The 123,547-nt window shown below is 40.4% G+C and overlaps 2 protein-coding genes across 2 annotated transcripts; both read right to left on the bottom strand.

The window, feature by feature from the left end:
• Positions 1-2,702: 2,702 nt before the first annotated feature.
• Positions 2,703-65,153, bottom strand: FAM149A (family with sequence similarity 149 member A; the record flags this gene model as incomplete). The annotated part of the gene is made up of 14 exons (XM_080796725.1): positions 2,703-3,003; positions 5,161-5,239; positions 5,331-5,459; positions 7,034-7,151; positions 19,278-19,487; positions 19,960-20,048; positions 23,174-23,325; positions 24,132-24,322; positions 25,123-25,293; positions 25,963-26,088; positions 27,906-28,048; positions 30,424-30,562; positions 30,826-30,936; positions 64,495-65,153. 14 exons carry the CDS (start codon positions 65,151-65,153, stop codon positions 2,930-2,932), a joined length of 2,391 nt encoding a protein of 796 aa, XP_080652851.1. The 3' UTR covers positions 2,703-2,929.
• Positions 65,154-79,444: 14,291 nt separating this feature from the next.
• On the bottom strand, positions 79,445-93,537 carry TLR3 (toll like receptor 3). The gene is made up of 7 exons (XM_080797183.1): positions 93,436-93,537; positions 92,617-92,822; positions 87,833-88,287; positions 85,748-85,939; positions 81,342-82,897; positions 80,797-81,108; positions 79,445-80,564 (listed from the first exon to the last, which is right to left on the bottom strand). Exons 3-7 carry the CDS (start codon positions 88,274-88,276, stop codon positions 80,336-80,338), a joined length of 2,733 nt encoding a protein of 910 aa, XP_080653309.1. The 5' UTR covers positions 88,277-88,287; positions 92,617-92,822; positions 93,436-93,537; the 3' UTR covers positions 79,445-80,335.
• Between the last annotated feature and the right edge of the window lie 30,010 nt (positions 93,538-123,547).

Below are 123,547 nucleotides of genomic sequence, written 5' to 3'. Positions count from 1 at the left end.
TATTCATAAATGAGATAAACCCTCCCAAACACATATAGTTATGTATTTTTAATTCACTGGGAAAAGTATGCTATCTGGTTAGAAATAAGTGAGTGAATAACCCGTGTATTAGAAACTGGAGAGGTACACAAATTATATGAAAATTGGGAAAGGAAAGACGTCTTATTTTTTTTTAAAGAGGAATCATCTTTTTTTTTTAAAAGATTTTATTTATTTGATAGAGAGAGAGAAAGAGAACACAAGTAGGCAGAGAGGCAGGCGGAGACAGAGGGGGAAGCAGGCTCCCTACTGAGCAGAAAGCCCGATGCGGGGCTCGATCCCAGGACCCTGAGATCATGACCTGAGCTGAAGGCAGAGGCTTAACCCACTGAGCCACCCAGGCGCCCCGGAAAGACGTCTTATGAGTGTAATGAAGTCTTGAAAAATTTTCCAATACTTTTATTAAAAATTAAAGAGCTAAAATTCCTGAGAAATGATCTGTGGTTATAGTGAAGCAGGGACAATAAAAATATAAAATCAACATATTTTATGACATTATAAAAATGTACCTCTTAATTGGCATAGAAATTCCATTCTAGTTCAGAATAACATCAGTATGGATACTACTGTTGGTATTAAATTTATAAAATCTAGCAGTTTTCTATGGTATTTTACATCTTTTTATTATTATTTTACATCTTTTTATTATTTCATTATTTCATTTATTTCATTAAAAAAAAGATTTTTATCTGTCAGCGAGTGAAAGAGAACACAAGCAGGGGAAGCAACAGGCAGAGGGAGAGGGAGAGGGAGAAGCAGGCTCCCTATTGAGCAAGGAGCCTGATGTGGGGCTCAATCCCAGGACCCTGGATCATGATGTGAGCTGAAGGCAGCCACTTAACTAACTAAGCCATCCAGGTGTCCCTGTTTTCATATTATTTTAAAATTCCTTCATTCCTTCCTTGGTTTTGGATGAATTAACAGACATTTCCATTAATGTAGTTATTAACCTTCATTTAAAAATTGATCTCAGGAGTTATTCACTTTGCCTTTTTCAATTTTTAACAGAGAAATTCTAAGACTCATTTATCAAGGAAGATTATTATGAAAACCCTGCCCCAGTTTTTCCCAAATCAGTTCAGAAAGCACCATCCTTGAGATAAACATTATTTACTAACCTCTAAAATTCACTTAACCTATATATAAAATGTTATCTTTAATACAGGTGTAAAAATATATGCTGTACGCAAGTCTTTTTAAATTCAGTGGCAGAGCCAAATCTCTGCTATTTCTAAGATTGTACTTTATCCTACTGAAATGTTTAGAAGATATGAATCATGATCGCTGCACTGGGTTCTATTTCTGAAAGCATTTTTATCAATATGTGTATCAATAACAGAGTCTCATTTACAAAACTCAGAAGCCACATAAAGTAAAGCTACCATAAAATATATTCCATGTTTCTGCATGAAAAAAATAATTTATCTTGAATACTCTATCTTAATGTCAGTTTAGACTGCATACCAGTCATTTTCCTTCTAAGAAGTCTGTGCTGATTAGGGAAGGAGTTGCAAGGTTCGTGGAAACAGACAGAAATGAGCCTGAGCGGTTCTGTAAGAGCAGGGTGGATAGAAAGGGTACAGTTAGCCGTAATTAGTAATTAGTGACCAGTTTGTTCTGTCACTCCGTGATCAAGGACGACACTAATTCCAGTCCCAATGCACTTGTTAATTTCAGACATCTATAAATAGGCCAAGATTCTCCTTTCTTACAACCAGAAATATGTCTGAAAATAATTTATTACACATTTGTATGATGATAGATAAAGTTTCATTTTGGATTAATAAAAAAGGAGATTGATAAAATATAAGTATCTGATAGAAAAAAAGAAATTATGGTGATTTGAGATCTGAAAGTGAGCCTAAGGATACGAGTCACTATAGAGGAAAACCATGGGGAGGGGGAATGAAAGAAACTGGCTCCAGAGCCTGACCTCTGATCGATCATTTCTTCTCGACATTCCCTATTCCATTTTCTATATGACCATCAGATCGGGACACATGCCCTGAAGGAAAACAAAGCAGGGCAAGGGGACAGAGAGGGCAGAACCTGTACTTTAGACAGAGGGGTTGGAAAGGCTTTATGGCAGAGGTGACATCTGAGCAAAGGTTACATTGTAATCAAACAAGAAAGAAGCTGCGGAAACCTTCCCTCTAGTAGATGAACACTTTCACCTGCGAAACCACATGCAATATACTTCATGTTTATATTCAGCTTTAAAAATTAGTAAGTTTGGGCTACATTTGAATAGACTGTCTGAGGTTGAGCATGAAAACGGGTAAAACCCAATTGGCTCAAGAAAGAACCACTGACATTCTGCAAAGAGGCCGGTGACTAAAGTACTTTTTTAAAAAAGATGGAAGAAAGTCAGCACAACGACTAGAACCATCTGAACCTTAGTCAAACTGGCATATTGTACCAAAGACGGCTTTGTTCTTGTCTAGAGAAGGGAGTGATATCTATTAGTGACTAGGATTTTGATGAATCAATAACAGAATGAGACGCAAAACACATGTCAAGACACAATGTTACAAAATGGCATGTTCCTAGATAATATCCTTTCCCATTGTTAGGTAGTGTGTGAATACAAGCACTGATTATGTGTGTGTCTGTGTATAATTGGTAAAAGATGGATGATAAACACAGATCAGATTCTTCTGAGCAAAGCCTAAAGAACCTTTATTGGAATGCTTCCAGTAAAGAAGGTTGGTGAATTTGACTTGTATTCTCTTTGCAAAGCAAGTGTTCAAAATTAAGTTGTTTATTTGTTTGTACTTCTCTCAGACAGGCTCACATTTCACTGTCAGACAAACAGATACATAGTATAATACTTATTCTTCCATTTTTCAAGTGATAAATGGTATGCTGAGGCTTTGAAGTTCAAGTCCCATCAAGATGCCACTTGGAATCTCTTTCTTGTAGTCAGAGTTGTCCTCTGAAAAGATTTAGGTGGATATTGTGAACCTGAAACACCAACCAAAAAGTAACTCTTTTAAAAATGCTAATAAGTCCCAGCTCTCAAAAGGATTCCATGCAGATGATATTTTTAAAAAAGAAAAAAATGTGTTTTCATGTCACTTTTACATAAACCAGGAAATATGCAAAAACTGCCATTTTGGGTCCTGAAAGGAAAGAAGGGGGCTCCCCCTCCACCAAGCCTGGGTGCTGGCCCTGTGTCCTCCCGGAGCTGGTGGGTTTGCTAGAACCTTCTACCTAGAGGTGGATGCCTAAGGCCCAGGAATTTGAGTGGGCAGCTCTGGCAGCCCTACCACTTCATGGGGGCAGAAACAATGTCAGCTGTCTTAAGAGATCCTTCCCACTGTTGGGGATACCCTACAGCTTCTCCTTTTCTCTCTTTTTTTTCTGCCACAGAACAAATGTCGATAATAGCTCCTGCTATTAGCTTTCTGACCTGGAAACAAAGGTTAAGAAAGTGATTACATGCTTGCTTGTCAGAAGAAAACAAAATAAATGTTTAGAAATAGAGGAATATGCCTCTGATGTACCCTCAGTTATTCTTACAGAAATGAAAAAGGCTTCTGACCATCAATAACAATAGTCACAAAATTAACGATAAGAGAATGTACTGACAGTAATGGGGGAAAATGAAGCGTGCAGATTTAAAATGAGCACGCTGTGGTCAACATCTCCAGAACTGAATTCATCAAAGTTCCGTGAGCTCTCTCCCTCAGCAGCACAGTCTCCAGGCCATCCTTGGAGTCAATCTCTCTCTCTCTCTCTCTCTCTCTCTCTCACGTACCACGTGATGCTCATCCTGGGTGGCATGGCTCATGGCTCCTCTGGGAAGCCTCTCTGCCCGTTTACCCATCTGCATATCCAGCTGCATCCCCTCTCTCGTGGTCCTTTCCATTTCCCCACTACACTGAGTGGTCCTTGAGGCACAGGCCAAAACATCCCTGGTGTTTGAATGCCAACACTTGGCAGAGAACTTGGCACACAGTGAGCCCTTGGCACATTGTTTATTTATTAATAAACATGCTTTGATGCTACTTTCCTCCAACCATCTACAAGGCAGAGCAGTAACTGATAACAGAGCAGGGCTGCCCTTTAGAGAAGGAACTACCGTCCCTGACAGTGAGAGCCTACGCTGCTGGGAAACGTACAAAGAAAAGCAACAGGAAGGCACAGTGGCCTACGGCTATTTGCATAGGAGAAAAATTGTAAAAGGGCTTAAGAATCTTGGACAGCACTAGACTACAGAACTATGGAAGGGCTGGTGTAAACAGCGATAAAATTGCTGTGTTGTCCCAGTGCTTCTGTTTTACTAGATTTCTTTTAAAACTATAGCATTTGCCCTACAATAGCCGATTATCTTTCACATTTCAGATTATATATAAAACAAATTATTCATGATGTTTGAACAAACAGTAGATGCTTGGAATCTAGCTAGGTCCTTTGCATATGTTTTTCCAAAGATGGTTTTATCCACCCAGACTCTAATAAAAGGGGAAACTGAGGCCCAGAGAGGTTGAGACTCTCCTAAGATAGCTCAACGAAGAGGATGGAAAACAGGCACTTGATTCCAGAGTGGCTCAACTCATGACAGTGCTATGTTGCCTCCTTAAAAGTGCTGGCAAAAAATTTGGAAAACTAAAACATCGTTGGCCTAAATTCAGACTAGAAACTTTATCCTAAAAACAGCTACTAGGCTGAAAATAAGTTTGCAGCTGTACAGCAACCCATTATAAAATAGTTAGAATATTTGCATTAATTTTCTGAAGCATTTTTTCCTCATTAGATCTTCAAAGAGAAGTAAGATTAGGGTTTCATGGAAAACATGAAAACTATTGCAGAGAGAGAGAGACCCCGATTTCTCGTAAGACTCACGAGACAGAATTTTTCTTTTTTCTGAGAGGAGGCCCCGATTTAACGAAGAGTGTTTGGGCATTTTCCCCTTTGCACCAAACAGTAGGTAGGTGCTTAGTTTTGCATCTTTGCTCTTTGTAGAGACTTCTGTGTCTGCACGTAGAGGGCAAACGTTTGGTATTTCCTCCTACGTGTCAAAATAGTCCTGTTAAGGTAGATAATCCCTAATTTCTCTTTCCAACACTTAAAACCTCACATATGACATCATTTCATTTATATGTAGAGAAAACTGACCTGTGAAGAAACTCTGACCTGTCCACGTGTGACCAGCAAACTCCATCAGGGTCAGTGAACCTTTTCGAGGAGTATCTAACTGTTGGAAGAAAAACAAAAGGAGGGATGAGATGAGTTTTATTATTTCAGATATTTTTTAAAATCACATTTATGGTTAACAGGCAACCTACCCGAAAAGCGTGGGTCGTGCTGGGTCTCGAAAAGTGTTCTATCGTCAGAGATCTTTCTCGAAAAGGTAATCGCTCTAAACTGTCAGGTATCGCACTTAGCACACGGTTTTGTGGGTGCCTCCCTCTGTACTGAATAAAGGATAATATGTTCTGGTTTAAGGTAAATGCAATCCTTAAAAAAGACAAAAGAAGATCCCTGTGCTCATTGCCTCGCTAATTCAAAACTTTTTTTTTAAAGATTTTATTAATTTATTTGACAGACAGAGATCACAAGCAGGCAGAGAGGCAGGGGCGGGGTGGTGGGGGTGGGGGGAAGCAGGCTCCCTGCCCAGCAGAGGGCCTGATGCAGGGCTCGATCCCAGGACTCTGGGATCATAACCTGAGCCGAAGGCAGAGCTTTAACCCACTGAGCCACCCAGGCGCCCCGCTAATTTGCTAAATTCTTATTTAAAGACTGTGAAGTATAAGGTCCATCAAGCATGAATATCAATATATATTTTAATTATGTAATTTTGTTATGTAACCTGAGAAAATGGTAGTGTCCTCATAGATAAACATGGATTCAAAATCTTAGCCACCTAAAATCCTTACTGTTAGATTAAAATAGCCATATAATTTGGCATTTGTGAAGCAACAGACTTTTTTTTTAATGTAATGCTTGCATCCTTCTATTAAGACTTTACTCTAAGGGGCACCTGGGTGGCTCAGTGGGTTAAAGCCTCTGCCTTAGGCTCAGGTCATGATCTCAGGGTCCTGGGATGGAGCCCCGAGTCGGGCTTTCTGCTCGGCAGGGAGCCTGCTTCCCCCTCTCTCTCTGCCTGCCTCTCTGCCTACTCGTGATCTCTCTGTCAAATACATAAATAAAATCTTAAAAAAAAAAAAAAAGGACTTTACTCTAAGCCACAACATGCTAAGATTACACGTCAACCCTTTGCAACTCCCGCCTCTCTAGGAATCGGTTCGATTGCTGTACTCGAGGAGGCAAAGGAATGCAAGAGGAAATGTCTGTCACATCTTCTCTTTAGGCCTTTATGCTCCCACAACTGGAGTCCTTCTGTGTTTTGTGAAATAGAGACAAGTTATTTGTATGGGAATAAAGTGAGGACTCATCGTACACCTGGGGGGAAATGTGGTTGTTCATACTGGCAACCCCAGACCTGCCCAGACCTTTAGCTATGGCGTGGCGCGTTGAGCATCGGTGCAGGTGGGAGAATGAGGGCTGGTGTTTTCCTGAGGTCTTACTTTATGTAGGCAGAATTTACCATATAAATTCATTTCACCCTTACAACAATTCTTTGAGGAAGGAAACACGATGGCCCTTTTACAGGTGAGAAAATTAAGTCCCAGGGAGAATAATGTCTACAAGTCATACAGAGTTTGCCTGGCAGGGTTCAAACACAGATCTCCCTGTCTCCTGACCCGACTTTCATGCTCTTTTCTTCCCTCTACCATCCTGACTATCAGATGTTCTGTGACACCTGGACCTTCTGGCTTAGTTCAAATCATGTCTGTATTTCACTAAACTGAATTAACCCTCCCACCCCGTCCCTTGTCGCAAGCCAGTTACTTTCAGGAAGCAAATCATGGAGACATTTGATGGCACTGAGTTCATTGGGAAGGGCCAAAATAATATTTCGCTTGTTCGTCTGTTTTCCCATAGACAATCTAAATGGTGCACTTAGATAGAATGAGAGTTGTCTTACAGAAACAGGGCGAGATCCAGGAATCACCATATTCTGCTCTCCGGTCTCTGAGCCTACTGGGGGTAACCTGCTCCAGGAGGAAACTGGTGGGGAGGACACTCGCTCCATGCCAGTTTGCCTGTGAACACAACAACACATGACTGAGCAGCGGGCTCTGGACAGAGGGGGGCAAGACCCCACCCCGAACCTCCTCATCTGAACTACTAATCACAGCTGCCTTCCAAAAGAAATGCTCACGTAGAATGAGCAGAGTATCAGCCGGACCAGTGCGGAGAGGCGACTGACCACCAGCTCCAGGTACCCCCTCCTTGGTCAGCAGTGATGTCAACCTGTATTTCCCGAGTGCTCGGCTATGCCAGCCCCTTGCAGAACATAAGCTCCTCCCCCTAAAGAGCTTACAGGTTCCTGACAACACGATGAAAGCCCATGAAGTAATTAGAGAACAACTTAATCAGTTTATGTAATAAAAGGCCATAGTGAACGATTCTAAATGTAAGTACTATAGAAATTTAGCACATGTAAAACCAATACTATAAAACCTACATAAGGTCATTAAAAGGAGAGGCAAAATATGTTTTTTCTTTTAAAAGATTTTATTTATTTATTTGAGAGTGAGAGAGTTGAGAGAGAGCATGAGAGGGGAGAAGGTCAGAGGGAGAAGCAAACTTCCCATGGAGCTGGGAGCAGATGTGGGACTCGATCCCGGGACTCCGGGATCATGACCTGAGCCGAAGGCAGTCGCTCAACCAACTGAGCCACCCAGGCGCCCCATGTTTTTTCTTTTAAAATTGTATTCATTTATTTGAGAGAGAGAGAGAGCATGAGCTGGGGGAGGGTCAGAGGGAGAAGCAGGCTCCCCTTGGAGCAGGGAGCCCGATGCGGGACTCGATCTATCCCAGGACCCAAGGATCATGACCTGATCTGAAAGCAGACGCCTAACCGACTGAGCCACTCAGGTGCTCCAAGAATATGTCCTTTGATGGGAAAACTAATTATTGTGACAATGTCAGTTATCCCCACGTTTTTAATAGATTTAAGGCCTGAGGTTCAATGTGATACTTTTCATTTTTGAATTTGACAACCAGAACATAAAGTTTGTCAGGAAATGTGAGGAAATGTTAATAAAAGAAGAGTAATGATGATAGACTTTCCCCACCAGATATTGACATTGAAACATTGTTTGGTTCATGCACAAGAATAGAGATGGATATTCTAGGAAAAGATTCTAATTCATTTATTCATTAATTTAAAGTTATGAAAGGGGCTGGGCAAGATGGCAGAGAAGTAGGAGACCCTGTTTCAACTGGTCCCCTAACTTGAGCTAAATATCTATCAGAACACTCTGAACACCCATGAAACCAGCCTGAGATGTAGGATTATATACTTCTGGATCTCTATGGTGGCAGAAGACACTAGTGGAGAGGTAAAGCAGAGTGGGAATGCTTAGACTGATATCAGAGGATAAACAGAAGGGAGAGGGAGCCACCAGAACCGACCCACTGGAAAGTAATACCCCAATACGAAAGTGCCCTCTGCTTGGGGACCAGCATTTAACGTGGAGTCTGGTTAAAAGCACTCAAAAAGAACAAAGGGCTTTAAGAGGCAATTGGTGGAATTCGGTGGCCACAGGCACGGACCTAACCCCACGGCCCCAGAGCGGTCACAGACAGCACCCACCCATGTCTGAGAGAGCTGGGCAGGGCTCCCAGTTGGTGGTCCCTGAGCCTGTAGCTTTCGGCAGCTTGCACCACCGCTGGGGCTGGGCACATCTCCACCTGTGCCTGAGACAGCCCGGCACAGGCTCCTGCCAGAGGTCCCTGGACCTGCAGCAATCTGCAAACTGGGCCGCCGCAGGGTCCGAGTACACCTGGCATGGGCATGGACTCTAGACATCAATTCCAGCAATAGCAGCCATCGGTATTGGGCTCACCTGGACCAATATCACTTTCGGTTTTAGTGGCACTGGGGTGCCACTAAAGGGGCCTTGGGCGACCACTGAGACAGTGGCTGGGAGTGCACACTGCCTGTGGGAGGCTGTGGTGTTCAGTGGAGTTTGCAAAGGGGGAGTCTGTGTGTTCTGGACCACCCAGAGGGGAGCAGACCAGAGGCTTCTCTCTGAGGTGGAGCTGTGGGTACAGATAGTTTACTTTGCACTAACCCTCAGAAAAGCTGCAAAAAGCCACCAAAGAACAAAAGGCTCCAGAGAACAAAAGCCTGAAAAACCAGTTTCCACAGAGCCCAGCATCTTGATAGGGGGCAGGGCCACTCAGCCCAGGCAAGATTGACTGAAAAACAATGTGGCAGGCCCCTCCCCCAGAAGACAAGCCAAAAGAACAAGGGGATAATAACCACAGGGTCCCCATAAAACTGTAAAACCCCAACATCAGGGGAAAACAATATATTAAGCCCCTTGTATTGCCCCCAAACCTGTGTATTTCATAGATAAAATTTTTAAAAAATATTTGTTCTCATGATTCTTCTTCTTTTATTTTTTTAACCTACTTACCATTACAACTAGATGTTTAATACAACATCTAGATGTTTGTATGTTTATCATGAGGTTTATCATGTAATATGATAGATGTTTAATATATCTAGAAGTTTAATACAACATATTACATAGTAACTTTCTAACTTGAACTTTTTTTATACATCTACCTGTGTTTCTTTTTCTTTTCTTTTTTCTTTATATATATATAGATATAAGCTTCTAGGTAATCCTTTTTCCCTATGCAATACTACCCCTATATATAAACCAGTTTTAATTTCCCTGTATCTCTGGAAAGTCGAGTCCTTTAAGGAAGATAACAAGATACACCCAGGAAGAATTGAAATAACCTTCCTCGCCTGCCCACATCGAGGATTTTTAACCACCCTCCCATCTTATTCTTCTGTCAGTGTTTCTGTGTCTTTGTTTTTGTACTATATAAATCTTATTCTTGGGGTTCATTTTGGCTGGGTTTTTCTTTTTTCTTCTTTTCCTTTGCATTTGTCCGTCATTGTGTTCGTTCATTTTTGTTTATGTACCTTATAAATCTTACTTTTGGGGCTCATTTTGGCTGTTTTTTTTTCTTGTTTTTCTCCCTTTCTCTCTCTCTTTTTTTCCTTTTTTCTTTCTTTTTGGTGGTGACTTCTGATTGCTCTGAAACTGTTCAAGGTGCAACTTGACTTGATCGTGGTTGATATATCCAGATATACATCCCCTTAACCACCTCTCACCAAAATGACTAGGAGGAGGAACACCCAACAGAGGAAAAATTCAGAGACTGTGACCTCTGTCACAGAACTATTGGATATGGACATAAACAATATGTTGGAAATGGAATTCAGGGTAACAATTATCTAGGCGATGATTAGGTTGGAGAAGACCATTAGTGACAATATAGAATCTCCAAGGGCAGAAGTGAGAGCTGATCTGGCAGAACTTAAAAATGATATCAATGAGATCCAATCTAATCTAAATACTCTAACGGCTAGGGTAAATGAGGCAGAAGATAGAATTAGTGATCTAGAAGACAAACTGATAGAAAAGAAGGATCAGGAGGAGGCCTGGAACAAACAGCTTAGAAGCCATGAAAACAGAATTAGGGAAATAAATGACACCATGAACCATTCCAGTGTCAGAATGATTGGGATCCCTGAGGGAGTGGAGAAAGAGAGAAGACTAGAAGATATAGTGGAACAAATACTGGACAAAAATTTCCTTAATCTGGGGAATGGAACAAGTGTTCATGTCCTAGAGGCAGAGAGGACACCCCCCAAGGTCAACAAGTCTAGAAAAACCTTGAGACACTTAATTGTGAAATTCATGAATCATAAAATCAGAGATGATGTCTTAAGGGCAGCTAGGGAGAAGAGATTCCTTACATACAGAGGAAGGACAATCAGAATAATGTCAGACCTGTCCACAGAAACCTGGGAAGCCAGAAAGGGCTGGCAAGACATTCAGGGCACTAAATGAGAAGAACATGCAGCCAAGAATACTTTATCTGAAGGTAAGGATGACATTCAGAGTGGATGGAGAGATAAAGAGCTTCCAAGACTGGCAAGGTTTAAAAGATTATGTGACCACCAAGCCGCCACTACAAGAAATATTAAGGGAGGTTCTATAAAAGAAGAAAGAACCCAAGAGTGACATAGAACAGAAATTCACAGAGACAATCTATGGAAACAAGGACTTCACAGGCAACATGATGTCAATAAAAACTTATCTTTCAATAATCACTCTCAATGTGAATGGCCTAAATGCTCCCATAAAATGGCACAGGGTTGCAGACTGGATAAGACAACAGGACCCATCATATGCTGTCTATAAGAGACACATTTTGAACCCAAAGAGACATTAAGACTGAAAGTGAAGGGATGGAGAACCAGCTTTCATGTCAATGGGCCTCAAAAGAAAGCTGGGATAGCAATTCTCGTATCAGATAATTTAGATTTTAAGCTGAAGAATGTAGCCAGAGATACAGAAGGACACATTCTTAAGATTCAAAGATAAGAGATACAGAAGGACATCATTCTTAAAGGGTCTATCCACCAAGAAGATCTAATAATTATAAATATTTATGCCCCCAACATGGGAGCAGCCAACTAATAGCCAACTGTTAAACAAAATAAAGAGGCATACTAATATGAATACATTAACTGGAAGGGATCTTAACATGCCATGCTCAGAAACAGACAGCTCACCTAAGCAGAAAATCAGCAATGAAACAAGAGTTTTGAATGACACATTGGACCAGATGGACCTCATAGATATATACAGAACATTCCACCCTAAAACAACAGAATACTCATTCTTCTCAAATGCGTATGAAAACTTTCTCCAGAATAGACCACATACTCAGTCACAATTCAGGGCTCAACTTATACCAAAAGACAGATTATTCCCTGCATATTCTCAGACCACAGTGCTTTGAAACTGGAACTCAACCACAAGAAAAAGTTTGGAAGGAATTCAAACACTTGGAAGCTAAAGACCATCCTGCTCAAGAATGTTTGGATTAACCAGGAAATCAAAGAACTTAAACAATTCATGGAAACCAATGAGAATGAAGACACCTCAGTCCAAAACCTATTGAATATGGCAAAGGCAGTCCTAAGGGGGAAATACATAACTGTCCAAGCCTCAGTAAAAAAAAAAAAAAAAAAAAATGGAGAAATCCCAAATACACCAATACACCAAATACACCTTAAAGAACTGGAAAATCAACAACAAATTAAGCCAACCCCACTCACAGGAAGGGAAATAATTAAGATTAGAGCAGAGATCAATGAGTTAGAAACTAGAGATACAACAGAACTCATCACTGAAACTTGAAGTGGGTTCTCTGAAAGAATTAATAAGATTGATAAACCACGGGCCAAACTAATCCATAAGAAAAGGGAGAGAACCCAAATTAATAAAATTATGAATGAAAGGGGAGAGATCATGACTAACACCAAGGAAATAGAAACAATCATCAGAAATTATTATCAACAGTTATATGCCAGTAAGTTAAGCAACCTAGAAGAAATGGATGCATTCCTGGAAACCTATAAACTTCCAAGACTGAAAGAGGAAGAAATTGACAACCTGAAATAGACCAATAACCAGTAATGAGATTGAAGCAGCAATCAAAAACCTCCCAAGAAACAAGAGGCCGGAACCTGACCAATTCCCTGGGGAATTCTAGCAAACATTCAAAGAAGAAATAATACCTAGTCTCCTGAAGCTGTAAAAAATAGAAACAAAAGGAAAACTTCCAGACTCTTTTTATGAAGCCAGGATTACATTGATCCCCAAACTAGGCAAAGACCCCATCAAAAAGAATTTCAGACCAATATCCCTGATGAATATGGATGTCAAGATTCTCAAGATCGTAGCTAATAGGATCCAACAGCACATTAAAAAGATTATCCACCATGACCAGGTGGGATTTATCCCTAGGATGCAAAGGTGGTTCAACATTTGCAAATCAATCAATGTGAATCAATAAGAAGAGAGAAGAACCACATGGTCCTCTCAATTGATGCAGAAAAAGCGTTTGACAAAATACAGCATCTGTTCCTGATTAAAATTCTTCAAAGGGGGCGCCTGGGTGGCTCAGTGGGTTAAGCCTCTGCCTTCGGCTCAGGTCATGGTTTCAGGGTCCTGGGATCGAGCCCCGCATCAGGGTCTCTGCTCAGCAGGGAGCCTGCTTCCTCCTCTCTCTCTGCCTGCCTCTCTGCCTGCTTGTAATCTCGCTCTGTCAAATAAATAAATAAAAAACATTAAAAAAAATAAAATTCTTCAAAGTATAGGGATAGAGGGAACATTCCTCAACTTTGTAAAATCTATCTTCGAAAAACCCACAGTGAATATCATTCTCAATGGGGAGAAACTGACAGTCTTCCCATTGAGATCAGGAACATGACAAGGATGCTCACCCTTGCCACTGTTGTTCAACATCATACTAAAAGTCCTAGTAATAGCAATCAGACAACAAAAAGTAATAAAATGTTTCAAATTGTCAAAGAAGAAATCAAACTCTCTCTTCATAGATGACATGATATGGAAAATCCAAAAGACTCCATACCCAAACTACTAGGACTCATACAGCAATTCAGTATTGTGGCAGGATACAAAATCAATGCACAGAAATCAGTTGCTTTCTTATACCCTAACAATGGAAATATAGAAAGGGAAATTAGAGAATCAATTCCATTTACTATAGCACCAAGAACCATAAGATACCTTGGAATAAACCTAACCAAAGAGGTAAAGGATCTGTACTCGAGGAACTACAGAACACTCAGGAAAGAAATTGAAGAAGACACAAAAAGATGAAGACCATCCCACGCTCATGGATCAGAAGAATAAACATTGTTAAAATGTCTCTACTGCCCAGAGCAATCTATACTTTCAGTGCCATCCCGATCAAAATTCCACCAGCATTTTTCAAAGTACTGGAACAAACAATCCTAAAATTTGTCTGGAACCAGAAAAGACCCTGAATTGCCAAGGAAATGTTGAAAAAGAAAAAACAAAGCTGGGTGCATCATGTTGCCTGATTTCAAGCTATATTACAAAACTGTGATCACTAAGACAGCATGGTACGGGCACAAAAACAGACACACAGATCAATGGAACAAAATAGAGAGCCCAGATATAGATCTCAACTCTATGGTCAACTAATCTTTGACGAAGCAGGAAAAAATGCCCAGTGGAAAAAAGACAGTCTCTTTAATAAATGGTGCTGCGAAAATTGGACAGCTATGTATAGAAGAATGAAACTCAACCATTCTCTTATACCATACACAAAGATAAACTCGAAATGGATGAAAGACCTCAACATGAGGCAGTAATCTATCAAAATCCTAAAGGAGAACATAGGCAGTAACTTCTTCAACATTGGCCACAGCAGCTTCTTTCAAGACATGTCTCCTGGGGCACCTGGGTGGCTCAGTGGGTTAAGGCCTCTGCCTTCAGCTCAGGTCGTGATCCCAGGGTTCTGGGATCGAGCCCCGCGTTGGGCTCTCTGCTCAGCGGGGAGCCTGCTTCTCCCTCTCTCTCTCTGCCTGCCTCTCTGCCTACTTGTGATCTCTGCCTGTCAAAATAAATAAATAAAATCTTTTTTTTTTTTTTAAATATTTTATTTATTTATTTGTCAGAGAGAGAGAGAGAGAGAGCGAGCACAGGCAGACACAGTGGCAGAGGGAGAAGCAGGCTCCCCGCGGAGCAAGGAGCCCGATGCGGGACTCGATCCCAGGATGCCGGGATCATGACCTGAGCCGAAGGCAGCCGCCTAACCAACTGAGCCACCCAGGCGTCCCTAAATAAATAAAATCTTAAAAAAAAAAAAAAAGACATGTCTCCAAAGGCAAAGGAAACAAAAGCAAAAATGAACTTTTGGGATTTCATCAAGATAAAAACCTTCTGCACAGCAAAGGAAACAGTCTACAAAACAAAGAGGCAGCCCACGGAATGGGAGAAGATATTTGCAAATGACACTACAGACAAAGGGCTGATATCCAAGATCTATAAAGAACTCAAACTCAACACCCAAAAAACAGATAATCATGTCAAAAAATGGGCAGAAGACATGAACAGACTCTTCTCCAGAGAAGACATACAAATGGCTAACAGACACATGAAAAAATGTTGATCATCATTAGCCATCAGGGAAATTCAAATCAAAATCACACTGAGATACCACCTTACACCAGTTAGAATGGCCAAAAATAAAGAGGACAGGAAACAACGTGTGTTGGAGAGGACGTGGAGGAAGGGGAACCCTCTTACACTGTTGGGGGGAATGCAAGTTGGTGCAGCCACTTTGGAAAACAGTGTAGAGATTCCTTAAGAAAATAAAAATAGAGGTCCCTGGGTGGCTCAGTGGGTTAAAGCCTCTGCCTTCGGCTCAGGGCATGATCCCAGGATCCTGGGATTGAGCCCCACATCAGGCTCTCTGCTCTGCAGGGAGCCTGTTTCCCACTCTCTCTCTGTCTGCCTCTCTGCCTACTTGTGATCTCTCTCTCTCTCTGTCAAATAAATGAATAAAATATTAAAAAAAAAAAAAGAGGGGCGCCTGGGTGGCTCAGTGGGTTAAAGCCTCTGCCTTCGGCTCAGGTCATGATCTCAGGGTCCTGGGATCGAGCCCCGAATCGGGCTCTCTGCTCAGCGGGGAGCCTGCTTCCCTTCCTCTCTCTTTCTGCCTGCCTCTCTGCCTGCTTGTGATCTCTGTCAAATAAATAAAAAAAAACTAAAAAAAAAAAAAAGAAAAGAAAAATAGAGCTACTCTATGACCCTGCAAGTGCACTACTGGCTATTTACTCCAAAGATACTGACGTAGTGAAAAGGAGGGCTGTATGCATCCCAATGTTCATAGTTCATAGTAGCAATGGCCACAATTGTCAAACTGTGGAAAGAGCCAAGATGCCCTTCAACAGACAAATGGATAAAGAAGATATGTATGTATGTGTGTGTGTGTGTATATATATATATATATATATATATATATATATATATAGGAATATTACGCAGGCATCAGAAAGGATGAATACCCAGTTTTTGTATTAACATGGATGGGGCTGGAGAGATTATGCTGAGTGAAATAAGTCAAGCAGAGAAAGTCAATTATCATATGGTTTCACTTATTTGTGGAGTGTAAGGAATAACATGGAGAATATTAGGAGAAGGAAAGGAAAAGTGAATTGGGGTAAATCAGAGGGGGAGACAAAGCATGAGAGATTTTCAGCTCTGAGAAACAAACTGAGGGTTTTGGAGGGGAGAAGGATGGGGGCATGGGTGAGCCTGGTGGTGGGTATTAAGGAGGGCACGTATTGCATGGAGCACTGGGTATAGTGCATAAACAATGAATTTTGGAACACTGAAAAAATAAAATAAAAAAATTGTAAACAACAACAAAAAAATAAATAAAGTTATAAGAATTAAAATATGACCCTTTTGACCTCTGATGTTTTAAAATACACATACTATCCATTGTTTAGAAGCTGCAAGGAAAGAGTCTTGTGTCCTGCCAGTGGGATTATAAATTGTGAGAACCATTCTGGGAAGAGCTTTGGAAAAATATTTCAAGAGTCTTAAAAATACTTGTAACCTTTGACCTGGTGGCTTTACTTCCGGGTCTATACCACCAGGACACAATTTAAAGTCTTCCTTCTTAAGATTTATATAAAATGATATTGTACACCTGAAACTAATATTACACTAACTGGAATTTAATAAAAAGTTAAGAAAGGATTTATATAAAATGATGTCCAGGGACACCTGGGTGACTCAATGCCTAAGTGTCTGCCTTTGGCTCAGGTTGTCATCCTGGGAGTCCTGGGATCGAATCCCACATTGGGCTCCTTGCTCAGCGGGGAGTCTGCTTCTTCTCTGTCTGCTGCTCCCCCTTTTTGTACACTCTCTCTGACAAATAAATAAAATCTTTTTAAAAAAGGATGTTTGCTGTACATTATGAAAGTGAAAATACAGAAGGAATGAAAAGTTTCCGTAATGGGAAATACATAATAGATTATCACATACCACCTGTTATTGTCTAGCCATTAAAATCATGCTTTGAGGGGCGCCTGGGTGGCTCAGTGGGTTAAAGCCTCTGCCTTCGGCTCAGGTCACGATCCCAGGGTCCTGGGATCGAGCCCCACATCGGGTTCTCTGCTCGGCAGATAGCCTGCTTCCCTCTCTCTCTCTGCCCGCCTCTCTGCCTACTTGTGATCTCTGTCTGTCAAATAAATAAATAAATAAATCTTAAAAAAAAAATCATGCTTTGAGAAATATTTAACAACATGGAAAATATGAATAAAATTAAATGAAAAAATCCTATGAAAAAGTGCCACAATAGTATGATAATGTGGTATTAGAAAAAAATAAGGGAAAGAAAAGAAAAGAAGAAACATGACCATAGACAAAATTGGTAGTAAACTTAGCAAGTTATCATTTTTATATTTCTATGTGTTGGCCATACAGGGGATCTTTGATACCTAGTCATATTTCTGGTATTGTTCTAATGTTCCACAGAGAACTTTTTGTACTTTGATAGTTAAAAAACTTATTTTAATAAAAGTGAAAGACAGAGCATGAACAAAATCCCGGAAGTCAGAACATGCATAGCTGGTCTGTTTGTGGCTCAGAGATGATAAGGCTGCCCCCAGTCAAGGTGGGCGAGGAGAAATAATGGGAAGATACAGTTATGCAGAGTCAAAGATGGTGACATTGCCCCCAAGGGGCAAACATGGGTTGTTGTTGGGACCAAAAATAACCCTTATTCTTTTTGTGCATAAAACACAGATATAAAGAAGAGTACATAGACTGTACAGTATGTTTGTGGCATTAAAATTCCACAAGTGGGGTAGAAATTAGGAAAACCAGTCTTAACGGGCTCCTTAGAACGGTGATAATTAAAGAAAGATTTTTTTAAAAAATTGGAAAACACAGGTCTACAGTTAGGGACGGGGCAGAACATGAAGGGAATAGACAGTTGGAGGCATCTGACTTATTTCAATAGAAAACAGAAAAGGTTGGGGATGAAAGCTTGACGATGGAGCCCAGCTGGGCTAGGGGGAGGAGAAGAGGGCCAGCGAGGTGCTAATGACGCCGTTTGCAGGGGTCAGGGTCCCAGGTGGCCACGATGAGAAGGTGAGAGCTCTCGGAAGAACTGCCAGAGCAAATAACCTTGGATAACCTGAATATCCCAAATAACACTGGAATTATCAGCTCCAGATGGTGAAAGGAACAGTGACCCATCAAAAACCGAACATGGCCTTGCATTGTGGAATGCATGCTGAAAAACCCAGTTGCTGGTTAACTCCTGTTTGGCTGCTCACGCCTTCCACCCCTGCAGGGGGGAGGCGGGTGGCCCTAGGGCCCCAGGGTGTGGTCTCCAAAGCTGGACAGCACTGTGGGGAGTCCTAGCTCTGCCTCTCCCTGGTGGGATCATCTTTGGCAAGTTATGCAACTTCTCTCAGCCTCTGTCTCCTTACCTTGGACCTGGGCTACTATGAGGACCAACTCAAACGATTTGTGGCAGGGAATAAATAAGATAATAAATGTGACTCCCTTAGCCGGTGCTGGTAACCGGATGCACCCAATAAACACTGGCCCTTATTAGTGAGAGAGCTGCCATGCTCTTTTGTAATTCTGCAAAAAACGAGGGGATAAATTCCTTTCTAACAGGGCAATGCTCTGAAGTTGATCCCTAAGGTCAAAAGCTTTTTTGAAACTCCCCATGTGGGGCAAAACACAGCCTTAGAGATAGATAAAAACTAACAGTTATGCTACTTCTGAAACCAATATCACACTACATGTTAACTAACTAGAATTTAAATAAAAATTTGAAACAAAAAACTAATAGTCACATACCTCCCTTTTATTAGTATAGCATTTTATGCACATTAATTGTTTTGAATCTCATAATGAGAAAGAATGAATTATGTAATTTGAAAACATTAGCTAACTATTCCTTTTACAAGCGAGGCCACTGAATACCAATTCAAGATGGCCTCACCATTACAGCTGCATTTTGCTGCCCGGCTGTGGGTACGGCTGTGGGTACAATACCTGACTTTATGTTCTAACGTACAGCCAACTCAACTACCGCAACGCAGCTCATGGGAAATATCCAAATTCACAAACTACTTAGGAAGTGGCCACATAAAAGCTGACAGAGGATGCTTCGTGCGTATGAGTCCATAAGCCCTAACTGGTGAGCCTCTCCATCCTCTGTGACATCTGGTTTACCAGGAGAGAGAAAGGACTTACAGTTTTGTTCCCCTAAGAACTTCATCGCTGTACACATTGGGGGTTTTCATCCTCTGTGAGTCTGCAGTAAGGGAAGGCAGCCTCGTGTAGTTGGGTGTTTTCCTTTCAGAAGTGTGGAGCACTCGAGCATCAGAGGTTCGGCCCAGGCGGTGCCGTGCCAAAGAAAGGGCACCGGGCCCTGCACCCAACGATCTGTCCTCTTGCTCATTCCTGCGGGGTGGAAGTCAAGCTAATTACTCAGATGTCCGCATTAGGAGAACTTGTGTCCAGGACCAGGCATCATCTAGAACAGCGCCTGGCTCAATAAACATCGGTTGAATGAATGGACAGACTATCATTTCCAATTCAGCTTCTGTTTCAATGAAGAATCTTCCACAGGGGAAAGAAGTCTAAGGTTCTCACTGTTTGTAATCCTATAGTATAGCCCACAAGATTAAGAACTCACAGCTAGCTCTCTTCCCCTTATCTATCTGCCCTAACCTAACGGTGATCATTTTGTGGTTGATATTAGAATGGTGTGTCTTCATGCTCACGTGTGGCTTTCTCCTTCCCTAATGGGCTCAGGCACACCTAGCGCATATGGGGTTAACCAGGATGCTCCATATCCCACAAGCTCTGTAGTCTTCAGGGCTCAGGGGCATCCAGCCTACAGAAGAGGCAGGTAATCATCTCTTATACGTACTGTGTTCTAGGTCTCTGCTGCAATGGCTTTGCTTGAATTGTCATCACACCACTCAAATCACTATAAAAATTGTTGGAGAAGCGATGAATCTGAGAAAAGTAAAAACAGTACAAATTAAAAAGCACCCAGTGCTATTGTGATTACAGGTGCCTGTCAGGAATTAGCAGGAAAAAAAATGGCACACTACAACTGGCTAATTTGAGGAAAAAATGTAACACGCATGATATTTTCTAAAGACGTGGGAAGAGAAATTAACAAGGACTGGCTTAATTCCCCCAGGCAATATAACTACACAACAGTAGAGACATATTACCACAAGCAGACCTAGAAGGCCAAAAGTGAGGGAGAAGTTTCTGGAATCTGGACGGGGTAACTGGTTGGGAAAATGCCACCAATTGCTGTGACCTGGCCAAGAGGCCAGGAATAAACAGCGTCCTGCCATTCTCCTCCCCTGCTCTGAGCTCTGAGAGCTGCAGGGCAAGGGAGCCCTCCCTACAGCTTGCATGCACCAGCCTCCAGAGACACCAGGGGAGGAAGGTAGAGGGAGAATCTGGAGAGGCAAAGAAAGGCTACCCCAGCTCCTAATTGGGCTGTTGCTTTGGACCTCTTCTCCTACCCCAGCCTTCATAGCTGGCACCATGTAGTTGCCTTGGGAGCTGCACAGAAGCCTGGAAAAAACCCAAACACCAGATCTTCAAGGCTTACATTTGAATTCCAGTTCTAACTGCTTCCTGTTAGGTGGTCTTGGAAAGATGACTTTGTTCCTGGAGTCCTAATTCCCTAATCTTTAAGTTGAGGATAAGGACACATACTTAGTATGAGAATTAAATTAGATAACACTGGTAGAAGCATGAAGTGAGGGTAAATAATCATGATTTCCCTATCTGGTCCCACGATTTGGCCAACTGGGGTGGGAAACAACATTTAGATTCAGGGAGACAGGACTTCTGAAACTAGAATCATATTCTAGTTGGAGAATAGATGTAGCAACCACAACCACATTTCCCCCACGATGAATGTTAGAAAAAATGTTAAAGGAATAAAGTAAGACCTGTTGTAATTACCACTAGGATGCTTTGACTATTCCAAAACAGGCTCTAATAAGATTTCATTTTTACTTCCACCTTTGTTGTCCATTCTTTTTCTCTTAACATTGATCCAAATGAAAACAACAAATTAGGTATAAAAAAATCTTCAAAACCCATCCAAAGCTACAAAAAAAATACTTGTAGAAAGCCCTTGAGATTTAAAAATTTCCATATTTCTCAAGTTTACTTATATTGCCTAATACTTAAGGTTCTTTCCCATGTTGTCATCAGCTGCCCATTTTTATACGATTCATACTGCATACTTGAACATGCAAAGTGGGAAACACTGTTGAACCTGCCTGAGCAGTTTAAAAAGTCCAAAAAATACAATAAATGGTAGCAGCTCTGAAAGTTTATTTGGAACAGCAGAAGCAAAGAAGGTTTACCGTGAAGCCCTTATGCTACAGAGAAAAACAATCCTAGGAGGCATTTCTTCTGCCCCCTGGACCTTACACACTATTCTGTGTTCTTCCAATCTTGCAAAGAGCATCTGTTTGCTCCTATGTTAGGTGCATATTTTTGTCTCTGCCTTGAATATTTTCTCTTCTCCTCTCAGGCTTACTAAGTGTTACCTATCATTTAGGATTTAGTTCGTGTATCACTCTACTTTATGGGGGTATGCTGCTTTTCCCCTGAGCCCCATGGCATATATGAGGTAAAGGACATCAAATTACAATATGCGATAGGATAGGATAGGACAGGACATACAATTCACATCTGGTTATGATGAAAGTGAATGCTTACTGAGTGCCTTCTCTACGCTACATGTTGTACCATATGTCTTATTCCCTTTCCTTCTCACAGCTTCCTGACTCACATATGCCATAGATAATGAAACGAAGGCTTTGGTTCAGGATCACAGAGCTAAGAAATTGTGACGTCACACCCTATACCTGTAGTCGTACAGCTCAAATTGTCATCCACTCTACGATCTACTGACTGCCTCATGTTGCCTGTGTGCGCACGTGTGTCATCGTGTTTGGCATGGCTTGCCTCCCTCCAGCTAAACTGCATGTACCTCAAGACCAGGAATCCTGTCTTATCTTTTTGCTCTGTTCCCCCACATAAGACGAGCTGTGTGATACATAAAGTCTAAGCTCCTGAGCTCTACCGAAGGCCTCCCATGAACAAGCTAAGCCTTTCCAGCCTCAGCCTCCAGCAAATCTTTGACTAAGGAAGCAAGTCGAGAAAAATGTATTGCGTGCTTAGCATGTTCTGTGTTAGGAGCTCTCACCCATTCATATGATTCTATTCTCGCCACAGTACCTTGGACATCATTCTCTAGATAAAGGAAACTCAACATTAGAAAAGCTAAACATGTCCAACATAATCCCCCCCTCGGTTCCTGACTCTCAGTGCCGTGGCCTTGGTACAATGCCCCTGCTGATCCCAGCACCCTCGCCTCGAACCCCACTCTGCCCAGTCACTGCTCTCCAAACACGCCCCCCTTCATTCTTCCATACCTGTGCCTGGCCTGAAATGACCCACGCAGACTTCCTACCCATGTAAGTCCTATTCGTTTCTTCACGTTTCTGCTCAATGTTCACCTCCAACCTAAAAGATCAAGACTCAAGCCCTAGTCAGGATGACTCATTCTCTCCGTGATTCTCCCGAGGCCTTCTTTGGCACACGACTCACACAATGTATTGCCTGCGACTTGCATTATACCTTTCCTTTGACTAGAACGGGGACCATGCTTTGTTCAGCTATATATCTCCTCAAAATAGCTAATACAGTGCACTTTAAATATAAACTCAGTAAATGTGGGATGAGCCCAACATATTCTCATTGACTTACTTTATTTTATTTTTTATCATTTTGGTGGGAAGACCAGAGAACTCTATAACCTTCAGATTGGCTAGAAATGTTGGGAAAAGCATTTTTTTCTATTAAAAAATATGGAAACAGCTCCACAGCTCCAAGCAGGTCACAAGTGTCAAATCTGAGTGTCTATCCTCTATTATGGAATATGGTGATGCTACTCACTCCATGAAAAGAGCATTTTTAAAATCTTGGCCTAATTGACAAATGGAACCAAATATCTGATAACAGAATAGCACTTGGACAAAACCGGCCAGAGATAAAGATACTGAAGGAAAGAGAGATACTGGTTGGCAAACCTCTACCTGAGGTGGATTGAGGTGAGAAGCCAGGGATACGCTTCGGGTTTCAGAGCTTCTGCCTGGGGGGACACTCGGTGCCTCAGTGTTAACACGGGACATGAGTATCAGTGGAGATTTCTTCTCAGCTACTTTCAATTTTTCTTTCTGTTTCTTTCCTTTTGCGTCACCAAAATAAAAAAAAAATCAGTATTATTAGGAAACATGTTATTGAATATATGTACTTAAAATTCACTGTTTAGAGAGAATCTCAGTTTTTGAGTTACCATGAGTCTGCTATGGCTGCTAAACCCTGCAGAGAGCAGAGACCCCAAAGAGCCATTTGCTGACATGAGGCTTTCCACACACACATCTGTCATTTCAGTGGTGGGTAGAAAACTAGGGATTATACACGGGGGCAAGAACAATTCTTGGTATTTTATCATATCTCAATCCTCTCAGTTGGAAAAAGAATATATTTAAATTAACATGAGGAGTACCCTATTGTACAAACGGATTCTGTGACATTAGCCATAACGTCTACCATGGACATTTCTAGGATTTGTTTCTTCTCAATTTCAAGTAGTTAAGAGAACATTTTATAAGGTTAAATGAAGTGATTATTAAATTACCTATGTTTCTGTTTTGCTTTACAGATGTCATAAACAATTAAAAACCAAACTCCCACTATTAGAGAAGTTTTCCTATAATTTAGAGATTTTTAAAAAGTAACTTTAAGCTGCTTTCTTGTGGATTTCTGTCATTGTTCCAAAGTGCATATATATTATTTTTATAATTCAAAAAATAACAATGTCCTTTTTGAAGGGATTCAAGATCATTTGTGAATAAGGGAAGAAAACCTGCTTCTCTTCGCACCCAATCGTATCCTAGGTATAAGCTGCGTGGCCACACAAAACTGAGCAAGAAGAGTCTTTTTTTCATCTTTCTTTTCTTTTTGTTAGGGCTAAATGCTGCAAATAATTACCTGGGAGTGAGACTTCCCAATTTTTTCGAATCAGCTCTTCCAATATCTCTACCACACTCTTCCAGACGTGATCAAACACTTCCGCGGCCACCGCATCTTTGGTACAGTCGTGAGGAGAAACGGGTGGAAGTCCGTGTTTCCACCACATCTGATGGCGTTGGGGGGATTTTTGTTCAAGACGTTCATCATCACTAAGAACAGAAGCCACCGTGATTACTAAAAGTATCAATGGTTAAAGTTAAAATAGTGCCATCTACTTCTTTATCTCACTAATACGGACGCCCATGTATATTATACTGTATAAGCATAACTTTCTTTTTAAAATGGCACATTGTTACTTTCTAATGTACCCATTTTCGATCACAGGCAACTTTTTATTATTTAGTTTTTGTAGCTTTTGTCAAAAACCAATTGAAGCCTCTCTATTTAGTGCAGAGACTGGGCCTTCCTAGACCTTTGACCTTCTGGGCAGCAGCCTGAGTCTCCTCAGGGAATGAAGGCAACCAGGAGCCTTGTCCACTTTCACCAACTTGCTGAACACAATTCTTGTTTTCTAGCTCTGCCATGTTGTCAAAAAAAAAAAAAAAAAAAAAAAAAAGGAAGCACTGATCTAGCATAGACATAACTTGCTAGGAATCTAAGAGCTTCTGGGGGTGTATTACTCTCAGAAGAATATAAAATCGGGGCGCTGGGTGGCTCAGTGGGTTAAAGCCTCTGCCTTCAGCTCAGGTCATGATCCCAGAGTCCTGGCATCGAGCCCTGCATCGGGCTCTCTACTCGGCGGGGAGCCTGCTTCCTCCTCTCTCTCTCTACCTGCTTCTCTCTCTGTCAAATAAATAAATAAAAATCTTAAAAAAAAAAAAAAAAGAAGAATAGAAAATCTTTGGGTCAATTAAAAAATCATTAAACACTAAATGAGCATATAATCAAAATAAATTCCAAATAAACTAATAGTATTGCACTAAGTCAATGTCAAATAAATTCTATTTACTCTTCTTTTCTGTCAAAAGCAAAATATTCTTCAATCTTTCCATCTACATCATAAACCTCTTCTTGCAGGGGTGAGTTTGCCTTCAGGTCAGCAACCCCTGGGCCATCGGGGCCTGGCAGGGCAAGGGCTGAGCACGCCGCAGGGAGTATTTGAGAACCAGAGACACACAACCTGTGGGGAAAAGCAGATCCTCCGTGAACATCGAAATATATTGCTTGCATGATTTGGGTGAGTCTTTAAATAAAGTACAGAATCCCAGGCCAAAATAAAAGTCATTGTTTATTACATTTGATAAAATCGTATCCTTCAAAGTGACATTTTAACACAGGCAACATTGAAAAATTTTAAGAGCCTCTTGAAAGCTTAAGTTACTCTATGAGTTTGCATCCCTTTCCTGTAATAAGATGATATCTTGGCACAGTCCCAGATATGTGTGTCTGGCATAGAGGGATTTATCAAAATCTGTTGGTGAGCAAAAGAAAATGGGATAGAACTTTATTTCTTCTGCTATTGTATTGGAGCCTACGATGGATCACAAGGGGTCAGGTTTTCATTTTGCATCTAGACCACCTTTCAGAGTCTTTGAAACAAAAGTTCAGAACTTAACTTCCTTGTTCTCTGTATTACACACACTCTCCATCATCATCATCGCCATCATCAGCAATGATCTAGAATCGGAAGCATCTTGGGGAACAAATGCTCTGTACCTGCCCTTCACTGAAATCTGAGCTTCTGAGTCAGTGGAACCAAGGCTCATGGCTAAGATGGACATGAAAAAAAAAAAAAGTATAACTAAAATGAAATTAAAAATACTTTCAAAAGTAACTTATAGGAACCTACTCTCTCCTGTTGCGGTTGTGTCCACAGGCATCTGAGAAGGGTTTGTGGACCATGACACCAGGCTCGCTGCCCTGGAAATGTTGGAACCCTTCATCACTTGGCACGATGAGCTGTCTTCCTAATACTCTGCAAGGCACAAAAAGAAAAAAAAAAAAAAAGGAACTTACTCATATTTTTGGTGGGAAAAAGGAAAAACTCTTTGCAACGTTGGAAGTCAGATGACACAAGATTTCGAAGGCACGTGTATAAAGTGATACGGAACAGACTGCTATGTGGGAAGCGCAATGGTGTCGAAGAGATGGCACGGGTTTGAGGGAGAGGGACAGGCTGTTCTTGCACCTGAGGAAGAGATCTGAGGCAAAGTTCTCAGGCTCTCTCAGCTACTGATTTCATGTGTTTGTTGTTTGTACGTGAGATAAAGCAAAGTTACCTGGAAGACTGATGAGTGGTTTGGAGATAACGTGTATCAGATTCAGACATCAAGGGTAACACGCTGGGTGCACAGAAGCTTCTCTATGTTAACTAGTATTTACATAATGAATAAAACTATACAAATATATATACCTGGCATATATTCCTTGGTCTTTTCTTTTTTTTTTTTTTAAATTTTACATTTTATTTATTTATTTGAGAGAGAGAGAGAGCGAGCATGAGCAGAGGGGAGCAGCAGAGGGAGAGGGAGAATCAGACTCCCCACTGAGCAGGGAGCCCGACGCAGGACTCGATCCCAGGACCCTGGATCATGACCTGAGCTGAAGGCAGACCTTAACTGACTGAGCCACCCAGGCGCCCCTCCTTGCAGTCTTTTCTTTTTCCTCCCTCCCCTCCTTAATTGTTATCTTAACTATATAAGACAAGAGGGACAGTAGCAGGTCTGAGCTCCTGGCTTTTGGGTAAGTGCCCCATGCCTAGGAAAGTAAGCATCCACAATCAATATGGGGCGGATATATTAGACTCTTCAAGACAGGGGGCTTATGAAGGACTGAAAAGAAAGATTTGGACTACTTAGTCAAGATTTTTTTTTAAGTTGCCTAGTTGAAGTAACCAGAATATCCACCTACATTTGTATGAGGGCTCTAACCTATGCTCCCCGGATGCCATACAGAGGAACTTCTGATAATGGAGATGGATTTTTCTCCTAAGTGGGTTTGGCCAAATCACTGAAAGAAGAAAAACTCTCCTTCAGACCCAGTCTATGTTCTCCATCTTGGATATGAAAAAAATAAGTGATCCTGGGGCGCCTGGATCAGTTACAGGTCCAACTCTTGATATCAGCTCAGGTCTTGGTCTCAAGGTCATGGGTTCAAGCCCTGCACTGGGCTCCTCACTGGACATGGAGCCTATTGAAAAAAGATAAATTAAAAAAAAATAATAACAACAAATAAATAATTACATACATACATACATACACATATACATAAAATCCCAGAGTGATTAAAAAAATAAGTGATCCTTCTTACGTAAGGAATCTTGAGTAGTTAGAAGATTCATCTATCCATTCATTTGGCAACTAGTTACTCTGTTTCTCCTCCAAATCCAGCCCCGATCGAGTACTGTCCTCAACTCTGAAGACTGATGAGTTGCTCACATACCAATGAATGTGAAGGTAAAGAAGGATCGCTTCCACCACTCTTGCATTTGTTACGTACGTAATGCCTTTTTTTTTTTTTTTTTTTTTTTTTTTTTTTTTTTTTACGTAATGCCTTTTTGAAAATGAGCTAGATTTGCTTCTCATGAGTTAAGACGCACTTAGGTACCTGGAGTGTCCCAGTATTTCCTCACACACCATTTCAAAGGCTGTGCTTTCTTAGTAAAGACATGTGATCTGGATACGTATTTTGACTGGGCAATTGCCTTCAGTCAAAATATACTGATTGTATTAAAGAGACCAAGAGTGGGTGGTTCCAGAACCCATTTCAGAGAGTTACTCTGAACTTCCCTACCTCAGATGGAGGGATCTTCTTGCCCACTCACTGCATTCAGCCACGAGATTCTGAGTCTGAGGGCTTACTTTCCCTTCAAATAACATTTCCTCCACCTCCCAGAATAACTGCTGCACTTTCTGCGCATTGGCTTTGTCAAACTCCTGAAATAGAAATGCACATTTTCTTACAAGACGGGAAGTTGTAGAAACACGGCCTTCATCATCATTAACACTTATGAATTTAAAGTGCCTGTTATATAAGAAGAAATACGACATGATAACAAGAACGTGGACTTTGCAGTCAGACATGGCAGTGGCCCAATTTTCACTCTTCCGGGAAATTACATCCCACTGTTGAGATTCAGCTTCTTTAACTGTTAAATAGAGATCATTTCTACCACATGCATTATGAGACTTATTTGAGATTTCATATAGATATAAATAGAGGTAAAGGTACACATATTGAAAGACATCTATATACTCACATGTACACATACCTACAATATCTACATGTATGCATGTACACAGACATAAGTCCCTCATATAGTTCAGTGTGACACAGTTAAGCACAGCTGCAAAATACCAGCTTTTCTTCTGATGATGATATCATTGAAAAGGAAAATGACTTTTATTTTTATTTTTTTTAAAAGATTTTTTACTTATTTATTTGAGAGAGAGAGAGAGCATGAGAAGTGGGAGGGTCAGAGGGAGAAGCAGACTCCCCGCCGAGCAGGGAGCCCGTTGCCAGACTTGATCCCAGGACTCCAGGATCATGACCTGAGCCGAAGGCAGTCGCCTAACCAACTGAACCACCCAGGTGTCCCAAGGAAAATGACTTTTATATGAAGGGTCATTTCCCTTCTTTTAATGAAGAGTCCTGGCTATATTTTCTTTTAGGGTTGTGTGAACCTAAAATCTAATCCACAACTCAGAGCAACAAAATGCACATTCATTTTTGATACACCTGATCCAAGATGGTCAAACCGGATTGGTTTTCATAGAATGATACTCAATATTTTTTTGTTTTACACCTTCCATCAGAATGATACTATACCAGATTCCCAGACAGCAGGGGAATTGAATGATCTCTTCTAAAGGGCAAATCGGGTAAAAAACTAATAATATTTGCCTCTGAGGAGGGGACAGGGTGGCTGAGGCGAGGAAAAGGGCGGACTTTCAATTTCCTCTCTTTCGGCTTTTGATACTTTTTGCAACTATTACCTATCAAAAAAGTAAGTTAAAAAGTTTAAAAATGAAAAGCAATTATAGGGCCTGAAGGTATTTCAGTTGTTCCATAAATGGAAGTCACAAGAATCTCTCTGGAGAGTTACATAAAAACATCTACTGCAAGAATTGCAGAATCGGGAAGGTATGAAGCCATGGTCTTCAGCCTTCTTCCTACCTGCAGACCCGGGAGTGAGGGTGGGGGGCTGTTTATCACAGGTGAGCCAGTCCCGCCTTGTTGGAAAAAGCCTGAGTGGTTTGGAGCTGACTCCTTCCAGGGTCCCTCCTGCTGCTGTGGGAAGCCCCGCTGTTACACACACACACCCTCCCCAGCCCGAGGAAGTGGGTCCCTTGGTGCCTTCCAAGTGGTGAACCATTTTCAAGAGGGCAAAGGAAACCAGAACACACACCAAAAAAGTGCAGGAGTCAGAGCATCCAAGGTAATATAGTGGAGGTTCTTACATAACCACGCGGGCTTCACAAAAGGTTGGGTCCCTATTCTCAGGGGTGCTTGAGGGGATAAAGAGGCAGGAGCCCGCAGTTGGCAGAGTGCCCAACAAAAGCCTGAGCTGGAGACTCAGGTCCACAGAGCTAAGAATCCCACTCCCACAGAGAATGAAAAATAGGGTTCAAGTTAACAGCTTCTTCCAGGGTGAGAGTGGAATGTAAGAGATCTGATTTAGAATATTGGGGGGAAATTCCCCTAATTATGGTGATTTGGTACAATTTTTACTTCTCCACATTTCTCTTGTATTTAAGTTGCTCATTGTCAAAGTCTGTCCTGAATTTCCAGTCACAGATATGACACATATTTATGTGATCATACACAACATACTAGGAGGAAGGGGCTGGGAAGTGGGGAAAAAAACAAAATTATCAACAGCTATGACTCTGGGCTATGTAATTATGAGTGATTTTTTTTTAAGATTTTATTTATTTATTTGACAGAGAGAGATCACAAGTAGACAGAGAGGCAGGCAGAGGCAGGGGGAAGTAGGCTTCCTGCTGAGCAGAGAGCCCGATGCGTGACTCGATCCCAGGACCCTGAGATCATGACCTGAGCCGAAGGCAGAGGCTTTAACCCACTGAGCCACCCAGGCGCCCAATTATGAGTGATTTTTATTTTTCCTTATCTTATATGTATTTTTAAGTTTTTCCATGTTGTGACATGTAAACACGTTCATAGGGATAAACGCGTATGTGTGTAATGGGTAATGCGTTCAAAATTGGCAAAAAGATTATTTAAAAGTAAGAAAGCAATTCCTCATTATCAACTGTAATCACAGAAGTATGTAAAACAGGCTGAGACATACATCATCTCTCCAAGAGTAAATGGAGCTCCTCTCAGTTGATAAGCCAGTGGTAGAACTCCGCGTCCCAGACCCTGACCAAGAGCTGTGGGCGCCTGCAGGTGTGGCACTGCCACTTGATGGGAATGACGACCCCGATTCACTGCAGAGACAAAGGTAAGCCACGTAAAGACCATTTCCTGGGAAGAGATTAAACTGGAAGTGGTTTTACTTCTTTGAGCCGATTTTAAAACTGATTTTAAAACACTTAATGCCGTGTAAGATTTTATTACACTAAACATGAAGCAGCTTTTTTTTTTTTTTTTTTTTACTCTTAGAAATGCAATCACTGATTTTTGCTCCCTATACTCATGATGAGCATGTTTTGCTTTTGCAATCAGAAGCAGGCAGCGCGCTCATTCTTACCAGGTATATGTATCAATGGCTTTCTGCACATTGTTTGTAAAATGTGTAGGTAAAGGATCTTTGTTTTTCACAGCCAAACTTTGCTTTCCGGAGCCTTCTGACAGTCCTCTTCTGAAAAATAAAATAAATATGAAAAGAATATCTAATTTAATACTTTTATTTGTGAAAACTTTTAAAATGTCCTTCTGCATAAAGTTGCTCCTCTCCTCTCGTCATGTCCTCCTAAACACACATGTGCGCATATGCACAATCCCACATCCACACCCACACCCCCCCACACCCCATAGCCTCAAGAAACTGAGGCCTGGGGCCTTACTACTCTTATTTTTCTTAGAACAAGGTTTCCATGAACCTACATGCTCCCTTATGTAAAACAGGACAAAAAAACCCCACAAAACACCCAACAACTTTTTTGTGACTTGACCAGATTCTTAAAAGTTGCCCAAAACTCTGGGCAGATCCAGCCTCATCCCAAGTCAAATGCAACATGAGCTGGATTTCAGGTCCCACTTGTCCTTTGACCAGTGCCCAGTGCCCTTGTGATTACAAAAGCAACCAGGCTTACAGGAAAAAAAAATCAATAATTTCATATTAATTCTAAGATATATTAAATTCTCTTTAATCACAAAACACATGAATGAATCGAAAATATGACTGAAACACACAAGCAATAACTCATTTTAATTTGATGCCATTGTTTGGTTTGTAGCCCGATGTGTAGAGAGTTTTAAAATATTAAAATTAATGGAAAACTAACATAGAAAAAATCTCAAAACTTTAAATAAAGTAGTAAGCCTGACTGGTATACGAAAGTTAGTGTTAATCATTAAAATGCCCTCTCAATGAACCTCTTAAAACATTTACTTCCCTCTTAGTCAAAGTGGCTTCCTAACATTTAACAGTAAATACCTTGTATTCTTTTATAGAAATAATATTTTCCCATACAAATAACTCATATTTTATATTAACTGAAGATATGGTAGTGATTTGGGGGGAAAAAGTTAACTTTCAATGTTTCTAAGAGGGATAGCACAGTAAGATTCATTAAAAAAAAGTTTGCTGTGTCATCCATTAAAATGGTGCCTAATTTACAACACTTGTATTTCAGAATGTAAATGGAGTTTTAAAAAAATATTAATACAGGGAATAGATTTTGCCCTTAGTTATGTACCTATAGTACTCCACAATAAAGGAATTTGAAACACAAGTTCATTACTACAAACAGAGGGTAGCAAGACCTCTGCCTTCCCTGCGTATGCCCTGTACGAGAGAAGAACAGAATTGTAGAATTTTTTTTCCCTCCTTATTGCTCATATGTCTTTTAAGTCCAATCAAGAGTTTCTGAGGATAAAGGTGCTAAGAGAAAAGAAAACAAGACAAGCTTTTATGCTAACAAACTGCTTTACCTTTGGCCTTGTTTAGTTGCTTCAAAACCATCAATTATTTATCATCTCCATGTGACTCAGTAACTCTCTAATTAAACAAAAAAAACCACTTATGATGACAAAAGAGACCTGAGCTAAAAACTACATCAACAAGTGCTCCTTCCTGAGAGATCATTTTAAACCCCAGGGCAGTGAATTAAAATAAAATATGTTCCTTCCTAATAATCTCTGTAAGTGGGGCACCTGGGTGGCTCAGTCAGTGAAGAGCCTGCCTTTGGCTCAGGTCATGATCCCGGGGTCCTGGGATGGAGCCCCACATCAGGCTCCCTGCTCCACGGGGAGTCTGTTTCTCCCTCTCCCTCTGTCTGCTGCTCCCCCTGCCTGCACCCTCTCTGTCTCTCTGTCAAATTAATAAATAAAATCTAAAAAAAAAAAAAATCATCTTTATAAGAATAACAAAGGTAGCTTAGAATCCTGCTTTGGCCCTGATAGGCTATTCCCTCCAAGCAAGTTGCTTCTCCTCTCCTGGAGCCACTACACACATCAGTAAAGCAGTGACAATACAGTCAACGTTGTCCTACAGTTGCTGTGAGACCTCACATAGATCAAGTGTGGAAAGTGTCTGCATGATCCATGCTGGGTCAGTCAGGCTTCTCCTGCTGTCTGCTATCCCTATCATGTGCTCCTCGATGAAAACACTGAGCTGTTTCTTTGAACCTCCTGCAGCATTTCATATCATATAGCTCTCTTTCCAGCCCTCAGCTTTGTATTGGGATGATTCTGATACTTGATTTTTTTTTTTTTTTTTATCAGCAGCACCTAAAAGAATGTCACCTAGAGATGCTCCAGGTTTGCTGAAAGAATCAACATGTAAAGATTCAATGAGTGAGCCAAACAAAGACCACGTTTTTACCCTGTGCATTCATGCTTAATATAAAAAGATTACGTTGTGACCAGACACAAACATACTCTTCCGGTTCAAGACATCTCTGGCGATTTGTTGGTCCTTTATAAAGGACCAGAGCTCACAGCTCTTGGGGTAACTGCTATCTGCCAAAATGACTTTTACAACTGAATGGTTGTGATGAGGGAGAAGCCTGGCTGAGGACAAAGCAAAAGCTGGCACCTTACACCCCTTCTCCCCCCCATCTTGGTGACATGTGTGACATCCCTCAGGCACTCCTGGCTGCCCTAAAAGGAAAACAAATAGTTAACTTGTAGAGATCACAATCCTGCAAGACAGGAGTGTCCCTTGGTTTACAAATGTCCTAGTGATTAACAACAAAGAAGCTATCTTATCAACAGCCTAACTTCCAGAGACAAGCACTCAGGTCCTAAAGCCCTGACACCGCCCTCCCCTCCATAAAACTGAAGGAGGCTGAGAGGAAAGGAAATAAAAATACAGTTAAATTTCTTCTAAACCTAAAGCTCACTGACAAGGACGCTTGATAGGAGGAATGTGACATTCCACCAGGAAACTCCCAACTGTCTTCCTGTTAGTGCCTCATTAGAGGTAAAGAACAGCCTTGGCTTGACACCAACCAGACCTCCAGTATCCTGACAGTCTTCTGAACACCCCCTTTGTCCTCACCTACCCAACTCCTGTGTATATAATCAGCCACTCCTTAGGCTAGCGGGGCAGCAGCTCCTTCTGCCCACGGGCCCTGTCCCCGTTCTTTAATAAACCACCATTTTGCACCAAAGATGTCTCCAGAGTTCTTTCTTGGTCATCGGCTCTGGAACTCACCCCACCAAACCTCACCTATGTTCTAGAACTTCATTAGTAGGATGAAATGGTTTCTTGCTTTCGGCGCCTCCTCTGCCTTTTGTGTGACTGGAAAACAAAATTCACTAAGCAGCCACGTGCCTGTTTGTTTTGTTTCCAATGAACAATAATCGCTTCCTCCAGAAAATTCACCTTTTTGGGGGGGGGTGCGGCAAGGGGAGGTGGGAGAGCAGGGAGTTTTTCCAACCTAAGAAAATGATTTACAAAATGAAAGAATGACTTCCTCTCTACATATGACACCATATCCTTTCGCAGATGGCATCACTACTCACTTCGAAGAAGAGCTAATGACAGATCTTTAAGATGCAGGGATGGAGTGGGAGGGTGCATGGGTAGGAACGACTGTAAAATGTACGCCCTCAACCACCATCTACTTCTCTATCATTTCTTCGACCTCTTTCTCCTCTGCTCTTCCTGTCTCATCTCCTTCAAAAGCCTATTTTTGTGGAGCTTCTTGAACTTCAGAGTTCGTCTGACCAGAGAGTTCAGAAAAATTCTAAAGAGGAACTTGAACCTGTTAATGCCGTGACTACCCAAGGTCACCAAGAAGATAGGGAAGGAGCTGCTCCCTGGACCCAGGCCATCTGAATGTCTCCCCAGGGACCCCAAATTGCTGATGTTGTTACCTAAAAACAGAATTGATACAATTTGCCTTTTATTTTTTCTTCTTGTATTTTGGTTGGAATCTTTGATTTCTCTCCCCTAACCATTGTACTGTTACTTCATGCATAATATTGAACATTTTTAATTCCCTGTGAACTATCAGTTCCTATGTAAATGATGCAGTCTAAAAAAGTGTACAGGGTGTACAGGATGTGTAAAAAAAACCTTCAAACTTGGAAGTGGTGGAAAGTCTATTAAGCTTTTATTACATTATACATGACATATAAGTTTTACACGAGTTCCTGTCTATACTGCTTAAATTTTAGAGATGTTGAAAAATTGCTAATAGGTACATTTAAGGCTGTTCGTTTGGAAACAGGACTTGGGTTTTAGGGCAGACTGAAGGGCACCCCCAGAACCATATGGCCCTTATTTTTTGGTGCATCAAAGTGAAGGCTGGGTACCAATCTCAGTGTCAAGATAATAAATCTAGTATATAGTTTTACTTTTTAAAATTTGCCTCTTGATAGCTCACGAACCCTCTGCCACTTTGCCTTGTAGACATTCAATATTAAACAGTGATCGAAGCCTTCAAAATTTTGGATTTCTGCTTAAAAGGACTGCCTGAAATGAACACTTGTATTCTGAACGGGTTGAAACGCAGGATGGTTTTCTGGGTGGACTGGCTCTCGCGAAGCCCCTCTTCCCACAAAACCCTCGGCGCTGCCCTGACTTAATACAAGCACATTCTAGAAACAACTGCAGCTCTCGGGACTGATGGAGAATCTGTCATCTCAGACACCGCGGATGCCTCTCAGTACAAGGGCGCAGCTTCGCTTGGGAAAGCGAGGTGACGTCCGCACGAGAGTTCATGAATGGATTCCGGGAAACAGACCAGATGGATTCCAGCTTTGCAGCCAGGAAAAAAAAAAAAAATCACACACATAGCACAAAAATATGACACGACAGAGTTCATCCCACCTCCCCTGCCAGATCGAGACTTACCCAATCACAATCAGCCCCAGGCCTGGGCTTGCGTCCCGGAGGCTGGGCCCCGCGCCCCGAGGCCTGGGCGCCTCCGGGCGCTGACACCCCGCGCGGGTCCCCTGCAGGCGGCGGGCGGCCGTGAGCCCCCGCGCCCCCGGGGCCTCGGCTCCCCGCCCGCCCAGCCCTGCGCCCCCAGCCCGCTAGTCCTGCACGGGCAGCCGAGTCGCATCCGGGAAGCTCGAGCCTTGAGCGGCGCGGCCAGAGGCGCTCCGAGCCGGGTCAGCGCGGCCCATAGGTGCGGCTGCTCGCGGGGCGCCCCGACCGCCTTCCTCTCCAGGTCCTACAGCCCCGCACCGGCCAGATTCCGGCGCGGCGGGGCGACGCCTCCCGTCCCTCTGCGCACGCCCTTCCCTCCTCCTCCCGCGCCACAGCGCCCTTCGCGGGGGTCGGCCGGGGACAGGCGGCAGGTCGGCCGGGGACAGGCGGCAGGTCGCCAGCGCTCCCCCTCCCACCCGCCGCCTCCCTGCCCCGCGTCCGCCTCCCGAGTTCCCAGGAACCTAACCTTGGAAAAGTCCTGCTGCCAGAGGCCTGATTTGACAAGCCAGTGCCCTGAGCTTTGGCCACCAGCCACTCGGCCTCTCGGCACCCGACCTGCCACCCTCCCTGCGCCTCCAGTGCGCATCGTCTGGCCTTCTCACCCTTCCCGGGGGCCTGTCTCGGCGGAAGGTCTGTCCCGACAGGTGTTTGCTATCCTTCATTCTTTTAAGCAGACCTTTAACTAACAAGACAAAAACCGAGAACTACAGAAAGATTTCCCCTATACACCTCCTATGAAAGGATTCCTAGTTGGGCAGGGGTGCCGTGGGGATGGTAGGCGGAAGAAAAGTAAAAAAAAAAAAAAAAAAAAAAAAATTTGAAGTCTCAGACCTGGTAAATGCAAGATGCTAATCTGGCTAACAGAATCTCTGGGTCAAAGATTTGTTTCCCTTCATGTTCTCTCGCTCTCCATCTTCAAATAGATGCTGACCTCACCCAAACCAGTACCTTCTCTACAAAGTAGCGAGCATAGCTGTGTTCACGTTTGTGTGCTTGTCTCCGTCTTGGAGTCACACAATTAATTAAGCCAGGACCAAAGTCACTGAACCCTACGTTGTGAGACAGCAAAATGACCAAGCCACTATATTCATAAACTGAAAAAATAGGAATGATTTAGCTTAAGGAAGACACATAAGCCAAGGGTCAAAGTGCGGGCACTTCCTATGGCATGCCTTTCCCCACTAAAAGATTTTTCATAATTGCAATGAATGACATGGATGCTGGTACTTTGCAGCCGTTCCTGTATATCCGTTCTCCTTTGATCTGAGGCCTTCTGAATCTGCAAAGCAGCCCACCCAGTCCTGCTCAGCTTCCCGCACTAACAAAGGTCTACCCTGCCGCTTCCATTTTGTTAGTGAAAAATCTGGCTGATTTATTTTTGATCTTTGAAGGAACAACCCTAAAAGGAGGATAAGAAACCACTACCAACAACGAAACAATCCATTTCTGGAAATACTGGAACCCTCACCACATTTACCACCAAAAATACTCGGTTTTGAGGTGGTAAATGGTTATAAGCCTCCCAATGAGTAAGATTTTATATCCTGATCCATACATATGTGTATATAAGTGGGAAGTGAGTGTGCATGTGTGTGTCTATCAGGAAAACTGCCGATGTCTGGAGTCAACACATATCCACAAATACTATGGATATGTAAAGCGAGATCTGACGGAGAAACAAAAGAAAGAAGAAGATTATGATCCAAATACATGCTGGCTGCTTTATATGTATGTTGTTTTGTTTAATTTTTTAACACCCATGCTAAGTAAATACTATCCTCCAATTTTACTGATGAAAATACTGAAGGCAGAGACCTTAAGTAAAATGGTCCAGGTCTCTCAACTAGGATGTGGCGCGCGTGCGTGTGTGTGTATTGTCCAGGTATCTACTATTGCGCCACAAACTACCCCAAATCTGGTGGACTGAAACAAGTCATTTTGTTCCACTAACAAAGCATAGCAGTCAGGAATTCTGGCGAGCCTTGGCCGTGTGGTTCGTCGGCTTCACACGGCACTGTGGCTCCGTGGCATGGCTCCGTGGCATCGCTCTGTGGTATTCAACTAGCCTCCGGGCCGGTCTGGAGATTTCAAGGAGTCTCACCCACATGGTGGGTAGCACTTTGGGTTACTTTGGGAGGGCCGGAAGGCTGGGCACAGCTGGGCCCTTCTCTCACGTAGTCTCGGGACCTCCCTGGGTCTTGTCTCCAGCAGGGCGGTTAGAATTCCCACATGGCCACTCAGGGCTCTTAGAAACCGAGGCAGGAGCTGTCCGCTCTATGAAAGGCTGGCTCTGACCGGGCTACAGTGTCACTTACACTGTACTCCACTATCAAAGCATTCACATGTTCAAAGCATTGGAACATAGAACCCATCTCTCAATGGGAAGAGGGTCAAAGCCCATTTTTACTCCACCATTTCCAGACATTATTCCCATGCCCAATATACTCGGGCCACTCAAAATGCCCTAAAATTTGACCACTTCAGTCATGTCCAAGTGAGGATCAAGAGAGTCGGCATCTCCTGTGGATCTGAAGACCCTCGAACTGAAGAGAGCAGCCAGCGGGCTTCCTCGTGCACAGCGAACAATGGCCAGGCAGAGACCCAAGAACCACAGCTAACACTGCTGGTCCCAAGCGAGGGACGGCGGCAGACACAGCGGTCACCGGTCCGTGGCTATTGGAATCCAAGCAGGCTCCTGTTTCCACTGTCTTCATTAGGACCCACTTCTGCTCCCAGCTTCCTCCTGGCTCTTCGCTCTGCCTTCTGGGCTTTCGCTTCCACCCTCTGAGTCATCCTCATGAGGGAGAAATGGCCCCGGTTTGCACCCGAGTAGGCCCCCGGCCTGCCTCCGTCCAGAGTCGCTTCTAGTCCGAGCCGACCACCCTGACGTTTCTCTCTGGGGCAGGTCATTGGAGCAGCTCGGAGGCTGCCACAGGACAAGGCCCTTAGACCCCTAAATCTTCCTGAGGCTTTTAGTTAGCCAGACCCTTGGTCTCACCTTTACTGCGGCCCCATATCTGATCTGCGCATACAGGTCATTTCTTAATTTTGCTCAGAGAGACTGTGAGGGGGAAACAGCTTCCTTTCCAAACCCAACATGTCCTGGCTCTTACGTTTCTTATGAAATCTGCTCAAAAATGAGTTCCTTCTCTAGCGCATTATCTCTCTTCTCTCAAATTTCAAAACCCAAAGCAACACTGATTTAGAGAAGAGAATCATAGGATCTTCCCACTGGATTGGTCTAGGGTGGTGTGCTCCAGGAAAGATATAATGGGAGCCGCACACATATTTTTAAATTTTTTTGTGTCTACATTAATCAAGTGAAAATAGTTGAAATTAATTTTACTATTTTATTTAATCCAATAGATCTAAAATGTTATCACTTCAACATGTAATCAATATAAAATAATTAGGATATTTTAAATACTTTTGGGGGGACACTCTCTTTGAAATCTGGTGTGTATTTCATACTTACAGCACATCTCAATTGGGACGAGCCACATTTCAAGCACTTATTCACTACCTGTGGCTAGTGACTTCTGTACTGGACAGTAGCCCAAGAGAATAAAATCCCTTGACTTTTATTTTTAATTTGGCTTAAACATTTTAAGATCCCATCAGTCTTAGCCAGGCCTGAAACTGTGAGATAGATAGATACATACATACATACATACACACATATATATGAGAATATGTATGTATTCTCTTCTAAACATACACATATTCCATGTAGTTATCATATAAATCATCAACACACAGTTAGAGGCTTAACTGCATATCAGAACTGAAAGCTACTGATTCTGTCAGTTTATCCTTAAAGATACATTGAAATATACATAGCAGAAAAATTTCATTTAAAAAAAGAACTAAAAACATTCTACATTTGAATATGATTTATAAAAGAAAAATATTTTTCTCAGTGTTATTTGTATTTAGTGCATACAATTTTCATCCTTCAGTGATTACTTAAACCACAATTGAAAACTGGAAGTAAATAGCGATTTCTGCATTCTAGTTTGATGTTTTACATTCTAAAGGGGGCAGGGGACTTGGGATCAATAATGACAGGAATTAAATAGGAGACCTCAATTCCTAAAATAAGGATATCAGGATCGGCCTTAGCCGATTTTGGAGACTTCATTAGGATGAAGTGAAATTGTACACGTGATCACCCTCTGAAAATCTATTCGTCATTTAAGGATATAGCAATAGTTACAAGCAACATTTAAATTGTCTAAAAATTGATCTGATTGGAAATTCTGGCTTTGCCTTGCTCAAGCCAGGGAATCCTGAGCTGGTAATAATTCTCTGAGCATACATTGTCAAAAACAAGTCTAATATTATTCTCTTCCTTATAGAGTTGTATGAATTAATGATGATTTTTCAGGAGTGCATGTGGATGCATAAAACATTATAACTTAGAGCATTCCCCCTTTCAGCATTCCAAACACTGAGTTACTTCCAGTGAGAATTTAAAAGGAAAAGTGAGTGGAGAGTTCACTTGTGTTCATTTTATTCTTATGCTGTTGCAATTACAAATGTTGTGTATAGAGTTTTGTATTTATCCAGTACAGGCAGCCTTGCCTTTGCACAGGTATCATGTAAACGGAAACTGTGGTCATCAGAACTGTGTCCTTGTTTTGCAAATATACACATATAGATACACATGTATTTTCTTTCTCCACCACAGAGCTATCCCTGGCAGCCATGAACACACCTAGCACCTAGATCTTGGTTTCTAGTACCATTCTCCAATAGGAGGAGCTAGGGTTCCTTGGAGAAAGATGATTCCGCGGCTGGGGCAGGGAAAATACAAAAATATACCTGGAGCATTCATAATGCCAGAAAATAAGGAAGTACTCAAAACCTACAAAAGAGTGGGGGCATGTCAGAGGGATTCAGGAACCAACCTGAAAGAGCCCCGATTGGCTAAAGCTGAAACAATTTGAGTAACAAAATAAATAATGTGGTATTGAATTATAGTCCAAGGAGTAAAATAAATATCCCTGAGTACATACTGATATAAATAAATGAGTGAACAAATAAATAAATGGAGGGAAAGAGGTGAATCTCCCACAGAAGAATTATAAATGAATTATGTAATTGCCCCTTCTTTTAGGAGATGGAGCTTAACACCTCCTGGCTTCAGCCTTGAGTGTGGGCTTGATTCCAAAGAGTAGAGTATGAAAAGGGGGCAAGACGACCTTGCAGGGGAAAAACCTGACAAGCACTCCCTCAGCCAGGGGATCCAGGTCAGAATCATTAGTGATGAGTCATGATGATAGCACGTCCTGAAGAAGATATGAAGATAATGTCACTTCATCTCTGTGGTCTTCCTCCCAGAAACCCATAATCGCAGCCTAATCATGATAAAAACGTAAGACAACTTCTAACTGAGAAACATTCTACAAAATACTGTACTCTTCAAATTCTCAAGGTGGTCAAAACAAGGAAGGTCTGAGAAACTGTCTCAAACCAGAGAATACTAAGGAGACATGATGATTAAATGTAATGTGGTATCCTGGATAGGATCTTGGAACAGAAGAAGGGCATTGGGGAAAAACTGGTTGTAATGGCTAACTTTAAATCAGCAGACTTTGAATAAAGTAGATAATCCTCCATAACATGGGTGGGCCTTGTCCAATCAGTTGAAGCTTTTAAGAGAACAAAGATGACCTTCTTAACCAAGAAGGAATTCTACAAACAGACTGCCTTTGGATTCAAACTGTAACTCTTCCCCGGGTCCCCAGCCTGCCAACCTACCCTGCAGAATTTAGACTTATCAAGCCTCCAACATCATGTGAGCCAATTCCTTAAGATAACTCACTCACTCTCTCTCTCTCTCAAAATATATCTTTTCATATAAATGTATAAACACAGGTGCAGATGTAGACATAAAGATGCATCCTATTCTGTTTCTCCGGAGAATCCTGGCCTAATACACTGGTGAAATTGGAATGAAATGTGAATTTTAGTTAAAAATAATGCATCAATTATGGTTCATTTGTGACAAATGAACTATTCTAGTATAAGATGTTAATAATAGGGAGCAACTTTTCTGTACATTTAAAACTGTTCTAGAATAAAGTCTATTTTAAAAATGCTTGCGATAAACTATTCTACACATTTATTATATTTTACAAGTTAATAACTACTTTCCAAGAAGATCAATAAAGCAATATTATGTTTTATTATTTTAATGTGAAGAGTATAATAATCTTACACTGTGTTAGGTAAACTGTGAAGCCCATAGCTTATAGAAAATTATAGAAAAAATGTAGAATTTATATATATATACACATATATGTGTATGTATATATATACATACATTATATATATATATATTTTTTTTTTTTTTTGAGAGAGAAAGAGAGAGGAGCAGGTGGAAAGGGGCAGATGGAGAGGGAGAGAGAGAATCTTATGCAGGCTCCATGCTCGGCTCCATGTTGGGCAATGTGGAGCTCATTCTCACAATCCTGAGATCATGACCTGAGTTGATATCAAGAGTTGGATACTTAACGAACTGAGTCACCCAGGCACCCCTAGAATTAATGTATTATTTAATGTAAAAATGAAAAAAAAATTACCTAGGTAATGCAATTTATAAGAACATTACTTTTAAAGAATTATAATAAATGATAGTAAGTTATATCAGATATTAAATAACAACAGAAATGTTTTATATAAATTTTTTCTAAGACCAAACTATGTAAAGCAAAATATAACTACATTATCTGACTCCTTTGGGATTGAAATGTTTGCTGTGATCCCACTAGAGTGCCACTAGATGTCAATCTTTCCCATTTTTAATACTAAAGAACAAGCCCAGGTCGATTTTAATACCATGTATGTCTTTTTGCAAGGTTTAGGATTTAGTGAAGTTTCTTTCCAGAGCAGATATGGAATCCTGTTTGGATCAAACGTCACCACTGCAGTGCACGATATCTAGTATGCACAGCTGACAGAAAATATCAAGACACTCACATTGTCTGTGGATGGAGTGCCAACACTCCTACAGGGACCTACATCGCTTACTTCTAAATCTTAACAACACCATGATGGGTGTTGTTTTAAGTATAGAGAAGAAAACTAAGGGTGAGCAATATAAGTGTATTATCGAGGACAAACAGTTTTATCCAGCTCTGTCTAGTCTGAGTTCAAAAGTTTGCCCTTTCTAAGATTCATCTCTGATCTAATTTGCAGCTTTCTGTTGAAGTTCCTTCTCTCATAAAGATGTTCTATGGACCTCTCTTTGGATATCCCAAATATGTTCTATACTAATATTCGATAACATTTCCTGAAGACTAACCACATCCCCCTCCCTGCTTTAAAGCACTCGATACGAGTTAGTGCATTTAAGTTTCACAATGAATTCTTTGAAGAGGAAATACTTTTAGAACCATTTTGCAGATTGGCAAACTGAGGCACAAAGAAGTCCACGACATGACAGAGCCAACATTCTGACTTAAGCTATTGAAGACAAAGCTTATTCAATGCCCCACTTCAGTCTTTTATGCATGGCCTACCCCTCACAAGCCCTCTACGAAAGATTTGGAGGAGCTCAAGCACACTACATTTAACAAAGCATATAGAAAGATTTTTAAATTTAGAGGAATGTTGCATCTGAAAAGAGTAACAGAGGGAAAAATTATTAGACTTTCAATATGAAGACTATAAAACACTTAGAAAGTCCTAAGTAATCTATGAGGTTGACAGGCTATATATACAGAAAGATACAGAATTTGTACTTTATTCAAAATGAAACACCTAAATCGGTTATTTAGAAATCCAGCAATTTCTAAATTAGTGCTGCAGTCTATTAAGGACAACAATTTTTGGGTAAGAGCATATGAAATTGTCAGTCCTGTACTGTTTGAATCAGAAAACCAGAAATTTTATCCGTCAACCTAATACACTGGATAAATGGATTCAATAACATTCTGTAATCAGTATTTTTGTCTTACTTTTAAACATTAACTTTACCATACTATTATAGTAGAAAGTGATAGAAGAAACAAACAATCTGAAAAATGTCTTATAAATATTTTTATAAAGAATTCATCAGGGGCACCTGGGTGGCTCAGTGGGTTAAGCCTCTGCTTTCGGCTCAGGTCATGATCTCAGGGTCCTGGGATCAAGCCCTGCATCATCATCATCATCATCATCATCATCATCATCATCATCACCACCATCTGGCTCTCTGCTCAGCAGGGAACCTGCTTCCCTCTCTGTCTCTGCCTGCTGCTCTGCCTACTTGTGATCTCTCTCTCTCTCTGTCAAATAAATAAATAAAATCTTCTAAAAAAAAGAGAGAATTCATCAGACTTTCAAGGTGAAAAAAACTACCTACATATATTCTATGAAGAGCTTATTTTCCCCCAATGCAGAATCAATGTAGTCAAAGTTTTCAAAAGAGTGTTTTTCATGCTTAATTTCACTCATTCTTTTAATTACTGGAGCAGAAAACGAAGACTTGGTAATAATTGTTAGATCACTATTGTAAGTTTCAGTTTCATTTGATGTCATTAAAATATTAAAATACAGTTGATCTTCATTATTAATGGATTTCGTATTTGTGAACTCATCTACTTGCTAAAATTTATTTGTAATTCCAAAATTAATACTCAGGGTGCTTTCAGGCTTATTCACAGACATGTGCAAAGCAGCAAAAAACCCGAGTTGCCTGAGTTGCATGTTCTCAGCTGAGGTGGAACACAGCAGCATTTCCCTTCTCAGTTTTGCTCTAACACTATGAAGTACCCTTTTTGTAGTCTGTTTAATGCCATGATTTTGTTGGTTTTTTTTTTTGTTGTTGTTGTTGTTTGCACTTTGTGTTTTTAGTTAGTGATTTTGCTGTTAAAATTGTGGGATACAGCAAAAACAGTGCTTAAAGGGAAATGATAGCATTGAATGAATATATTAAAAAAGAAAATCTAAAATCAATCTCTTACCTTAGGATATCAGGAGAAAAAGAGCAAATGAAATCCAAAGAAAGCAGAAGAAAAGAGATAATAAAAATTAGAGCAGAAATCAGAAAAATTGAAAACAGGAAATTTAATAGAGAAAAATCAATGAAACCAAAAAATTTGAAAAGCTGAATAAAAATCAAAAAGCCTCTAGCCAGAAAGAGAGAGAGAAGGAGACAAATTACTGAAGTCAGAAATGAAAGAGGGACTATCACTACAAATAACCATGGACATTAGAAGTTTAATGAAGGAATATTCTGAACAAGTCAGTGCTCACAAATTTGATAACCTGGATGGGACAGACCAATGCTGGGAAAACACAATCTACCAAAACTCACACAAGAAGAAAGAGATCATTTGAATAGGCCACTTAAATCTATTAAAGAAATTAAATCAATTAAAAACTTTCCAAAACAGAAAGCACCAGGCCCAAGTGGGCTCACTGGTAAATTCTACCAAACATGTAAGGAAGAAATTGTACATATTCTCTAAATCTCTTTCAGAGAATAAAAGCAAAGGAAATACTTCCTAACTCATTCTATGTGGACCACATAATGCCAAAACTAGACAGACATTATAAGAAAACTATAGACCAATATGTCCCATGAAGATAAATGCAAAAATCCTCCACAAATTATTAGTAAATTGAATCCACAATGTGCAAAAAGAATTATATACCACAACCAAGTAAGAGTTATCCTAGGTATGCAAGGCTTGTTTAACACACAAAAATCAATTAATGTAATCAATCATATCAACAGGCTAAAGAAAAATCACATGATTATATCCATAAATTCATAAAATGAATTTGATAAAATCTAACACCCATTCATGAAACTCTCAGTAAAGTGGATTGAGTGGAATTTTTTCAACTTGATAAAGAGGATCTACAAAAAGCCTACAGCTAACCTCTTACTCAGGTGTAAGAAACTAGAAGCTTTCCCATTAAAGTCAGGAATATGTCAGGATGTCCTCTGTCACCACTCACTTTCCAACATAGTGCTAGAAGTCTGACCAAGTTCAATAAGACACAAAAATGAAAGAAAAGATATATTGATTTGGAAGAAAGAAAACTACTTTTGTTCATGGATTATGTAATTGTTTTTGTAAAAAATCCAAAAGAACTGAAACAAAACAAAACAAAACAAAACAAAAACAAAAACCCTTCCTGGAACTAGTAAGTGATTAGAGCAAAGTTGCCGGATCCAAGATTAAAATAAAAAAGTAAATTGCTTTCCTATAGATCAGCAATGAACAAGTGAAAATTGAAATTATAAATACACTATTTACATTTGCGGACCCCCAAAATGAATTATTTAGATATACAACTAACAAAGCATGTACAAAATCTATATAAGGAAAACTACAGAAATCTGCTGAAAGAAATCAAGGGAGAACTAAATAAAGAGAGAAATAGTACATGTTTATGGATAGGAGGACTCAATATTGCCAAGGTATTAGTTCTATCAATCTCATATTTAATGGAATCATAATAAAAATCCCAGCAAGTTATTTTGTGGATATCAACAAACTGATATCTAGAACTGATTCTAAAGTTTATATGGAGGCACAGAAGACCCAGAATAACCAACACAAGATTGAAGGAGAAAAAGTTAAGAAACTGATGCTACCTGACTTCAAGACCTTCTATAAAGCTACCATAATCAAGGCTGGTTTTGGTAAAAGAGTACACAATAGATTAATGGAAGAGAGTAGAGAGCTCAGAGATATATGTATGCAAATATATTCAGCTAATCATGGACAAAAAAGTGAAGACAATACAATGGAGTAAAGACAATCTCTTCAACAAATGCTGCTAAAATAACAGGACATCCACATCCTACAAAGTCAACCTAGACACAGACCTTAAACCCTCTCCAAAAATTAACTTTAAATGTATCATAAACCTACATGTAAAACAAACAACCAAAAAAAAAAAAAAAAGAACAAAACCCTATAAAACTCCTAGAAGTTAACATAGAAGAAAATCTCAGTGACTTAGGATTTGGTGGGTTCTCGATGACTTTTTAGATACAACACCAAAGGCATACTCCATGAAAGAAAGAAGTGACAAGTGGGCCTTCATTAAAATAAAATAAAAAAAAAATTCTATTATGTGAAGGACATTGTCAAGAGAATGAAAAGACAAGCTTAAAGACTGGGAGAAAATATTTGCAAAAGACACATTTGATAAAGAACTGTTATCCAAATACAGAAAGAACTCTTAAAGACCAACAATAAGAAAAGAAACAACCTGGTTTAAATATGGGTCAAAGACCTTAAGAGACACCCTACCAAAGAAGATACACAGATGACAAACAAACAAACGAAAAGATACCCCACATCCCAGGTCATCAGGAAACTGCCAATTAAAACAACAATGAGATACTCCTATACACCAGTTGCAATTGCCAAATGCAGAACACTGACAACATCAAATGCTGCTAAGGAGTAGAGCAACAGGAACTCTTTTACAGCTGGCGGGAATGGAAAATGGTATATCCACTTTGGAAGACAGTTCAGCAGTTTCTTACAAAACTAAACCTACTCTTTAAAAAAAAAGATTTTATTTATTTAATTTATTTATTTGAGATAGAGAATGAGGAGCAGGAAGGGGCAGAAGGAGAGGGAGAAAGAATCTGAAGCAGACGTTGCACTGAGCACAGGTCCAGATGCAGGGGGCCGGATCCCACAAACAGGAGATCATGACCTAAGCCGAAACCAGGAATCCAATGCTCAACCCACTGAGCCACCCAGGTGCCCCCTAAACATACTCTCACAATACAACCCAGTAATCACACTTCTTGGTATTTACCCAAACTAGTGAGAACTTATGTCTGCACAAAATCTGCACACGGATGTTTACAGCAGCTTTATTCATAATTGCCAAAACTTGGAGGCAACCAAGCCACCTACCTTCAATAGGTCAGGGAATAAATAAACTGAGCTACTTCCAGACAATGAAATATTCAGCTCTAAAAAGAAATGAGCTATCAATCTGGGAAAGGGCAGAGAGGAAACTTAAATACATATTACTAAGTGAAAGAAGCAATGTGAAAATGCTACCTACGGTATGATTCCAAATATACGACATTCTGAAAATGGCAAAATATGAACAGAGTAAAAAGACCAGTGTTCGCTAAGGGCTACAGAGAGGGAGCGATGACAGAGCACAGAGAATCCTTAGGGCAGTGGAAATATTCTATGTGATACTACAATGGTAGATACATGTCATACGTTTGTCTAAACTCATACAATATACAACATCAAGACTGAACCCTAACGTAAACTACAGATGTGGGGTGATAGTGATGTGTTAATGTAGGTTTATCATTCATAACCAATATCCAGCTCTGGTGGGAGATGTTGATAATAGGGAAGGCACTGCATATGCCGGGCAGGGGGTATATGCAAAAATATCTTCACTGTCGCTCAGTTTTGTTGTGAACTTCAAATGGCTCAAAAACTGCCAACCTAAAAAGTCACTAAAGTAAAAAAATAAAAACCAGAATTCCTCACATTTGAATCTCTGAGGTTGGGTTGTGTATCACCAATAGCATCTTAGGGTGGCCAGCCAGGCAGCAAACAGAAAATCCTTGTCATAAACCATAAAAAAAGATTAGCCTCCCATGTCACACTCATTAGGATGATGGTTATCCAAAAGAAGAGAACACAACATGTGTTGGAGAGGACGCAGAGGAATTGGAACCCTTGTATTGTTTGTGGGAATGTAAATGGCGCAGCTACTATGGAAACCAGTCTGATGGTTCCTTACAAAATGAAACATAGAATTACTGTATGATGCAGCAATCCCACGTGTAGGTAAACACCCCAAAGATTGAAAGCAGGGATTCTGGTAGATACTTGGCACCATTATTCATGACAGCATTATTTGCACTAGCTAAAAGATGGAAATAACCCAAATAGTCATCAACATATGAGCAGATAAACAGAATGTGTTCTATGTTTACAATTAAATACTATTGAGCCTTAAAAAAGAGTGAAATTCTTACACACGCTACAACATGGATGGACCTTAATGATATGATCAGTGAAATCAACCCAACACAAAGGACCAATAGTATATGACTCTGCTTCCAGGAGATGTCTACAGTAATCAGTTTCATAGAGACAGAAAGTAGCATGGTGATAGCCAACGGCTGGGGGAACAGAGGAATGGGGAGCTCTTGTTTTATACCTACAGAATTTCTATTTGCAATGATGAGAAAGTTATGAAGATGAATGGTTGCATACTACTGTGAATGAACCTGATGTCATTGAATTACACACTTAAAAATGGTGAAAATGAGGGGTGCCTGGGTGGCTCAGTTGGTTAGGCGTCCAACTCTTGATTTTGGCTCAGCTCATGATTTCAGGGTTGTGGGATCGAGCCCTACATTAGGCTCCATGTTGGGCATGGAGCCTGCTTGGGATTCTCTTTCCTTCTCCCTCTGCCCACCCTGTTCCAGCTCCAGCTTGCTGTTTCTCTCTTTAAAAAAAAAAAGTGGTTAAAAAAGTACATTTTATGTTATATATATTTTACCACATTAAAAAAAAAAAGAGATCACCTTCCAATCTGCATAATGGGTATTAGTGACTTAGAAGGAAATCTTGAGATAATACAGAAGCACTTATGTAAACTTTAATAATCAATGCCTTAGGGAGAACTTGGAGCTGTCTTGAATCAGATGTCTTTGTTCATGTTCCATAAGCAGGGTCAAGTATAGGCTGGCTCTATGTTACTAACTGCAAAGCCAGAGTAGGAGCCCAGTCCCAGGGGCACCTGGGTGGCTCAGTCAGTTAAGCATCTGCCTTCCCCTCAGGTCATGATCTCAAGGTCCTGGGATCCAGCCCTGCATCAGCGGGAGCCTGCTTCTCCCTGTCCCTCCGCTGCTCCCCTCTCCCCTCACCATGCTGCTCTCTCTCTCTCTCTCTCTCTTTCACTCACTCTGCTGTCTCTCCCTCTCAAAGAAATAAGTAAAATCTTAAAAAAAAAAAAAAAAGAGCCCAACACCAAGAGCTTTTCATACTTTACTGGATTCATATTTAAAATACTGTCTCATCTATGTTTTAATGGCATAGAAAATATGGAAATACGAAAATATGGAAAAACCAAGGCCTTGACAATGCAGAGTGGAAAACAAACTCAGAAGAGTTAGTCTTTGAATGTTAAGAACTTTGAGGAACTTATTTAGGCTATATTTTCCTTTTTATATTGGCAGAAGAGCAATTTATGGTTTTAAAAAAGCAGTCTGGTTAAACCTAACAGATGTACTACAATAAGAATAAAATTAGAATTCGAATTGATGGGAAGCATTGTATTACAGTTTAATTGACAACATTTTTCTTTCCTGCGGCATGTGAAATAATAACGTGTCTTACAATCAAGAACATCATAAATTCCATGAAGTTCAGTAATTCTTGATTTTGAAATAAGGTTTTTATCAACATAGATGGCTTAATTTACTGAAATGGATAATAGCTCTGTAAAGATTTGCCCTTTGTTAAAAATGCAGCATGAACTGGAAAAGGATATTGTACCAATGTAATTTGTCAAATAATTAATATTACCAAGTCTCTGCTGCGGAAATATTAAGTTTATCTGTTTCTAGGTCTTCTTTTTTTTTTTTTTTAAGATTTATTTATTTATTTGAGAGCGGGGATGGGGGGAAGGGCAAAGGGAGAGGGAGAGAGAGAGAACCTTCAGCAGGCTCCCTGCTGAGGGTGAACCCCGACGCAGGGCTCGATCTCAGGACGCTGAGACCACAACCTGAGCCGAAAGGAAGAGTCTGGCACTTGACTGACTGAGCCACCCAGGCATCCCTGTGTTTCTAAGTCTGAATCTGAAACTCTTTAGATTTTTGTCTTCCAACGTTTTACAGAGATGATAAAGCAAAACAGAAGCTAAACTCAACTCATAAATTCCAAAGGGCCTCCTATCCAATCATGAATTGCAATTATAGGTCCCGCTGGTCTTACAAAGCTTTCTTGGGGTAAATAAAAGCTTTCCAGCTAGGGGTCTCTTTTGATTAACTGCACTTCTTAATTTTACTATCATGTAATATGCCAATCTTTTCTTTCCGGTTAGCATTTTTTTGTCCTATTTAATAGTTCTTTGCTTCCCCAAGACATAAAGATCATCTCCTATGCTTTCTTCTAGAAGTGTCATCGTGTTTCCTTTCATACTGAGATCTACAATTCACTTGAAATTGATTTTTTTGGTATAAAATATGGCACAGGTGATTAAGTTTCTTTTACTTCTTTAAGGATGTACAACTGATTTTGCACCATTTATCGAAAAGACCACCTTTCACCAATATTTGCAAAGCCCACTTTGCCACAATATATATTCATATACTTAGAAGACTGCATTTGACTTCTCTATTAGATTTCACTGGCCTATTTGTCTGTCTTTGCATCAATAATATACTTTATGTATTAATGTGGCTTTATAACAAGTTTTGTGTCCTTTAAAGTAATTATTGTATATTAATGTAAATAGTGTTGTATAATAATTACTGTTTTTCTGTATATTTTCTATCAATTGCTGTGAAAGGTATGTTAAAATCTTTCATTATGATTTTAGATTTGCTTATTTTGTTCTTTTTGTTAATTGTTGCTATAAATATACAGGTTCTTGTTCTCACAAACTCAAACTTTAGGCTCCTGTTTTTTGGTGTAGAATACACTCTTCATGATCTACAAGGTTATTTCTGAGTTGTAAAATTTATCTCCTCCCCATATTTGGTAATTCTTGTATTCCCCCATTTAATCTTTGCTGCCACAATCATAAAGCATGAGAACATTTTTTTCTTGCACTGTTAGGGAAAACTTAGCAGCAGATATTAAGTGTTCCAGGTCTGTCAAAAATAGACACACTTTATATATTTTTGAAATTGTTGGGGCCTCTAAATTTAGAATTTTCATATCTTCTAATAAAGTGGCCCTTTTATATTTATAAAATGGTCCTTGTTACCTCCATTAATGCTTCTTGTTTTAAAATTTACTTGGTCTGATATTATGAAAGCTACACCAGCTTTCTTTTCAATAGCATTTACATGTACGAACATGCCATATATACAGTTATATTCAGTATTTCTGTATTCTTATATGTAAACTGCTTCTTTGGTAAACAATATAAAGTTGTTGCTTATAGCTAAATTCAGAGATGTCTAGCAGACGGGGCTACGGGGCTCTAGCAATCCCAAATCAGGCTAATCCAATCAGTAATTAAGAAGATTTAAAACTGGGTTTCAGTCTCTTTGGTGCTGGTCCCTTTCCAGTTTACCCTAACTCTCAGAGTGTTTTTGTTTTTGTCATTGTTTATTGCCTAGTCTTCAGCTGTATTCAAGTGGTGGGTGGTCTGACACAGTCTAGTCTGCTATTGCTGGAAGTAGAATTAAGGGAATTTTTGTAGAAAAATATCGTACAATGAGTGATATAAATCACCACTCATCTCCCAGGAGAATCTTCAGCAAAATATACATTTTCCCCTAATGCTTTAATGAGGAAGAATTCACAGACGTTTTAGGGTAAAAACACGGTTGCATCCTGCTTCATGGTCAGTGTAAAGCAAAAACAGAGGTTTCCAACGGGGACAAGTATATGGATTAGAAGTGTATTTAGAGTACACACACTACACGCACGCACGCACGCACGCACGCGCGCGCGCGCACATGCGCACAAGATGCTAAATTTAAAGTGTCAGCATTAAACCAATGAGCAGCAGCTGAAGTGCATTAAATAATAAAAATAAACATTCTAATCCTAAACCGAATTTAATATTGACTTTGAATTCACAAAAATCGTGAGCTCTGAAACATAACAGACATATTTCCAGTAAGCAGAGCTCAACCCTTGGCTAAGTAAACTCAAAAACACATTTTCCTCATTGCAAGGAGGAAAATGTATTGCCCGCTAAGATGTTTCACAAAGAGTTCCTTTGTTTGCTTTTGTTTTGTTTTGTGTTTGATAACATTTAGCTGAGTCAGTCTTCAAGACAGAAAACTACTCAGAGTCCTCCCACAGGGAACAATTTCTTCTCATCCATGCATCACCTCAAATCATGGTCCTTAACTTCCATCGTCATTGTGAGCTATGAACCACATATTTGAGACTAATTTTTCAACAATGTGCATTACAAAATACAGTGCTTTCAAGACTATCATTTCATATTCTTTTTTATGCAGAGAGTAAGGGATTACATGAACAACTGTGCATGAAAACATGTCTCTCACATAAAAATGTCATCCTCTAATGTGGAGGAAACGGTTTCAAGGTTGAGAGCCCCTCCTTGACAGAGACCCCCTGTCTACTGTCCAGCTCTGTGACTTCTGAAGGGCAGAGCTCCCAACATCGCTTTTAAATGTTCATAAGAGACAACCATTTTCAGTATATTCATAAGCTGTTGCTAAAAACATCCTTTGTTCCAATCTACCTGTCACAGCAGGATGGCTTTGGAAGTAAACATACTTCTTATACTTATTAGCAGTGGTGTGCTGGTAAACCAGCTCTCTGATGTGAGGTGTTTGCAGATTTGCAGGGTGTGAATACTCCCTCCTTGGCCAGCGTCCAGCCACCACTGGGGGGCCACTCTGCGTGGAGAAGGACAGAGATTAACATAATTGGCTCCTGCCAGCCACTTCAATCAACTCCAGCACACTGCTGTCTCATGGGGAAGGAGGGATTCTTTTTTTTTTTTTTAAAGATTTTATTTATTTATTTGACAGATCAAAAGTAGGCAGAGAGGCAGGCAGAGAGAGAGAAGGGAGGAAGCAGGCTCCCTGCTGAGCAGAGAGCCCAATGCGGGGCTCGATCCCAGGACCCTGGGATCATGACCTGAGCTGAAGGCAGAGGCTTTAACCCACTGAGCCACCCAGGCGCCCCGGAAGGAGGGATTCTCAGAGAATCACACAAACTGGTATTTTTGCCTCTGAAACAACTGCGTCACCACATTTTTCGAAACTGACTCACAAGACAACTTCATCCCTGCAGAAGACCATTCCACTCTCCAGCAAGCCTCCTCGGTGGTTCTGAAGTGGAAAACCAGGTCAAAATCACGACTGAAGTGTGACCCATTGCTCATCTGCAAAGAGCAAGCTTAAGTCAGGTTTCTGGGAGTCTGGAGGGCTAAATCAAGAGTCCAAAGTTAAATTCCACCACCAAGCGAAGACAAAGGAGTCGAAGCAGAAGGGCAGTCAAGTCAGAAGGGAAAACAATGACAGAGAGAAGAGCTGGGGGGGGGGGCGACACCCGCAAGATTCAGTTTTATAGCCTCAAACTAGACAGTGTGTACGTGTGGCGAAGCATGTTAGGATAGGCTCAATGTATGAATGTATGTCTGGAATTCAGCGATTGTCATTAATATTTCTTTTATATCTGAAACAGGGTCCCACGGTTTTCTTCAATGTAATTTCGATGTGCTTCATAAAAAGAAATTTCATTGTAAGGAACTGAAGTTAATGATTAACTTAAAAATTGTCACTCGAGTGAATCTTTAAAATAAATACCTCATGATTTGATTTTTTAGGTACTCAAAATTATATCATTGTGTTGGAAATCAAAAAGCAAGATCCAACATGTTAAATTGTTATGTGAAAGAAAAAAATTCCTTAGATAAACACGAATATAAGTGCCTGGCAAGGATTATAGCGGTTAGTATTTAATTATAAGCCTTCTTCTAAACCTTAAGTGAAACATCTAATTAAGAAAATGCTAATGTGAAGGTATACCCTTTCCCCTAGCAAGGGCCATATCTAATTGCTTCTTTTCCATTTTTACTAGCAAGACAATGCTTGCCAATTATCTGGTTACTAGTATGAATAAAATATTTGATGTGCTATTAAATATATATGAAATAATTTATAAGAACAATATATATAATAAAAGAGAAGACAGTTGATAAAACTAATGTTTCATTTTAAAGAAGTCATGGCTTTGAGATAAAAGTCATTTTTTTATCTGCACTTCAAAATGGACAAAACTAAGCCTTAAATTTTGTCCCCTTACCAGTATTACTAGAAGTATTATTCTAAGATAGTTATTATTAGATATTCTTAGATATTCTAAGAAAGATAACATAATATTTATTTTTCAGATTTATTTTTGGAAAGGGTAAAATTTCTTAGAGTCCATTTGTTCTAGGGAAAATATTACCAAATACATAGAAATAGATTTTTATCCTCCTTACCGTCTTCAACAATTCATTAAAAAAACACTTGGTTATGACTGCCTAGATATGAATGTCACATTTTCCACACACTAGCCACGGGCAAGTAAATAATTTCTGTTCCTTTCTGAGCCTCAATTTCTTAATCCGTAAAGTGGAAATAAAATTCCTACCTTGCATGTTTGTTTTGGGGATTCATGATAACATCTATAAAACATGCATGCAGCACTTGGTACCTAGTAGACTTGGAAATACCAGCTGTTGTTTCCAATGCTAAAAATCTTGGCTTTGCAGAATAACACATATTTGAAGAATGCTCACATATATCAACAGGCTCATAAAAATGTTAAAACTAGTGAGTTAAGCAAAAGTCTGACTGAGGTAGACTTTTCCTAGAGAATATATCACCTGCTTCTTTAAAATATGTTTTATATATAAAATTAAAGTTCCCTAGGATTTATCTTTATGTATTAATTTAGCAATGTAATTACTGGATTTAAAGGGGAAGGGGCTCACTTTCTTCCATGTAGACGTTTAATTCAACTAGATTTTCATGAACCTTGGATGTACATAAATGGCTTCTAAGACTTCGCAGATGAATGGAAGAAATTTGAATTAAATGTTTCATTTGAAAAGAAGCCTCATTTTAACCTTCTAGTTATCTAGTGACACTCTCTGAAATTTAATTATTAGCATTAAAAACCTAATGTAATTTGTGATCTTCAAAGTTGGGGTTTGTTTTCATCTTTATTACTGGCATTACAATAAGTTTGAGATGACAATGTTCCTAAGAAGAATATACTTGTCTATGTGCATATGAAAAGAACATTTTGTTTAGTTCTTTATTTTACTTTATTTAGCCTTAATAATCTGTTTATTAAATAAAATTAGGGAAATGCTTGGCTTGACTGTTTTTCTTGTCATTGCCAAAGACCATTCACTTCTTTTCCAAGTTCACTAAGTGGATATTTACTCATTTCAAAACTTTATTTAATTTCTGTGCTTTATAGGGGCACCTGGGTGGGTCAGTGGGTTAAGCCTCTGCTTTCTGCTCAGTCATGATCTCAGTGTCCTGGGATCAAGCCCCGCATTGGGCTCTCTGCTCAGCAGTGAGCCTGCTTCCCTCTCTCCCTCTGCCTGCCTCTCTGCCTACTTGTGATCTCTGTCTGTCAAATAAATAAAATCTTAAAAAAAATAATTTCTGTGCTTTATGAAACATGGGGTCTTTGTTGACTATTTCTACCTCTCAAGAATAAAACATCATGGGGCGCCAGGGTGGCTCCGTTGGTTAAACGACTGCCTTCAGCTCAGGTCATGATCCTGGAGTCCCGGGATGGAGTCCCACATTGGGCTCCCAGCTCCACGGGGAGTCTGCTTCTCCCTCTGACCTTCTCGCCTCTCATGCTCTCTTTCAAATAAATAAATAAATAAATAATCTTTTTAAAAAATTAAAAAAAAAATCATTTAAAAAGGTTTTTTCAATACATACTTAATGAATAATATTCATTTATTTAGTGAATAGTACAAAGTATTTTGAGTCATGTCCTATTTAATACGTATATGTAAAATACCTAGTATTCCCAGGACCAAAGAACATTCAGATAGTTTTTTGTAATAAAGCAAAATGTTTGCCTACAGACTATAAAATTATATTCAAGAAGTGTGTGGTTCAGCTGTTGTTGAATTAAACAAATATCCATACTACTCTGGTGAAAGGAAAAGTCTTCTCATGTGAAGTATTTTTAAATATATTTCAACTGATTTTTTTCCCTAGTGTTTTCATGTCCCTTTGTCCCCTCTCACACTGCATAATCCAAAACTTTTTTGCTTATTGCTTCAGAAAACAAATGCAGCAGGGTTCCCCCTCTTTAATTTGTGTGTGTGTGTATGTGTGTTTATTAAAGCCTGAACTTACAAGATTGGTATGGACTTTTAACCTAATAAAAGATTTAGGGAAAAACACATATATCAGGGAGGTTCTTCCTAACACTCCGAAGAGAAACAGATTCCCTAGAATGGGAAGATTCTGTGGGTCAGATCTTCTGTCTCAGAGAAGGGAAGCTTAGGGAGATTAGGAAATGAGGAGGTGGACTTGAGTGGCCAATACATAGCAAAATAGGCTATCAGAGACACTGTACCCTAGAGAAGGCACAAAGCCAGGAGGTAGATTTGAAATCTACCTGATTTGCACCACAGTGCAGTAATGGGCTTGATTTCCACCACAGTGCAGTAATGGGCCCAGTGGAGGAAGGAATGTCTTTTCTCATTCCCATGAACTGGTGGGTCCTTGAATCAGGCATTCAGCACCAGGAGTTCCTAGAGGTGTTCTCGAGAATCTAGGTAGGGTAAGGGATCGGAGGGGACCTGTGCCCTGATCCTTCAGGAGAGCTGGTGTGAGGATCCTGGAGAAAAGAAAGGCTATGTGGTGTGGACTGTCATCTTCCTGGAAGTCCTTTAATGGAGAATGCTGGCATGAGAGCAACAGGCTGACCGCTGGGGCTCTCATGAGTACCACAGAAATAAGGGACAGAGCCCTAACTTGAAGAGGCTTGGTGGATATGTGCATGGGACCTGGGTTATACAGAAGGATAAAATGAGACTGTGGACATTTCAGTGGATTCAGCAAGAATAGAGGTTATCAACAAACAAGTGGGCTCCTTCCCTGCCACTGAAAATCCTGGTCCCATATTAGCACACCCCCAACCACCCCCCAGCTCAAGCCTAAGATAAAGATGAGGGAAATCCCAGACAACGGAGTTTTAGTTTCTACCACTTTGGCAGAACCTCAAATGGAAATTAAATGTGAGTCTCAAATGGAAATTAAATTTAAAATACGGGAAAATAGCCTCAGGGGGCATAAGATCAGTGTCCTCACTGTGACATGCTTCCTCTCTATGGGATTCAGAAGAGATTAATACATTATGATCATCTCTTTCATCCCAAGCAAAGGACTGTTACCAAAGAGGACAGATGGGCAACAAGAGAAGAAAGCATATTGTGTTTGCAAATTTCCTGTCAAAAGTTGCTTTTGTTTGGAAAGTATCTGTGTTTGCAAGTTATGCTTTATGAGACAAACTGCCATCAAGGGCTGTAAATGAGTTATGAGAGTCATGGTGGACATAGCCTTTGGATTAAAACTTCAAAAAAACAAAAAAAACAAGAGTATGAGAAAACCCTCTTACTGAGCAGTCCACTCTTGGCTACAGGTTGTACCCTGGGGCCCCAGCTCCCAAATGTATTGTGAACAGAGCATGTTTGAAGCAACAGAAAGAATCTCATCTTTAACCAGAGGGCGCTCTGAATGTTGCTTAGCCCTGTATTTTAGGGAGAGTAAAAAGACAGTATAATCACTTGGCTGGTCTCTTCTCTCTTGGTGTCCCGAAATATTTTGCCCCTTGTGGTCTAAAGGTATCTAAGTCAAGTCTGCCTCAGTGCTTCTCAAACTGTGGTGCAGTGTCAGACTATTTAAAAAATATTTTTCCAATTCTTTGTGGATAAATATTGCCAAAGCATATTAAAAATCAATTAGCTAGAAAATGAAATGGGAAAAAAAAGATGCACCAAATACAAATGTTTTGTTATCAGCCAATAGCCATAAAGTTACTCTGTCAATTGCTATAGAAGTTTCTAAATGGTTATTCTCACTCCCTGTACTTATCTTGTCATGGATTGGGAACAGGTGACTGGCGGGACACATATTGAGAAACGCTGGAACAGGTGACCGACGGGACACATATTGAGAAACGCTAGTGCAGCACAGAGAAGTGTTTCCTCTAATTTTAGAAGACCTTCAAACACCCAGCAGCAACAAAAGGAAACACTCTATCTTGCAGAGGCTGTAATGTGTGGTTACATTGTAATATGTAACCGCTGTACATATTCTCCATCAACTGTATCTGGAAAGCTGGCGTATTTATATTCCCAGTCCTTAATCTTTCTCCCAAGTTCCACTCACGAATGTCCGGCTCTCTGCCTGACACCTTCAGCTGTTTTCCTAAGATTTCAACTCAATATGTATCCCAAAGTGAATTCCTCATCTACCCAATGAGCTCACTTCTGCGTTCCCACTTTATTAATGGCATTCTCCTCGCAGCCATGTAAAATGATCTTCATCTCTCCTTCTTGCTTCCTTCAGCTGCACCAAGGCGTTGCCATTCTAGTGATATTGGTCATCCCAGTATCTTTGTTTTTATCATCTGCCTCCCAGCCCCTCATACCACTCAAGGGTTTTATTACCAGAGCCCTCTACTATTTCTGGGCTTACACTCTCCTGTGCATTAGCTTAATCCTTCTAGAGCTCAGTCCAGTTTATGCCACTTCTCCGTCTAAAAATATTTAGTGGCCTCTCCAGTGTTTACTAAACAGAGTCTAGTATCCAATCCTCTCCCCGGGTTTTCTCCTATGGCTTTTCACAAACACTGTGCTCCTAACAAATTGAACTCCTTATGTGACATATAGTTTTGTGCCTCCATGATTTGCTCACACAGTTTTAGTCTCCTGAAATGTCCTTCCAAATCCCAAGTCTCTATGTGCCCCAACTTGACCCATTCTTTAGGACTCAAATTCCCTTCCCATTATCTACGGGCACCTTCTCCCCTAACTACGGGCTCATGGGCTCCGAGTGTTCATCTTATTTTTCTTACTCTTTGAGGATAAGATTCATTTCTAGTTGTTGTTCTAATCATTCAGAAAGTTGAGCTCTGTATGGGTCTTAAATGGAAGAGATATTTTATACATACACGTTAACAGCTATGTTTTGAAAATCATATGTTAATCTTTACTGAAGATCATAGCAATTAACTGTATTTTATACAAAGAATGCTGATGGTGGGTGATAAATAAATAGATACTAAATGATAATTATGAGCCAAAGGTAATTAGCTGCTTATTGAGTGCTTATGTCCCTGACACCAATGGGAGATGTTTACATATATTATCACTTTTAATGCTTACAGTATCTATTTGACTCAGTATTATTATTAACGCCCATTTTAGGGATGAAAAGGCAAGGCTTAAAGACAAGGAAGGTGAATACTTAACTACTATTCTATTCTTGGTATTCTCAGAAAAATTATCAAGTGGGATTTGATCGAAGTCAATCAGACTTCAAACCCATGCTCTAAAAACTATCCTAATTTAAATTAACTAGTATGATTTCAGAACTATCAAGATTTTATATCCACATTATGGGATTGGTTTTATGTACCTGGCACCTATCAAGTGCTATACATATTAGCTATTACATTAGAAAAAAATATCAAAAGGTGTTCTTTAAATACATAGCAGAACATATAAATATTACTTGAAATATGATTTTTGAGATTTTTAAATATAACAAAGCAAAGAAGATAATTTAAAGCATAAAAAACGATTGCAGAAGACAGTAAAAATATAATTGTTTTCTTGGGTTGAAGCAAATGCTAGACAATTAAGCAAATACGTGCACAACTAACTCAAGCTATTAGTACTTTTAATAAAGGTAATGGTCATAAGAGTGTAATAGAAAGTAATAGTCATATGATAATAGTCTACCGAGCTCACCGTTCATCCCTGTGGAAATGCAAAGTCCCAGCAGAAAATGCTATTAACTTTGGGGAAACTCTAAGACAACGAAACAGAAAGACCCAAGACAGCAATTATTCTTAAGGAGGGACATTTAAATCGCCTCTAGGTTTTTAGGGAATTACCCATGAAAGTTAATAAAAAAAATTTTTTTTACATTTATTGTTTTATTTTTAAATTTTGTATTTATTGTTTTATTTATTGCATACGTTGTCTTCAGTGGCACAGGACAAAGAGTTTATAGTCCAAATAAGACTTAATATGTGAACATGAATCACAAGTCTGGCCGGTAGGAATGGCAAAGAGCCATACAGAGGGTGGGTCAGAAACAATTTATGATGTTACGATTATTCTGCAGGGTCTATAAAAATTAAAAATTAAAAGTCTGATCCCAAGGTGGCAAATACATTCCTTCTAGGTACTATACCACAATCAGTGGTCATACTAATGAAGGTAACCTTTATCTTCTGTCAGTTGTGATGAAAGATTCAAGTACTCTAATTTGTTCTCCTAAATAATGGAACTAAAAGATGCATTTATTAGAATGAGATGATAACTGTCAATGAATTCTTTTTTCCTGTCACTCTTTCCTTCACCTGGAATGCATCCTTTCAGGAAACATGCTCTCAACTTTCATTTCTGTGCCAGGAAGCAGATGGTAATCATGGCTAACATTTTTAAAGCATTTCTCCATGCATGAGTCACTTAAGATATTATTGCAATTAATTTGGGGAACATCCCTATGAGGCAAGTACTATTATCAGCTGTATATTACCAAGAAGGAGATCCTACAGTTTGGAGCACAGAGTAACTGGCCCAGAATCACACAGCTGGCAAACGGTTTGAGATTGGAATCCCAGTCTTCCGACTCCTGGGTGCGTGGGCGTCACTCCCACCCTGGGCTGCTTCAAGAATGGATGAACTGAGAGATAAGCCCCTGCATTTGTGTTATTGCCAGCCAAGTTAACGAGCCCTGCTGGCAATTACTGCAATACTTCCCACACTAACGTGACTCTGACAATGGGACTCAATCACTCAAAAAAAAAAAAAAAAAAAGCAATAATAATTACATGTCAGCAGCGATAACTTACAAAAGATAGAAATCCTTTCTGACTATGGGAAGTTCACAATCTACCAATATTCATATACAGCTGTTATCTATATAGCTACCTCCCTTACCTACTGTTAGCAATTCTTACATGTCCAGAACAGAGTAAGACCTTTCACAAGGCGGTTATTGTGTAGTTCAGAAGCAGAAAAAGGCGGTGTGGTGTGTGGGTCAGACTGAATGAGTGTGAATGAGATACAAGGTGTAAAGGAAAGGGAGAAGGGCCTGGGGAAGTGAGGATGAAGACGAAAAGTGTGGGATCGCGTATCTGGGAGTGCAAGAAGGTGAGGAGAGGAAGGAAACTAGGTATCCTCTACCTCTGCTTCAGATGTGGCAGCCAGTGTGCCCCATGGGATGCAAAGGGCAAGGCTTTCTTTTGGCATTCATTTACTGAATCCACGGTTCAGAGATCAAAATTCATGCTGCTAGACAGCAGTGTAGTCAAAAAAAAAAAAAAAAAAAAAAAAAAAAAAAAAAAAAAGAAAGAAAGAAAGAAAAGAAAAGGAAAGAAGAAAAAAGACCCAGAATCGAAAGTTTGCATACCTTCCCACTCCAATTAATTTCACTATTTTTAGTTTTAATAGAACAGTACAGAACCAGAATGTACAACACATGGGTTTTCTTCAAAGAAATAGAAACTGTGAATGAGGATTTTGCTTTGTGAGTGTCATGGTCTTGCCATTGGATTCATATTTCCCAAAGGTTTATTTCCAGTTGTTTCCAAGTCTCCATACTCTCTCTACCTACTGCTTTTTCCTTCCTACTCCTGGATTAACCACCTCCACGGACTCATGTCCCTGGGGTTTAGAAAACCAAATACTCTATATAGAATTAGAGATATTTAATATCTCTAATTCTCTGTTTTAATCAAGCAGGCTAGTAATTCCTGGCAGCTATCTATAAAATGGGAGGTGAAGTTGTATTAGTACAACGTAAATCCATCATTGAATGATGTCTGTTTATTCAATGTTATAGCCAACCCAGAAATCCAGGAGGGAAAATATATCCTTTAAGGAGCAAAAGGTCTGTATGTAGTAAAGGAAAAAGCAGCTTAATACTTTCCTTCTTTCTCCTTGTCCCTTGGTAAACTTTATAAATGAAAAAGGAATGAGGCATGAAAGGAGGGGGATATGAGGATTTGTTTATCTGCAAAAGAAAAATGGTGCACTCAGAGGGCTGTCTGATGTCCCAGGAGAGTGTGAACACACATAATCAGAAAGATTATGCACATATCTATGCATATTATTTCTCATAGCAGTTATCTAAAATTCAATGCCTGTACTTTCTGTAAAAGTGGATACATTTACTAATGCAGAAGTCATTTCTGTATATAACGCCAAATAGTGTCATTCAAAATGTGTCTATTAAAAATTTGTGGACAATAGAAACAGACTAAGATGCTTGAGAATTGAAACCAGCACCAGTTTTCTCCCGGGCCATGATGAATGTCTGTGTGCCTGTTTGTATAAAGCACTAAGCCTAGAGTTTAAAGTCAGGGTGTAGAACTGCTTGCTCATAAAACATTAACTGTGCAAGTGTTCAGGGCCAGTAGCCAATAACAAAGGCCTAATTTCTCAGGATAGGTATTCTAACCACTTATCCAAATGCAATTGATTTTCCTTCGAGAAAAATCAGTTGATTAATGTATTTCTTACTGTGCTGTTTTAAATAAAAAGAAACAACCTGATGTCATTTGTTTACCTTTGCCCTGAGGTGAACGTCTTGCAGTATTGTGAAAATGCATTTATTTAAATTGTGAAAGGGTTAGAATCCATTTTAATGCAAAAGTTCTCCAGTCCCTTTGGGGGATGGGGCTGGGAGAGGGGAGGAAGTGGTGGGGAAGAGCTTCGGGGCCAGCAGGACAGTCCTTCCTTATATTATACTGTAGAAATTTCCATTTGTCAATGGGCCCCTTTGGTCCGCCTTTGACCATTTCACTATTCTTTTGCAGGAATCAGAAGGCTGAACATTTCTGTACCCACCTAAGGTTAGCAGTATGTTCTGCTCGTTAAAAAACTAAAATCGGGGTGCCTGGGTGGCTCCGGGGGCTAAAGCCTCTGCTTTCGGCTCAGGTCATGATCCCAGGGTCGTGGGATCGAGCCCCGCATCGGGCTCTCGGCTCAGCAGGGAGCCTGCTTCCCACCCCCCCAACCCCCGCCTCTCTGCCTAATTGTGATCTCTGTCAAATAAATAAATAAAATCTTTTAAAAAATAAAATAAAATTCACCTTAATTCTAAACTGCATGTTTTTAGATGAATGTTTTCATCACTGCTGTCGATGGTGAGAGGGTCGTGTGTGTGTGTTGAGGACAGGTTTCCCCAGTCCCCAGTGAAATGTTCCCATGAAGTCAGTCAGCGTTTCTGTAGTACCTCAGCGCACTATGACAATAGCTCAGAAGCTCTAGGGTGTATGATCACAAGTGTCCTGAGCCTTACAAATCCCACGTGTGTCAGACGATGGTGTACATATGTAAGTCAATGAGATGTCACACAAAGAAAACCCATCCCATTTGGGATAAGGGTTGTGGCTGATCTTTGAAAAGTAGGGAAGCACCGTGTGTCTCACCGCGTCTCAAAATCGTAGCTGCCAACGAGTGTGTTCGGTGAGGCTGCACATCGAGCATATTCTGCACGAGAGAAAGGGACCGGAGGCCTCCTCTCCAAGTCCCTAAGGAAAGCAGGGTATCAAACGGCCGAAACGAACGCTTCAGTTAGAAGAGAAACTAAATTCTGTCCCTTCCTTCAAGCCCTGCTCGGCCTCCTCTCTGCTGAGAAGCAGGAGAGGATTATCTTTGACAAAGTTGAGCAAAAGCACGTCGCCCCGTGTTTCCAAAAGGCGCAGGGAGCCGAGCGATAAGGACTCGGGGGAAGTGCAAGGGGGGTGCCCAGTAACGTAGTGGAAGTTACTGCAAATAGCGCGGTTCTCTCCCCGGCGCGGGGCGAGGTGGCTGTGCGCGGGGAGCGGAGGCGTCCCAACCCAGCCCGACGGGGACCCCGCTGCTACTCACGCTTCTCCGCCGCCCTCCGAGTCGCTGTCCGAGGCCCACTCCTCGCCGATGTCCGGCAGGGTGAAGAACAGAGTCTTGGGGCCGGGCCCGGGCGGCATGCAGGCGCCGGGCTCTCGCTCGCCGGGGCCAGGCTGGCGCGCGTTCCGTGGGCTCGCGGCGGCAGTGCGGTTGCCCGCGGCGCCCGCGATCGACGGCAGCGCCGAGCAGACCCCGCCTGCGCCCGCCGACGGCCGCGCCGAGGCCACCGGGTGGGCGGGGGGACCCGCCACGCCGCAGCCGCTGCTGCCGGGGGCCGAAGGCAGGGGCTGCGCTCTGGGGGCGCCCGGGCTGCTGGGCAGCGAGAGGGGCGTCCCTGCCGCTTCCGCCGCGCGGCTCGAGCCCGAGACCCTGGGGTGAGAGGCGGTGGGCGCGGGCTGGAGCGAGGCGGGCGGCCCCCTGGAGGCGGAGGGGGAGTCGGGCGCCCGCGCGGGAAGGGGGAAGGGGGCCGGGGTCGCGGCCATGCTAGGCGAGGCGCCCGCGCTGGAGCCCGCCCGCCGTGCGCTGGCCGCGGCTCCCGAGGGGCTGGAGGCGGCGGCCGGCGAGGGGACCGCCGGGGGCGCCGTCGGAGTCTTGAAGATTTTGGCAAACAGAGACCCCAGGTCCAACACAGCGACCTTCATGTCCCAGCCTTGGAGATGCTGTCCCCGCTGCTGCCTGGACCTCCAGACCACAGGAAGCCGGGCTGCCGGGCTCCATCCACCGCCGCCCTCAGGGATCGGGCCCGGGCTGTCCGGGGCTGGGGCGCGCGTCCTGCGGTCCCCGTCCCACGCCGAGCCTAGGGGGCCTCTGGCGCTCTCTCCCGGCCGAGGAGCCTCTCCCGGCGCTCGGCCCCGCTCGGCTTTCCACTGACCTTCCCCGACAGCCTGGTCGAGTGCTGAGACTGCAGGCGGCGGCCACCCTCTGTGGGGAGCAGCCCCTTCTCTGCCTAGTGCGTCGAGACCCCCCGAGGGCCAAAGGTCTGGGAGCCCACGGAGGCGACGTGCCGCAGCCGCCCAGCGCCACCGCGGCCTGGAGGGTGATCTGGGCCTCCGCCCGCCAGAGATACCCCAACGGGCCCCCGGGACCGCGCAGGCGGTTGCTAAGCTAAACAAAAACCCTGCTTAGCTCATTGCTAATTGGGCCCCAGACTGCAGCCTCGGGCTGCGTCCACAAGGCTCACACTCGCTCCCTTCCTTGATTCGTGCCTTAAAGGAACACAGCAATTTCTCCATCACCCTGAGGAAGATAAACCTGGCTCCAAAAGATCTTGTGGAAAGATTCGGCAAGACCAAATGCGCCAGGGTCAGGAGGATGGCCAGATCTCTGAGAGGAGGGAAGGTCCGTACAAACGTGTTTTCAGATGAGTGGACTTGAAACAGCAGTGCCCACTCCCGCCACCTCAGGGCCAAGTTCAAAGTGTGTCACTGAAGATGGCCTAGGGGAATAACGGCGAGGTGCTCACCCAAGAACTCGGAAAGAAGATCGGGGCTCTGATAGTAAAACCCATTTACAATGCACGTGTTCAAAACACCTATTGGAGTGAACCAAGAGATTTTATAACTAAAATGTTTGAGAACTCAAACTATAATCAGACTGACTGGATACAAACTCAAAGGCAGATGTGAAAGTTAAGAGTTCTTTATTAAGTGGACTAAATTGCATTTTGCTAAATCTGAAGAAATGTGTGCAAGGTGAAGTTATGAGTATAAATATATCTGCAAGGGGGGTGGGGTCAATTTTGAGCAAGATTTAAAAATAAGATATTGTCAGGGTTTGTCCATTAATTAATGTTTAGTAGAGAGTTTCTGTTTTGATCTCAGGAGGTTTATTTTCTGATTTGAAGTGAGGAAAGGAGATGAATAAGGCTGGTAGTGAATAAATTAACTGATGGTCACTACTATATACATTAGTCTTTTGCAAGTTATCAAACTGGATTCTGAGCCATGGGACATTTCTATAATAATGCCAAGCTTTTCATTGGCTTGAAGACAGCCAGCCTATCATGAGCCCTTTTCTGCATCCAACTACCATGATCAAACAGGCACGGGGCACTTTTCTACTTCACGATTGTGTTAAGCATGAAGATGTAAGAAAGGAGATGTTCTCTTCCACAATGTGGAGTAATCAGCTTAATATCACAAGCTAAGTGTCAGGTGAGTGCCCCAGAAAACAAGACAGGCACCGCTGTCAGCATTAGCTTGAGGCAGGAAGAGCACATGTGTGCTTAAGAGAAGTAAGAGACAAGGCAGAGAAGGGTCAGATTATGAAAGGCCTTGGAGGGGTGCCTGGTGGCTCAGTGGGTTAAGCCTCTCTGCCTTTGGCTCAGGTCATGATCTCAGGGTCCTGAGATCGAGCCCCGTATCGGTCTCTCTCAGCGGGGAGCCTGCTTCCCCCCTCTCTCTGCCTGCCTCTCTGCCTACTTGTGATCTCTGTCTGTCAAATAAATAAATAAAATCTTTAAAAAAAACAAAAAGGCCTTGGATGTTGGGAAAGGGCAGAGCATGCAACTGCAGCATATAAAGCACCAGCATGCCGTGAAGAATCAAAATGAGGGAATGATGGGGGGGGGAAGTAACTAGAAACTAGAGGCCAAGGTCTCAGGGTCAAATCAGTCAAGTGGCACCAACTCTGTCATCATGCAAGGAAACAGAAAGCAGCATGGTTTGGGACCATCAACCTTCTCCTGTTCTCGTTGTTTCTCTTTTGTAGCAACTCGCCAGGTGGCCTCAGCGGTGTATCAGGAGCATTAGAACATTGAACTGTTTGTGTTTTCATACAGTACTCATTCAAGATTGTAAACTGTTTCCTAAAGGTTTTCTATTTGTTTATTTTATAAGGATCTTGATTCTGGTTCATAGAACAATTAAATCCTCGAGGTAAGTAGAGGTCATTTCTAGAGTATGCACTTTCAGTGTCTAAGCTGCTAATCATCTGATTGAGTGTGAACATATACACTGTAACTTGAAGGCAGACAGCAAAGGAGAACCACTACTGAGTGAAGCCTGGTTCAAGTCACCCAGTTCCTGGGGAGCAGTACGTGTTTGCTGCCGCATCTCAGAGTTCCTGATTTTTCAGACTCGAAAATCTGATCAGCCCAAGACCTTCAGAGCTGACCAGCCTCTTAGGATGGAGCTCCACTAACCTGACTCGAAAAATACTGGTATATAAGCCCAAGTTCAAATGTGTTAGCCAATAATTACACAACCGCAGAGCTGTCTTCTGCTCTTTTCCTGAGAAGAATTCCTGTTAAGACCAAATTCAGTTGGAGATTGTTAAGTGAGCAGAGAATCAAATCAAGGGGAGTAAGTCATATACATATGAATGACATATATATGTCATATATATGTTTTATAACAAAGGGACAGTAACCATATAGCCAACACCCTCTTCCCTCTTAGAAGAGCTACCTTATTTTAGATATTTCCGAGCTTATGTTACTAGCCACTTCCTTTCTATGCACATGTTTTCTTGAAGTATATAGATACTGTTAATAAGACTACAGAAAAGGAGCGCCTGGGTGGCTCCGTGGGTTAAAGCCTCTGCCTTCTGCTCAGGTCATGATCCCAGGGTCCTGGGATCAAGCCCCGGGTAGGGGATTCTCTGCTCAGCAGGAAGCCTTCTTCCCTTCCTCTCCCTTTGACTGCCTCTTTGCCTATGTGTGATCTCTGTTTGTCAAATAAATAAATAAAATCTTTAAGAAAAAAAAAAAAAAACTACAGAAAAGCTCCTATTCTTCCCGAACCTGGCTTGAAAGTATTCTACCCCTAAGTTGTGTCTACAGGTGTTCTATCTGTCTTGCCTGAATCATGTCCCCCAAAAAGATATGCTGAAGTCCTCTCAGTCTGAAACTCCCTGTGTGAAAGTGGCCTTATTTGGAAATGGGGTCTTTACAGATGTAATCAAATTAAGACAGGGTCATTAGGATGGGTCCCAATTCAATATGGCTGCCATGCGCTTAGGAAGAGAGAAACCTGAAGACAAACACAGAGGGTGAACACCAGGTATTGATAGAGGCAGAGTCTGGAGTGAGGCATCTGCAAGCCAAGGACTGTCAGGGATTGACAGCCATCACCGGAAGCTAGAAAGAGGCAAGGAAGTTTCTTCCCTGTAGGTCTCAGAAAGGGCATGGCTCTACCAGCACCTAATACCGACTTACAGTTTCCAGAACAATGACAGAATCGATTTCTGCTGTTTCAAGCCGCCCAGTCTGTGGCACTTCATTATGGCAGCCCTAGGAAACGAATGCGCTATTTGGGTATTAATTCCTTATTGGGGTACTTCGTGATCATAGTGTCTGGCTGGTATGTTTACTAAGATCTTCAGCGGGGTATTTGCTCTATAAAGCTGGTTACAAATTAAAATCTTCATTGTTTCAAATCTACACGGAGAACGGCAGGAATCACAGAAAAGATGGGGGGGGGGTGGAGTGGGAGAGCAGTATCACTGTCCGTGAAAGCAGTGGATAAAACATTCCGGCCACCCCGCCTCATGAGGAAGGCAGAGCAAATGAAGGATTGATCCTTTTGTCTGAAGGTCCTTTCAAAATGGCCTGTAATTGCAAACATGGTAAGCAATTCTTAGCAAGATGCTAGGTCTTTTACCCCCATTGTTCATCCGTCAACAGTCTTTCAGACAGATATTAGATGCTACCAGGCTTCTCTGTTAATTACCATTCTCAAAACATGAGCCCCAGGTGCTGTACCACAAAGATCTGGCTCAGGTGTAGTCGTGAAAGTGAATGCAGTAAACCATCGCTTCTAACTGTGGCAGTGTTGCTTTTTATTTTTTTTTTTAAAGATTTTATTTATTTATTTGACAGAGAGAGATCACAAGTAGGCAGAGAGGCAGGCAGAGAGAGAGGAGGAAGCAGGCTTCCTGCTGAGCAGAGAGCCCAATATGGGCTCGATCCCAGGACCCTGGGATCATGACCTGAGCCAAAGGCAGAGGCTTTAACCCACTGAGCCACCCAGGCGTCCCGGGCAGTGTTTTTTTAAAAAGACTTTACGTCCAAGCAGTATTTTACGTGCTAAAATTCTTCTGGTTAGATTGGCTGATTAACAATTAGAGGCACTGGTTTTCCGACATGTATAATGATGCTTGGCTGCATCACTGAAAAAATATTAGGAAGTTATGACCATGTTGCTATGAAGAAATGTTATGTTTTGGAAACCTGAAAGTTAAAACAAATAACTCGAGTAATTAATCTGTTTAAGAATTTAAACTGCCTGACTTAGCATGACACCAAGGCCAGAACCTACAAGGAAAAAGACTATCAGATTTGATTATAAAAAATTTAAAGCTTCTTGGGGCACTTGGGTGGGTCAGTCAGTTGAGCTTTGGGCTTTGGTGTTGGCTTAGGTCATAATCTCAGGGTGGTGAGACTGAACCCCTCTTCCAACTCAGGCTCCAAGCACTCAGTGGGGAGTGCTGCTCTCCCTCCTCCCTCCCTTTACTCCTCGTCCCCCCTCACATAAATAAATAAGTCTTTAAAAAAAATTTAAAGCTTCGGGGCACCTGGATGGCTCAGTGGGTTAAACCTTTGCCTTCGGCTCAGGTCATGATCCCAGGGTCCTGGGATCGAGCCCCGCATCGGGCTCTCTGCTCCACGGGGAGCCTGCTTCCCCCGGCCCCCCTCTGCCTGCCTCTCTGCCTACTTGAGATCTCTGTCTGTCAAATAAATACATAAAATCTTAAAAAAAATTTAAAGCTTCTTAATAGTAAAAGATATTTGTTGATTCAACAAATACAAACAACCACAATAGAATATGCTAGACTCTGGAGTGAGCCTCCCTAGGTTCTTATCGTCTCTGCCATGGGTCAACACCCATGCCTCTTACTGTCCCTTAGTTTCCTCAACTATAATCCAGGGATGAAAATTGTTCTTATGTGAAATAATGGTACTTTGTGAGTTATATTAATTAAGACATGCTTGGCAACTGAAACAGAGCCTACACAGGGTAAGCTCTCAGATACCATTTTATTATATGATATTAGTTTTTATCATATTTCTCAGGGTACAGTGAATAACCTGAGGGAAGATCTGGAAGGAAATTGTAGTAGCTCCATCCACTTCCAAGGTTATAAACTTTTGTACTATTTGAATATTTTCGGTAAGTTCCTGTTTTTTTTAAAGATTTTATTTATTTATTTGACAGACAGAGATCACAAGTAGGCAGACAGGCAAGCAGAGAGAGAGGAGGAAGCATGCTCCCTGCTGAGCAGAGAGCCCGATGTGGAGCTCTAGCCCAGGACCCTGAGATCATGACCTGAGCCAAAGGCAGAGGCTTTAACCCATTGAGCCACCCAGGCACCCCTCGGTAAGTTCCTTCCTATTACTTGTTTTCAATGACAAATGCAATAAAAGAAAAGGAAAGAGATCAAAACCTTAAAAGCTTCAGGAAAAATTGGCTTTGTGTTTGATTGAGGGTTCTGGATTCTACTAAAGGAAAAATATTAAAGAACAACTTTAAATTGATCCAATAGAAGCTTTAGATCACAGAGATGATGACAAGCTCGTGACCACCTCTCCTGGGCACAGGAGCAGACACAGCACAGACAGAGCAGAGAGCAGACGGATGGACGAGGCTGTGAAGGTGCTTTCACGAGTGCTTTCAAGCACTCACAGTACAAGAAGCCCACAACAAACTTGTTCTGAGAATGGTGCCCTAAACTGCCAACAGCTTTGGAGACGCCAATTTCTTTTTTCTTTTTCTCTTCTTTCTTGTTCATACATTGTCAGAGTGTTATGGCTTGTTTCCTGGTGGTCCCAAGATGGCACCCTCAGCACCAACCAACTTTCCCTCCAATAACTACATTCAGAGCAAAAAGAAGGTACAGCCCACTCTTTCATTCTCCCTCTCATTAAGAAACAAGATACTTTCCAGAAGATTCTCAAGCTGACCAACTGAGTCTCATTGCCTAGAACTAGATTAAAGGTCCATCCCTGGGGCACCTGGGTGGCTCAGTGGGTTAAGCCTCTGCCTTCCGCTCAGGTCATGATCCCAGGGTCCTGGGTTCGAGCCCCACATCGGGCTCTCTGCTCAGCAGGGAGCCTGCTTCTCCCTTTCTATCTGCCTGCCTCTCTGCCTACTTGTGATTTCTCTCTCTGTCAGATAAAAAATAAATAATCTTTGAAGGTCCATCCCTCAACTAATCATCAGCAAAGGGGAAATAAGGGTTATCCTGCCTTATAATCATAACATTTCCTATAGTACTCAAAAAGGGGTCAAACCCAAGAAGGGGGTCATTTGAACCTCTGATCTGTGGTTGTCCTGTCAGCAGTGCTGGGGACACCCTGGACTTGTGACTAGTGTCTAACGTAGAGGAGCGGGGAAAACAGTCTTGCAGGACTGAGCCCTTAAACTGTGGGATCTGGCCCTCCAGTAGACAGTGTTGGAACTGAGTTAAATTGTAGGACACCCAGCTGGTGTTGGACAATTGCCTGGTAGTGGAGAAACACTACCACCACCACCACACATCAATATTGGTTCTAGAAACTTCGGGGGAACTCCTGTAACTCAACAGCAAAAACAAACAAACAAACAAACAACAAGCCCCCACACCCTACGCACACGTGCAAAATAACTCCATTTAAGAATGGGCTAAGGAAAAAAAATGGGCTAAGGACTTGAAAAAATATATATATATTAATATATATTGCCGATTATATATGAATCGGCAAAGTATATGAGAGATATTTCACTCAGCCACATCTTGGAGAAGTAGGGGATTCCCTTGTGTTTTGGTGTTCTTTGATAGCATCCACAAGTGTAATTTTCTCCAAGTGCAGCCAAGTGGAGAAGTGATACCCGGGCTCGGAAAACAGCCTTTGGCCCACGAAGGCCCAGTGACCCCTTCCGCTACCTTTCTGCCCAGAAGAATGCATTCTGGTGTAACAGAAACTCCAGCTTCCAACTGCTAGACCATCCCCTAAGTACCTCCTTCCCCTTGACAGACTCTGCTCTTGTGTTCAGAAATTGCCAGCTGTTTCCTAATGAGTGTGTGTGTGTGTGTGTGTGTGTGTGTGTGTGTTGGGGTGGGGCGTTCTGCCTGCTCCCCTCTCCTCTGGGCCAGGTTTCGTGTTGGGAGCACACGCCCTTTAAGGCCAGAAAATGCCAGATGAGCCACCAGAGAGAGGTTACATCAGAAGCTGCAGAATCAGTAAGCGGCCGAGCTGGGAAGTCGGAACTGTTCACAGGGAAGTCTAGAGGGACCCTCTGTTTCTTACCACTGCTTAGGTAACAGGGTTTCTCTGAGGAAGGACGATCTCACTTGACCCAGTGTTTATCCCAATCAAGATCGCTTTACACCAAAACAACCTGAGCAGAAGAACAGCTTTCCAAATCCCCTTGCACTGAGGGGTTATCTTCAGTAAACAAGCAGAGGAGAGCAAAGGCTCTGACCCAAGAGCCCCCTCCAGGGCCACATGGCTGACTCCAAGCCCCTTCTCGCCAGGACTGGCACAGATTCTTGCACCGGCAACGGTGGGTCTTCAGGTTACATCCGCTGCAGACCCTTTGCAGGCACGCACGCTGTTTAAGAACTGGAGCTCTTCCTATCCAAGAGTGCCTGGCACAGGATGAAAGCCAACTAGCTCACCCCAAGGAGGAGGTGTGCTGAGAAAGGCTCTGAGTTTCAAGGTAGGTCAGGTTAGGCCAAGGGTTAGGTCTCCTGATTGGAGAAGCTGATGCCTGACCTAATCCTTGAAATGGCACGTTTTTGCCAAGAAAAGGATGTAGGAACAGCTGCGAAAGCAGAACCACGTTTACAGACTGATGGAAACGTGAAAGAGCCAGGTGGGCGGGGGAAATCGCCAAGCAGTTCCGGGTCGCTCGAGTTCCAGTTTGTGACTATTTACTCTATTGGAAGTGAAGCAAGAGAAGAAAAGGCAAGATCTCTCTCTCTCTGTCTCTGTCTCTCTCTCTCACACATGCGCACACACACACACACACACACACACACTACAGAACTTCAAATGTGGACTAAGGCTTTCCGGGGGGACTAGAACTCCTTGGACCATTGTTAATGGAATCCCAGCATATTCTTGGAATAGTTACTGCACAGCTGGGGGGGGTTAGAGGAAGTTCTGGAGCATCCCGATTCCCTGATTCCCTATTGTTTGTGGTCTCCCCCAGAAACATAATAAAATCTCTGGATGGTAGGGGCACCTGGGTGGCTCAGTGCATTGAGCCTCTGCCTTCGGCTCAGGTCATGGTCTCAGGGTCCTGGGATCGAGTCCCGAGTCGGGCTCTCTGCTGAGCGGGGAGCCTGCTTCCCCCCACTCTGCCTGCCTCTCTACCTACTTGTGATCTCTATCTCTCTCTGTCAAATAAATAATTAAAAAACCTTTAAAAAAATCTCTGGATGGTAAACATATGTTTTCACAAAATCAAATGTGTCTGTTTCCTTTCTATGTCCATGGCTGCAAACTTTAGTCTAACATTTACGGTTAGATTTGCAAAAGCGTGTTATGACGAACATGCGTCAGCGGGATGTTAACAAGTCAGATGATAAGAAGGTTTCTATGATGAAATTGGTCTTAGGGAATGGCTCAATCATGAGAAGTTAAATGCCTGTCTTTAAAGCAGGACATCTTAGAGCTTTGTGATACCCTGATGATCACGGTGTCTTTCTGAGAGGAGGACATGGCATATACTGCTTCCCACACTTACTTGGCAGGAGCCTTTTATGGGATGTTATCTTGGAAGACCAGTGAGGAACATCAGTCAGGACCTTAGATATAGACAGCAATAGTGGAGACAATTTTGAAAGACTGGGTGAAGACAGGGTGATGGAAAGTTTTGAATTCATCTTATTAGATGCCGGTCCATCACCCAAAGATTCAGTGCTGGGAGTGACTGAGCACAGCCGTGCCTTGCCTGTGAGTTGGGCTCCAAGGGAAGATCCTGCATCTGTGAAGAAGTGACAAGAGCATCCCATGAAAGAAAGAGCCAGCCACCCAGCATGATGCTGCCAAGGCCCAGAGGCCAGATCATATCCATACTGGGCAAGTGTAGCCGTCTCTCCTCGATGTCCCTTCATTCCTCTGTGTTCTGAACTCCCGAGATTCTAGGGATGCTCAGCTAGCCAGTGGGAGAGCAGGTAGAGTGAGGAGAGAGACAAGAAACCAACACCATCAACCCCTTCAATGGGGTCTTCCAGCAGAAGGAAGCAGACCCCAGCTGGAGAAGTAGAGGAGCCTAACTGGGCAAGAGTTTATTACTACTGGACCAGAGGTTGATGATGATGAGCTTGGACAACCCTCTGTACTATCTAAGAATGTCTGAAGAGCTCTAGGACAAGCCCGAGGTTTCATCCAGATAGTAGAATTTTCTTAAAAAGAGCTTGAGAGGAAGAAAGACTAATCCAGTTTCCTGTTTGTGCTTTACTGAGTACAGTGTTTTCACTAGGCCAGTTCTACAGGTCTCAGATGGTGGACATGAACCACAAGGCCTCTCTAGCTCCGCTCTTCAGGAAACAGCATTCTATCTACCTGGTTCTGGTGGGTGCTGCCAACCACAGGACTCCATTGCCATGGCCACAGCATGGATATCACCCCAAACTGGGCCAATTGGGGGACTTTCCTGAGGTTGTAGAAACTGGGATTGTGGGCATGAACTGGGAGCCTAAGCCATTCCTGGGCACCCCCACTTCTAGCAGTACAAACCAAGGGCATTAACTAAAGTAGAGACAGGAGTAAGGATGAGATGTGGTGGTGTTTGAGCCCCTGTTCTGGTTCTCCTTGACAGCTGGTTATATCTCTGCCCTTTTCCTGTTTGGTTGTAGACCACAAACTCTCTTCCTTTTTGCCTGAACAATGCTGAGTTTCTGGCACTTGCAACCATGTGCTTGCTAAGATGAAACGGTATCTCTTCAAGGAACCAAAAAGATACCTCCATTAAAAGCTACTGAGAAAAACAAAGAGCAGCCGCTGAGATCCAGAAGCCGGCCCAGCACTCACAGCTGGGCCATTTTGTCCTCTTACAGGACAGAAACATCCTCACAGAATATCAACCTCAGACAAGGCGATGTCAACACCAGAAAACGAGACAAAGCGTGATCACTTCCTAATTTTGCATAAGCACAGACGAAAATAAGGTCACCATGCCACCCTCAAAATATCATAAACACTTCTTGGCTAAGCGGCTGCTACTTCTTTACCAAGTGCAACTTTATCCTGGTTCTAGTCTCTTCTCTCTACAGACAAGCTTTATTGAGATGAAGGTGCCCCCTTTCTATCAGCCTCACAAAATTTCCCCCTCTTTAACAAAGCATGAAATCTAGAAGGAAACTCTGCTTCCATAAGCCCTCCCCCAGATCACCCAAGGAAAGCCCAAACCTTTCACACACCTTCTTACTGAGACCCCCACCCCATCTCCATGCTGTGTATCCTCCTTCATTTTGGTGAGTAATAAACCCAACTTGTTCTTGACCGGGAGACACTGACACTCTTAAAGCATCTTGGAGTGTTTGTTTGTTTGTTTGTTTTTAGTGTTGGCTTCCTATGAAGCCGTTTGTCTTCCAGAATGTCTGGAAGAGACTTTATTAAAAAAAAAAAAAATGGTTGGAAGCTTGCAGAAGTACTTAAAGGAACCAGCTGAGCTATAGATATTTTTATTTTTAAATACCTTGGAAGGTGTCATGGATGCTGTAGTGACCGGCTGAGAGCTCACCTTCGGGACCCGGGGACCTATTCCTCCAGCTGCCGGGCGAGTTCACTCCTTGTGCTTCCCAACTGAGCTCCTCCTTTGGAATTGCCTTTGGGCCAAGCTTTTTGCTCAAGGGCATGCTTCTTCCCTAGGACTGCCTACATCCAATATTGATTGGCTGAGATGAGCGTAGAGTGGTTCAGCCCCCTTTTTGGCGTGAAACCTGTAGGGCCATTCCCCGCGGGTTCTGCTAGGACCTCTGCTGCGACCCGTGACTGCCTCAGAGTTCATCATTCTCCCTCTTCCCAATCCAGTTGATTTCACTCCCTCATAAATCAGAGCACACCCCCAAACCTGCTGCAGGTACCTCCCCATCTGAGGGTCTATTTCCTGGGGAACCGACTCAAGATAAAAGGGAGCTAAGATTTCAAAACTGGCTACCCAGCCATTTTCACACAGACCCAGAAAAGTTCCATCACGGAAAAGTCCCATGACTCCTGCCCAATGTATACAAGACGGCTTGTTGAGCAGGTGGGGGGAAAGTCACATGACAGCACCAGTGTCTCCCTTGCACACGCAGATGGAGCAAGGCTGAGGAGTTGCAAGAGCTAAAAATGGATACTATATCGTCTAGTGTAACTAGAAACTACTGACCCATTGGCTGGCCTTTTTTTGGGTTACCTTAATATGGATCTCCCCATTTGTAGGAAAAAAAAAAAGTGCTTTAAGTCTCCTTTGGTGATGTGGGAGTATGCCTGGCTGGTTGGACTGTCCAGTTAGAAGTTACATTCTCTATTCAACTAGTCGTCACATAAATCTAAGTCATCGGCACAGGAAGGAACGTTATTATAATTTCTGGTTTTGCCAACTGAAACCCATAAAGTTACAATTTCAAAACACCTGACTCCTTAAATCTAAATTCCTTTGCCACGCTCTCTGCAACATGGTTGCCTCCTCTGCGGCATCCCTGTGACCATCCAACACCAAGGTTATGCCTCCCTCCCTTCCATCTCGTTGTTCATTCTGCCACCTACCTCCCTCACTCAACGAAATCCTACCCACTTTGAAGGGTCTGGTCCTCTTCCATGGAGCCTTTTGTTCAGGTCCATCTTTGATGGTCTCTCTTCCTACCCTAACTCTTCTTGCCTCGCTTTCTACAACCTGGCTCATAGCCTGTCGGGACCCATCATGCGTTGCACATGGCAAGGCCCATGGAGCTGCCCCATGAATACTATTTTTCTAACAGCTGTATTAATATATAATTCATATGCCATAAAATTCGCCTGTTTTGAGAATACGATTCAATGATTCTTGGTAAAAACTTACAGGGTTGAACAATCATTACCACATTCCAATTTTAGAACATTTTCATCACCCCAAAAATCTCTTGTACCACCTGTAGTTACTCCCTAGTCCCATCCCTAGGTCCAGACAACCGATAGTCTGCTTTCTGCCTCTACAGATTGCCAGAAATATTTTTTAAGCTCTTCCTATGGAACATTCTTTACATTTTCCAATGACCACCATCACTCACTATGGAGTTCCCTTTGCAAATAACCCAAAGTAGACGTTTGAATAATTAGACCTTGTTAAATAAAACGGCTTTGAAAACCCCCCTCCTCGCTAACAAATTGATAGCATTTACTTCTCATTACAATCAAACAAGGTGTCATTTTTAGGTAAAATCTAAATTCCTAAATTTATCTTTAACTCAGTGTTGATTCAGCTGGAATTTGTTCTGAAAGTGAAAAACAGGAAGAAGATGGAGTGAACAGATAATATGATGGCACCTTGAGAGCAGTCACACAAGTCACTTTGCTCTTGGAAATTAAATAGGTCAGACAAACATCCTTTTCTGCACTTCCCTTGTTTGGAACCCCAGGGACGAGGACTCCCCCTGAGAACAATTATAAAGGACAGCTTACAGAAGTTCAGGATGTTTCTTCCTGTGTAGGTCAAACACAAGTCAAGGCTCACACCTTTTATTAGCTTGATTTATATTCAGTTGAATGGGCCATCTCTTGTGCATCTCCTCATCTATTCAACAACTTCAAAAAAATTACATTTGAACTCAATTTAAATTGTGGCCATTTGATCAACTATCTTATAGGCAAATAAGTAAGAGAATGAAAGCCTTTTCACAAACTGATGAAACATTAATTCATAATAAAAATTCACTTAGAAATATTTTAATGAAATTGAGACCATTGATACATAGATAACATACAAAGCACATCAAGAAAGAAAAATTGTCATTGTGAATCTTATTTTGGCATCATAAGAATGTAATTTTATTTATTTGTTTGTTTGTTTCTAGTTTATGATGCCAAAATAGAACAGGAGCATTTCATAGGCAATAAACACATTTTAATATTTTTTTTATGTCTTTATTTGACAGACATAGATCACAAGTAGGCAGAGAGGCAGGCAGAGAGAGAGAGGGGAGGAAGCAGGCTCCCTGCTGAGCAGAGAGCCCGATGCGGGGCTCGATCCCAGGACCCTGGGATCATGACCTGAGCCGAAGGCAGAGGCTTTAACCCACTGAGCCACCCAGGCGCCCCAATAAACACATTTTAACAAAAAAAGTTATAAAACAATTGTCTTAAAAAAAAAAAAACAATTGTCTTGTGGGTAAGGCGGATGTATAATGGGGAAGTGAAAATGAGGCCTCTACACATCCACATTGTTGAGAGACTATAGACTCTTTTGGAACCAACAATGCAGTGAATATTACTTCTTGCAGGATTCTGTGAGCTTAGCCTTGAGAATACTGAACAATTTCAATCAAAGTTCCAAAATGCGACACCTCAAATATTCCCTAAATTTAGCAAAGAGGTGCTTCTAATATAGAAATTAACTCAGCTTTATCATTTCAACCCTCTCTTATATTTAAATACCAGAACTATTAAAGTTTTAAAAAGCCCTGCTTGTCTGTTTCCATAATTAGATTCTTTTCATTGTAAGACAAAAATAAAATTTAAAATAATAGTCTTTCTAGAGAAGGACTAACATGTACACAGCATATTTTACATGATAATATATTTCATGTGAATGTACTATACCAGGGTCGTCATTAATTATATGGGATTATTTAAGATTTTGTTTATCATCATAATTTTCAAGATCAGGAGTCAAAGAATCCCAGTGGGACCAAATGATTTGACCAGGGCCATCTCCTGAGTCTGTGACTAAGAGAAAAGAATATTTTATTTCCACAAAGCCAATCTATTATTAATGTTCAGGAAGCAAGCCTTTCTGTAATTCTTTTTTTTTTTTTTTTTTTTGGTAATACTTCTAAGTAAGAGAATTGTCTCTTCTAACACCTATGACAGAAACCCAAATATCAGGAAAATATAAGTAAGTATTTATTAAAATATTTATTTTACTAAGTGATCAAAATGAACTGCAAATGTTTTCTGACCATGAATCTGTATATTAAAATGGGATTTAACACTAAACAAAATCAACAGTGAGACCAGCACCACTAAAATAAAAGCCTTCCAATTGAAAAAATACTATACCTAAGCTTTTAAAAATTGGGGTATGTATTTTAAATTTACTCTTTTACAGTTGAAATAGTATTGTATCCACTAAAACCATTATCTCTTATTCTACTATGAGTGCATCCAAAAAATCTCCAAATGTAATGGTCAGAAACCTTCTCATAATTCTAAATTTTCTTTAAATGAGGAATGTTTTAAAACTTTCTTAAGCTGTCTTAGACCTCAGTAACCAATTGGGCATTCGTTTGTAGAAGATATTCTTATATATTTATTTTGGGTCTAATTAACTCAGCTGGTGATAAAAGACCGGCAATAGAGAGAGAGAAGAGACAGAGTTGTGGGACAATACTCTCTAAATATGAATAAAAAGGTCGACATTATTTTCAAATAAAGCCTAAATTGACCGCAAAACTTTTTTTTTTTAAAGGATTTTATTTATTTATTTGACAGACAGAGATCACAAATAGGCAGAGAGGCAGGCAGAGAGAGAGGGGGAAGCAGGCTCCCTGCTGAGCAGAGAGCCCGATGCAGGGCTTGATCCCAGGACCCTGGGATCATGACCTGAGCCGAAAGCAGAGGCTTTAAACCACTGAGCCCCACCCAGGCGCCCCGACTGTAAAACTTTTTAAGTTGGGAAAGTTACTCCTCCGTTACCTTAGTCTTGAAATAAATTTAATGTATTGAATTTCTGGATCCAAGCGCTACTTGCAATTTATGATGAAAGGCGTTTACCCGTTCTTTCTGAACCGGCCAGTTCAAGATGCAGTGAGATTTAAACATCCCTCTTCGCAAACAGAGTGCGTGGTTCAGTTTATAATCTGGAATTTCCTCAAGAAAGATCAATATAATGGAATCCAGATTTTGTTCAATAGCTTGTTGAACTGCCTGGTATACCTTGAATCTAGGAAAAAAATTATTAAAATATGTTATATATCAGTATACAGATTTTAACAGCCAAAAGCTCGCATATCCTCCTTAAATTTGTTTTCATCTGTCCCTAATAATCAGGGACAGATTTTTTTGAGAAATTTATTTTTAAAATTCTTTGAGTTGTGAGTCATAATGTAAGTCATATTTAAAAGCTCTACCAAAAAAAATAAGTACACACTTAAAAGTTCACAATGTTCACCTACCTTTTGCATAATGGATCTTTTAATAGATTCTGTGTTATAACAAAAATCGTTTTTCTGCTTCTTTTGATGCTATTAACAATTGATTCAAGTTCAAGGACACCTGCCTCAAAGTCCCTCTCTTCGAGGCAAAATTTGAGAGTTCGATCTTTTTCTTCCATCGGAGAGAAGTGTTCCCAGACCCAATCCCGATCTTTATAGGCATGAATTATATAAGCTGCATACTCAAACTGCTCTGGTTGTCTGTCTATTTCTTTGAAACCAAGAATTCGATGCACTGAAACATTCCAATAAAAAGATATCCTCCAGGGACGCCTGGGTGGCTCAGTTGGTTAAGCGGCTGCCTTCGGCTCAGGTCATGATCCCAGCGTCCTGGGATCGAGTCCCACATTGGGCTCCTTGCTCTGCAGGGAGCCTGCTTCTCCCTCTGCCACTCTGCCTGTGCGCTCGCTCGTTCGCTCTCTCTCTCTCTCTCTCTCTCTCTGACAAATAAATAAAATCTTTAAAAAAAAAAAAAAAAAAAAAAAAAAAAAAAAAAAAAAAAAGATATCCTCCAGCCTTCAAAATGGATGAGCAGTACAATAAAGATAAACATCAATGAGACACTGGTATTTATTATGAAAAAGAGTTCAAAGGGGGCACTGTCTTTGCAGGGTGATACATCAAAAAGCATCACGGGGAAACCATGATATTGAGGGGGAGTATTGCAGAGGTAATGGCTTGATAGCTCAGAGATGTTGGTATAGGTCTTGTTAATCCAATTAACAAACCAGGCAATACTTTCACAGGTACAATCAAATGGATTAAAGCTCATATCTAAATTACTCAGGTTCCTGAAGACTGGCCCAAAGACATTCTTCTCAACTGATGTTATGAGATTCTTCTGAAGGTTCAATGACTTTAGAGATGCCTGATCATCAAAGACAGATGGTGGAAATATGTTTAAATTATTCAATCCTAAATCAATGCTCTTTAATTCAAGCAAGTCCTTGAATGCCTCTGCTGGGATCTCATCAAAGCCATTAGACTCTAAGTTAAGAATGTGGAGGTGAGAAAGACCCTTTAGAAAATGAACAGGACCACCGGGGTTTGCACGTTTCCATAGCCTTGCTAAGTTGTTATGCTGCAAATCCAGAACTTCTAGTTTCTCAAGACCCTCCAAAAGTTCAGCATTTACGTTGGCTATATTGTTGTTGCTTAGATCCAGAATAGTCAAGTTCCGAAGAGGATGAAAAGGTGAAGGGGAGCTGTCCGCATTTCTAAGGGCCACTCTTCGCAACATCAGTCGTCGGAGGCTTGGAACCAAGGCAAAAGAGTTGCTAGTCAGTTGCAGGCATTTGTTGTAGGAAAGGTAGATTTCAACAATATTTTCTAGACCTCTCCATTCTTGGCCTGTGAGCTCTTGTCCGATTTCATTAAGGCCAAGGTCGAGCACCTGTAGGTGGCCCAACCAAGAAAAAGCACCACTCTCTATTTTTGAGATTTTGTTTTTGGTTAGATTGAGTGTGACTAAAGGAGACTGAGCGAGGGACAAAAATGTTCCATTGGTTAAAGTTTGCAAACTTGAGAAGGAGTTGGAGAGACTTAAGTGCTTTAGCTTGATCAATCCCGTGAACATATTGCTTTTGATGCCTGGAAGGCTGTTGTCTCCCATGTTAAGATACTCCAAACGTTCTAGCCACTGAAAGGAAAAATCATCAATCTTGGGCTGCAACGCAAGGGAAATGCTTTGTTTAGCAAAAGAGTGTCGCAAATCCAGGTATCTCACGTTGAGAAGCCCATAAAAGGAACGAGAAAACAAGTGCTCTATATTATTATACTCCAGGAAGAAATGTTCTAGATGTGGAAGCCAAGCCAGGGAATCATTCTCAATCACTTTTAAGTTGTTGTGGGAAAGATCAAGCAAGGTGAGATTCGTGTGCTTTAGTCCAAAGAAAGTCATATTGCTGGTTCTGTATAGCTGGGAGTTGCTCAGGAATAGATTCTGAATGCTTGTGTTTGACAGTTCCAAACAAAGCTTCTCTGTGAGGCTGGGGGTCAGCTGAGCATTGTTCAGAGAGAGGCCAAATAATTTTCCAATTGCATGAAAACACCCTGGAGAGAACTAAAGGTGGGGCGGGGGGAGGAAAGGAAGTTAATAACCAAAACTCAGGGGCATCTGCATGACTCTTGAAAAGCTTAAACAATTCTTTACTTAGTCCCTTTCCCCTTCACCGTCTTCTCTGCATTTCTTCCCTAGCCTCCACCGCACAGCTCCTTACTCTCTGCCTGCAACACCCGCCTCCTGCCCAGCCCTTACCTTTGTGGGCCACCGCTTACCTTCCACCCAGCACGTAAGGGCCTTTTCTTTAGGGGGCCTTCCCTGACCTCCCAGTCTAGGAGAGGTTCCTAGTGCTTTCACTTGATCTCACTGAGTGTAACTGTGAGTGATAAGCTATTTGTAAAGTCACCGCTGGGGCAGGTCCTGTTTCGGTCTTGTTCTCAGGAACACATGACATGAACAGGTAGATGGTATTATGAAACAGTGACGCACATACATACCCTTCCTTGACTCCCAGTTCCAGCCTTGCTCTTTGTCTTTCCCCTACGGTTTTTTCCTCCTGACTCTACTTCATGATAGTGTCTCCAGCTCCCTCCTGCCCTGTCCCCACTCCCTCACCAGAAGCCTTGGCTGCTGTGGGATTCAGCACCAGAACAGAGAACAGAAGGCAGGAGAGAAGGAATCCAGAGAGGGGAGTAGCCAGTGCTGGGTGGTGGTTTGACACCAGGACAGCAAAGAGGCTCTAACACCTACCATGTCATTTGTGAGATGTTAGGGCTAATGGAAGAAAAGGCAAAAATGGGGAAGAAAGGGTACTGTATCATAAGAAAAGGGAATTGGACTACGAAGCAGGAAATTATTATATTAATTAGGATGAACTTACATGATAGCCTATTTTAAAGTAATCAACATTGAGTTTTTGAATCATTCTTAATGATATGGAGAATGTTCATGATATGATATTACTGTTAAACAGCAGGATACACTGTTGCACAGGGAGGCGATACGGAACGGAAAAGTTGTCACGAGCGTGGGCTCTGATCTAACACTGCCAGAAACCCAGTTCTGTCACCAGATGATCACTGGTGAGGCCTTGGGCAAGTTCCTCAACACTTCCTCATCTCAATGAGTTAGTTAAGAAAAAATAAAAATAAAAAATAAATTATTAGATTTTGGAAAAGAACCGGTAGTGCAATGGTTTAAGCAACAAAGGCCTGGGAAAAACAAGGTAGACACAGATTAAGAATCACTATTCTAGATAATAAAAATCAATTTGATGTGACATACTTTCCATAAAGGTTATTTGCCTTTATTTTTGCACTAGTATCAATATGTAAAAAGATTATTTCAATGAAAATAAAAATCTCTATGTACAAAAAAAGAATAAATTAGTTATAGGATTATATAAATATATATATATAGACACACAGTGTATTTTGAATTTGTACTCTGAAATCCACTTGCCGTTGTTTTTATTATCACTTGGAGAAAAGCTGGAGATAAAAATACTCAAATGCTGGGGCGCCGGGGTGGCTCAGTGGGTTAAAGCCTCTGCCTTCGGCTCAGGTCATGATTTCAGGGTGCTGGAATCGAGCCCCGCATCAGGTTCTCTACAGGGAGCCTGCTTCCCCCCTTTTTCTGCCTGCCTCTCTGCCTAATTATGATCTGTCTGTCTGTCAAATAAATAAATAAAATCTTAAAAAAAAATACCCAAATGCTAACATTGGCTGTTTTTGGACTGTGGACTTTTAGATGATTTTTATCTCTCCCCCCCTCATTATTTACATATTTTATAAAACTTCTACAATAAATGTTCTAAATAAAAAAAAATGCTGTTCAAAACTTAGTATGAGTATTGCATAAAATGTTCATTTGTTGTTTGTTTATATTTTATTATCTCAGAACCAATACACAGTCCATTTTTATTCTGAAAATGAATACAGCTTTTAAAAATCCGACTTAGTTTATGGCTTCCAATATTCTTATTCTCAGCCTCTAAAGGAATAAAATACAGACATATCTGTATACACAAGTAGTTAATGAATTGACTATCATGGATCAAAGAGAAGGTCAGTTAGTTATATTCCATTAAAAGAGGATTTTTATGGGATGCCTGGGTGGCTCAGTTGGTTAAGCGGCTGTCTTCGGCTCAGGTCATGATCCCGACGTCCTGGGATCGAGTCCCACATCGGGCTCCTTGCTCCGCAGGGAGCCTGCTTCTCCCTCTGCCACTCTGTCTGCCTGTGCTCGCTCTCTCTCTCTCTCTCTGAGACAAATAAATAAATAAAATCTTTAAAAAAAAAAGAGGATTTGTATAATAATCTAATGCTAGTTATCATTTATGGAGCACTTACATGCCAGGTACTGCTAAATTCGTTACCATACAGCCTATGACGTAGTGTTATTATTATACCAGTTCTACAGCTGGGGAACTGGAGCATAAAGAACTTGAATAATTTGTCTGATTACACAATTATTAGGACAGAAAGCCCAGATGCAGAGCTAGCCAACCCAACTCTAAAGACCATGCTCTTAACTACCATGCTATTTTAATTCTTTCAGAGATTTTGTGGGATAAATAGTATGGTTTCCACTTTACAAATGAGGAAAGTAAGACCCAGAGAGGTTAAGTAGGTTCTCCAAGATCCAAGTACTGGTGTGTAATTGGAACAGGGGTTGTAACCCACTTCTGTTAGACAGCAGAGCCCCAGCTCCTAATTGCTACCAGAGTCTCTCTTTTTGTGACAATGACATCAATGGCCCCAAGCAGGAAGTATGAAGGATTTCTGGGAGACATGGCAAACATTATCACCCCTTTCTCTAGGGAATCTTTATTTTCTTATCCACGTGACACAGTTAGGGACTGTCCACACTTAAATGTAGAACACAAAATAATTTTACTTTACTTCTTACCTCTTTAATTGGATTTGATGACAACTCCAATTTTTTTAAAGAAGAATTACCGAGGAAATCAAGTTCTTCAGGTCTCAGTACTTTAATTTTATTATTTGATAACAGAAGCTCTTGGAGATTTTCCAGTTGGAGCTGACCTCCTAATTTAGTAGACGACAAACCATTATGAGATAGATCTAATTTGATTAAATTCTGAGAAAGAAAAAAGATGGGTGTAAGTTAGAGTCTGGCCTCCAAAAATAGTTTTTTAAAATGTACCTGATCTTAGAAATAACTTAGAAGTAACAGCAAAAATGTCATCTATTATTCTATAGAAAACTGACAGTAGGAGTAATAAAAAATCTTTGTTCCTTCCACGTCGATGCAAGTGGTGGGTATTCATCCTTTCTGATGGCTGGGTAAAGCAAGGAAGACGATTATCATATGGTTTCACTCATATGTGGACCATAAGAAATAGCACAGAGGACATTAGGGGAAGGAAGGGAAAGCTGAAGGGGGAGAAATAAAGAGAGAGATGACTACGGACTCTGGTAAACAAAGTGAGGATTTCAGAGGGGAGGGAGGTAGGGGGATGGGGTAGCCCAGTGATGGATATTAAGGAGGGCACGTGTTCTAATAAGCACTGGGTGTTATACACAAATAATAAATACTACATCAAAAACAAATGATGTACTGTATGGTGACTACCATAACACTAAAAGAAAAGAAAGAAAAAAAAGTCTCTGTTGTGATTGAAAATACCATTGTTACAAAGGCTTTGTTTCTTACTCCGAGAATCATTTAAAAAAGAATCATTTTATTTCTCTTAGCAAAATAAAAGGACTTAAGCTCATTTATTCATGATATAAGGTGTATTCATAATAATAATTTCTTTATGATGTAAGGAATATTCATGTGGCTTACCAAGCACAGAGAGTTATGCATCAGCCTTGAAACTAAACAGAAAATAAAAAAGAAGAAAAAATTTTATTCTTAAAGAAACAGGAGTAGAAGTTTGCCGTCCATGAAATCCTAAAAAGATTTTTATATTGAGAAAGATTGGTAGTTATGTACGTTTTGCATCATGACTAGCACAGAATATTCATTTTTGTTTGTTTAGTGGGTGCTGTGGGACATTTTACCACCCTTGTGCTACATTGTAACACATAAAGTTCTACTCAGGTGAAGGTAATGAAAAGCTGATATATATTAGGGCAGAATCTTATGTAACACATAATAAACAGAGTAAGAATTTTATTTATGTTTTAAAAATAAAAGAACATTTTGCCAAAGATTACTCTAACCAGATTTTGAGGACTTTGTGTACATGACAATTCATCCACTTCAGCATCTAAGGAGGCACAAGAAAGAATTTTCAAATCACTAGCAAGCAAGTCATTTTATAAATGTTTCTAAGCATATTTAAGTTTGTACACTAATTTTGGGACATGAGGTCAAAGAATGCCAAATTTTTTCTAGGTCCATAAAATGAAGGAGAAAGAGTTTTAAAAATGGCTTTGGTTTAAGAAAAGTGCTTAATAATTGTCTCAGATTGAGAGACAATAACATACATTTTCCCAGATGCAAAAGTCAAGTAAAATACTGGGAAAAAAAAAAAAAAAAGATGGTGGCCATTGGTAAAGCAATATTGTAAACAGATTTCTTAAATCAAGCGTACATAATTTTTAATTGAACAATTTGCTTTATCATCCATCAATTTGTTAACTTCATTTAAGTCAGAATTTGGATATGGCATTTTTTTTTTTTTTATTACTTCAGGTACTTTATTTGCTGTTTTCCTCGTGGCATAGTCTAATTCTTCTCTGGTTATGACAGATCAGATTCTTTTTTTATCTCTACCTCTTGTACCTAAGTTGAATTTTTAATGGGAGGGAGCAAGAGAGGCAAAGTTCCTTAAAATTAAGACTGAAATTGATTTAAGATGCTATTTTCCCTTTTGAAAACATTTTCAAACATAAACAGCCATACTTGCATGTGGGGTCCCCCTCTTCCCACTTGAGTGAGATTGGTTTTCTTATTCTTCACCTTGATATTGAGATAACATATTTTTAATTTCTTATAGGGAGAGGAACCTTTCCATCTTACCTTCAGGCTTTGAAAGGGATTGTTTTGAATTTCCTTGATGGAATTGGACATTAGGTGGAGTTCTGTCAAGTTCATGCAGAAGGCAAAAGTTTGGTCGGAAAGGTGAGACAGCTCATTGTGTTGGAGGTTCAAAATTTCCAGCAGGGGGAGTTTCTGGCACAATTCTGACTCCAGTTTTGAGATGGTGTTGTAGCCTCCATCCAAGATAGTGAGTTGGCTATATCTTGTAAAATTGGCAGCTGGTAATCTTCGGAGCTGATTATGGGTGAGATTCAACACTGTTATGTTTGCCGGGAGGTCATCAGGCACTTGAGTCAACTTGAGATGACTGCAGTCAGCCACTTCATGTCTAACAACACATTTATGGGTAGAGGATGTACAGAGTACCCACAGGGGCAGCAGTCCCCAAAAGAAGTAGATATGAAAAGGTGAACTCTGGTTCATGTTTCTCCCTTCTAAAAGAAACATAAACAAGTAAGAGACAACTTTAGTAACATAGGCTTTCATAGGTATTGGTATATTCCTTGCAAAACAGATAACCAAAAGTGACTATATATGATCTTTTTACTCACAACTTCTACGGAATACAAGTATCTATTATATAATCAATATGTCAAATGGAAATAATTCGAATAGCACAGAAGTACAAAAATGGAGCGTACAAACTCCCTCTTCACTTTTCACCTTTACCCCAGTTTCAATGCAGCGTCTTTTAAAATTTTTTTAAAATTTAAATTCAGTTAATTAATATATAATGTGTTATTGGTTTCAGAGGTAGAGGTCAATGATGCATCAGTCTTATATAACACCCAGTGCTCATTACATCACGTGCCCTCCTTAATGTCCATCAGCCAATTACTCCATTCTCCATCCCCATCCCCTCCAGCAACCCTCAGTTTGTTTCCTGTGATTAAGAGTCTCCTACATTTGTCTCCTTCTCTGATTTTGTCTTGTTTTATTTTTTCCTCTTTTCTCCTGTGAACGTCTGTTTTGTTTTAAATTCCACATATGAGTGAGATCATATGAGAGTTGTCTTTCTCTGATCGACATATTTCGCTAAGCATAATACCCTCTAGTTCCATCCACATCGTTGCAACTCAATGCAGTGTCTTGTTGAAAGAAGCACGATACGTGATTTCATTTCTATAACACCAAGATCAATTAGCTTCTTAATCATACTCTTGGGTAAATGGCTGGTTTGGAGGTATATGTCTGACACCTTCTCTTGGGTTATCATCTTGGAATCCATTCCACCATGTTCCTGGGTTAATGTCACTATGGTGGATTTCAGTACCTTCTTTCTTGAAATATTTTTGTTTTGACCAAAGTATCTGCTTGAGTAGCTCTTCTCCCTCTTTCCCCAAAATATTTACAGGAGGTTTTTTCTTTTCTTTTTTTTTTTTAAAGATTTTATTTTTTATTATTTATTTGACAGACAGATCACAAGTAGGCAGAGAGGCAGGCAGAGAGAGAAGGGAGGAAGCAGGCTTCCTGCTGAGCAGAGAGCCGGACGCGGGGCGGGGCGCTGCGCGGGGCTCGATCCCAGGACGCTGGGATCATGACCTGAGCTGAAGGCAGTGGCTTTAACCCACTGAGCCACCCAGGCGCCCCTACAGGAGGTTTTTTCTTTCTTCCTTCCTTCCTTCCTTTCTTTCTTTCTTTCTTTTTTTTTTTTTTTAAGATTTTTAAATTTATTTATTTGACACAGAGAGAGAGACTTCACAAGTAGGCAGAGAGATAGGCAGAGAGAGAGGGGGAAGCAGGCTCCCTGCTGAGCAGAGAGCCCGACGCGGGGCTCGATCCCAGGACTCTGAGATTATGACCTGAGCCGAAGGCAGAAGGTTTAACTCACTGAGCCACCCAGGCGCCCTGAGGTTTTATCTTTCAGCTTCTTGAACATCTGTTTTTGTTCTTTTGTCATATATTTTGATGTGTAGGCTATTTGAGGCTCAGAATACTTTTTTTAAAAAATTAAGTGGTTTTTTGTTTGTTTGTTTTGTTTTGCTTTTTGACAGACAGAGATCACAAATAGGCAGAGAGGCAGGCAGAGACAGAGGGAGAGGGAAGCAGGCTACTCGCTGAGCAGAGAGCCTGGTGTGGAGCTCGATCCCAGGACCCTGGGATCATAACCTGAGCTGAAGGCAGAGGCTTTAACCCACCGAGCCACCCAGGCGCCCCTCGAAATACTTTTTATGCAAAATCATGAAGGCATTATTCCATTGTCTTCAATGTCTTCAGTATCCACTGTTGCTAAAAAGAAATCACGCCCATTTAGTTTTCTTTCCTTTATAGAAAAGATACCTTTACTTTCTGTTTTCTCTTTGAAAGTATCTTTTTCTTTATCCTCAGTAATGTAAAATTTCACAAGGATATTTCATGCTAAATCTTTCCTCTAAAATGTAGCTATACACTCTAAGGCATTTTCAGTCTGAGGATTCATGTCTTCCTTAAATTTTTAGCTTTCTTTTTTTTTTTTTTTTAAGATTTTATTTATTTATTTGACAGAGATCACAAGTAGGCAGAGAGGCAGGCAGAGAGAGGAAGGGAAGCAGGCTCCCTGCTGAGCAGAAAGCCTGACAAGGGGCTTGATCCCAGGACCCTGAGATCATGACCTGAGCAAAAGGCAGAAGTTTAACCCACTGAGCCACCCAGGCGCCCTGTCAGTTCTTATGCCAACACCCCGTTGTTTTGATTACCATGACCTATAGTAAACCTTGAATTCAGAAGTGTAAATCCTTCCATTTGTTATTCTTTTCCTAGATTGTTTTTTTTTTCCGTGCCATGGTTGATGGGAATTATCTGAAATAATTTTACTTATTATTTAATTAATTATTCCTCCTAACTGGAGTATATAATTATAATAGTAGAGGACCTGTTGTCTTTACTCTGTACTGCTTTACCTGCGTCTAGAAAAGTGACTGGACCATAGCGAATGTTGAATAAATACATGTTGACTGAATAGCTTTCCCTGGGCAGTTAATCAGCTCGAGAAAACCTCTCTTAACTCCGTAAATGGTCCCAACTTTATTTTGGTGGGACATATGCCTAATGTGATAGTCTCTGGTACGATCATTTACCTAGTTTCACTTTCAATATTTTAAAATATCAAATACACCTTCAATGTATGGAGGCGGATCAATAAAAATGATAATTAAATAAGTTAGTTTTCCGTAAGATCTAAAAGTCATGTCACAAGAAGAATTCCAGAAAAGTTTTAAAGAATAAAATCATTTTAGAGGATTAATTGTAAGAATATAGAACTAGTGCAAGTATTTATAATTGTTCTAATCAGCTTTTAAAATATAGTGGTTGGGGCGCCTGGGTGGCTTAGTGGGTTAAAGCCTCTGCCTTCAGCTCAGGTCATGATCTCAGGGTCCTGGGATCGAGCCCCACATCGGACTCTCTGCTCAGCGGGGAGCCTGCTTCCCTCTCTCTCTCTCTGCCTGCCTCTCTGCCTACTTGTGATTTCTATCTGTCAAATAAATAAATAAAATCTTTAAAAAATAAAATAAAATATAGTGGTTTTACTTTTATTCTAATCTAGTTATCAGAAATAGAAGAAAACTCAGTTTCTATTAATTATTTTATGGCCTTTATAATACTGGCATTAGATATTGTGAAAGCCATACCCAAATTTTATATTTACAGGCTATGACAAAGATCACAGCCCAGCTAGGAGGCCCCTCACCAAACTGCTCAGGTCCATGAAAAAATTGGAGCTGGAAATGAATACATTCTGGAAATCAGGGACTAACTCCCCAAACCTCACCTCTCTGAGATCCTCCTAAACCTCTCTTCCCTGTACCATAAGTGCTTCTACTTCTACTTACAACTCACACAATCAGTACTGCAATATATTCTCCTCCTTGTCTGGGTGACATTTCTCTGTTTTAGAAGGGAAATAGAGATCAGAATTACTGAAAAGGACTAATCTATTTACAAAGAATATCCCTGAAGGAATGAAAGACATTCCCAGATCTGAAAATACATCCATCACATGGAAAAGCACATCACCAAATTGTAGGTAGGAGGAGTGAAAAAGGAGAAATCCACAGAGCGAATCTTACGAAACTTCAGAATTATGATCATTCGAAAGAAAAAAAAAATCCAAAAACCTTCAAAAGGTTTTACTTCCAAAAGAAGAAGATCCTGAATAGTAGAAAACTTTTCATTAGCAACATCAGCTACTAGAAAACAATAGGGATGAGCTTTCAAAATGATCAGGGGAAACAATTTTGAACCTAAAATTTCATTTCCGCCCGAACAACTCAAGATAAGGGGCAAAGCATTTTGAAATATGCAAAGATTCAGTAAGTTTATAACCATGCAAACTGCGTGCAAAAATTATTCTGGAATTTGCTTCAGGGAAATAAATGAGAATACAGTTAGAGGATGAAACAGACGGGAAAAAATTGCTATCGTATGAGACAGAAGCAAAGAAAGCTAAAAAGATGGAAAATAGACACTCAGTGGGTCTTGCAGTTTTAGAAAGGCCTTTCAGGGTGGATAGAATTACCACATGTGTCTGTCCAAGTGAGAGATAATATTGCATCATGATGAAGACATTAGGTCTGGAGCCAGACTGGATGGGAGTTAGAGCTAATCCCTGCCTAGTTTGGGTTCTCCATTTTGGGTTGTACACTTCACAATATTTTCTCCCCTTGAATGTATGCAGATAACACCTAACTGCAGACACACACCAACACACAATCCTATTGTGAAATGGGGAGGTAACTTCCGGAGCTACTACCGCTCCAGGCTGACTCAGATTTCCTCCGACTCACCTGCATTTGCCAGTGCTGTGGGACACGATCCTTCTGATCTTCCTATACATCTCAACGCCTATCCACTTGTCACTTTCCTCTACTTTCCTTTATGAGGTCAAAGAAAACCTCTTTTGTACTCCCAGGAACACCTGAAGTGTTTTCTCCTTTTCAAGCACCGTATCACAAAGTGCCAGCTCCTGTCTCCTTTCCGGCCAAAAAAAAAACTGAGAAAAGGAGAGAAACTCTTTCAAGCTCACAGGGCTCTGTAACTTTAAGACAAAGATATGATTTTATTTGTTTATTTATTCATTTAAGAGAGAAAGGGCACCCGAGCAGGGGGTTGGGGAGGGGAGGCAGAGAGACAGAGGGAAAAGCAGATTCCCCACTGAGTGAGGAGTCCCAGGCGGGGCTTGATCCCAGAACCTGACCTGGGATCATGACCTGAGCCAAAGGTAGACGCTTAACCAACTGAGCCACCCAGGCCCCCCACAGATATGATTTTTTTTTTTTTAAAGGCTATTGCAAAATGATCTCCATAAATTTCCTAACGTGCTTTTCCAGGTCCGGAAATCCACAAAAGAAAAAAAAAAAAACTCATTATTGTACAAAGTATTGGATTATGTTAATTATAAATTCCTGCTATTACGTGTACTCTGAGTTATGATACACTTCTCCCCACACCTCTATCATCTCTCTTTCCTTCCGTTCTCCTTGTTGATTCTGACTCGATTTCAAGCACCAGATCAAAGAAAGACCAAAGAATGCTAAAACCGATGCACAGTCCCGGCTCTAGCCAACAGGACAGACCCGACCCCAGTAAGAATTTTAAAGATCTACCTTCATTTACTCTGATAACAGCTGGCCGTTCCTTTTTTCATTAGTCCAAATCCAGTCGTTTCCACTAGAGAGGCGGGGCATATTTGCTGCAATCTCGAAAGTGAAACTAAAAAGGGGGGAAAAAAAAAGGCAAGCTTCTTACAGTCCTTGGATTCTAACAAGGGCAAAAGGGGAAAAGCACATATCACATATCAGCAAGAGAAATACTAAATTGCTTCTCAAAAAATGTCTTGCTTTTCTGCTTTGGGTGCAATCCCCTGGGTTTTACTAAAAGGGTCACAGATTTAGCAACAGAGAAGTTGAAAAAAGTGGGCGCTCCCTTGGTGTGGGCAGGGCTAGTACTCTAGAGGTTAGCAGGTATCTGCGAGTGAATTCCTCTATTTGTTCAGAAGACTGATGCAGAACTGTCAGAACCTAGTAGAGTGTGATCAGAGTGAGAAAAAACCTCAATCCTTAATCAAAGCTGAATACTTTCACTTCCCTTATCTTCTTAGCAACCCAGGAAAAGTAATGCGGACATTAGCCTTTTGATCCAAGTAGACACCTAGTTCACAACAGAGGAACTGCTCGAGGGTACAAAGCCAAAAGCCAGTGCTAACTCGTGCTGCTCATTTCCTTAATCAGAGCCTGTTAGGGAGCAAACACGAACCCAGAGAAGTTCATTTTCACCAGTTAGTTCTCAATAAGATTTCCTGACTAGTTAAAGGCATGTGCTTGTCCGGGAAAGGACACATTTCTCATTATTGATATAATAGGATATAATGTTGCCAACTATATTGTTATATAGCAAAATAGAACACTTAGAAGGAACTGTAGAGACCACCTAATTTAACTCCCTTGTTTGAGAAATGAGGAAACAGCACGATGAGGGATTTTCCAAAGGCTATACCGAAGTTACCATAACACTTCGTTATTCAAACAAGTTTAGAAATAAAACAGCTTGGATCAGTTAAAACATGGCCCGAGCTTGACTTGATTGAAGAATTGAGGGCAAGAAAATAGGTCTGTATCATGCTGCAAAATGCCTTCTCCTTGGGCCTCAGTCTTAGTTGGAACCATCCTGTGGTCACTGGGCTCATGGTCGTGCTTTTCTGATTTGTCACTTATCTATAATATAATACCATAAGCAAACAATTGCCCTGAGTAAACCGTGGTCCCTCACATCTACCTATTGCAACATGTGGCAAAACATTAACAGTATTCAAAAAGTTTCTTCTCTGTGAGCTCCTTGAAGCCGAACACGGTATGTTCTCTGTATTACAACTCGCCAGCCACTCTTCCATGGTAGGCTGGTTCTCTGGCCTCCGATGAACCAGGCTCCTCTTCAGTATTCAGACTTCTGCATGTTTTTTTCCCACATTGAAGTTGGGCTTGACCAGGTGACTAGAGTTGGCCAATAGGACATCATTAAGCATGAAGTGAGCCAAGACTTGATAAGCATTTGTACATGGGCACTCACCTTCTTCCTTTCATAACTCAGTTGCTGTGTGGTAAGAAGCCCAACCTAGCCGTCTGCAAAGGCAACATGGAGAAGAACTAAGGGTCTGGCCAACAACTCCACTGAGCACCTAGGAGACACCCAGCCTCAACTTGCTGTCCAGTAAGTAATGAGTAAGCCATATTGGGAGTAGATCTTCTAATCCCAGTTGAGTCACATGGAGAAGATGCCACATGGAGCAGAAATGAGTTGTCCCCAGGTCCTGCCAAAATTATGGAAGAGTAAACAAATAAATGACTGGTGTTGCTTTAAACCCCTCCCCCCCCAATTTGAGTGTTTATATTATGTATCATCAGCCAAATGAAACACATTCCCTCTATAATCTGACACACCCATCTCTAAGGCTTTATGACTCCGTGAGCATACTAAAATTTCCATAATGTTGATTGAACTAATGAATGGCTTTTTCCAAATACTTATTGATCATCCCATAATGCAACAGTTTACATCCAGATATTACTAGTCCTTAATTCTTGCTACCTTCTGAATATATCACAAGTCAGTTTCTCTCCACTGTACATTCCTTGGTTATGCATTAACTTATTTAGCTATTATGGTGGTAGGTGCTATAGTGACGAAGCTCATTTTTCCCCTTTTAAGAGAATTAAATCAAAGTTGTGATATACGCCCATAAATACAAGTCCAATATTTATTGGTATTTTGTAGTATGCTAGATCAGCAAATCTCAGAATATAAACGAAGCTGCATTATTCCCAGGGGAGCCAAGATCTATAGAATTCTAGAAGCCAAAGTCCTTTAAATTTACTAAATTTTTACTGATTTTACTAAAATCTATATATTTTATAGTTTCTTCCTTCAACTTGAGTGAGCACTTGTTAATGAAAATTGAGTAAGATGGTATATGCAAAGAACCTGGAAGAATGGTTTGAAAAAACAGCAAATTTCAGAGTCTGGCAGTTATAAGCCAAAAGTAACCAGTAATTTATTATTTACAAATTTGTGGAACTGAAGACCCTCTGTCCTTCTCTGCCTGCTCCTGGTAATAATTCTTAATAAATTAGACATTGTTTTTAAAGGACAACTGCAGCCTTTTAAATGCTAGGCAAAGAATTTTTTGATGATTGAAGACAATGTATAATCACTAGGAAATCTATTCACTTTATCTCAAGATTTGTAAAGGAAGGCTTAATTATAGTTTTCATAATCATCAACATCTATAAAACTAGACTACTGAGGGCTATATGAGACACTGTTTACAATTTTCCATATAAATTAATTTAGACACGAAGATTGCATCATTGCAATTTCTGACAACATATATAGAGAGCTGAGATTATGGGGAAAACAGACTATGTGAAAAGAGAGGCTAATATCAGACAAAATAATATACTATTGCCAGATTCTACGAGGTCCAAATAGAGAATTAATTATTGAGGAATATTTAAACTTGGGTCAGCGCCGAATAGCCAATTGCCAGGGAGCTGTTGGGTATTTAAGAGCCTGTATCATGCACAGGTTTTATTTCGCATAGTTCTTCAGAATTTCTGCAATATATTGGACTTATCAGTCTTCCCTGTGTCAACAGGAAGCCAAAGTAAGGCTATACCTTTTCATCAATAAAACTTCTCATGGGTTTGTAATGTGATTAATGTACTATGGACCCAGATAAAGAGCTAAGTTTGCCTCAGAGCACTAGGTAAACAGGCATTTTAAATTGTGCTCACTGGTCTCCCTTCATAGCTTCCTTTTGGAAAGGACATGATCCTACTCTGTACCATCGGAAATTCTAGCAGGCATTTCTTGCTCTTTTTTTGGTTTCTGAACTCTTTCTCTAGCATAAAGGTACAGTTCCTCTTACCAATGTCATTTCCATTTCTGCTCATTGACTTCAGCTGTTTTAAATTAAGCTCATCCAGACAACAAATTCAGCAAGAACTTTGACAAGGGAGGAAATCACACTATGTCCTTTCCACTACTCTAACACGTACTGAATAAAATTAAACTTGAACTTCCCTTCTGAAAAAGGAAATCAGCATCTGACAGATGGAGCTTCTGGTTTAACCTAAACTTACTTATTTAGTAAATTTTCAAGGTAGTTGAAAAGTGGTGATAGCTTTCAGTCTCTTATAAATCTGTGAAGTCCTTTAGAATGAATGGGGGCTCACTCTCCTTTATCGACAGTCTCATGATATGGCTAAGGGTTCTTCAAACCCTATGCCTTGAATTTAATATTCATGTATTAAGATAAAAAATAAAATTCTATACCCAACTTCATTCTCATTCTACACTTTAAACATCTTAATTAAATTTGATAAGCTGTTGTCCCCTGGGCATCCAAGGAATGGTGTCATAAATGGCAGACAAAACCAATCACACTTAACTCTTAAGAAATTTCAAAGTATCAACAGCAACTAATAACTTACTATAATCAAATTGAACTGGTCATTGGTGAGAACTAATGCTCATGTAATTGATCCCCATTTTATAATGCAAAATTTGAATCAACAGGGAAAATTAAAAAGAAAGCTCAGAGTTGGAAAGGCTGGGCAATTGTTTTTGACCACACTTCTTGATTCCCACCTAAGAGGAAGCTTAATCTGTTTCATGAGATGGTTTATAATAAGAATATGGGAACTGGTACTTAAAAAGTGAGAAGTAAAAGTGGAAGAAAGGTGGGGCAAGGAAAAGTTTTCTATGATAAAGATATGGAGCTAAGATACACAAACCTAACAAAGTTTAGAAGGCTCCAATACAGAGTTTATTGCCAATATAAAATACTAGTCTTATTCTTTACTTTATCTAGAAATAAGCCCATATAAGAGTTGAGTATACACTTTAACTTCATCAAAAGAAATTTTTTGCCTGATATGTTGTTTAATTTTTCAAAGTAATTTTTTTTAACTACACCAAAGCTCCTCAAGGGTGTGATATCAGCAAAATGCCAAACTAGAAAGTTTCAATCCCTTATTTCATGAAAATATCAAAAAACAAGAAACTAACTTAATTAATGTTACAGTAGCTGTGAAAAAACAGCCAAAGATCTATAGTAACCAAGTGAATTCCCTATCAATAAAAATTTACCTTAAAAATGATAGGAAATTTTACTTACCATTTCTCTACTGCCTCCTGGCTCAGCACAGTCTTCATCTAGAAGGGGTAGCAACCAAATTCCCAGCTGCAGATCAAACCTACTGGCAATGTTATACCCATTTTGGGGGCTTCCTAAAGGACTAGTTTTCTCATCTAACTCGAATCTCAGTCTAGGGAAAAAGCAGGAGTCAGTGTTTGCGAAAGCTTCAGAAAGATTGTATATACAGAGGCACCTGAGGCAAAAGATGACATGTGGGGACATATAATAGACCATGTAGGTCCCTCAGGAGAAGCTGGAATGAGACTCTTTGGGATATTAAGACATTCAAAAATAGCCATGTTTATGGAGGAATTGAGAGAGCCACACATAAGCCCAAGCAAGAGGCATTCTCAGAAAAGACCTGAGTGGACTTTGAGCTTTTATCTCAGGCTTATACCTAAGCTCAGAACACATAGACCCAATTGGTGAAGCACTGCCCCTATACAGAGCTGGTTTCCAAGGACTGGGAGAAGTTGCTATTTTTTTCAAATGCCTAATTTTCAAATAAAAGTCATAAGGCATACAAAGAAACAAGAAAACATGGCCCCTGCAAAGAAACAATATAAATCTCCATACATTCTCCTTGAGAAAACACAGACATTGGATTTACTAGGCAAAGACTTTAAACCAGCTTTCTTAAATATGCTCAAAGAGCTAAAGGAATGGGAGGAGAGGAAGATAGGGGCACAGTGGGAGGACCCCAGGCATATCTCACCACACAAACACAACTAGATAACTACCATATCCTCCTAAATACATCAGAAGTCTACCTGAAGACTGATGGAACAAACTCCGCAACCAAAGGGAGAGAAGAGCCACGCTGGCAAAGGTAGGAAGTGCAGGGATGTGCTTTAGGAGAGAAATGGATCAGTGATACTTCAGAGGGGAGGGAGCCATGGTCACAGAGAAGGGTGAGAGGGAGAGAAAGAGACAGAGAGAGGAACACACAGGGGAATGTACAAGGAGAACATTTCCCCAAAGCTATTATCTTAGAAAATGAGAGGGGTTGAATTTCCTGAGTTCTTGCAAGCAGCAGAGCCTAAAGCCTAGAGTTTTAAAGGTCAGCAGGTTTGGCTGAGATGGAGCCCTGATGGCACAGCACTACTCCTGGAGAGAAGGCAACTGAACAATCCAAGGGCATATGGCTTGGGAGCACTGAACTGAGAAGTGCCTAAGGCACACAGCAGAGAGAGTATTCACTATTCTAGGAGGGCTTCCCTGAGAGGCAGCATTCACAGAGACTCCTCCCCACGAACAAAGGAGATGGCTGGTGCCAATTCCTTCCCCCACATGTCAGCATAAACACAGAACCACATGACAGAAGCAGTTTGGTGCCAACACTGGCTGCCTAACTTGGTTTCACCAAACCCCAAACCTCTGTGTTCTTCTGGAACTGCCTTTCTCAGTCAAGCTTGTCTCATTCCCAGTGTGGTAGTCCCTTCCCCTAGAAGATTAGCACAAACCCTTACCCACACCACCTCTCCCAGCCAGAGAGTTCTGTAGGGCCTCAGTTCTGGTGGAGTTAGTGTTAGTGTTAGGTCTCATTTCACAAGCAAACCAGAGTATACCTCGTTAAAGCTGACCACATTTAGGCCAAGGAGCAAATGCCCACTGTGGGCAAAGAGAACCTCTGCAGATGATTGCTCTGAAGGATAGAAGAGCCAGACACAATAGCAGAGTTCACACACACAGTGGAGACACCCCCTGAAGAGCTAGGCCCTGAGAACTACATGACTTCTTCATAAGGCCATTACTTTCAGGAGCAGGAGATATAACTAGCTTTTCTAACAGAATAAGGCAGAGACTTAGACAAAATGCCAAAATGGAGAAATTTACCCCAAATGAAAGAACAAAAATAAGGCCACAGCCAGAGATCTAAAAGAGACATAGAAGTAACATGCCTGAAGGGAATTTAAACAACCAATCATGGGCACCTGGGTGGCTGAGTAGATTAAACATCTGCCTTTAGTTCAGGTCATGATCCCTGGGTTCTGGGGATTAAGTCCTGCATCAGGTTTTCTGCTCAGTAGGGAGTCTGCTTCTCCCTCTCCCTCTGCTGCTCTCTCCCTGTCAAATAAATAAATAAAATCTTAACAAAAAAATAAAGCAACTGTCTCAAGGATACATACTGGGCTTGAGAAAAGAGTAGAAGACATCTTTTACCACAGAGATAAAAGAGTTAAAAAAGAATCAGTCGTAAATGAAGAATGCAGTAGATGAGACTGGAAACAGGCCAATATAATGAACAACAGGCTGGAAGAAGCAGAGGAGAGAGTTAGTGATATAGAGGACAAAATAATGGAAAATAATGAAGCTGAACAAAAGAGAGAAAGAATAAGGAACATGAAAATCAACTTAGGGAACTCAGTGATTCCATCAAATGTAATAATAATTGTATTATAGGACTCTCAGAAGAAAAAGAGAGGAAAAGGGGCAGAAAATTTATTTCACAGAATAATAGCAGAAAACTTCCCTACTCTTGGGAAGGAAACATACATCTAGAGAATTCCCATCAAAATCAACAAAAGCAGGACAACAACAAGACATATTGTAATTAAACTTGCCAAATATTGTGGTAAAGAAAAAAAAATCTTAAAAGTAGTGACACAAAAGAAGACAGTAACATACAAGGGGAAAAACCATAAGGCTAGCTGGAGATTTCCTAACAGAAACATGGCAGGTCAGAAGAGAGCAGCATGACATACTCAAAGTGCTGACTGGGAAAAACCTGCAGCCAAGAACAGTCTATCCAGCAAGGCTCTCATTCTGAGTAGAAGGAGAGGTAAAGAGTTTCCCACAGAAACAAAAACTAAAGGAGTTCATGACCACTAAACCAGCCCTGCAAGAAAATTAAATATTAAAGGGAACTCATTGAGTGCGAAGGAGAGACCAAAAATGACGAAGACAAAGAATCAGAGAAAAGCTCCAGAAACAACTACAAAACAAGTAATACAATGGCAATAAATAATCTATTAATAATTACTTTGAATGTAAATAGACCAAACACTCCAGTCAAAAGACATAGGGTGCCAGAATGGATAAAAACAAACAAACGAACAACCCTCCCCCAAAAGACCTATCTATATGCTGCCTACAAGAGACTCATTTTAGACCTAAAGACACCTGCAGATGGAAAGTGAGGGGGCAGAGAAATATTTATCATATAAATGGATGCCCAAAGAAGCTGAAGTAGCAATATTTATATCAGACAAACTAGACTTTAAAACAAAGATTATAAAAAGAGACAAAGAAGGACATTATATAATCATAAAGAGGACAATCCAACAAAAACATATAACAATTGTAAATACTTATGCACCCAACTTGGAAGCACCTAAACTTATAAAACAATTAATAACAAACATGAAGGAAATAATTGATAATAATAGAATAGTAGTAGGTGTCTTTAACACCCTACCTACACCAATGGACAGATCATCCAAACAGGAAATCAACAAGGAAACAATGGCTTTGAATGACACACAGGACTAGAGGGACTTAACAGATATATTCAGAATGTCCCATTCGAAAACAGCAGAGCACACATTTTTTTCAAGTGCACATGGAACATTCTCTAGAATTGATCACATATTAGGTCACAAAACAGGCTTCAATAATTACAAAAAGGCCGAAGTCATACCATGCAACTTTTCTGACCACAATACTATGAAACTAGAAGTCAGCCACAAGAAAAACATCAGAAAGCGCACAAATACATGGAGACGAAACAACATGCTACTAAACAATGAATGAGCCAACCAAGAAATCAAAGAAGAAATTTAAAAATTCATGGAAACAAATGAAAATGAAAACAGAACAGACCAAACCCTTTGGGATGATAGAAAAGTGGTCCTTAGAGGGAAGTATATAGCAATACAGGCTTACCTCATGAAGCAAGAAAAATCTCAAATAAACAACCTAACCTAAAGGAGCTCGAAAAAGAGCAACAAGTGCAGCCCCAAACCAGCAGAATGAATGAAATAATAAAGAGGATAGCAGAAATAAATGATATAGAAGCTAAAAACAAACAAACAAATAATAGATCGGATTCATGAAACCAGACACTGCTTCTTTGGAAAAATAAACAAATAAGAACTTAACAAAATGATAAACCTGTAGCCAGATTTATCAAAAAGAAAAGGACCCAAATAAATAACATCACAAATGAGAGAGGAGAAGCAACAACCAATACCACAGAAATGCAAACATTCATAAGAGATTATGAAAAACTATATGCCAACAAACTGGACAACCTGGAAGAAATGGACTAATTCCTAAACACACATAAACTACCATAACTGAACCGGGAAGAAATAGAAAACTTGAACAGACCAATAACCAGCAAAGAAATTGATGGGGTGCCTGGGTGGCTCAGTTGGTTAAGCTTCTGCCTTCAGCTCAGGTCATGATCCTAGGGTCCTGGGATTGAGCCCCACATCAGGCCCCCTGCTTCTCCCTTTCCCACTCCCTCTGCTTGTATTCCCTCTCTCCCTGTCTCTATCAAATAAATCAATAATAAAATCTTAAAAAAAAAAAAAACCAGCCAAGAAATTGAATCAATAATCAAGAAACTCCCAACAAACGTAAGTCCAGGACCCGATGTCTTCACAGGTCAATTCTATTAAACATTTATTTTATTTTTAAAGATTTTATTTATTTATTTGACAGGCAGAGATCACAAGTAGCAGAGAGGCAGGCAGAGAGAGAGGGAGAAGTAGGCTCCCTGATGAGCAGAGAGCCCAATGCGGGGCTCGATCCCAGGACCCTGGGATCGTGACCTGAGCCAAACGCAGAGGCATTAACCCACTGAGCCACCCAGGCGCCCCAGTTCTACCAAAGGTTTAAAGAAATTAAATTAAAGAGTTAATATTTATTCTTCTCAAACTGTTCCACAAAATAGAAAAGGAAAGAAAACTTCCAAATTCATTCTATGAGGCCAGAATTATTCTGATACCAAAACCAGATAAAGCCTCCACTTAAAAAGAGAACTACAGGCCAATATCCCTGATGAACATGGATGCAAAAACTCTATAATAAAATACTAGCAAGCCAAATCCAACAATATATTTTAAAAAATCATTCACCACAGGGGCGCCTGGGTGGCTCAGTGGGTTAAAGCCGCTGCCTTCGGCTCGGGTCATGATCCCAGCGTCCTGGGATCGAGCCCCGCATCGGGCTCTCTGCTCAGCGGGGAGCCTGCTTCCTCCCTTCTCTCTCTGCCTGCCTCTCTGCCTACTTGTGATCTGTCAAATAAATAAATAAAATCTTTAAAAAAAAATCATTCACCACAATAAAGTGGAATTTCTTCCAGGGTTACAAGCATGGTTCAATATTTGTAAATCAATCAAAGTGATATACCACATTAATAAAAGAAAGGATAAGAACCATATAATAATTACAATAGATGCAGAAAAAGCATTTGAGAAAGTACAATAGCCATTCATGATAAAAATCCTCAGCAAAACAGGTTTAGAGGGAACATAACTCAACATTATAAAGTCTATATATGAAAATCCCACAGATAATATCATCCTCAATGGGAAAAACTGAGAACATTTCTTCTGTGATTAGGAACAAGATAGGGATGTCCACTCACACCAACTTCATTCAACATATACTGAAAGTCCTAGCCACAGCAATTAGACAACAAAAAGAAATAAAATGCATCCAGATGGGCAAGGAAGAAATGAAATTCACTTTTTGTAGATGACATGATACTATATACAGAAACCCTGAACAAACCCACCAAAAAACCTGTTATACTGATAATTCATAGTACTGATAAATGAATTCAGCAAAGTTGGAGAATACAAAATCAATGTACAGAAATATGTTACATTTCTAGGGGCACCTGTGTGGCACAGTCGGTTAAGCATCCAACTCTTGGTTTTGGCTCAAGTTGTGATCTTGGGCTTCTGGGATTGAGCTCCTCACTGGGCTCTGCACTCAGCATAGAGTCTGCTTGGATTATCCCTTCCTCTTCCTCTGTCCCTCCCCCTCCTCCTTCTCTAAAATAAATAAATAAAACTTTAAAAAACAAACAAATAAAAAAGAAATCGATTACATTTCTATACATCAACAATGAAGCAGCAGAAAGAGAAATCAAGGAATTGATCCTATTTACAACTGCACCAAAACCCCTAAGATACCTAGAAATAAAACCAACTAAAGAGGTGAAAGACATGTACTCTTAAAACTATAAAACTCTGACAAAAGAAATTGAAGAGGACACAAAGAAGTGGAAAGACATTCCATGCTCATGGGTTGGAAGAAAAAATATTGTTAAAATGTCTATACTACCCAAAGCAATCTACACATTTAACACAATCTCTATCAAAATACCAACAACATTTTTCACAGGGCTAGAACAAACAACTCTAAAATTTGCATGGAACTACAAAAGACCCCAAATAGCCAAATCATTTATGAAAAAGCAAAGCTAGAGACATCACATTTTGGCATCTCAAGCTGTAGTACAAAGCTAGTCATCAAAACCGCATAGTACTTGGCCCAAAAATCTGACACATAGATCAAGAGAACAGAATAGAAAACCCAGAAATGAGCCTGCAACTGTATGATCATATAACTTTCAAAAAAGCAGGAGAGAATATTCAACACGAAAAAGACAGTCTCTTCAAAAAATGTTGTTGGGGAAACTGGACAACAACATGCAAAAGAATGAAACTGGACCACTTTCTTACACCTTACACAAAAATAAATTCAAAATGGGTTAAAGACCTAAATGTGAGACCTAAAACGATAAAAACCCTGGCAAAGGACACAGGCAGTAACCTTTTTGATAAAAGCCTTCTATGAAAAACCCACAGCGAATGTCATTCGCAATGGGGAAAAACTGAGAGCTTTTCCCCTAAGGTCAGGAACATCGTAGGGCTATCCACTATCACTACTGCTTTTCAACATAGTACTAGAAGTCCTAGCCTCAGCAATCAGACAACAAAAAGAAATAAAAGGCATCTGAATCAGCAAAGAAGTCAAACTCTCACTCTTTGCAGATGATATGATACTTTATGTGGAAAACCCAAAAGACTCCACTCCAAAACTGCTTGAACTCATATAGGCATTCAGTAAAGTGTCAGGACATAAAATCAATGCACATAAATCTGTTGTGTTTCTATACACCAACAACAAGACAGAAGGAAGAGAAATTAAGGAGTTGATCCCATTCACAATTGCACCCCAAACCATAAGATACCTAGGAATAAATCTAACCAAAGAGGCAAAGAATCTGTACTCAGAAGACTATAGAATATTCATGAAAGAAATTGAAGAAGACATGAAGAAATGGAAAAACGTTCCATGCTCATCGATTGGAAGAACAAATACTGTCAAAATGTCTATGCTACCTAGAACAATCTATACATTTAATGCAATCCCCATCAAAAGACCATCAACTTTTTTCAAAGAAATGGAATAAATAATCCTAAAATTTATATATGGAATCAGAAAAGACCCCAAATAGCCAGAGGAGAGTTGAAAAAGAAAACCAAAGCTGGTGGCATCACAATTCCAGACTTCAGCTCTATTACAAAGCTGTCATCATTACGACACTATGGTACTGGCACAAAAAGAGACATATAGATCAATGGAGCCAAACAGAGAACCCAGAAATGGACCCTCAACTCTATGGCCAACTAGTCTTCCACAAAGCAGGAAAAAATGTCAAATGGAAAAAAGACAGTCTCTTCAACAAATGGTGTTGGGGAAATTGGACAGCCACATGCAGAAGAATGAAACTGGATCATTTCCTTACACCAGAAGAATAGACTCAAAATGGATGAAGGACCTCAATGTGAGAAAGGAATCCATCAAAATCCTTGAGGAGAACACAGGAAGCAACCTCTTCAACTTCAGCTGCAGCAACTTCTTCCTAGAAACATCGTCAAAAGCAGGGAAGCAAGGGCAAAAATGAACTCTTGGGACTTCATCAAGATCAAAAGCTCTTGCACAAAACCAAAAGACAACCAACAGAATGGGAGAAGATATTTGCAAATGATAAATCAGATAAAGGGCTAGTATCCAAAATCTATAACACTGAAAGAACAAATAATCTAATCAAGAAATGGGCAGAAGACATGAACAGACATTTCTGCAAAGAAGACATCCAAATGGCTAACAGATACATGAAAAAGTGCTCAACATCACTCAACATCAGGGAAATACAAATCAAAACTACAGTGAGATACCACCTCACACCAGTCAGAATGGCTAAAATTGACAAGTCAGGTAATGACAGGTGTTGGTGAGGATGCAGAGAAAGGGGAACATTCCTTCATTGTTGGTGGGAATGCAAGCTGGTGCAGCCACTCTGGAAAACAGTATGGAGTTCCTCAGAAATTTGAAAATAGAGCTATCCTATGACCCAGCAATTACACTACTGGGTATTTACCCAAAAGATTCAAATGTAATGATCTGAAGGGGCACGTGTATCCCAATGCTTACTGAAGCAATGTCCGCAAGAGCCAAACTATGGAAAGAGCCTAGATGTCCATCAACAGATAAATGGATAAGGAAGATGTGATACATATATACAATGGAATATTATGCAGCCATCAAAAAACCCTAAAATCTTGCCATTTGCCACAGCATGTATGGAACTAGAAGGTATTACTAAGCGAAATAAGTCAATCAGAGAAAGACAATTATATGATCTCACTGATATGAGGAATTTGAGAAAGAAGACAGAAGATCATAGGGGAAGGGAAGAAAAAATGAGACAAGAGGAAACCAGAGAAGGAGAAAAACCATAAGAGACTCTTAATCTCAGGAAACAAACTGCGTTGCTGTGTGGGGTGGTAGGGATAGGGTGGCTGGGTGATGGACATTGGGGTGGGTATGTGCTATGGTGAGTGCTGTGAATTGTGTAAGACTGATGAATCATAGACCTGTACCCCTGAAACAAATAACACATTATAAATTAATTTTTAAAAAATTAAAATAAAAAAGAAGTAAGGAAATAGAGAACTTGAACAATGTTATGAAACAATTGGATCTAGCAGGCATATACAGAACACTCCACCCAACAAAAGCAGAATACATTTTTTTCAAGTGCACATGGAACACTTTCCAGGATAGACCATATGTCAGGACACAAGACAAATCATAATAAACTAAAAGAGACTGAAATCATACAAAATATCTTTTCTGGTCACAACTGAATGAAAAGAAATCAATAACAAAAGGGAAACTGGTAATTTCACCCATATATAGAAATTAAACAACACAGTCTTAATGCAACCAATTGGTCAGATAAGAAATCACAAAGAAAATTAGAAAATATCTTGAGACAAATGAAAATGAAAACACAACATACCAAAACATATGGCATGTAGCTAAACCAGTGTTATGCAAATTGATAGTTGTCAATACTTAGAGTAAGGAAGAAGAAAGTTCTCAAATAAAAGTCTAACTTTACATCTTAAGGAACCAGAAAAAGAAGAGAAAATTAAACCCAAATCTAGAAAAAGGAAGGCAATAATAAAGATTAGAGCAGATATAAATGAAATATAGAATAAGAAAACAATAGAGAAAAATCAATGAAATCAAGAGTTGTGTCCTTGAAAAGATGAACAAAATTGGCAAACTTTCAGCTACACTGATTAAGAAAAAAAAATCACTCAAATTATTAAAATCAGAAATGAAAGTGGGGACATTACCACCACTTCCACAAAAATGAAACAAATTATAAGAGAGTTATTATAAATAATTGCACATCAACCGATGGATAACATAATGAGTGGCCAAATTCCTAGAAAAGACACAACTATCAAGACTGAATCATAAAGAAATAGAATTAAATAGACCTATAACTGGTAATAGTTATTGAATTAGTAATAAAAAACCACCCAACAGAATAAAAAGCTCTAGACGAGATGGCATCACTAGTGAATTCTACCAAATCTTAAAGAATCAAGCTCTTAATCAAGCTCTTCCAAAAAAATTAATGAGGAGGGAGCACTTCTAACTCATTTATTGAGGCCAGCATTACTCTGATGCCAAAGCCAGAGAAAGAGCCTGTAAGAAAAGAAAACTACGGGCCCATATCCCTCATGAATATCAATGCAAAAATCTTCAATAAAATATTAGCAAACTGAAGTCAACAGCATATGAAAGGGATCATACACCATGACCTAGTAGGATTTATTCTTGGAATTTAAGAATGGCTCAACATAAAAAAATTAAACAATGTCATATACCACATTAACAGATTGAAGGAGAAAACCATAGGATCATCTCCATTGATGCAGAAGAAAGCATTATAAAAACTAAACACATTTTCATGATAAAGCACTCAGCTGTTTAATAAGATTTAAGGATTCTTTGGAGGCCTACCTGGGCGGGGCACAGTCAATTAGGGGTCCAACTCTTGGTTTTGCCTCAGGTGATGATCTCAGGGTTGGAAGACTGAGCCCTGCATTGGGGCTCAGCGCTCAGTAGAGTCTGATTGTAAGTCTCTCCATCTCCATCTGCCCCTCTCCCTCTATCTCTTTCTCTCTCAAATAAATAAATAAAGCTTAAAAAAAAAAGGATTCTTTTGATGACAGGAGACAAAACAATGTCATGCAGATGAAAGCTAACGTCTGTCACTTACAGCACTTACAGCTGCAAATGAGAGAAGCCTCCCAGACCTTGTCACACAAAGAATCACCTCAACACAGGATACTGGATCTATAGTTGGCAGCTTATGTATGGCAAGCTGAGTGTCGTTAGCTAGGTTTGGCAGGTTCCCTGGGGACTGACTAATTTGAGTAATTTCAGTGGGCTCTAGTGTACAGGGGCTTTTTCTAGTGGTCTGAAATCTGCTCCCAGGGCAATTAGTATGAGTGTATAGTGGCCTAGAGTGTGAGAACCTGATAAGGGAAGTGAGTTGTAATTAATTCTTCAAGGAGGAGAGCTGACCAGCCCGTGGCCAAGGACCGTAAAACTGGGTCAAGACAGCATTTTTTAAAAACTATATTACCATTGACCCCTTGATGTCTTGACATCAATTTTGAGTTAGTTTTTTTGGGGGGAGGGGGGAGTTATTTGAATGTCCTAAATAATAAAGGAGACTTCCAAAGATTGAGCGTAGTTGCCCTAAACAGCATAGAAAACATTTTATCATAAGAGCAGAAAAGAAAAAAAGGAGAAATATAAGTTTTTGTCGGCCCTCCCATAACCCAGTTCCTCATTTATGTGGTATTAACCAGATCTGAAATTGCTGGGGTTCTAATAATATTTTGGTGGAGCTGTTAAGTGTGTTAAAAGCATGTATTATATTTTTTCGTGACCATAGTATCTTGGTGTATTTCTTGGGTCAAGCTGGCAGGTCTAGCAGTTATGGAGGATAGACATTAACTTTTTAATAAGGTATATGTATGTAAAGGCTAATAGTATTTGTTTATAGCTGGTGAGAAGGGGTGGTTGTAGGGGACATGGTCAGAGGACAAAATGGGAGATTGTGGTAGAGGGCTGGAGTAGGGGAGTAAAAGGTCTGGTACCTGGCCCTGGGCCATTAGGCAAATGTATAGTGGTCTAAAGTGTGAAAGTTTAATAATGGAAGTGTCTGGGATTGTGTTATAATCTGCTGCTCAAGAAGAGGAACTGACTAGCCTCTATCTAGTTCCTCAAAACTGGGTCCAGACAACATTAAAATAAACACCACCATATTAACATTAACAAACTGTGGAGAGAGAAAACTTTCTCACCATCATAGAAGTTATTATGAAAACCCCACACCTAACATCATACTCCAGAACAATCTGAAAAGAAAGTAAGAAAATAATTATATTTATAATATTACCCCAAACAATCTATAGATCCAGTGTATATCCACCCAAATCCCAACCACCTCCTTTGTGCAAATAGAAAAATTCATCCTAAAATTCATATGGAATCTCAAGAGAGCCCAATAGCCAAATTAATCTTGAAAAAGAACAAAGTTGGAGGATTCACACATCAGATTTAAAAACTTATTACAAAATAATCAAAACCGTGTGTTACTGGCAAAAAGACAGACATATGGATCCAAGAAATAGAATTGCCCAGAACTAAATCCATACATAAACCCACATATATGTTTGGCTGCTTTTTGACAAGGTGCCAAGATCATGAAGTGGAGAAAGAACAGTTTTCTGACCAGCAGTGCTTGGAAAGCTGGATATCCATGTGAAAAAGAATAAAGTTGGACCCTTTTCTTATACCATACCCAAAAATTAACTCAAAATGGATTAGAGACCTAGATGTAAGAGCTAAACTGTAAAACTCTTAGAAGAAAATATAAAGGATAGCCTTCATGACATTGGGTTTGGCAGGGTTTCTTGCATATGACACCAAAAGCAAAGGCAAACAAAGGAAAAATAAAAATATTGGGAGTATTCAAAATTAAAACGTTTGTGCATCACAGAAAACTATCAAGAGAGTAAAAAGGTAACCCACAGAATGGGAGAAAATATTCAAAAATATTTAATCAGGGATTAATAATATCCAGAATATACAAAGAACTACAATTCAACCACAAGAATAAAAAAAAATTAAGAAATGGACAAAGAACTTGATTAGATATTTTTCTAAAGAAGATATATAAATGTCCAATAAATACATGAAAAGATACTCAACATCATTAATTATTAGGGAAATGAAAATCAAACTCAAAATATGATACACCCATTAGGGTGACTATTATAAAAATTACATGAAAAACAGAAAATAATAACTTTTAGGATATGCAGATACTGAAATCCTCATGCATACCTGATGAGAAAGTAAAATGGTATAATTGTTCTGGAAAACAATATAGTGGTTTCTAGAAAAATTAATCACAGAAATATCATGTGATCCAGCAACTCTACTTCTAGATATATGCCAAAATAAAGTTAAAGCAGGGACTTGAACAAATAGTTGTAGAGCCACGTTAAACACAGCATTCTTGATGATAGCCAAAAAATGGAAACAACTGATGTGTCCATTGACAGAAGAACAGAGAATCAAAATGGGATATATACATACAGTGGAATATTCTTAAGCCTTAAAAGGAAATTCTGACACATGGTACAACATGGATGAACCCTGAAAACATTATGCTCAATGAAGTAAGCCAGACCCAAAAGGATAAATGTATGAGTCCACTTAGTCACTAAGATAGGCAAAGCCGTAGAGATGGAAAGAAGAGGAGTGGTTACTAAGGGTCTGAGAAGCAGGGGCAAAGGGGGAGTTCATTGGTAGAGTTTCAGTTTGAGATAATAGAACAGTGGTGATGGTTGCACAAAAATTTGAATGTAATTAATGCTACCAACGTGTATACTTAAAAGTGGTTAAAAAAGTAAATTTTATGTTATATATATTTACCATAATTTTTTTAAGTAAGAAAAAACTTATCAAATAATGGTACTTCATTCTGAGAATGATCACCATACAGTACTGATCATAACAGAATTGAGGCCACATTATCCAATGTTTTAAGGTATAGTCCCAAATATCCTTATTATTTACATGAACTTGGACATTCATTAGTCCAATTTGGAATTCACTTAGTAGAATATCATGTTTAGTTTTCTTCAATAATACTTATTGCAAGAATAAATTTGCAATTTTTCAATGGTAAAAGCAGGTTATCCTTCTGTTCTGAAACATATTTGAGTTCTAAAATACAATTCTGAGCTATTGAGAAAGACAGATGCAGTGTTAGAAATCATGTGAACTTGGAGCTCACCAAACTTAGATTCAAATCATGACTCAGCCACTTTTAGCTCTTTGACCTTTGGTAAATTACTTAATCTCTCTGACCATGAATTTCCTCTTCTGTCAGTTGGAGACAATGTATCTAACTTGGAGAATTTCTGTGAGGATTAAGGATAATAAAACTAAATGTTTAGCACCTGGCATGTACTTAATAAATGACCGCTATTGCCTTTACTCTTCAAGAAATTCTTATAAGAAAACTAGATAGGTGGTAGGTACCTCTGAATTTTGAACACTCAAAAAAAAATTAATTGTATACAACAGCTTGTTAGCATGTAAGAAGAATTGCATCAGATTAACAATGTAGTTTTTCTCAAGGAGTAACCATAGATACAATCTAAAGAAAATAGTACCTGTTTTTATCTGTAAAATCACCATCTGGTGGCACTCAGATACTCTTACAGTCTGGTGTCCATATGTCCCCGGGACACACTGCCAGCACATCAAAGGGAAGACTGGTTAAAGAGAGATCATCCATAAAGACTTTATATGAAGATAGAAGAGACTTAAAAGTGTATGTTTTAAAAATAAGGCTGTATTTTTAAGTTGTGATAGCTTCTCCAATCTTTTTCCAAAATTTTATGCCAATTACCAAACTACATTCCCCCCAAATAGTTCTTTTTTTTTTAAGTTTTTATTTATTTATTTGACAGAGAGATCATAAGTAGGCAGAGAGGGAGGGGGAAGCAGGAGGCAGGCAGAGAGAGAGGGGGAAGCAGGCTCCCCACTGAGCAGAGATCCTGATGCAGGATTTGGTCCCACGACCTTGAGACCATGACCTGAGCTGAAGACAGAGGCTTAACCCACTGAGCCACCTAGGCGCCGGCACCGGCAACCACCCCCCCAAATAGTTCTTGAGAAGATACTTAAACTTTGACAGGTTGATCATTTGTAAACAGAATCTCCTGTTTGATGGTATATTTTAAATGTTGAGTGAAGATGAGCTTTTTTTTTTTTTCATATTATTTTGGTTTACTTGTATTTCTTTTTTACTGAAGTGTCTGAATATGTAGTTTCCCAGCTTTTCTGGTTTTGTATTTTTCTTATTACTTGTAAGAAGTTTTTGAATATTAAGAAAATTAAACTTTCATCATATAAACTGCCATTTCTACTTGGTTTGCTATGTGTCCTGGGTGTGTGTGTGTGTGTGTTGTTTTTAACTATGAAAAAGTTTAATATAATCACATTTTACCCATCTGCTTATAATGTCTGAATTTTGTTTCTAGTTTAGAAAGTCCTTCCCAACCTACACCCTTTAATTTAGTAAGTCCATTTCAGGGCATTTGTCTCATAAATATACTTTCCAAAATGAATTGAAAATTATGTTCAAAAACATATTGCATGAATAGGGGATTGGTCAATAACATATGCTAATTCCATAAAGAGAAAATGTGTGGAGTAGTTTAAAAATGAGTATATAGGGGCGCCTGGGTGGCTCAGTGGGTTAAAGCCTCTGCCTTCAGCTCGGGTCATGATCCCAGAGTCCTGGGATCGAGCCCCGTATCGGGCTCTCTGCTCAGCAGGGAGCCTGCTTCCTCCTCTCTCTCTCTCTGCTTAATTGTGATCTCTGTCAAATAAATAAATAAAATCTTTAAAAAAAAAAAAAAAATGAGTATATAGTGGCACCTAGGTGGCTCAGTGGGTTAAAGCCTCTGCCTTCGGCTCAGGTCATGATCCTAGGGTCCTGGGATCGAGCCCTGCATTGGGTTCTCTGCTCAACGGGGAGCCTGCTTCCCCCCCACTGCCTGCCTCTCTGCCTACTTGTGATCTGTCAAATAAATAAGTAAAATCTTTGGAAAAAAAAGTGTGTATATATATATATATCTATATATGTATCTATATCTATATATATCTATATCTTTCCAAAATTATTGGAAAGATTCGGATTTTGGAATTTTGGAAAGATTTTCAAGTTATATTGTTAAATGATATATTGTTAAATGATATAATAGAATTACAGGACAAAATATAGTATGACCCCATTTGTGTAAAAAGAAAAAAGAAAAAGACTTAAACCTAAATCATATTCTTTTATATTCTTAGAAATGGTCTAGAAAGTTACATAAAAATGTGGTTACTTTCAAAAAGTTGGGCTAGAAAACTCCAGGTATGTGTGGGAAGGAGGATTTAATTTTCATAGTAAACTCTTCTATGTTGTTTGAATTTGTATCTTGCCCATGTGCTGTTTTTATAATAAAGAATGAATGACTATTAGAGAAAATTAGAGGATAAAGAATGAATATTAAGATAGATAACTCTGAAGATATGCGAGTAGCAGCAGATAGTCTCTGAATCTCCCTGAATCACCACAGTAAAGGCAGACCAACTAGACTTAAAAACCAAAATCCATGGCCCACATAAAAAATAACACAAGTTGACAAAGTATTCTCAAGAACCTTAAAATATCAGAGAGTGTGGATAAGCTGTCAACAGCCATAAGACCAGCATCATATCAGCATGTGTGTGTGAGAAATCAGAGGGATGTGGCATTTGACAAACCTAAGTACAAGAGAACACCGAAATAGTTAACAGGTGTGCAGTGGAAGGCATGGTGGGTGAATATGAGACCAGCATCTAAACTGCAGAAGTGGTACCTGAGTAGTTCAGTCGGGTAAGCACCAGACTCTTGACTTTGGCTCAGGTCATGATCTCAGGGTCATGAGATTGAGTCCCATGTCGGATTTCACACTTAGTGTGGAGTCCACTTATCTTCTCTGCTCCCCCCCTTCCCCCACTCCATCTCTCTCTCAAATATGTGAATAAATAAAATATATATATATAAAAAAAACAACTTCAGAAGACTCTGGTCAGGCCAATAGTTGGTGAGTAGAAGAGGTCAGCCATTAGGTCTGAAGAGACTGAGAAATATCACAACTAAGAACTCTCAAAACTGACCAGTCAGAGCTCAAGCCCAGAACAGGTTCTCATACTGAGAAGAAATTCCTAGAAGTGGAGCCAAAATAGAGATGAAGAAAGGCGAAGGGCAAATAAAAGTGAAAAAGGAGAGCAGGCATAAGAAATCTCAAAAAACAAAGCCATGAGGTTTTAAAATTTTATTCATTTGACAGACAGAGATCACAAGTAGGCAGAGAGGCAGGCAGAGAGAAAGAAAGGAGGAAGCAGGTTCCCTGCAGATGCAGGGCTCGATCCCAGGACCCTGGGATCATGACCTGAGCTGAAGGCAGAGGCTTTAACCCACTGAGCCACCCAGGCACCCCAAGCCATGAGGTTTTTGACTCCTACATGAAAACAACATAAAATAAAGATCTATGAGTTTAGAAAGACTTTGTAGAAAATGCCTCCTTACAAAAAATTTCAAGAAAATTAATTTCAGTTAAAACTGAGCACCAAAAAAACAAAAAACAAAAACAAAAAAAAAAAAAAAGAGAGAAAATCCTATCCAAAGTTGCTCTAAGAAAAAAAATTACAAGGAAAGAATAAAGTTCCTAGAGACAATGAGAACATGCCAGGAAACCATGCCCATAACGAAAATCAAAATTGCAAACTACTATGTCAAAATTTGTGTTTTTTTTTCTAAGATTTTATTAATTTATTTGACAGACAGATCACAAGTAGGCAGAGGCAGGCAGAGAAAGAGGAAGGGAAGCAGGCTCCCTGCTGAGCAGAGAGCCCAATGCGAGGCTTGATCCCAGGACCCTGAGATCATGACCTGAGCTGAAGGCAGAGGCTTTAACCCACTGAGCCACCCAGGTGCCCCTCAAAATTTGTTTTAAGACACTAGGAAAATAATAAGATGTGATAGAACAACTAACTGGAAGTAGAAAAACTTAGAAGTAAAGTCACAGAGCCCAGGAAACAATTAGAATGGAAAGAAAAAAAAAATCCCTTCAGAAATGAAGTCTAAACTTGAAGGAAAGAAAGGGCAAGTAAACACAATGGATAGTGTCTTAAGAGAAATAGAAGGTAAAAGGAGAAAACTTTTCAAAAAATTAAAGATTTTTTTTTCTCATTTTCTCATAAAGATATGAGAAAACAACCATTGTTCAAGACAGGAAAACAGCGTTGGCATTTGAATGATCAGAACTCCTGAAGAAGAAAACTAACACAAGTGCTCAAGCCTTTCAAGAAAGATATTTCTGGAAGGCAAAAAACATAATTTGAAACCATGTAGTAAAAGCCCCCTGCACCTGGGAATATTGATGCAGAGGAATCAAAACCAAATCTTGTTCTAGAAAAACAAGCGGAATTTAAAGACAAAAACCTTTTGTCACCTAGGCAAGAAGCGGAGATGACTTACAAGGGAAAGATCACACTATCTGACTTTTAACAGCAGGGTTATATGCCAAAGAAAACAGAACGACATCTTTAATATATTCAAGGGAAAAAAAATGTGAGCCAAAGCTTTTTTACCCAAGAAAACTATCAGGTATAAAACACACTAGCTATTATCAGTATGCCAAAGTTTTGAGACTATTGTTCACATGAAACCCTTCCTAAAGAACCAATGAATGAACTTCAGACAACCCGTATGACTAGAAATAATCATCAACATACAGGCTAGCGGGGACATTTAATATACAGTTACTGTAGGAATAATACTAACTGAAAATTAAAAGAAGAATACAGTTTGCAATGTTCTAACCATACAGTATAGTTACTTTTAAAAATGAGTTGATAGAAATAAATCTTCTACTAAAAATTTTAACTGTTTTCTGGAATCATATTCACAATGGTAGTATTACTATTAGTATTTTGAAACTGTCTACTGTATATAATGTAGGATAAGTATGCAAGTAATTATTGAATATTTCAATACAGCATCCTGAAAGCTGGCATCTTCTCATAGAAGAAAGAAGATATAGATGTAATATGGAAGAGTTAAATAAAAATAGGTAGCTCTGACCTTGGATGGGGAATATTAGTATAGAATCTGTCTAGTGACAGACTTAGTATTCTCAGTACTAAGTTATGGTTGATATACTATTTCCCACTAAAAGAAACAACAATACAAGAATGACCCTGGGACATCATATTATTCATTCCTTGGAGCAAGAAAGTTACCAAAGGCCACTGAATCAAGAAATTTATATGGAAATCCTTTTCTCTCATCCTGTTTCGCAAAGTATTTTATTTAGTGAAATGCAGATAAATGAATGAATTCCAGAAAAGTATATTAATTTCCAGTAAGTCTAAAAAAGCAATTGTTTGATATGCATACTTTCTCATACTTCTTCTAGTTCTCATGATCCTTTCCCTCAACCAGTTCAGAATAATCAGCAGTTTTAGAGTTGAAATGGCCTCTTTTCTCCAAATTTTTAATTCTCTCTCAAGATACGGACAGGTTCTCTTGGGACTTCAGGCAGTCCAGGCAAAAAACATTCTAAAGTGAAGGTTGTGTTCACATGGATTCCCGACAGGCTATTAGAAAGCTATAGGTTTCTACTACTAGTTAGGAGCCAGAATTGTTCATTCCACTGTATTAACACAACCACTACTTTCAGCATAACTGAATTGGAAATCTACATTCAGAGCCTCAAATAGCTAATTTATAATTTACCTTTTGTAATACAATGCACTCAAAAGTTGGGCAAGTCCTAGATTGGGAACACTAATTGTTGTTCCATATTCCACCCCTGGAGTGGTACCTGGGATAATTCACAAGTGACAAGTAAGCACTAACGATAATCATGATCTCTTTTCAAAAGGAAATTTGCGGGGGGGAGAAGTCAAGATGGCGGAGAAGTAGCAGGCTGAGATGACATCAGGTAGCAGGAGATCAGCTAGATAGCTTATCAAACCATTGTGAACACCTACAAATCCAACGGGAGATGAAGAGAAGAAGAATAGCAATTCTAGAAACAGAAAATCGACCACTTTCTGAAAGGTAGGACTGGCAGAGAAGTGACTCCAAAGCGACGGGAAGGTAGACCGCGGGGGGAGGAGCTGGCTCCAGGCGAGCAGCAGAGCAACAGAGCACAAAATCAGGACTTTTAAAAGTCTGCTCCACTGAGGGACATCGCTCCAGAGGCTAAACTGGGGGGAAGCCCACACGGGGTCAGCATGGCCCCAGGTCCCGCGGGGTCACAGAAAGATCAGGTGTGTCTGAGTGTCGCAGAGCTCGCAGGTATTAGAGCGGGGAAGCCGACTACAGAGACAGAGCCGAGGAGTGAGCTCTCAGCTCGGGGTTACCTTGAACCGTAATCCGTGGCACAGGCCACTGCTCTGTGAGTGAGGTCCCCACAAGATCCAGGGAGACACCCCCTGGGGGAGCTCAGGGATCTGTGGGGTTTGGAGACTAGAGGCGGAGCTGTGTGCCAGAAACAGAGAAGCTTGGTCACAGGCTGGGTGAGCTCGGAGCGCGGCCGGAGGGGTGGCACCCCGAGCTCTTGGTTCCTCCGGGCCGGAGATTGGGAGGCCGCCATCTTCATTCCCATCCTCCGGAACTCTACGGAAAGCGTTCAGGGAACAAAAACTCCCGAAAGCAAACCCGAGCGGATTACTTAGCCCGGCCCCTGGCAAGGGCGGCGCAATTCCGCCTGGGGCAAAGACACTTGAGAATCACTACAACAGGCCCCTCCCCCAGAAGATCAACAAGAAATCCAGTCAAGACCAAGTTCACTTACCAAGGAGAACAGCGGAATTCTGGAGGAGGAGAAAGCAAAGCATGGAATTCATGGCTTTCTCCCCATGATTCTTTAGTCTTACAGTTAATTAAATTTTTTTAATTTTATTTTTTTTCTTCTGCTAAATTTTTTTTAACTTTTAGCCTTTCCTCTTTTAACGTTTTTTAACTAGTTTATCTTAACAATACCTTTCAAAAAAATAATAATCTTTTTTGAACCTTCATTATTATAGTCATATTTTATCCTTCATTGTATCTAACTTTATTTTTTGTATACACGTAGGGTTTTTTCTTCTAAAAAATTTGGGGTACAACTTCTTCTAATAGATCAAAATTATATCCTAAATCTAGCTCCAGGCTTGTTCTAGTCTCCAGCCCAAGCAAATTCTCTCCACTTTCTTTTTTTTTATTCTCCCAACCAACTTGCTTTATCAACTCCTTTTTTGGAAATTAAAAAAAATTTTTTTTTCATCTTTATAGGCATATTCCATCCCTTCATTGTGTTTACCCTTATATATGTTTTTCATTCTTTAAAATTTTGGGAGGTAGTTTCTTCTAAGAGACCAAAATACTCCCCAAATTAAGTGGGTGACCCTGTTCTAGTCACCAGTCTTATATATATATATTTTTTTTCTTTTTTATATATTTTCTTTATTTGTTTTCTTTTTCTATTTTTTTTTCTGAACTTCTTTTTATCCCTCTTCTCCCCCCCTACGATTTGGGGTCTCTTCTGATTTGGTTAAAGCACATTTTTCTGGGGTCTTTGCCACCCTTATAGTATTTTATTTGCTCCTTCATATATTCTTATCTGGACAAAATGACAAGGCAGAAAAAGTCACCACAAAAAAAAAGAACAAGAGGCAGTACCAAAGGTTAGGGACCTAATCAATATGGACATTGGTAATACGTCAGATCTAGAGTTCAGAATGACGATTCTCAAGGTTCTAGCTAGGCTCGAAAAAGGCATGGAAGATATTAGAGAAACCCTCTTTGGAGAGATAAAAGTCCTTTCTGGAGAAATAAAAGAACTAAAATCTAACCAAGTTGAAATAAAAAAAGCTATTCATGAGGTGCAATCAAAAATGGAAGCTCTCAATGCTAGGATCAATGAGGCAGAAGAAAGAATTAGTGACATAGAAGACCAAATGACAGGGAATAAAGAAGCTGAGCAAAAGAGAGACAAACAAAAACTGGACCACAAGGGGAGAACTCAAGAGATAAGTGACACCGTAAGATGAAACAACATTAGAATAATTGGGATTCCAGAAGAAGAAGAAAGAGAGAGGGGAGCAGAAGGTATATTGGAGACAATTATTGGAGAGAATTTCCCTAATATGGCAAAGGGAACAAACATCAAAATCCAGGAGGTGCAGAGAACCCCCCTCAAAATCAATAAGAATAGGTCCACACCCTGTCACCTAATAGTAAAATTTACAAGTCTTAGCGACAAAGAGAAAATCCTGAAAGCAGCCCAGGAAAAGAAGTCTGTAACATACAATGGTAAAAATATTAGATTGGCAGCAGACTTATCCACAGAGACCTGGCAGGCCAGTAAGAACTGGCATGATATATTCAGAGCACTAAATGAGAAAAACGTGCAGCCAAGAATACTATATCCGGCTAGGCTATCATTGAAAATAGAAGGAGAGATAAAGAGCTTCCAGGACAAACAAAAACTGAAAGAATTTGCAAACACCAAACCAGCTCTACAGGAAATATTGAAAGGGGTCCTTTAAGCAAAGAGAGACCCTAAAAGTAGTAGATCAGAAAGAAACAGAGACAATATACAGTCACAGTCACCTTACAGGCAATACAATGGCAATAAATTCATATCTCTCAATAGTTACCCTGAATGTAAATGGGCTAAATGCCCCAATCAAAAGACACAGGGTATCCGAATGGATAAAAAAACAAAACCCATCAATATGCTTCCTACAAGATACTCATTTTAGACCCGAAGACACCTCCAGATTTAAAGTGAGGGGGTGGAAAACAATGTACCATGCTAATGGACATCAGAAGAAAGCTGGGGTGGCAATCCTTATATCAGATCAATTCGATTTTAAGCCAAAGACTATAAGAGATGAGGAAGGACACTATATCATACTTAAAGGGTCTGTCCAACAAGAAGTCTAACAATCTTAAATATCTATGCCCCTAACATGGGAGCAGCCAACTATATAAACCAATTAATAACAAAATCAAAGAAACACATCAACAATAATACAATAATAGTAGGGGACTTTTTTTTTTTTTTTTTTTTTTTTGACAGAGAGAAATCAGAGCTAGGCAGAGAGGCAGACAGAGAGAGGGGGAAGCAGGCTCCCGCTGAGCAGAGAGCCCGATGCGGGGCTCGATTCCAGGACCCTGAGATCATGACCTGAGCCGAAGGCAGAGGCTTAAACCACTGAGCCACCCAGGCGCCCCAATAGTAGGGGACTTTAACACTCCCCTCACTGAAATGGACAAATCATCTAAGCAAAAGATCAACAAGGAAATAAAGGCCTTAAATGACACATTGGAACAGATGGACATCACAGATCTATTCAGAACATTCCTTCCCAAAGCAACAGAATACACATTCTTCTCTAGTGCACGTGGAACATTCTCTGGAATAGATCACATCCTGGGTCATAAATCACGTCTCAACCGGTATCAAAAGATTGGGATCATTCCCTGCATATTTTCAGACCACAATGCTCTGAAGCTAGAACTCAATAACAAGAAGAAATTTGGAAAGAACCCAAATGCATGGAGACTAAACAGCATCCTTCTAAAGAATGAATGGGTCAACCATGAAATTAAAGAAGAATTGAAAAAATTCATGAAACAAATGATAATGAAAACACAACTGTTCAAAATCCATGGGACACAGCAAAGGCAGTACTGAGAGGAAAATATATAGTGATACAAGCCTTTCTCAAGAAACAAGAAAGGTCTCAAATACACAACCCGACCCTACACCTAAAGGAGCTGAAGAAAGAACAACAAAGAAAGCCTAAACCCAGCAGGAGAAGAGAAATAATAAAGATCAGAGCAGAAATCAATGAAATAGAAACCAAAAAACAATAGAACAAATCAATGAAACTAGGAGCTAATTCTTTGAAAGAATTAATAAGATTGATAAACCCCTGGCCAGACTTATCAAAAAGAAAAGAGAAAGGACCCAAATAAATAAAATCATGAATGAAAGAGGAGAGATCACAACCAACACCAAAGAAATACAATTTTAAGAACATACTATGAGCAACTCTACGCCAACAAATTTGACAATCTAGAAGAAATGGATGCATTCCTAGAGATATATAAACTACCATAACTGAACTAGGAAGAAATAGAAAACCTGAACAGACCCATAACCAGTAAGGAGATTGAAACAGTCATCAAAAATCTCCAAACAAACAAAAGGCCAGGGTCAGACGGCTTCCCAGGGGAATTCTACTAAACACTTAAAGAAGAATTAATTCCTATTCTCCTGAAACTGCTCCAAAAAATAGAAATGGAAGGAAAACTTCCAAACTCATTTTATGAGGCCAGCATCACCTTGATCCCAAAACCAGACAAGGATCCCATCAAAAAAGAGAATTACAGACCAATATCCTTGACGAACACAGATGTGAAAATTCTCACCAGAATACTACCCAGTAGGATCCAACAGTACATTAAAAGGATTATTCACCACGACCAAGTGAGATTTATTCCAGGGCTGCAAGGTTGGTTCAACATCCACAAATCCATCAATGTGATACAATACATTAATAAAAGAAAGAATAAGAACCATATGATACTCTCAATAGATGCTAAAAAAGCATTTGACAAAGTATAGCATCCCTTCCTGATCAAAACTCTGCAAAGTGTAGGGATAGAGGGCACATACCTCAATATTATCAAAGCCATCTATGAAAACCCACCGCAAATATCATTCTCAATGGAGAAAAACTGAGAGCTTTTCTGCTAAGGTCAGGAACACAGCAGGGATGTCCATTATCACCACTGCTATTCAACATAGTACTAGAAGTCCTGGCCTCAACAATCAGACAACAAAAAGAAATTAAAGGAATCCAAATTAGCAAAGAAGAAGTCAAACACTCACTCTTTGCAGATGACCCAAAAGACTCCACTCCAAAACTGCTAGAACTTGTACAGGAATTCAGTAAAGTGTCAGGATATAAAATCAATGCACAGAAATCAGTTGCATTTCTTTACACCAACAACAAGACAGAAGAAAGAGAAATTAAGGAGTCCATCCCATTTACAATTGCATCTAAAACCATAAGAAACCTAGGAATAAACCTAACCAAAGAGGCAAAGAGTCTATACTCAGAGAACTATAAAGTACTCATGAAAGAAATTGAGGAAGACACAAAGAAATGGAAAAATGTTCCATGCTCATGGATTGGAAGAACAAATATTGTGAAAATGTCTATTCTACCTAAAGCAATCTACGCATTTAATGCAATCCCTATCAAAATCCCATCCATTTTTTTGTTTCCAAAGAAATGGAACAAATAATTCTAAAATTTATATGGAACCAGAAAAGACCTCGAATAGCCAAAGGAATATTGAAAAAGAAAGCCAAAGTCGGTGGCATCACAATTCCGGACTTTAAGCTCTATTATAAAGCTGTCATCATCAAGACAGTATGGTACTGGCACAAAAACAGACACATAGATCAATGGAACAGAATAGAGAGCCCAGAAATAGACCCTCAACTCTATGGTCAACTAATCCTCGACAAAGCAGGAAAGAATGTCCAATGGAAAAAAGACAGCCTCTTCAACAAATGGTGCTGGGAAAATTGGACAGCCACATGCAGAAAAATGAAATTGGACCATTTCCTTACACCACACACGAAAAATAGACTCAAAATGGATGAAGGACCTCAATGTGAGAAAGGAATCTATCAAAATCCTTGAGGAGAGCACAGGCAGCAACCTCTTTGACCTCAGCCACAGCAACTTCTTCCTAGGAACATCGCCAAAGGCAAGGGAAGCAAGGGCAAAAATGAACTCTTGGGACTTCATCAAGATCAAAAGCTTTTGCACAGCAAAGGAAACAGTTAACAAAACTAAAAGACAACTGACAGAATGGGAGAAGATATTTGCAAACGACATATAAAGGGCTAGTATCCAAAATCTATAAAGAGCTTAGCAAACTCAACACCCAAAGAACAAATAATCCAATCAAGAAATGGGCAGAGGAC

The sequence above is a fragment of the Martes martes genome (assembly GCF_963455335.1).
Source record: "Martes martes genome assembly, chromosome: 2".
NCBI lineage: Eukaryota > Metazoa > Chordata > Mammalia > Carnivora > Mustelidae > Martes > Martes martes.
Note: the sequence above shows the minus strand (reverse complement) of the source record. Positions and strands in the feature narration are given on the sequence as shown.

What these genes read in the sequence shown, in the direction of transcription:
- TLR3 (XM_080797183.1), bottom strand. Translation starts at nt 88,276, where the DNA reads ATGAACCAGAGTTCACCTTTTCATATCTACTTCTTTTGGGGACTGCTG. An exon ending in ATCCCTTTCAAAGCCTGAAG is followed by an intron (nt 85,940 to 87,832) that starts GTAAGATGGAAA and finishes TTTCTTTCTCAG; the next exon opens with AATTTAATCAAATTAGATCT. An exon ending in AAAGATCCATTATGCAAAAG is followed by an intron (nt 80,565 to 80,796) that starts GTAGGTGAACAT and finishes TTTTTTTCCTAG; the next exon opens with ATTCAAGGTATACCAGGCAG.